Below are 113,091 nucleotides of genomic sequence, written 5' to 3' on the forward strand. Positions count from 1 at the left end.
TTCATTAAACAAAATCATTTCATTGAGGAGGAAAGTGGGGGGCACCTGCTGTCATTAATAGTTAAGGCACAGGAGAGATCATCACTACTGATGAGCGAGCATGCTCGTCACTACTCATTACTCACTTGAGCATTAGTGTGCTCGTTATTCGGCGAGTTTTTTTTAAATGTTCTAGCAAGAGCCCCTGAACAGCATGTTTGGCGCTTTTTGGACAGCCAATGAACATGTGGAGATTGCCTGCCCACCACTGTAATGCCATACCCATCTTGGTTGTGGAAAACCTGTGATTGGCCGCATAGCATCATCAGATCTGTATAAGATCCGTTTTGCTCTGCTCCTCACACTGTACACTGAAAACAGAGTAGGGAGAGGTGCTGGTGAAATAGGGACAGAATTGTAGGTGCATATTAGCCAGGGATTCAACCACATTTATATTTCTGTGAATTAGAACAACAGCCCTTCTTAAGGCTAATGATAATTATTAGTAATACTGCTGTTAGCAGCATTTAGGGAGAGATTGTGCTGAAGGGATCATGTAGGAAAGGATAGGGTGAATTGCATGTTCTTTATGCCGCAGCCTGTAACTGAGACAAAAAACTCTTATCAGGGCTAATAATATTCTTTTTGCTCTTAATCCTGCAAATTTTTCTTAGCAGGGAAATATTATACAAAATTTTTACTACACACATAGAGTTGGGCATCAACCCCCCCCCCCAAAAAAAAGAAAAAAATTTTTGTTAAATAACTTACCATAGGTATTAACCTGATTATACTCTAACCTGCTGATTTACTTACCGTATGTATAACCCTGCATACTTGTCGGATCACTTGTATCTTTGACTTGCGGTTCCACATTCCTGGTCTTTTCTCTGTTATCATCCTACGTTCATGCTTTGCATTGATTTTTAATATCTATATATATAAGAGGCATCATGATTACTCGCTAATCCCGCCCCCTGCACAGTAGCTCTGCCCCCACCACATCACCACACACAATCCCGCCCCCACCCCATTGCCACACACAAATCCCAACCCCCACCACATTACCCAATCCGCACCACATCACCACACACAATCCTGCCCGCCCACCACATCACCACACATAATCCTGCCCCCACCACATCACCACACATAATCCCGCCCCCCAACACATCACCACACATAATCCCGCCCCTTAACACATCACCACACATAATCCCGCCCCCCACCCCATTACCACACATAATCCCGCCCCCACCACATCACCACACACAATCCCGCCTGCCCACCACATCACCACACACAATCCCGCCCCCAACCACATCACCACACACAATCCCACCCCCCAACATATCACCACACACAATCCTGCCCCGACACATCACCACACACAATCCCGCCCCCCAACACATCACCACACACAATCCCGCCCCCCACCACATCACCACACATAATCCCACACCCCCACCACATCACACTCGCTAATCCCACCCCCTGCAAGTAGCTCCGCCCCCACCACATCACTGCACAGTAGCTCCGTCCCCACCACATCACCACACATAATCCTGCCCCCCACCCCATCACCACACACAATTCCGCCCCCACATTACCACACACAATCCCGCCCCCCCACCACATTACCACACACAATCCTGCCACCCCACATTATTACCACACATAATCCCGCCCCCACTGCATCACCACACATAATCCCGCCCCCACTGCATCACCACACATAATCCTGCCCCCCACTACATCACCACACATAATCCCGCCCCCCCACCACATCACCACACATAATCCCACCCCCACCACATCACCACACATAATCCCGGCCCCCCACCACATCACCACATAATCCCGCCCCCCACCACATCACCACACATAATCCCACCCCCCACTACATCACCACACATAATCCCGCCCCCCACCACACATAATCCCGCCCCCCACCACATCACCACACATAATCCCCCACCACATCACCACACATAATCCCGCCCCCACATCACCACACATAATCCCGCCCCCATCGCATCACCACACATAATCCCGCCCCCCCACCACATCACCACACATAATCCCACCCCCCACCACATCACCACTCATAATCCCACCCCCACCCCATTACCACATAATCCCACCCCCCACATTACCACACATAATCCCACCCCCCACCACATTACCGCAGATAATCCCACCCCCAACACATTACCACACACAATCCCACCCCCCACCACATTACCATACACAATCCCACCACATTACCACACACAATCCCGCCCCCCCACCACATTACCACAGATAATCCCGCCCCCCACCACATTACCACAGATAATCCCGCCCCCACCACATTACCACACATAATCCCGCCTCCCACCACATTACCACAGATAATCACGCCCCCACCACATTACCACAGATAATCCCGCCCCTCCACCACATTACCACACATAATCCCTCCCCCCACCACGTAAGCGCTATTGAATGTTGTCATTATTTACTTTAGTTTAATCACTAGCAGCGTTAATTAGATAGCAATGAGCGTGCTGAGTGTTAGCTGGCTGGAAACAGCTAGTGTTTCAATAAAGTGTTACATTTTATAATTATACATTGGTTCTTTGGTGCTTCTTTTTTTCATATGCTCTACAATATTACGGAGATGTATACACCAATAAATCTTCAACACTGGAGGGACATATAATGTCATACTTGGAGGGGGTAAAACTCTATAAATTATAAGTAGAAGCTAGTGGGAGTTTAGACCAACCATTGACTGTTACATATAGTTACATAGTTATTAAGGTTGAAGGAAGACTTTAAGTCCATCTACTTCAACCCATAGCCTAAAATGCCCTAACATGTTGATCCAGGGGAAGGCAAAAAAACCCCATGTGGTAAGAGTAAGCTCCACCATGGGGAAAAAAATTCCTTCCCGACCCCACATTTGGCAATCAGACTAGTTCCCTGGATCAACGCCCTATCAAGGAATCTAATATATATACCCTGTAACATTATACTTTTCCAGAAAGGTATCCAGTCCCCTCTTAAATTTAAGTAATGACTCACTCATTACAACATCATACGGCAGAGCGTTCCATAGTCTCACTGCTCTTACAGTAAAGAATCCGCGTCTGTTATTATGCTTAAACATTCTTTCCTCCAGACGTAGAGGATGCCCCCTTGTCCCTGTCACCGGTCTATGATTAAAAAGATCATCAGAAAGGTCTTTGTACTGTCCCCTCATATATTTATACATTAACATAAGATCACCCCTTAGTCTTCGTTTTTCCAAACTAAATAGCCCCAAGTGTAATAACCTATCTTGGTATTGCAGACCCCCCAGTCCTCTAATAACCTTGGTCGCTCTTCTCTGCACCCGCTCCAGTTCAGCTATGTCTTTCTTATACACCGGAGACCAGAACTGTGCACAGTATTCTAAGTGTGGTCGAACTAGTGACTTGTATAGAGGTAAAATTATGTTCTCCTCATGAGCATCTATGCCTCTTTTAATACATCCAATTATTTTATTTGCCTTTGTAGCAGCTGCCTGACACTGGCCACTGAATATGAGTTTGTCATCCACCCATACACCCAGGTCTTTTTCATTGACGGTTTTGCCCAAAGTTTTAGAATTAAGCACATAGTTATACATCTTATTACTTCTACCCAAGTGCATGACCTTACATTTATCCCCATTAAAGCTCATTTGCCATTTATCAGCCCAAGCTTCTAGTTTACATAAATCATCCTGTAATATAAAATTGTCCTCCTCTGTATTGATTACCCTGCAGAGTTTAGTGTCATCTGCAAATATTGAAATTCTACTCTGAATGCCCCCTACAAGGTCATTAATAAATATGTTAAAAAGAAGAGGGCCCAATACTGACCCCTGTGGTACCCCACTGCTAACCGCGACCCAGTCCGAGTGTGCTCCATTAATAACCATCCTTTGTTTCCTTTCCCTGAGCCAGCTATCAATCCACTTACACATATTTTCCCCTATCCCCATTATTCTCATTTTATGTAACAACCTTTTGTGTGGCACCGTATCAAAAGCTTTTGAAAAGTCCATATACACTACATCCACTGGGTTCCCTTGGTCCAGTCCGGAACTTGTCTCTTCATAGAAGCTGATCAAATTAGTCTGACATGAACGGTCCCTAGTAAACCCGTGCTGATACTGGGTCATGAGGTTATTCCTCTTCAGATACTCCAGTATAGTATGCCTTAGAATGCCCTCCAGGATTTTACCCACAGTAGAGGTTAAACTTACTGGCCTATAATTTCCGAGTTCAGTTTTTGTCCCCTTTTTGAATATTGGCACCACATTTGCTATACGCCAGTCCTGTGGTACAGACCCTGTTATTATGGACTCTTTAAAGATTAAAAATAATGGTCTATCAATGACTGTACTTAATTCCTGCAGTACTCGGGGGTGTATCGCATCCGGGCCCGGAGATTTGTCAATTTTTGTGATTTTTAGACGCCGCCGTACTTCCTGCTGGGTTAAGCAGGTAACATTTAATTGGGAATTTTTATCATTAGTCATATTGGCTGCCATGGGATTTTCTTTTGTAAATACTGATGAAAAAAGTCATTTAGCAGATTGGCTTTTTCCTCATCCTCATCCACTATTTCCCCCAGACTATTTTTAAGGGGGCCAACACTATCATTTTTTAGTTTCTTACTATTTATGTAGTTAAAGAATATTTTGGGATTATTTTTGCTCTCTCTGGCAATGAGTCTCTCTGTCTCAATCTTTGCTGCCTTGATTTGCTTTTTACAGAATTTATTAAATTTTTTGTATTTATTTAATGCCTCCTCACTACCTACTTCCTTTAATTCTCTAAATGCTTTCTTTTTGTCCCTTATTGCGCCCCTTACAGCTCTATTTAGCCATATTGGTTTCCTCCTATTTCTAGTATGTTTATTCCCATACGGTATATATTGTGCACAGGTCCTATCCAGGATGCTAATAAACATCTCCCATTTTCTTTGTGTACTTTTATGTCTCAGGATATCGTCCCAGTTAATTGCACCAAGATCCTCTCTCATCCGTTGGAAATTTGCCCTCCTGAAGTTTAGTGTCCTTGTCACCCCTCTACTACACATCTTATTAAAGGAGGCATGAAAACTTATTATTTTGTGATCACTATTCCCCAAGTGACCCCCAACCCTTATATTTGATATGCTGTCTGGCCTGTTGGTTAATATTAGGTCTAGCAGTGCCCCCCTTCTTGTTGGGTCCTGAACCAGTTGTGAAAGGTAATTCTCTCTCATAGTTGTCAAAAACCGATTACCTTTACTGGAACTGCAGGTTTCTGTTCCCCAATCTATTTCAGGGTAGTTGAAGTCCCCCATAATAATGACTTCTCCTTGAGTCGAAGCTTCATCTATTTGCTTTACGAGGATATTCTCCATTGCTTCCATTATTTTTTGGAGATTTATAACAAACCCCTATCAGTAATTTATTATTTTTTCCCCCTCCCCTTATCTCCACCCACAGGGACTCTACATTTTCATTAGATTCACCTATATTATCACGCAGGATGGGTTTTAAGGTCGATTTTACATACAGACACACCCCACCCCCTCGCTTATCTGTATGGTCATTTCTGAAAAGGCTATAGCCCTGCAAGTTAACAGCCCAGTCATGGCTCTCATCCAACCATGTTTCAGATATCCCCACCATGTCATAATTATGTTCCAACAACATTAGTTCTAATTCGTCCATTTTGTTGGCGAGGCTTCTGGCATTAGTATACATGCACTTGATGTTCCTCTCTGTACCTCTATTCTTTCTTAAATTAATAACTGTTCTAACCCCACTCCCCATGCCACCGCCACCCCCAACTTCCTTATTTGTGCCCAGGTCTCTATCTGCACTATCTTCCCCTCCTATAAAATGAATACCCTCCCCCCAATCCCTAGTTTAAACACTCCTCCAACCTTCTAGCCATTTTCTCCCCCAGCACAGCTGCACCTTCCCCATTGAGGTGCAGCCCATCCCTAGCGTAGAGCCTGTAGCCAACTGAGAAGTCGGCCCAGTTCTGCAGGAACCCAAACCCCTCCTTCCTACACCAATTCTTGAGCCACTTATTAACCTCCCTAATCTCCCGTTGCCTCTCTGGCGTGGCACGTGGTACAGGCAGTATTTCGGAAAATACCACGTTGGAGGTCCTTGCTTTCAGCTTGCAGCCTAATTCCCTGAAATCATCTTTAAGGACCTTCCACCTACCTCTAACTTTGTCATTTGTGCCAATGTGCAGCACTATATGGGGCAAGTGTCTGTATGGGGCCATAATCAATGTTTGTGCAGCACTATACGGGGCAAGTGTCTGTGTGGAGTATCTTATGGGGCCATAATCAACGTTTGTGCAGTACTATATGGGGCAAGTGTCTGTATGGAGCTTCTTATGGGGCCATAATTAACGTTTGTGCAGCATTATATGGGGCAAATATCTGTATGGAGTATCTTATGGGCCATAATCAACGTTTGTGCAGTACTATATGGGGCAAGTGTCTGTATGGAGCACCTTATGGGGCCATAATCAACGTTTGTGCAGCACTATATGGGGCAAGTGTCTGTATGGGGCCATAATCAACTTTTGTGCAGCACTATATGGGGCAAGTGTCTGTATGGAGCATCTTATGGGGCCATAATCAACGTTTGTGCAGTACTATATGGGGCAAGTGTCTGTATGGAGCATCTTATGGGACCATAATTAACGTTTGTGCAGCATTATATGGGGCAAATGTCTGTATGGAGTATCTTACGGGGCCATAACGTTTGTGCAGCACTATATAGGGCAAATATCTTTATGGAGCATCTTATGGGGCCATAATCAACGTTTGTGCAGCATTATATTGGGCAAATGTGTCTATGGAGCATCTTATGGGGTCATTATCAACCTTTATGTAGGATTATATGGGGCATATTTTAATATGGAGCATGTTATGGTGCCATCATAAACTTTATGGAGCATTATATGGGGCTCCTGATTCAATATGGATATTCAAAAACACTTAATCTACTGATGTCTCAATTAATTTTACTTTTATTGGTATCTATTTTTACTTTTGACATTTACCGGTAGCTGCTGCATTTGCCCGCCCAGGCTTATACTCGAGTCATTAAGTTTTCCCAGTTTTTTTGTGGCAAAATTAGGGAAGTCGGCTTATACTCGGGTCGGCTTATACTCGAGTATATACGGTACCTGTGTGTCATCTCCCCTGTATATAGTATGTACCTGTATGTCATCTCCTTCTGTATATAGTATATACCTGTGTGTCATCTGCTCCTGTATATAGTATATATGTGTGTGTGTTATCTGCTCCTGTATATAGTATATACCTGTATGTCATCTGATCCTGTATATAGTATATATCTGTGTGTCATCTCCCCTGTATATAGTATATACCTGTATGTCATCTGCTCCTGTATATAGTATATATCTGTGTGTCATCTCCCCTGTATATAGTATATACCTGTGTGTCATCTGCTCCTGTATATAGTATATACCTGTGTGTCATCTCCCCTTTATATAGTATATATCTGTGTGTCATCTCCTCCTGTATTAGACCTCGTTCACATGTTATTTGGTCAGTATTTTTACCTCAGTATTTGTAAGCTAAATTGGCAGCCTGATAAATCCCCAGCCAACAGGAAGTGCTCCCCCTGGCAGTGTATATTAGCTCACACATACACATAATAGACAAGTCATGTGACTGACAGCTGCCGTATTTCCTATATGGTACATTTGTTGTTCTTGTAGTTTGTCTGCTTATTAATCAGATTTTTATTTTTGAAGGATAATACCAGACTTGTGTGGGTTTTAGGGCGAGTTTCATGTGTCAAGTTGTGTGTGTTGAGTTGCGTGTGGCGACATGCATGTAGCGACTTTTGTGAGGTGAGTTTTGTGTGGCGACATGCATGTAGCAACTTTTTGTGTGTTGAGTTGCATGTGACAGGTTAGTGTAGCAAGTTGTGTGCAGCAAGTTTTGCGCATGGTGAGTTTTGCGCGTGGCGAGTTTTATGTGTGGTGCGTTTTGAGTATGTGCAAGTTTTGTGTGAGGCAACTTTTGCATGTGTTGTAACTTTTGTGCATGTGGCAATTTTTCCATGTGTACAAGTTTTGCGTGTGGCGAGTTTTCCATGAGGTGAGTTTTGCACGTGTGGCGAGTTTTGCGTGAGCCTAGTTTCGCATGTGGCGAATTTTGTGCGTGGCGAGTTTTGAGTGGCGACTTTTGTGTTTCGACTTTTATGTGGCGAGGTTGGTGTATGTGTGGTGAAATGTGTGCTGAGGGTGGTATATGTGTTCAAGCACGTGGTAGTGTGTGGCGCGTTTTGTGTCTGTGTTCATATCCCCGTGTGTTGAGTATCCCATGTCGGGGCCCCACCTTAGCAACTGTACGGTATATACTCTTTGGCGCCATCTCTCTCAGTCTTTAAGTCCCCCTTGTTCACATCTGGCAGCTGTTAATTTGCCTCCAACACTTTTCCTTTCACTTTTTCCTCATTATGTAGATAGGGGGAAAATTGTTTGGTGAATTGGAATCCGCGGGGTTAAAATTTTGCCTCACAACATAGCCTATGACGCTTTCAGGGTCCAGACGTGTGACTGTGCAAAATTTTGTAGCTGTGGCTGCGACGGTGCAGATGCCAATCCCGGACATACACACACACACACACACACACACACACCCAATCCCGGACATACACACATACATATATACACACACACACACACACACACACACACACACACACACACACACACACACACACACACACACACATTCCGCTTTATATATTAGATATAGGGAGATTCTGCTTCCTAAACTGTTGAAGCTGTTGGAGGGAGCAGCAATAGTTGGGAGATTACCTGCTTCAATGAATGAAGCAATTAATATCCTGCTACTGAAGCCAGGATAAAACCCAAACGTGGAGATTCCTTTAGACCAATATCTGTTCTCTCAGTACACGTAAAACTATTTGCTAAAGTATTAGCCATGAGGCTTAGTAAAGTGAGAACAGAGCTGATACATGATGACTAGTGTTGAGCGATACCTTCCGATATTTGAAAGTATCGGTATCGGATTGGATCGGCCGATATCCAAAAAATATCGTATATCGCCGATACCGATACCCGATACCAATACAAGTCAATGGGACACAAATATCGGAAGTGATCCTGGATGGTTCCCATGGTCTGAAGGAGAGGAAACTCTCCTTCAGGCCCTGGGATCCATATTCATGTAAAAAGAATAAAAATAAAAAATATGGATATACTCACCCTCGGACGAGCCCTGGCTGTCACCGCTGCAAGTGTCTGCTTCCATTCCTAAGAATGCAGAGAGTGAAGGACCTTCGATGACGTCACGGTCACATGAGCGGTCACATGAGCGGTCACGCGACCAATCACAAGACCGCGACGTCATCACAGGTCCTACACTCACTGCATTCTTAGGAACGGAGGCTGCCGGTTGCACCGCTGCGAGCCAGGGGCCGTCGGTGGGTGAGTGTATCCATATTTTTTATTTTTATTCTTTATTTTTTACATGAATATGCATCCCGATTCCCGATATCGCAAAAATATCGGAACTCGGGATCGGAATTCCGATACAGCGATTATCGGCCGATACCCGATATTTGCAGTATCGGAATGCTCAACACTAATGATGACCAAACAGGTTGTATGCCTAATAGGTCCATGGCTATTAAAATTCAACCCTTACACCTTAATCTGCAAATTTGTAGTGTGGAAACAGGGCATAGAGCAATAATATCCCTTAATGCTACGAAAGCATTCAACAGCGTCGAGTGGAATTATTTCTCAGAAGCCCTGAGTAAAATTGGGGTGGGCTTTAAGTATATAAAGTGGGTCAAATTGCTATACGAGTCACCAATCGCAAGGCTGAGAATTAATGGACACCTATCAAGTCTATTAGCTTTAGGTAGGGGCATGCGCCAGGGATGCTATTTGCTCTGGTTACAAAACCACTGGGATGTAGCCTAAGGGACTTTGAGGGTTTCAGGTGTAAGAATATAGAGGAAAAAGTATGGTATGCATGGTTCCTCATCCCTATCCTTGTATGCATGGCTCCTTATCCCCATCCTTGTATGCATGGCTCCTTATCCCCATCCTTGTATGCATGGCTCCTTATCCCCATCCTTGTATGCATGGCTCCTTATCCCTGTCCTTGTCTGCATGGCTCCTCATCCCTATCCTTGTATGCATGGCTTCTCATCCCTATCCTTGTATACATGGCTCCTCATCCCTATCCTTGCATGCATGGCTCCTCATCCCTATCCTTGCATGCATGGCTTCTCATCCCTATCCTTGTATACATGGTTCCTCATCCCTATCCTTGTATGCATGGGCCCCCATGAGAAAGGCATAAAAAAATCACCGGACTTGGAGGATGTTCATTGAGTTGTTTAATTTTGTAGAAAAAAAGCAGATCACAGACATGGCACAAAACTAAATTCATTTCAAATGGCAACTTGCTGGCTTTAAGAAACACTAAAAGAAATCAAGAACAAAAAATGTGGTAGTCAGTAATGGTTACTTTTTTTAACCAAGCATAGGGAAAAAAATTATGGATTGTTTGTCCCTTCACCCACCCGTCCATCTAGCTGTGTGACGTCACTTTTTTTTTTTCATGCCCCTTTCATACTCCGCTACCGCTTCGGCGCTGCTTCCGGCCGGGGCACGCCAGAAGCCGGCGGTTCAGTCCAGCTGCCTTTGACCAGCGAGGAGGATCATTTGAAGGGGAGAATGCTCCTGCACTATTTCCCAGCCCCGCGGGACCCAATATATTCTTATAGCTTGCAGCCAATAAAAACCCCAAAATCATTATCTCAGTAAATTAGAATAATTAACAAAGAAACACCTGCAAAGATTTCCTAAGCATATAAAAAGGTATCTTAGTGTTAGGGCTAGCGCAAAGCACCAAAAAATTATAAGGATGGTATAAGGTGCGTTCGCAGCCTGGGGTCCACCGTGCAGAGATAGAACCTGCTGAGTAATGACGGACTATATGGCAGTATAATGTGGATGCACACACGTTTTAGCTTCACCCGGTATGAAGGAAGAGAATCCTGTTGCGTCACAGGGCCGCGGTACCGCACAAAGAGCGCAAGCAAAGAGTCACAGAACTCTGTTCCGAGACTCAGGGAAAGAGTTCATCTAGACCTCTTGCGTTCGACACCGCTGCTGGGGTGTCAGAGATAAATAGAACTAATAATTTACTGCACAAGAGTGCGTGCAGTGCCGCTCTGGCGGATGCCACTAACCACCCAGACTTAGGCCAGGAAAGCGCTCTATTAGCGCACTGCGCTGCACTGGCGGTCACTGCTGTCAGACGCTGTATTGTGTGATAGCTGTGCGGGATAGCACTGTCAGGCACTGGGTAGCTTCCACCATTCGCGAACAGTCAACAACACTAGGAATGGGAATGATTCGGAGCTTTTATCCATCGACAAGCATACATCCACACACACACAATAATAAGCTTATACTAGCGCATGGTTGTGCGGCCATGCAAACCTTTTATAGCAGAAGCTTTCCAGGACCTTCCTAGTGGTTCAATCGGAGCTGCTACATGACCTGAGAATGTGACCCTGACCTCCAATAAGAGGTTGTCCCTTGGGCATGCTCAGAAGAACAAAAGCAGGACTTAGTCCCAGGGACGCCTGCTCGCCGCTGATCAGTACTGGTTACAATGCCTGAGCCCTGAAGAACAGCAGTAACCACCCACACAGTATCAGCTTGAGCTTGATGCTGGGACCGACATCTCTGCTGAGCAGGCTCCACTGCGGCTGGAGGAGAAAGGGAGACCGCAGCAGAGATGGTTCAAGATTCCCCCTGTGCAGCAATGGGACACCTAACATTACCCCCCTCCTTGGGCCTCGCTACGCTCGAAGGCAGCAATGAGCTGTGGAGCCCGAATGTGCTCAACAGGCTCCCAGAACCTGTCCTCTGGGCCATGACCCTTCCAATCCACCAAATAGAATTTTTGGCCATGTACCACCTTACACCCCATGATGGCGTTCACCTTGTATTCATCCATGGACAAGCCCGATGTCACGGCAAATGACTCGGAAAACCGGGACATGTGCATGGGCTTTAGGAGAGACACATGAAAGGTGTTGGTGATGCCTAGGCGTGGAGGAAGGGCCAGACGGTAGACCACAGGATTAACCTGTTCCGGGACCTAGGCAGCAAGGCGAAAACTTAGTGGACTCAACTCGCAGCTTGATGTTACGGGCGGAGAGCCACACTAAGTCGCCAGGAGCAAAGGTCAGAGCAGGGTGCCGATGAGCATCGGCGGAGACCCTCATTCTCTCCTTGGAGACCCGGATAGCATTCTGTGTGCAGTCCCAAATGTCATGTGCCTCCACAGCCCAGTCTGCACCCTGGAGTCGGCGGAAGACACGGGCGTAGATACAGGAACCCACGGATGCTGGCCGTAATTAAGGAGGAATGGAGTCTGCCTAGTGGGGTCGGCTACAGCGTTGTTCAGTGCAAACTCCGACCACGGTAGCAAGGATGCCCAGTCATCCTGCCTGGCTGAGACAAAATGTCGCAGGTATGTGACCAGGGCCTGGTTGGCCCTCTTTACCAACCCATTCATCTCGGGATGGTATGCTGAAGAGAGATTCAGCTTGATGCTGAGAAGACGACAAAGCTCTCTCCAGAACCGAGACGCAAACTGGGGACCCCGGTCACTGACAATTTTGTCTGGCATACCGTTTAGGCGGCTTAAAAAAAATGCCGCCAAGGCCCGTACAGAAGGTAGTAATGGAAGAGGCTCCAAGTGCACCATTTTGGAAAAATGATCGGTGTCTACCCAAATAATGGTGCAGCTACGGGTAAGCCCACCACAAAGTCCATCCCGACCATTTGCCAGGGCCTGTCCGCCACTGGCAGGGGGTAAAGTGGCCCAGCAGGCCATTGTCATGGAGACTTATTCTTGGCGCAGGAGACACACGCCCGAATATAGTCTCCGACGTCACGGGCCATATGCGGTCACCAGTACGTCCTCGCCAGAAGCTCAGATGTCCTCTTGGTCCAAAATGTCCACCCACCCTGGATGAGTGAGCCCAAGAGAGAACCTCCAGTCACAAATTAGATGGCACAAAGGTCTTGCCCGGGGGCAAAGACTCTAGCGAAACCGGGGCCACGGTCCTCATGCTCTCCGAAGGGACAATTAACCGAAGCTCCTCCTCCTCTACTGATGACACTACAGAGCGGGAGAGCGCATCGGCATGGATGTTCTTCTCCCCGGATAGATAGTGGAGGGTGAAATGGAAGTGGGAGAAGAACAAGGACCATCTAGCCTGACGAGAGTTTAGCCGCTGGGCAGTCTGTAAATAAACCAAATTTTTGTGGTCGGTATACACTTGGAAGGGAAAACGAGCCCCCTCCAGAAGGTGTCTCCACTCTGAGAAGGCCAACTTCATAGCTAGCAACTCCCTGTCCCTGATGGAATAATTCCTCTCTGCTGTTGTAAAGGTCTTGGAGAATAAGAAGCAAGATGCTTCCGACCTTGAGCATCCTTTTGGAAGAGGACTGCTGCAGCACTGACGGATGAGGCATCCGCCTCTATTATAAATGGTTTATCTACATCGGGGCTATGTAGGATGGGAGCGCTAGCAAAATGAGACTGAATAGAGAGGAAGGCCTTAAAGACCTCCTCCGACCACAATTTGGGATTTGCTCCCTTTTTGGTGAGGGCTACCAATGGAGCTACCAAAGTTGAGAAGTTGGGAATGAACTGGTGATAATAGTTAATGAACCTCATAAAGTGCAGCAACGCTTTGAGAGAATGGGGTTCCTGCCAGTCCATCACAGCCTGTAGCTTGGCAGGATCCATAGCCAATCCCTGGGCAGAGATGATATAGCCAATGAAAGGCAAGGACTCCTGCTCAAACACACACTTCTCCAACTTGGCATAGAAAGAGTTTGCCTGTAGGAGGTTGAAGACTTTGCAAACATCTCTCCGATGGGAGTCTATATCTGGACAGTAGATGAGAATATCATCCAGATAGACTACGACCGAGGTGGTGAGCATATCCCGGAAGATATCATTCACAAAGTCTTGGAAAACAGCAGGAGCATTAGAGAGCCCGAAGGGCATCATCAGGTATTCATAGTGCCCGTCCCTGGTGTGAAATGCCATCTTCCATTCGTCCCCCTCATGGATGTGAATCAGGTTGTAAATACCCCGCAGATCAAGCTTAGTAAATACCCTCGCTCCCCGCAACCTATCGAATAGCTCAGATATCAGAGGCAGAGGGTATTTGTTCTTAATCTTAATAGTGATTGCGTTAAGACCCCTTTAATCTATGCATGGACGTAGTTCTCTGTTCTTCTTCTGCACGAAGAAGAACCCCACCCTTGCAGGTGACACTGACTTCCTAATGAATCCTCTTGCCAGATTCTCCTGAATGTATTGGGTCATCACCTCCATCTCTGGGAGAGATAGGGGATAGACTGGACCCCAGGGAGGCTCTGCACCAGGCAAGAGGTCAATAGGACAGTCATAGGGGCGGTGGGGTGGAAGGGTCTCCGCAGCACTCTTGGAGAACACGTCCTCATAGGGCCAAGAGTGCTTGGGGAGAGCGGAAAGATCTGTGGGTACATCAGTAGTAGCAACCTGAACGCACTCCCTCAGACATCTACTCTCACAAGATTCACTCCATCCCAGAATTCTCCCAGAGGACCACTCTTTATGAGGAGAGTGGTAGCGTAGCCATGGTATCCCTAATAGAACCTCATCAATTCCCTCAGGAATGACTAGCAGGGAGATAATCTCCTGATGGGATGGAGACATGGATATAGTAAATGGGATGGTCAGGAATGTTATTTCTGAGGGCAGGGTCGTCCCATTCACCACTCGTACAGTCACTGGCTTGGTGAGCATCACCAGCAGTTTTGCATGGCATTGGGCGAAGGCAGAGGACATAAAATTCCCCTCCGCCCCGGAATTCACACAAAGCTCAACTTTAAGAGTGGATGAGCCAAAGGTGATTGTCCCTTTGAAGGACAGTTTGGAGGAAAATGTTGCTGTGTCTAGTGTACCTCCTCCTACATCCACTAGTTGCTGACGTTTTCCTGACCCCTGGGAACACCTGGAGGCAAAATGTCCTGCCAGCAGACATGACAGACCTTGAGTGCACGAGCGATACGGGACTTAGACCCCGCTCGTGACACCTCCAAGGTGCACAAACAACCGAGATAACCGCAGCCTTGAAAGGATTGTTATGAAAAGGTAATTCAAACATTTGGGGAAGATTCACAAGGAGTGGACTGCTGCTGCTGCACCTTTTTCTGCCACAATTTTTACTTCCACTCAACTTTCCATTAATATGCTTCGATACAGAACTCTGTGTGAACAGACAGCTTCTTTGTAAATGATCTTTTGTGGCTTACCCTGCTTGTGGAGTATGACAATGACTGCCTTCTGGACATCTGTCAAGTCAGCAGTCTTCCCCATGATTATGGAGCCTACTGAAACAGACTAAATGTTGGGTGTCGAGTTCCCACCGCTGCACAGGGGGAATCTCGAACCATCTCCGGTGTGGTCTCCCATTCTCATCCAGCCACAGTGGAGCCTGCTCAGCAGACGTCAGTCCCAGCGTCTGGCTCAAGCTGATACTGTGCGGCTGGTTACTGCTGTCTTTCCAGGCTCAGCCATTGTAACCAGTACTGATCAGCGGCGAGCAGGCATCCCTGGGACTAAGTCCTGCTTTTCTTCTTCTGAGCATACCCAAGGGACGACCTCTCATTGGAGGTTGGGGGGTCACATGCTCAGGTCCTGTAGCAGCTCCAATTGGACCACTAGGAAGGTCCTGGAAAGGTTCTGCCATAAAAGGTTCGCGTTGCCGCACAGCCATGCGCTAGTGTAAACTTATTAATGTGTGTGTGTGGATGTATGCCTGTCGATGGATGAAAGCTCCGAATTATTCCCATCCCTAGTGTTGTTGACTGTTCGTGAATGGTGGAAGCTACCTAGCGCCCGACAGTGCTATGCCGCACAGCTATCACACGATACAGCGTCTGATAGCAGTGACCGCCAGTGTGGCGCCATGCGCTAATAGAGCGCTTTCCTGGCTCAAGTCTGGGTGGTTAGTGGCGTCCGCCAGAGCGGCACTGCACGCACTCTTGTGCAGTAAATTATTAGTTCTATTTATCTCTGACACCCCAGTAGCGGTGTCGAGTGCAAGGGGTCTAGAGGAACTCTTTCCCTGAGTCTTGGAACAGAGTTCTGTGACTTTTTGCTTGCACTTTTTGTGCGGTACCATGGCCCTGTGACGCAACAGGGTTCACTTCCTTCATACCAGGTGAAGCTAACCCGTGTGTGTATCCACATTATACCGCCATATAGTCCGTCATTACTCAGCAGCAGGTTCCATCTCTGCACGGTGGACCCAGGGCTGCGAGCGCACCTTATACCATCCTTATAATTATTTGGTGTGTTCCGCTAGCCCTAACAGTATACTAGCATCAGGGTCTGGCTAGTAATGGAGGACGAACAGCGACTGCAGCGGTACATCCAGCAGCTGGAGGGCAGGTTGGTGGTTCTCGAGTGCACAACCTCGGCTGTGGATGTTACCGCAGTAGCTGTTCAGGCTGCTAGCATGGCTGCAGCTACTTTGTCAACTGCCACCCCTGTTCTGACCTTATTCCGCCTCCCACTGCCAGATAAGTACTCTGGCGATAGCAAGTAATGCAGGGTATTCGTGAACCAGTGTGCGATACATCTTGAGCTTCTGGCTGCACGTTTCCCCTCATAGCGGGCTAAAGTGGGATTCATAATATCTCTCTTGTCAGACAGAGCGTTGGAGTGGGCTACGCCGCTGTGGGAGCGTAACGATCATGTGGTGCAGAGTGCTCTGCTGTTCCTGAGCACTCTGAAACAGGTCTTTTTGGGACCTCAAGTCACCCATGATATGGCGCTCCAACTGCTGGCACTGACACAGGGCTCATCCTTGGTCAGCCATTTTTCCGTCCACTTCCGGACTTTAGCATCTGAGCTGGAGTGGCCGGATAAAGCCCTCATCCCTGTATTTTGGAGGGGGCTGGCTGACCCTGTGAAGGATGCTTTGGTCACTAGGGAGATTCCCGCCACCCTGGAGGAGCTAATAGCTGTATCAACTCGCATTGACCTTCGTTTTAACGAGCAAAGGTTGGAGTGAGCCCAGTGTGGGCAGAGGTTTCAGCTGGCTCCCACCTTCACCATACCTGGAATCTCCGGTCCAGGTGTCCGAGCCACATGAGGCCATCTAGGTGTCACGAGCGGGGTCTAAGTCCCGTATCGCTCGTGCACTCAAGGTCTGTCATGTCTGCTGGCTGTCAGGACATCTTGCCTCCAGGTGTTCCCAGGGGTCAGGAAAACGTCAGCAACTAGTGGATGTAGGAGGAGGTACACTAGACACAGCAATGTTTTCCTCCAAACTGTCCTTCAAAGGGACAATCACCTTTGGCCCATCCACTCTTACAGTTGAGCTTTGTGTGAATTCTGGGGCGGAGGGGAATTTTATGTCCTCTGCCTTTGCCCAATGCCACGCAAAACCGCTGGTGATGCTCGCCAAGCCGGTGGCTGTGCGAGTGGTGAATGGGACGACTCTGCCCTCACAAATAACATACCTGACCATCCCATTTACTTTATCCATGTCTCCATCCCATCAGGAGATTATCTCCCTGCTAGTCATTCCTGAGGGAATTGATGAGGTTCTATTAGGGATACCATGGCTACGCTACCACTCTCCTCATAAAGAGTGGTCCTCTGGGAGAATTCTGGGATGGAGTGAATCTTGTGAGAGTAGATGTCTGAGGGAGTGCGTTCAGGTTGCTACTACTGAAGTACCCACAGATCTTTCCGCTCTCCCCAAGCACTCTTGGCCCTATGCGGACGTGTTCTCCAAGAGTGCTGCGGAGACCCTTCCACCCCACCGCCCCTATGACTGTCCTATTGACCTCTTGCCTTGTGCAGAGCCTCCCCGGGGTCGAGTTTATCCCCTATCTCTCCCAGAGATGGAGGTGATGACCCAATACATTCAGGAGAATCTGGCAAGAGGATTCATTAGGAAGTCAGTGTCACCTGCAAGGGTGGGGTTCTTCTTCGTGCAGAAGAAGAACAGAGAACTATGTCCATGCATAGATTACAGGGGTCTTAATGCAATCACTATTAAGATTAAGAACAAATACCCTCTGCCTCTGATATGTGAGCTATTCGATAGGTTGCGGGGAGCGAGGGTATTTACTAAGCTTGATCTGCGGGGTGTTTACAACCTGATTCGCATCCATGAGGGGGACGAATGGAAGATGGCATTTCACACCAGGGACAGGCACTATGAATACCTGATGATGCCCTTCGGGCTCTCTAATGCTCCTGCTGTTTTCCAAGACTTTGTGAATGATATCTTCCGGGATATGCTCACCACCTCGGTCGTAGTCTATCTGGATGATATTCTCATCTACTGTCCAGATATAGACTCCCATCGGAGAGATGTTTGCAAAGTCTTCAACCTCCTACAGGCAAACTCTTTCTATGCCAAGTTGGAGAAGTGTGTGTTTGAGCAGGAGTCCTTGCCTTTCATTGGCTATATCATCTCTGCCCAGGGATTGGCTATGGATCCTGCCAAGCTACAGGCTGTGATGGACTGGCAGGAACCCCATTCTCTCAAAGTGGTGCTGCACTTTATGGGGTTCATTAACTATTATCACCAGTTCATTCCCAACTTCTCAACTTTGGTAGCTCCATTGGTAGCCCTCACCAAGAAGGGAGCAAATCCCAAATTGTGGTCGGAGGAGGTCTTCAAGGCCTTCCTCTCTATTCAGTCTCATTTTGCTAGCGCTCCCATCCTACATAGCCCCGATGTAGATAAACCATTTATAATGGAGGTGGATGCCTCATCCGTCAGTGCTGCAGCAGTCCTCTTCCAAAAGGATGCTCAAGGTCGGAAGCATCTTGCTTCTTATTCTCCAAGACCTTTACAACAGCAGAGAGGAATTATTCCATCAGGGACAGGGAGTTGCTAGCTATGAAGTTGGCCTTCTCAGAGTGGAGACACCTCCTGGAGGGGGCTCGTTTTCCCTTCCAAGTGTATACCAACCACAAAAATTTGGTTTATTTACAGACTGCCCATCGGCTAAACTCTCGTCAGGCTAGATGGTCCTTGTTCTTCTCCCACTTCCATTTCACCCTCCATTATCTATCTGGGGAGAAGAACTTCCATGATAACCGCAGCCTTGAAAGGATTGTTATGAAAAGGTAATTCAAACATTTGGGGGAGATTCACAAGGAGTGGACTGCTGCTGAAGTCATCGGTTCAAGAGCAACCACATCCAGACATATTCAGGACATGGGCTACAAGTGTCGCATTTCTTGTGTCAAGCCACTCATGATCAATAGACAATGCTAGAAGTGACTTACCTGGGCCAAGGAGAAACATAACTGGACTGTTGCTTAGTGGTCCAAGGTGTTATTTTCAGATGAAAGTAAATGTTGCATTTCATTTGGAAATAAAGGTCCCAGAGTCTGGAGGACGAGTGGAGAGGCACACAACCAAGCTGCTTGAGATCTAGTGTGAAGTTTCCACAATCAGTGATGGTTTGGGGAGCCATGTCACCTGCTGGTGAAGGTCCACTGTCTTTTATCAAGACAAAAGTCAATGCAGCTGTGTACCAGGAAATTTTATAGCACTTCATTCTTCCCTCTGCCAAAAAGCTTTTTGGAGCTGGAAATTTAATTCTCCAGCAGGACTTGCACATGTCCACACTGCCAAAAGTACCAATACCTGATTTAAATCAACAACAGTATCGCTGTGCTTGATTTGCCAGCAAACTCGCCTGACCTTATCCCCATAGAAAATCTATGGGGTATTGTCAAGATGAAAATGATAGACATCAGACCCAAAACTGCAGAAGAGCTGAATTCTGCTATCAAAGCAACCTGGGCTTCCAGAACACCTCGGCAGTGCCACAGGCTGACCGTCTACATGCCAAGCCGCACTGATGCAAAAGGAGCCCTGACCAAGTATTAAGTGCATTTACTGAACATACATTTCAGTAGGCTAAATATTTTGGATTTTAAAATCACTTTTCAAGCTGGTGTTATAAAGTATTCTAATCTACTGACATAGTGACTTTTGAGTTTTCATTGTCAGTAAACTATAATCATCAACATTAACAGAAATAAACACTTGAAATAAATCTCTTTGTAATGACTATCTAATATTTGAGTTGCACGTTTTGTATTAAAGAACTGAAATAAATTAACTTTTTGATGATATTCTAATTTTGTGAGAAGCACCTGTATATTTAATGCACATGTTTCCTTTTGGTAGCATATACGTCTTTCATGGGTTAATTGTGATTTGTTCCGGATATGGCCTCTAGTATGTATAACTTGTACTATACATACCCTCCAGTCATGGGTCAGAAAAAAGCAAATCCCCCCAGCAAACAGTGCGTGCCCTGGGGGTATTAATTTCATAAGTCTGCAGTCACACACTTATCGATTTGGACTGGACAACTCCTTTAAATGCTGTAAGATGCAAGAAACGTGTCAGTTGTTTAAATATCATTGTCTACTGTTTTTATGGATTAAAGAATAAATAATTTTTATTTTACTCCCCTTTTGGAAGTGACGCTTTCTTCATCGCCTTCCTACCCAAAAAGAAAGTAGTTTAATTTAAAACATGAAATACCAAAAAGAGACAAAAACGACAGCGTCAAAAACATGACAAAAATGCATGTAAGAACGTGCACTAAAAAAACACAATGAAAAAAACTCCATAAAAAAATTGCAAGTACCTAGAGATAAGCGGATCAGACAAAATTCAAATTTGCTTATTCATTTGGATTTTCTCAGGAAATTAGATTTGAGGAGACGTTATTCTCTGGAAATTTAATGTTCCTTATTATGCCCTAGGGTCTCTGCTGACTTCAAAGCATAATAAAAATAATTAATAAAAATTTAAAACATCCTTTTACTCACCTCATCACTCACCTTTCCAGCCCCTACGGCACTCACTGCCACCCTCCAGTTCTCATCACATCTTTGGATCACCATTAGCCTAGCTGAAATCCCTATGCCTCTCACGCTAGGCCGTTTGATAGGCCCAGGAGGGTTCTGTGCATGTGCTTTCAATGGTCACTTTAACCCCTTCACGCCACAGCCCTTTTTCCTTTTTGCGTTTCTTTTTTTCTCTTCCCTCCTTCTCAGAGCCATAACATTTTTATTTTTCCGTCAATATGGCCTTGTGAGAGCTTGTTTATTGCAGAGCAAGTTGTTCTTTTGAATGACACTATTGGTTTTACAATTTCATGTATTGGAAAACATGAACAAAATTCCAAGTGCAGGGAAATTGCAATAAAAGTGCAATTCCACAACTGTTTTTGGATTTTTTTTTTACCATGTTCACCAAATGCTAAAACTGACCTGCCATTATGATTATCTAGGTCATTATGAGTTCATAGATACCAAACATGTCTAGGTTCTTTTTTTATTTCAGTCCACGCATAGAAGCAAGTGATCCGCACCGCTGTACCTCTCAAGTTAGTCTACCCGGCTCCGGGGTTTTAAACGCTATAGGCATATATTCCTGGACTTACGGGTGCTCACCCAAGAAAAAACATCGCCAAAAGTCCATACTATAGCGAAAGATGAGGGTGGCACTCATCGTCCTGTAAAATCCATACTTTATTCAGACAATTAAAACATCTTCAGCAGGGGAGTAATGTGTGGGATACACAGACAAAGGCCGTTTCGCGCAATTGCGAACCAATGGTAGTGCAAGTGCACATGACGTCCTTGACTTGTGCATACCCACTGAGTTTCTATAGAAGAAATGCTGGCGTCTTTTACAAACATCTTTGCCGCTGGCATTTTGTTTAGTTGTACTGAATAAACTATTGAGTAGAAGCCGCCTGAAGAATGATCAAGTCCTTTTTTTGGAAACATGAAGTGGTTAGAACAGGCTGCAAAGATGTTTGTTCATTTTAGTGTTTATTTAGCACTGTTTGTAGACAGGTTACAGCCCATAACTGCCTAAAACAGATAACAAGTGCACATACCCCTAATGTGGCATATAGCAAATTCTCTAGAATAGTGGCTCAATTTGAGACATAATATTGGTGTATTTTAGTTAGTAAATTTGATTCTAAATGTGCTGCTGTGCAGCTGATTGGAAAACTGAACAAAGATTACAATACAAAAATATAATTTTAGTATTATTTTATTTACAAGGACAGCAAACATTGAAATGTATTTTGAAGTGTGAAACCTGTAATGTTGTGCTTTTGTTATTTATAAATATTTAATTATTTCCACTCTACAGATTGCTGAAACCTCCATTACAAATACTACTTTCTATAACAATATCTTCTAGCTGATAGTCCATCTAACTTCGAGATTCTTCTCTACAGTATATAGTGTATTCAGCTTCAGATCAGACACTTCTTGAATTTATATTTCACCCTGCTCTCTCTTTCGGTGTGCTCCACAGTCATTCCCATGATCCATCATCACAGTATTGCCTGGACAGCTGGAGCAGTACAATCTCTGCCTGCTGGGAGGGCAGTGTCATTTTTCTCCCTTTTTGCACTCCTAAGTAGGCTAAGAAACCAAAATAATACCATCAGACTGAACATACACCTTCTTCATTTCAAGCCTGTAAAAGGACCTGTCAGATCACCATCATGAGTTTTGTTTCTATTGTTGAATAAAAGGTATGTGATACACCATGCAATGTCATCATATAGAAAGTTCTGGTGCCTGTACATGACAGATCTCTATGCATGGACACAGACAGAAGAAGGCCCCTATGCAGTCAAATAATTTATCACAATGTACACCTTTATGTGGCTGTGACAGGTTATACCAATGGTGGGTCCGCTCTGGTTTGTATAGACTCAAATGTGTAATTGAAGTCTGATTCAGCCAGTTGCTGTGCAATCGTCCTAGTGTGATATTTAATGAGGCAAGCAGCAAAAATAGAACAGGTAAGAGATTGATATACGGAGGTCTTTAATTAAACCCAATTGAAACTCTAGTTTTGGTTGGAGTTTCCCTTTAAAGCTTTTCATATTGTAAAATATATCCTGTAAAAGCTTTTAAGATATTAACTTACATGGAAGTCATCTGTAGAGGACATAAACATGTTTTCTTCCTTCCGAAAGAAGACATTTTTGTGTATTTTTTTCAATTGTGCATAGCCTAATCTTTTGTAAAATCTAAGATTATGCTAAATCAGTATCCACGAGGCTTGAAACCAGCAGATCATAGCATGTATCACAAAATATATTATATTTTCCAGACTATAGGGCACACTGGGTGATAAGATGCACCCATAATTTGGATCATCATTTGTTTTTTAATGTGGTGCGCATACAGTATGGCAATACCAGCCGCATGGCACCAACACAACACCGGTCACAGTAGCCCATAATATTGCAAACTATAGTGCCCTTACCTTTTCCCTATGCACACTAAACTTTATAGGTGCTAAGGGGTTAATAGATCTGAATCTGCTCAATTAGCTCATATACACACAGCACATTAGATATTTCCTCCATAGCACTGGACTGCTAGAACCTTATAATCATGCAGAGCTTGGAATATACTGACTCTGTAAAATGGTAGCTGCCTACGGTACATTCAGACTATTAGATTGATTTTTGCAGCCAAGCTAATAGTTTTAAACATATGAAACATCTTATATTTATTTTGACTGACTTAACATCAGCTGATCTCAGTCCAAAATGGAATATGCAATGTGTTTCCAAAGGGCAAGGTATCTTTCTTAGTAAGGGTATATGTCCACGTTCAGGATTGCATCAGGATTTGGTCAGGATTTTCCATCAGTATTTGTAAGCCAAAACCAGGAGTGGGTGATAAATGCAGAAGTGGAGCATATGTTTCTGTTATACTTTTCCTCTAATTGTTCCAGTCCTGGTTTTGGTTTACAAATACTGATGAAAAATCCTGACCAAATCCTGATGCAATCCTGAACGTGGACACATACCCTTAGAGAAAGATCTTTGAGGTTTTGCAGTGGTGTCTGCAGTTTGTTAATTATCTGTTCAAATAATCAAAATTGAAATAATACAAATTTAAGAAGTAATTCTTTTCTACTGATTAAAATGAGCTTAAACTAAAATAAATGTCCTGATGATGGCTAGCTGTATGCTTTTTTTTTAACTTAAAATGCTCCAAAAGAGAGACAAACCTACCATTGTCAGGGCATTCTAAGAGCAAAAGTAGATGATCCATGCAAAATCAGCTTCCTAAAGCTAGGACAAACTTTTATCTTTTGAACCTTAATCTAATGCTCCGAATGAATGCATTGCCATTTAACATTCTTAAAACCTTTTTTGCAATCTGAACAGTAATCTTTGAATTTGAGGGTAATTATTCTTCCTTCTTCTTTGATTTAGGGTCAGTGAAGGCAGACACGAGGGAGCGCTGAGAAAACAGCCCAGGAAGGGAAAGAGAAGGGGGGTTGTCAAGCACCACCGCAGCTCCAGCCGAATACCTCCAAGGGAGGACAGGAGCAGGTACCAGGAAAAGATCGGTCCCAGGAGAGCTGAATGAGACTCAAACAACATGTGTAGTTTAACCACAATGCGTTTCGATGGGGAACACCGTCTTCTTCCGAAACTCCCACCTGAAGAAGACAGTGTTCCCCGTCGAAACGCGTTGTGGTTAAACTATACATGTTCTTTGAGTCTCATTCAGCGCTCCTGGGAACGATCTTTTCCTAGTACCTTCTTCTTTGATTTGTCTTAAACAACCTATATGTAGCTTTTTCCCTTTAACTTGACAATGAGCGCTCCATAAATCATTACTGTGAACTGAGCCTTAGGCCGGGGTCAGACGAGCGTATGGCATCGGATGCGAGAGCATCGGATGCAATATGCTAATGACCCTCGGCTCCTGATCTGATGCGATTGGGAGCCGAGTGTCATGCATCTGTGCTCCGAGCCTCTTGCACAGAGAGAATCAGAGCACAGCTGGGGAGGAGGCGGAGAAATGAATTTCTCCATCTCCTCCATTGCCAGGGTCGGCGTATATTGCACATCACTCAGATGATATCCGAGTGATGTGCGTTGTTTCACTCCCACCCATAGGCTTCTATGGGTGCGAGTGAGCTGAGACTCGGCCGAGTGTCGGTGACAATCACAGCATGCTGCCATTTCACCCGCACGTTGAACACGGCCTAGCAAAAAAAAGGTGATGTGAGCTGCCCCATAGATGAATACTGGTCTGATTGCTATGTGATGTTTTATTGCATAGCATTTGTCCGTATTCATCACTAGTGTGACCCCGGCCTTAGATTGATCTTACTTACAAATTTATCTGGACAGTGCACCATTCCTACTAGCCCTAAAGTTTTTACAATTTTCTGCAATAATGGCCTTCCAAGCATCAATGATTGTTTTCGCTATTGTTTTCTCTTAGAACTCAACATTTCTGTCCAGGTTGAATTGAATAATGAAAGACTGCTGATGAAAAGCCCAATGTTATTTTTTTTGTGGTGATCTCTGATATCAGAGCTCAAATCTGTCAAATGAAATAAGAATGTAGCAGCAACTGATACTCTGTATATTGGAAATTCTGAATCTTACTGGATGTGGAGAGCAATGCCAATAAGCCACTATGGCTGAAAAAATGATGTGAATAATATGTCTGAAATTGTTATTTGAGCTGGTAAAAATATATGGACAATATGATCAGCAGAATTATGTGTGCATCATGACTGCTAAATAGATGAGATGGTATTATTGGAAATTCAATAATACAGCTGGCAGTGTTTTATTTCCACTATTTTGGCATTTCACTTGAGAACTGTATCATGTTGGTGTACTGTGTTGACAATGTATACCATGATATATACAGACATGGACAAAATTGTTGGCAATTTTCTGTTAAAGTAAGAAAACCCTACAATGGTCACTGGAAAAACTTGAAACTGACAAAAGTAATTTTCACTTTAAATTTACTGAATTAATGAAAATCAGACATTGCTTTTGAATTGTGGTTCATCTGAAAAATAAAAAACTAATAAAAAAGGCCTGGACATAAATCATTGCATCCTTTGAAAAGATTGAAAATAATTTCACCATAGGGACATGTTAAACTAAGGTGTGTCATGTAATTAGCATCACAAGTTTCTACAAACTTGCCAGTCACTCTGGCTATTTGAAGAGTGAAAGTAGTCACAGAGCTGTTTGGTATCATGGTGTGTCCCACAATGAATGTGCACTAAATAAAGCTATGAAGAGTTACCTCAGGAGATTGGAAAGAAAGAAGTTAAATTTAAAGTCTACAAGACCATCTCTAGCTTGATGTTCGTTTTGCTACAGTTGCACATATTATTCAGTATGTTAAAATCTATGGGACTGTAGCCAACCTCTCTGGCCACAAGAGGAAAATTGATGACAAATTGAAGAGACAGTTGATACAAATAGTAACCAAAGAACTCCGCACAACTTCCAAAGTGATTAGAGGTGAACTCCAAGGTCAAGGTACATCAGTGTCAGATTGCATCCTCCATTTTAATCTTTGCCAAAGTGGTCTTCATGGAAGATGACCGATGAGGAACCCACTGTTAAAACAAATCCTAAAAAAGTGAGACTGGAATGAGGCAAAACTGGGACTTTATTCAAGTCATATCATGTCCACAAATGCAAAAATGAAGTATACAAAGAAAAGTACTTACTGTGAAATATGAAGGTATGTCACTTATGTTTTTCAACTGCTTTGCTGCATCTGACACAAGGAGTCTTGAATTTTATCAGGGTACAATGAAATATCAAGACTAACAAGTTATTCTGGAGCGCAATGTGCTGCCCAGTGTCAGAAAGCTTGGTCTGAGTCACAGGACATGGGTCAATGTACAGGATATTAGATATAAATGAGGCAGTGATGAACTTTTATTCAGTCCAGAATTGTAGTATAGCAAAACATTTCGGTCACTCGAACCTTCATCAGTTACTACAAAAGAGCAGAAACCTGTAATAAATGTCTTGTGGATATTAATCTCAAACTGTCCCGAGCAGCGTACCGCCATATGTTGTGGTATAGGTGGACAAACTCATCTAATGGTTTATATGTACAGTCTTAATGAGCCGGGTAAGCGCTTGTATATCCACATATGATGCGGTATCCACTGCTTGTCATTGACAAGCAGTGGATGCCGCGTGACACATGGATAAACAGTTCTGGACTGAATAAAAGTTCATAATTTAAGTTGAGTGCCAGGTTTATATCTATTATTCACACCTGAGATAGCTGGAGTAGTTTGCTGATGAGAGGTGCACCACAATACCTGTGGACAGGTGCAGAAGTCTCATTGTGAGTTATAGAAATTGTTTGTTTGCAGTGATTGAAAACAATTATGTAACAAAATATTAAGCTAAGGGTACCATCATTTTCGTCTTTTCGTCCTGGCCATTTTCATTAGATTGTTCTATTTTACTGTTGAACCACAATTTGAAAGTAATGTCTGATTATTTGATATTCAGTAAATTTAAATTAAAAACTTATTGTGTTAGTTTCCAGTTATTTCAGTGATCATTGTGAGTTTTTATTACTTTAATAGAAGCATAACAACCATTTTGCCTATGTCTGCCAGGAACATCTCTCTATTTGCTTCTATGGGAGTTACAAAAATTGGAAACCGTTCTGATTTTTCGATTTACAGCACTTCCATAAGAAAAGAGTGTAGAGAATTGTGCATGTGTGGCCACCTTTCAATTCCTGACGTTGGTTAGGGGTCTTGTCATCATTATAGTTGCAGGTCCAATGTGACCATGATTCATATCTATCCTCTGGAAATACCATAAATGAATAACCAATTAAACTCTATAACATCTTCACTGTTCCTGACATAATATATACATTTTTCACAGTTCTTCAGCTTTTGAAACAAACAAAAAAAAAGGTGCCTTGACTTATTGGATCAATAAAATACTCATGAACAACCACATCGATCTACCACCATTGCAGGAATTTTCCCATAGATAATTTGTTCATTTTCATTGAAATACAACATGTTAATTGGAGACATTTTTGTTGGCGTACAGCAGGGGCCTGCAGATCCCCTAGGGTTTACCTGCTGAACCAGATGTGTATGAGGGTATTTTTGCAAAAATACAACTCCACATTCCCCAGAGCAGTAATTAGCTTTATATCTTTTTGGTGCAATAATCCAGTCCCATCCGAAGGCTTCAAAATCTACCGTCAGTGGATATCGACAGCATCGAGACTCTGCAGAGTGCTCATCACAGTCTAGGCCAAAATCTCTGCGAGTTCTTTTTGGAGTATCCATGACCTTGACTTCAATGAACGGATTCTGATGGGGAATAGCAAAGATTACAATGTTAATTAAAATTTAGAGTACAGACAAAAATGTTTATAATGTAGGCATAGATTTTAAGATAATTGTTTATAACTTGAAAAATACCATAATTAAAGAGAATCTGTCAGCAGGTTTTTGTTTCGGAATTTGAGGACTGCCCATTGACGCCGCCGACGCGAAACGCGCATTGTTGCTGCACTGTGTGGACCCCTTGATACTGCGATATGGGTAAGGAATCCAGGGCTAGGTATTTACTTAGGATGATGAGACATTTATGATTGCGGATTTCTCTCTGGATTTATATGCTAGACATACTAACCACCCTGTCCTGGTGTTTCCTTTTCCCATCTACTTATAAAGCACGAGGCACTTTAGTTTTTACGTATTTAGCAGTGCTAGGAGGTCACCCGGTCTTTGCTCTATCTTGCTTTTCTTGCTGAACATGTATCAATTTTGTCGATTTGCTATGTAATTTTTGTCCTTTGATATAGTATTTAACCCCTTCATGACCCAGCCTATTTTGACCTTAATGACCTGGCCGTTTTTTGCAATTCTGACCAGTGTCCCTTTATGAGGTAATAACTCAGGAACTCTTCAACGGATCCTAGCAGTTCTGAGATTGTTTTTTCATGACATATTGGGCTTCATGATAGTGGTAAATTTAGGTCGATAATTTTTGCGTTTATTTGTGAAAAAATTTGAAATTTGGCGAAAATCTTGAAAATTTCGCAATTTTCAAATTTTGAATTTTTATTCTGTTAAACGAGAGCGTTATGTGACACAAAATAGTTAATAAATACCATTACCCGCATGTCTACTTTACATCAGCACAATTTTAGAAACAAAATTTTTTTGCTAGGAAGTTATAAGGGTTAAAATTTACAAAACTATTTTTTTTAGGCACCACCTCACATTTGAAGTCAGTTTGAGGGGTCTATATGGCTGAAAATCTCCAAAAGTGACACCATTCTAAAAACTGCACCCCTCAAGGTGCTCAAAACCACATTCATAAAGTTTATTACCCTTTCAGGTGCTTCCCAGCAGCAGAAGCAACATGGAAGGAAAAAATGAACATTTAACTTTTTAGTCACAAAAATTATCTTTTAGCAACAATTTTTTTATTTTCCCAAGGGGAAAAAAGAGAAACTGGACCCCAAAAGTTATTGTAAAATTTGTCCTGAGTACGTCAATACCCCATATGTGGGGGGAACCACTGTTTGGGCGCACGGCAGGGCTCAGAAGGGAAGGAGCGCCATTTGACTTTTTCAATGAAAAATTGGCTCCAATGTTTAGCAGACACCATGTCGCGTTTGGAGAGCCCCTGTGTGCCTAAACATTGGAGCTCCCCCACAATTGAGCCCATTTTGGAAACTAGACCCCAAAGAAGCTTATCTAGATGCATAGTGAGCACTTTGAACCCCCAGGTGCTTCACAAATTGATCCATAAAAATGAAAAAGTACTTTTTTCACAAATAAATTTCTTTTAGCCTCAATTTGTTCTTTTCCACAAGGACAGCAGGATAAAATGGATCCTAAAATTTATTGGGCAATTTCTCCTGAGTACACTAATACCTCACATGTGGGGGTAAACTACTATTTGGGCACATGGCAGGGCTTGGAAGGGAAGGAGCGCCATTTGACTTTTTTAATTAAAAATTATCTCCAATCGTTAGCGAACCCCATGTCGCGTTTGGAGATCCCCTGTGTGCCTAAACATTGGAGCTCCCCCACATGAGACCCCATTTTGGAAACTAGACCTCCCATGGAACTAATCTATATGTGCGGTGACCACTTTAAACCCACAAGTGCTTCATAGAAGTTTAAAACGCAGAGCCGTGAAAATAAAAAATCATTTTTCTTTCCTCAAAAATAATTTTTTAGCCCGCAATTTTTTATTTTCACAAGAGTAACAGGAGAAATTGGACCCCAAAAGTTGTTGTCCAGTTTGTCCTGAGTACGCTGATACCCCTTATGTGGGGGGGACCCACTGTTTGGGCACACGGCGGGGCTCGGAAGGGAAGTAGTGACGTTCTGGAATGCAGACATTGATGGAATGGTCTGCGGGCATCACGTTGCGTTTGTAGAGCCCCTGATGTGCCTAAACAGTAGAAACCCCCCACAAGTGACCCAATTTTGGAAACTAGACCCCCCAAGGAACTTATCTAGATGTGTGGTGAGCATTTTGAACCTCCAAGTGCTTCACAGAAGTTTATAACGCAGAGCCATGAAAATAAAAAAATCATTTTTCTTTCTTCAAAGATTATGTTTTAGCAAGCAATTTTTTATTTTTGCAAGAAACCAGGAGAAATTGTTGTTGCCCAGTTTGTCCTGAGTATGCTGGTACCCCTGATGTGCTTAAACAGTGGAAACCCCTCAATTCTAACTCCAACACTAACCCCAACACACCCCTAACCCTAATCCCAACTCTAGCTATAACCCCAATCACAACCCTAACTCCAACACACCCCTAAACACAAACCTAACCCCAACACACCCCTAACCCTAATCCCAACCCTAACCCCATTCCCAACCCTAACCACAACCTTAACCCCAACACACCCCTAACCCTAACCATAACCCTAACCACAAGCCTAATCTTAACCCTATTTCCAACCCTAGCCCTAATTGCAACCCTAACTCTATTTCCAACCCTAACCCTAAGGCTATGTGCCCACGTTGCGGATTTGTGTGAGATTTTTCCGCACCATTTTTGAAAAATCCGCAGGTAAAAGGCACTGCATTTTACCTGCGGATATACCGCGGATTTCCAGTGTTTTTTGTGCAGATTTCACCTGCGGATTCCTATTGAGGAACAGGTGTAAAACGCTGCGGAATCCGCACAAAGAATTGACATGTTGCGGAAAATACAACACAGCGCTTCAGAGCTGTATTTTCTGCACCATGGGCACAGCGGATTTGGTTTTCCATAGGTTTACATGGTACTGTAAACCTGATGGAAAACTGCTACGAATCCGCAGTGGCCAATTCGCTGCGGATCCGCAGCCAAATCTGCACCATGTGCACATAGCCTAATTCTAACCCTAACCCTAGTTCTAACCCTAGCCCTAACCCTAACCCTAGTTCTAACCCTAACCCTAGTTCTAACCCTAACCCTAGTGGAAAAATAAAAGTAAATATATTTTCTTTATTTTATTATTGTCCCTACCAATGGGGGTGATAAAAGGGGGGTTCATTTACTATTTTTTTTATTTTGATCACTGTGATAGGTTTTATCACAGTGATCAAAATATACCTGGAATGAATCTGCAGCATTTTGGAAGCTGGCGGCACCCATGGAGAAGATGGACGGACACCGGGAGGCTTAATAAGTATGAGGGGGGAGATCGGAGCACGGGGGGATTGGAGCATGGGGGGGTGGGATCGGATGACAGGGGAGCAGACAGGATGACGGGGGAGCGGACAGGAGGATGGAGGGGAGCAGAGCACAGAACGGAGGAGATCGGTGGCGGTGGGGGGGCAGATCAGGGTTTCCAGCCATGGCCGATGATATTGCAGCATCGGCCATGGCTGGATTGTAATATTTCACCAGTTTTCATAGGTGAAATATTACAAATCGCTCTGATTGGCTGTTTCACTTTCAACAGCCAATCAGAGCGATCGTAGCCACGGGGGGTGAAGCCACCTCCCCTGTGCTTAAGTACCACTACCCCTGTCCCTGAAGATTGGGTGAAATTGGAGTTAACCCTTTCACCCGATCTGCAGGGATGCAATCCCTCCATAATGCCACATAGGCGTCACAGGTCGGATTGGCACCGACTTTCATGACGCCTACGTGGCGTCACAGGTCGGGAAGGGGTTAATAAACGTATATATTTTTATATTACTTTGGATATGTACTCCATTTTTCTCTGGGTATGATTTATATTTCGGAGTGTCCTCCTAAACTTTTGGTGTGGTCTCTCTATCAGTAGCTCATCCACATGGTGTTGAGCATGAATGAGAAGACTAATGGTATGCTTTCCATTGTGGGCTGTATTTACTACTTTTACTACAGCATGAAGTAGAGGTTAAAACACAGAATTCAACAATGTGTCAGTTAATAGGCTGTATGCTGATCCTTACCTACTATGACGGTTTTATCGCCTGGTGATTATCATTGTCAAGACTTCATGGCACACGATTGCTAGACGAACCGCACCCCCTCCTGTTATAAGTATATACATACATACACACAACCAAAAATAGAAAGGGTAAAAAACCCAAGGAGTATATTAGCCATAAATAACATCTTTATTGCAATTCATGAATAATTTAAACATGACTGCCACTGCACGACGCATCCGTTGCACGACGGGTGCGACGTGTGGCAATCCGTCACAATGCGTCGCTTCATGTTAATCAATGGTGAAAAAACGCATCCTGCAAACACTTTTGCAGGATGCGTTTTTTCGGCAAAACGACGCATTGTGACGGAATGCAGTTAACGCTAGTGTGAAAGTAGCCTAAGAGATACATTGTTGCATACAGGGTCTCTTTGCCTACATCATGCTGCGGTCAGATGAGTTAGCGAAAACCTGCTGACAAATTCCCTTCAATGTTTATGTCATATGGAACATACATACATTACAAAGCACATATACTGAAAAAAAGAACGTTTTAAAGTAGATATTTTTGTATGATATATTATGAAATATCTGATATAATTTTATGTGATTTACTGATGTGGTCTAGGATTCATACAATGTAAATTGATACTAGATAGTTTTAGAATGTACCGAATTTATCAAAGCGGCTCTTGCTGAAAGATAAATTTGGCACATCTTTAGGTTGTCCACCAATTATTAGTTGTTTTACATTGGTTCACTAAGTTATGCCAAATTGGAGCACAATTTTAGCATATGGGTTCCCCATTTTTAGATCACCCATTTTTTGAGTATGTCAGAAAGCACATCTAAAATACATATACACACCTGGTCAAAATTGTTGGGACCCCTCGTTTAATGACAGAAAAACCCACAATGGTCACAGAAATAACTTGAATCTGACAAAAAGTAATAATAAGTAAAAAATCTATGACAATGAACAAATGAAAGTCAGACATTGATTTTTAACTATCCTTCCACAGAATTAAAAAAAAAAATAAAACTCACGAAATAGGCTTGGACAGAAATGATGGTACCCATGAAAATAATGTGACAAAAGGGACACGTTAATTCAAGGTGTCTACTAATTAGCATCACAGGTGTCTACAATCTTGGAATCAGTGAGTGAGCCTGTATATAGGGCTACAGATAGTCACTGTGCTGTTTGGTGACATAGTGTGTTTCACACTCAACATGGACCAGAGGAAGCGAAGGAAAGAGTTGTCTCAGGAGATTAGAAAGAAAATTATACACAAACATGTTAAAGGTAAAATTTATAAGACCATCTCCAAGTAGCTTGATGGTCCTGTGACCACAGTTGCGCATATTATTCAGAATTTTAAGATCCATGGGAATGTAGCCTTGTACGTTGCTGCAGGAGGAAAATTGATGACAAATCAGAGATGGATAATATGAATGGTAACAAAAGAGCCCAGAAAAACTTCTAAAAAGATTAAAGGTGAACTTCAAGCTCCAGGAACATCAGTGTCAGATCGCACCATCCGTCATTGCATGAACCAAAGTGGACTTCAAGGGAGACGACCAAGGAGGAAACCATTGTTTAAAAAAAATAAATAAATAAGCCAGACTGGAATTTGCCAAACTACATGTTGACAAGCCACAAAGCTTCTTGGAGAATGTCCTATGGACAGATGAGACAAAAATGGAACTTTTTGGCAAGGCACATGCTCTATGTTCATACACGGAAAAATGAAGCATATCAAGAAAAGAACACTGTCTCTACTGTGAAACATGGAGGAGGCTCTGTTTTGTTCTGGGGCTGCTTTACTGCATCTGGCACAGGGTGTCTTGAATCTGTGCAGGGTACAAATGAAATCTCAAGACTATCAAGGGATTCTAGAGAGAAATGTGCTGCCCAGTGTCAGAAAGCTTGGTCTCAGTATCAGGTCATGGGTCTGGCAACAGGATAATGACCCAAAACAGACAGCTAAAAACACCCAAGAATGGCTAAGAGGAAAACATTGGACTATTCTGAAGTGGCCTTCTATGAGCCCTGACCTAAATCCTATTGAGCATTGTTATGATCCCAATGGCAAGGATCTCAGAGATTACAGCAAAGTCTGCAAACATAAATACCAGCTCATAGGGACGTGGTAACTAGGCTGACCATATACCTGATCCTAGCACAAACACTAACAGTAGCCGGGGAACGTGCCTACGTTGATCCTAGACGTCTCGCGCCAGCCGGAGAACTAACTAACCCTATCAGGGAAAATAAGACCTCTCTTGCCTCCAGAGAAAAGACCCCAAAGTAATACAAGCCCCCAACAAATAATAACAGTGAGGTAAGAAGAAAAGACAAACGTAAGAATGAACTAGATTTTAGCAAAGAGAGGCCCACTGACTAATAGCAGAAAATAGTAAGATGACTTATATGGTCAGCAAAAAACCCTGCAAAATATCCACGCTGAATATCCAAGAACCCCCAAACCGACTAACGGTGAGGGGGGAGAATATCAGCCCCCTAGAGCTTCCAGCAATATCAGGAATCACATTTTGTACAAGCTGGACAAAAATATGAACAAGCAAAATAACAAAAAATAAGAAAGCAGGACTTAGCTTATCTTGCAAAGAACCAGGACCTGAAGACAGGAGCAAACAGAAATGAACTGAATACAACGATGCCAGGCACTGGACTGAGAATCCAGGAAGTTTAAATAGCAACACCCCAGGCCTAACGAAGCAGGTGAGTACCAACCTGGTAAAAGACAATCCAAGTGCCAAATCACTAGTGACCACAAGAGGGAGCCAAGAAGTATAGTTCACAACAGTACCCCCCCTTTAAGGAGGGGTCACCGAACCCTCACCAAGACCACCAGGGCGACCAGGATGAGCAGCGTGGAAGGCACGAACCAAATCGGCCGCATGAACATCAGAGGCGGCCACCCAGGAATTATCCTCCTGACCATAGCCCTTCCATTTGACCAAATACTGAAGCCTCCGTCTAGAGAGACGAGAATCCAAGATCTTCTCTACCACGTACTCCAACTCGCCCTCAACCAACACCGGAGCAGGAGGCTCAACAGCAGGAACCACAGGCACAACGTACCGCCGCAACAAAGACCTATGGAACACGTTGTGAATGGCAAACGACACCGGAAGATCCAAACGAAAAGAAACCGGGTTAAGAACTTCCAAAATTTTATAAGGACCAATAAAGCGAGGCTTAAACTTAGGAGAGGAAACCTTCAGAGGGACATACCGAGAAGACAACCAAACCAAATCCCCAACACGAAGTCGGGGGCCCACACCGCGGCGGCGGTTGGCAAAACGCTGAGCCTTCTCCTGTGACAACTTCAAGTTGTCCACCACATGATTCCAAATCCGCTGCAACCTATCCACCACGGAATCCACCCCAGGACAGTCAGAAGACTCAACATGACCCGAGGAGAAACGAGGATGAAAACCAGAGTTGCAGAAGAATGGTGAAACCAAAGTAGCGGAACTAGCCCGATTATTAAGGGCAAACTCCGCCAATGGCAAGAAGGTCACCCAATCATCCTGGTCTGCAGAAACAAAACATCTCAAATAAGCCTCCAGTGTCTGATTAGTTTGCTCCGTTTGACCATTAATCTGAGGATGGAAGGCAGATGAAAACGACAAATCAATGCCCATTTTAGCACAAAAAGATCGCCAGAATCTGGACACAAACTGGGATCCTCTGTCGGACACGATATTCTCCGGAATGCCGTGTAAACGAACCACATTCTGAAAAAACAAAGGAACCAGATCGGAAGAGGAAGGCAACTTAGGCAAGGGTACCAAATGGACCATCTTGGAAAAATGATCACACACCACCCAGATGACAGACATTCCTTGAGACACCGGAAGATCAGAAATGAAATCCATGGAAATGTGTGTCCAAGGCCTCTTCGGGACGGGCAAGGGCAGAAGCAACCCACTAGCACGAGAACAACAAGGCTTAGCCCGAGCACAAGTCCCACAGGACTGCACAAATGACCGCACATCCCGTGACAAGGAAGGCCACCAAAAGGACCTAGCCACCAAATCTCGGGTACCAAAAATTCCCGGATGCCCCGCCAACACTGAGGAATGAACCTCGGAAATGACTCTGCTGGTCCATTTATCAGGAACAAACAGTCTGTCGGGTGGACAAGAGTCAGGTCTACCAGCCTGAAATCTCTGCAACACACGTCGCAAATCAGGAGATATGGCCGACACGATTACTCCCTCTTTAAGAATACCAGCTGGCTCCGAGACTCCAGGAGAGTCAGGCACAAAGCTCCTAGAAAGAGAATCAGCCTTAACATTCTTCGAACCAGGCAGGTACGAGACCACAAAGTGAAAACGAGAGAAAAACAATGACCAACGAGCCTGTCTAGGATTCAGGCGCTTAGAAGACTCGAGATACATCAGATTTTTGTGATCAGTCAAGACAACCACACGATGCTTAGCACCCTCGAGCCAATGACGCCACTCCTCAAATGCCCACTTCATGGCCAACAACTCCCGATTACCAACATTATAGTTCTGCTCAGCAGGCGAAAACTTCCTAGAGAAAAAGGCACATGGTCTCATCACAGAGCAACCAGAGCCTCTCTGCGACAAAACAGCCCCAGCACCGATCTCAGAAGCATCTACTTCAACCTGAAAGGGAAGTGAGACATCAGGCTGGCACAAAACAGGCGCCAAAGTAAACCGGCACTTCAGCTCCTGGAAGGCCTCCACGGCTGCAGGGGCCCAATTAGCCACATCAGAACCTTTCTTGGTCATATCCGTCAAAGGTTTAACAACGCTAGAAAAATTAGCGATAAAGCGACGGTAGAAATTAGCAAACCCCAAGAACTTCTGAAGACTCTTAACAGACGTGGGCTGAGTCCAATCATGAATAGCTCGGACCTTGACTGGGTCCATCTCCATGGCAGAAGGGGAGAAAATAAAACCCAAAAAGGAAACCTTCTGCACTCCAAAGAGACACTTTGAGCCCTTCACAAACAAAGCATTATCACGCAAAACCTGAAACACCATCCTGACCTGCTTTACATGAGAATCCCAATCATCTGAGAAAACCAGAATATCATCCAGATAAACAATCATAAATTTATCCAGATACTTCCGGAAGATATCATGCATAAAGGACTGAAACACTGAAGGAGCATTAGAGAGCCCAAAGGGCATCACCAAGTATTCAAAATGACCTTCGGGCGTATTGAATGCAGAAATGGGTACTGTTATGATCCCAATGGCAAGGATCTCAGAGATTACAGCAAAGTCTGCAAACATAAATACCAGCTCATAGGGACGTGGTAACTAGGCTGACCATATACCTGATCCTAGCACAAACACTAACAGTAGCCGGGGAACGTGCCTACGTTGATCCTAGACGTCTCGCGCCAGCCGGAGAACTAACTAACCCTATCAGGGAAAATAAGACCTCTCTTGCCTCCAGAGAAAAGACCCCAAAGTAATACAAGCCCCCAACAAATAATAACAGTGAGGTAAGAAGAAAAGACAAACGTAAGAATGAACTAGATTTTAGCAAAGAGAGGCCCACTGACTAATAGCAGAAAATAGTAAGATGACTTATATGGTCAGCAAAAAACCCTGCAAAATATCCACGCTGAATATCCAAGAACCCCCAAACCGACTAACGGTGAGGGGGGAGAATATCAGCCCCCTAGAGCTTCCAGCAATATCAGGAATCACATTTTGTACAAGCTGGACAAAAATATGAACAAGCAAAATAACAAAAAATAAGAAAGCAGGACTTAGCTTATCTTGCAAAGAACCAGGACCTGAAGACAGGAGCAAACAGAAATGAACTGAATACAACGATGCCAGGCACTGGACTGAGAATCCAGGAAGTTTAAATAGCAACACCCCAGGCCTAACGAAGCAGGTGAGTACCAACCTGGTAAAAGACAATCCAAGTGCCAAATCACTAGTGACCACAAGAGGGAGCCAAGAAGTATAGTTCACAACAGTACCCCCCCTTTAAGGAGGGGTCACCGAACCCTCACCAAGACCACCAGGGCAACCAGGATGAGCAGCGTGGAAGGCACGAACCAAATCGGCCGCATGAACATCAGAGGCGGCCACCCAGGAATTATCCTCCTGACCATAGCCCTTCCATTTGACCAAATACTGAAGCCTCCGTCTAGAGAGACGAGAATCCAAGATCTTCTCTACCACGTACTCCAACTCGCCCTCAACCAACACCGGAGCAGGAGGCTCAACAGCAGGAACCACAGGCACAACGTACCGCCGCAACAAAGACCTATGGAACACGTTGTGAATGGCAAACGACACCGGAAGATCCAAACGAAAAGAAACCGGGTTAAGAACTTCCAAAATTTTATAAGGACCAATAAAGCGAGGCTTAAACTTAGGAGAGGAAACCTTCAGAGGGACATACCGAGAAGACAACCAAACCAAATCCCCAACACGAAGTCGGGGGCCCACACCGCGGCGGCGGTTGGCAAAACGCTGAGCCTTCTCCTGTGACAACTTCAAGTTGTCCACCACATGATTCCAAATCCGCTGCAACCTATCCACCACGGAATCCACCCCAGGACAGTCAGAAGACTCAACATGACCCGAGGAGAAACGAGGATGAAAACCAGAGTTGCAGAAGAATGGTGAAACCAAAGTAGCGGAACTAGCCCGATTATTAAGGGCAAACTCCGCCAATGGCAAGAAGGTCACCCAATCATCCTGGTCTGCAGAAACAAAACATCTCAAATAAGCCTCCAGTGTCTGATTAGTTTGCTCCGTTTGACCATTAATCTGAGGATGGAAGGCAGATGAAAACGACAAATCAATGCCCATTTTAGCACAAAAAGATCGCCAGAATCTGGACACAAACTGGGATCCTCTGTCGGACACGATATTCTCCGGAATGCCGTGTAAACGAACCACATTCTGAAAAAACAAAGGAACCAGATCGGAAGAGGAAGGCAACTTAGGCAAGGGTACCAAATGGACCATCTTGGAAAAATGATCACACACCACCCAGATGACAGACATTCCTTGAGACACCGGAAGATCAGAAATGAAATCCATGGAAATGTGTGTCCAAGGCCTCTTCGGGACGGGCAAGGGCAGAAGCAACCCACTAGCACGAGAACAACAAGGCTTAGCCCGAGCACAAGTCCCACAGGACTGCACAAATGACCGCACATCCCGTGACAAGGAAGGCCACCAAAAGGACCTAGCCACCAAATCTCGGGTACCAAAAATTCCCGGATGCCCCGCCAACACTGAGGAATGAACCTCGGAAATGACTCTGCTGGTCCATTTATCAGGAACAAACAGTCTGTCGGGTGGACAAGAGTCAGGTCTACCAGCCTGAAATCTCTGCAACACACGTCGCAAATCAGGAGATATGGCCGACACGATTACTCCCTCTTTAAGAATACCAGCTGGCTCCGAGACTCCAGGAGAGTCAGGCACAAAGCTCCTAGAAAGAGAATCAGCCTTAACATTCTTCGAACCAGGCAGGTACGAGACCACAAAGTGAAAACGAGAGAAAAACAATGACCAACGAGCCTGTCTAGGATTCAGGCGCTTAGAAGACTCGAGATACATCAGATTTTTGTGATCAGTCAAGACAACCACACGATGCTTAGCACCCTCGAGCCAATGACGCCACTCCTCAAATGCCCACTTCATGGCCAACAACTCCCGATTACCAACATTATAGTTCCGCTCAGCAGGCGAAAACTTCCTAGAGAAAAAGGCACATGGTCTCATCACAGAGCAACCAGAGCCTCTCTGCGACAAAACAGCCCCAGCACCGATCTCAGAAGCATCTACTTCAACCTGAAAGGGAAGTGAGACATCAGGCTGGCACAAAACAGGCGCCAAAGTAAACCGGCACTTCAGCTCCTGGAAGGCCTCCACGGCTGCAGGGGCCCAATTAGCCACATCAGAACCTTTCTTGGTCATATCCGTCAAAGGTTTAACAACGCTAGAAAAATTAGCGATAAAGCGACGGTAGAAATTAGCAAACCCCAAGAACTTCTGAAGACTCTTAACAGACGTGGGCTGAGTCCAATCATGAATAGCTCGGACCTTGACTGGGTCCATCTCCATGGCAGAAGGGGAGAAAATAAAACCCAAAAAGGAAACCTTCTGCACTCCAAAGAGACACTTTGAGCCCTTCACAAACAAAGCATTATCACGCAAAACCTGAAACACCATCCTGACCTGCTTTACATGAGAATCCCAATCATCTGAGAAAACCAGAATATCATCCAGATAAACAATCATAAATTTATCCAGATACTTCCGGAAGATATCATGCATAAAGGACTGAAACACTGAAGGAGCATTAGAGAGCCCAAAGGGCATCACCAAGTATTCAAAATGACCTTCGGGCGTATTGAATGCAGAAATGGGTACTGTTATGATCCCAATGGCAAGGATCTCAGAGATTACAGCAAAGTCTGCAAACATAAATACCAGCTCATAGGGACGTGGTAACTAGGCTGACCATATACCTGATCCTAGCACAAACACTAACAGTAGTCGGGGAATGTGCCTACGTTGATCCTAGACGTCTCGCGCCAGCCGGAGAACTAACTAACCCTATCAGGGAAAATAAGACCTCTCTTGCCTCCAGAGAAAAGACCCCAAAGTAATACAAGCCCCCAACAAATAATAACGGTGAGGTAAGAAGAAAAGACAAACGTAAGAATGAACTAGATTTTAGCAAAGAGAGGCCCACTGACTAATAGCAGAAAATAGTAAGATGACTTATATGGTCAGCAAAAAACCCTGCAAAATATCCACGCTGAATATCCAAGAACCCCCAAACCGACTAACGGTGAGGGGGGAGAATATCAGCCCCCTAGAGCTTCCAGCAATATCAGGAATCACATTTTGTACAAGCTGGACAAAAATATGAACAAGCAAAATAACAAAAAATAAGAAAGCAGGACTTAGCTTATCTTGCAAAGAACCAGGACCTGAAGACAGGAGCAAACAGAAATGAACTGAATACAACGATGCCAGGCACTGGACTGAGAATCCAGGAAGTTTAAATAGCAACACCCCAGGCCTAACGAAGCAGGTGAGTACCAACCTGGTAAAAGACAATCCAAGTGCCAAATCACTAGTGACCACAAGAGGGAGCCAAGAAGTATAGTTCACAACAGAGCATCTTTGGAAAGAGCTGAAGGTTGCCATATGGAAAAGGCAACCATCAAACACAAGACAAATGGAGCAGTTTGCTCTTGAAGAGTGGGCCAAAATACCTGTCAAGAGGTGCAGAAGTCTCATTGACAGTTACAGGAATCATATGATTCCAGTGTTTGCCTCAAAATGTTGTGCAACAAAATATTAAGTTAAGGATACCATCATTTCTGTCCAGGCCTATTTCATGAGTTTTATTTTTTTTTTAAATCTGTGGAAGCATGGTTGAAAAGCAATGTCTGACTTTCATTTGTTCATTTTCATAGATTTTTTATTTAGTATTACTTTTGTTAGATTCAAGTTACTTCTGTGACCATTGTGGATTTTTATGTAATTAAACGAGGAGTACAAACAATTTTGACAACGTGTGTAAATGTGGGGCAAGCATGTAAGTCAATCATCTATTTCAATTGCCTGTCTAACTTACACTATAATGGAGCATGCAAGTTGTTCACTTTGTCTTTATTTTAACGAATGTGTTTAGGACACAATATTCTGACACTTCCTAACATATCAATATTACAGATTTTATCCGGAGTCACACTAAACATATGAAAAATCGGTCCAAGTCTCCCTGCCGAGAGTCGCACGAGTGTACTGCAGGTGCAAGTACAATCCAATTTTTTCACAAGTAGCATCCGATTTACATAGAGTGCAGTGCGATTGCTATCCAACTGCAATGCGATTTTAACATGAGCATTTACATAGAGCAATTCTCTGTCATTTACAATTTGTTTTCAAAGGAAATATTTGTCAAAACACACATACGTATGATAGATAGATAGAATGAAAGCCGGCAATTAATTTGCCGTGAACAGTGATATCACAGAATAACAGGTTAGAGTAGAATGGATAGAATAGATATATACACACAGAATAGATGTATCTATATATGTCAGCGACACACACATATAAATATACTAGAAATAGGCCCGATGCTATCGTATTGGGAGTACGGTGAAATTATTTGGGTATGTTTAGTGGTGCTGACAGGAGCAGCGAACATGTCTCACACCGTTTGCGCTTTCCAACATATCGGTTCTATATCATCCCTCTGCATTTTTGCATTGTATGTGTTGGGTCGTTTGACCTCTTTCACCCCTTGTGCACTGTTTCTTCCTTGTATGCTGTATTTTGGTATATTGTTATACAGTTTGGGACTGTGTTGAATTTGCTGCTGGCTGAGGTAATAAAAATAACGTATATATTGGCATGGTACTGGCTTTCTTTGTGCCGTAATGGTGATGAGACCAGTTATTTTTTTGTTCATTACAGTTAAAATGACGAATCCAGAAGCAGTGCCTCAGTGGTATGAAATATGTACATACCAGTAGTAGACAGTATTTTTGTATCTCAGATAGTAGAAAAAATTGATACACAGTATGGGACTGTGGAAAAGTTTGTGATGCGTGAGGTAAACAAAAATCGTAAGTAAGCATGCACATTTACACCGTGCAGTTATGGCTGTTACTGGGAACAGCGGTGACATATATCTGTCACTTGCACAAGTGCAGTTCGTGGCCATAAGGCTGTTACTGCGGCCTCACAAGTAAAACATAGACGGCACCGCTATTCCCCAAGCAGGCTCAGTAACAGTCGCATCGTTACCGCGCATGCGCTGGTAGAGAGGGTAGAGCGCACAGTTGTAGCTGTTACTGCGCATGCGCGGGAATAGCAGTGACGTGAATGTCATTTGCGCAGGCACAGTTCGTGGCCTTGTGGCAACGAACTGCGCCTGCGCAAGTGACATACATGTCACCGCTATTCCCGTGCATGCGTAGTAATAACGTGGCTGTTACTGCACCTGCATGGGAATAGCTGAGACGTGTATATTACTTGCTCAGGTGCAGTTTGTGGCCTTGCGGCCATGAACTGCACCTGTGCAAGAGACACTGCTGCGGTGCCTTATGGGATTCGGGGACAGCAGCCGGAAGTCCCAACTGGTGATTATATATAGATGTATTTATATTACATAGATAGATAGAAGAAAAACCGGTAATTCAGCAACCGTGTTCTATAAAATCGCTGCAGGAGCCAACATGATAGAACAGATGGATTACATACAGTAAATACACAAATAATAGGTAGATATACAGTTGTCAGTGACAAATACAATTAGCACAGTGTGTGTGCAGCTTATTGTACATGTATTTAATTAATAAAAGATTATTTTTTGGAAAAGAGGTAAAACAGCAAACAGCAATATTCCTCACCATGCAACCATGCAGCCTGCAATCTAGATGTAGCAGAGCTGGAACCGTCATGGGCCAAATGGATTAAAAGCATCTCTGTGGAAAGGTGAGGAATATTGTAGGTTTTTTTTTACCTCTTTTGCCGATGACCAGAGCATCGGGGGAATGGTCGAGGTCATAAGTATTGTTTAATTAAGATTATTAAAGGAGTTTGTGTCTTTCTTTCAGTTAAAGGACTTTTTTCTGGGTGTCTATGTTTTCTTACAATGTGACTAAGGGGTCACGATTTTCCATGAACGCTGAATACTCTCGAGAAAATGATCAGTTGTGAGAGCTGCCCCATAGATTAACACTGGGCCGAGTGCTATGCAATGTTTTTTCGCATAGCACTCTCCCGTATTCTACGGTAGTGTGATGCCGGCCTTAGTGTCATTCTCCTCCTTTTGACGCACAACCTGCTTTGTTAGTGCAACCTTCATCATAGACTGCATAGAACTCACACAACATTTGATGGAGTTGCATGTGACCAGACATGTTCATCGATCTCCTCCATCTGAAAGACACTCTATATGGGAAAGCTGTTTTTGAATTGGAGGAGGCTGATGGTCAGGGTTGGTCACATGATATTTTGTCAACTCCTATTTTGCATATTTGACAACAGTGATACTTTGTGGTCAATGAGAAAAACTGATGGCATTACACAAAGGAAGAATATGTGGCGCCCCTAGGGGTATTTGCCACAAAAATAGTTATTGACACCAAATACAAATATTAAAATAGCAAGACTGCATTACCATCTCCGGCCAGAAGGGGGAGCTCCAGAGACTCCCCTTGATCTATTCTGGTCTGAGAAAAGGACTGGCAGTTGGGCTGAGGAGCTGAAAGTGAGAGGTCGTATAACTGAACTCCTAACAGCCCTATGACGGATTATAGGCCCGTAATACCCATAGTAGGAAAAGAGGAATAGAGAAAAAGGACATTGTGAGAACCGGGTAGTAATAATTTCTACCCAGAATAGGCGCAGAGACGGATACCGGATCTGTGGCTATATTCGTTATATATAATACAGCAACCGGAAGGACGTGAGATGATATCAGCTTCACCAGAGTAAGACGCAGCAACAGGCACAGAGTTCAGCGGTACTCCCAGAGGTGGTAAGCCGACAAAAAGGACTCGGGTTGTCCGTCGAACCAGAGCACAGAAGAGACAGATTGGATCGGCAGCCAGTTCACATACAGCAGCAGGGCCATACAGAAACTGCGCATAATAAGAGGTGGAAATCCTGACAGGGTCAAAGTAATTCAGAATTCTTATACAGGCTCCGGTGACAGTGTTGGTTGCAAATCCCTTTTTGTTGAAGTAAACTGGTTAAACATTTCAGCGCCTCAGTCTTTCATTTGGACAATAGCCATCGATCCAGGATCGGGGTCATCACAGCTGAGAGGACCTGCTGCTGATCAAGTAAGTGTCTGTTCCTTCATGATATCCCTTACACTGTGCATCGCCTGAGGCCACAGCACCGGGTCAAGCCACTAGTGACATCCCCCTCAAGAGACGGACCTCCTTGATCTGGTGCTGGGTACCTCGGTCTCCCGGGCATCACAACTGGCGTCACGAACAGGATAGGACCAGCCCGTACACCGGGTATTGTGTGCCGTAATTGGAGTCCGAAACTGTGAAAATTTGGATGAAAAATCTTGGAAATTGACTTTGTTAAAGAAAATCCCGTTCCCCATTGAAAACTATTGAAAGTGACTTTTCTCCATTGGTTATAATGGGGTAAAAATGGCCGCCATCCCCTTATGTGATCATCTCATAACAGTCAGGCACAAAACTGTTAATCGAGCTACGTCATTACCCAAGCCCCAGTCTAACTGAAAAACTTCAAAGTCCATCATCACAGAGCGTGCGGCAGTTAGAGGCAGCAGGGGGCGTGTCATTGTCATCCTGCTGCACAGAGGAACGAATCTACATTATCTAGACGGAAGCTGGGACCGGAGGGGTCTGGATTAACTAAGGGGGTACAGTATGTCACAGCACGGAGACGCTGCAGCACCCGGCGACGCTAATGCAGCTGAAAGACAGAGTGTCGATAGCAGCGCAGCAGTGCAAGGAGTGGCGCCCATCATGCCGGTGTTGATGCCATATACCCCGGGTGGCCCGTGGCTTCCAATGTATGAAGATGAACCTAATACCCTTGACGGTTTCAGGGAAAAGATTCTGGCTCATTTTGATATGTTCCCCGTGGGTGAAGCTCAGCGTGTTAGTCTCCTGATGATGCAGTTAAGTGGCCATGCTAAGCGAGAAGTCACGGCGTGGGCAACTGATCTAAAAGGTACTGTTGAACGCATATTTCCTGGATTAAAAGCTACATTTGAAACCACTGCCAGCAGCAAAGCTAAAGTACGATTCTTTAATTGCAAACAAAAAGCTAATGAGGGCGTGAGAGATTTTGCCTTAAACCTGCAGGAAGCTCTTAAATCACTTACACTGGCTGAACCCATTTTTAACACAGGATCCGATAAACTGCTAAGAGATCAATTTATTGAGGGACTCTACACCCCTTCTCACCGGGGGCATGTGAGCATGCTTGTTTTTAAGAACCCTGAATTGACATTTGCCCAATTAAAGGAGAGCGCTATACGTCTCCAGCTGGCAGAGGCACCTCGGGATCAGGATCTCACACAACCCATGGCAGATGCACTTCAGCAACGGGGAATGCCAGTGACATCAGCTACATCCGGTGCCAGTGCCAAGTCCCTGGGGCCCATTACTAATGAGGCTCTTCAGCAAAAGCTTGACTCTTTAACTGATGTTGTTGCTTCAATGGCTAAAACCATGCAGGAGATGAGAGAACCCAAGATGGAGTTGGTAAACCATAGAGAGGATGTTCCATGGATGAGGTCCCGGAGATACCCGACATGGAGAGGACGACCCCGTGACCGCTCCCAACCGGATGGACAGCCCATTTGCCGCCGTTGCCAGCAGCCAGGCCACTTTGCACGAAATTGTGATTTAAACGGGAATCCCCTGGGAATGCAGGCCGCTTCGCAGGAATGAATTTTCAAGGCCCAACACCCTGGCACGACAGATAAATCTGAGGACGACCCATTATCCCTATCGTGCTGGACAGAATTCCCCTCAACGCTTTACTGGATACAGGTTCCCAGATTTCATCTATACCATATATCCTTTATAAGAGGTACTGGGCTGAGGTAGATATTGATAAAGGACCCTCTGATGTTGAACTAGATATATGGGCCAGTAATGGTAAGTTGGTACCGAAACTATGATTTAGGGAGATGACCATAAAGATTGGTAAAGCAGAATTGAAGAAACAGGGTATAATTGTCGTTGATGTTGACCGGCAGATCTGTGAACCAACTGTATTGATAGGGATGAATGTGTTAGAGAATTGCTTTTCCGAAGTTATTTCTGTCTTACAACAAATTGCTGAAACTGCCCGATCCTGCCAGCAGAGAGTTCTCCTGAGGGAAATAAAAGTATTAATGTTAAGGCAACAGATAGAAGTTGCAGGTGGAGAAATCGGCAGTGTGAGGGTGAGTGATCCAACGTCTATTGTAATCCCACCAAAAACAGAAATGCTGGTATGGTGTAGAGCGGCCATTGGTACTAAAGGACGAGACTATCAAGCCTTAATAGAACCAGCGTACACCGACAGCAGGCCCACTATACTCACGGCACGAGGGATGGTCAAGGTACACCGGGGACGGGTGCCGGTACGACTTTTGAACTGTGGAGAGGAAGAGGTCACTTTGCCAAGGTATGCTACAGTGGCAAAGTTATATACTGTTGACAACAATGCCATCACAACCGTTGAGCCCTTAGAATCGACCTGTCAGGTGGAAAATAACGGCTCAGATGGAGAATCGGAGGATTGGTGCCAACAGCTAGACGTGGGTGTAGATTCAACACCTACCCATCAAAGACAAGGGGTGTATAGATTAGTGACGGAATATGAACAGGTATTCAGTAAACACCCATTGGACTTCGGACGGATAGAAGGGGTGGAACATACAATCCCCACCGGTGACCATCCCCCGATAAAAGAAAGATATAGACCCACGCTCACTATCAATGCGCGAAGGACATGCTGAGAGAGATGAAACAGGCCGGGGTAATAAGAGATAGTTGTAGCCCTTGGGCGGCCCCTCTGGTGATTGTCAAAAAAAAGGACGGAACCATGAGAATGTGCGTAGACTACCGGCGGATTAATAATATCACCCATAAAGACGCCTATCCCTTGCCTAGGATAGAAGAGACCTTGACTGCTTTGAAATCTGCTAATTATTTTTCCACCTTAGACCTAACAAGCAGGTATTGGCAAGTTCCTGTGGCTGAGAGAGATAAAGAAAAAACGGCATTCACCACACCAATGGGTCTAAGCGAATTTAATCGCATGCCGTTCGGACTCTGCAACGCATCCGGTACTTTCCAGCGACTGATGGAATGTTGCTTCGGACACAAGAACTTCGAGACCGTCCTCCTGTACCTAGATGATGTGATCGTCTACTCAAAGACTTACGAACAGCACTTAACAGACCTGGCAGAGGTGTTCGAAGCCTTATCCAAGTATGGTATGAAAATCAAACCATCCAAATGTCACCTTCTCAAGCCAAAGGTACAATACTTAAGGCACATCGTGAGTTCGGAGGGAGTAGCACCGGATCCCGAGAAAATAACTGCCATAAGGGATTGGCCAAGACCTACCAACGCAAAAGAAGTGAGGCAATTCTTGGGATTAGTGGGTTACTATCGTAGATTTATAAAAGGATTTACCAAATTGGCAGCGCCCTTGCAAGATGCTTTGATAGGGGAGACGAAGAAACCTTCAAACCGAAACCCTCCTTTTCAGTGGAACGACGAAAGAGAAGACTCCTTTGAACAACTAAAGAAGGCACTAACCGGAGAAGAAGTTCTGGCTACCTGGATTACCATCAACCTTTCATCCTCTACACCGATGCCAGTAATGTGGGATTGGGAGCGGTGCTGTCACAAAAGCAAGAAGGTCGGGAGAAAGTCATCGCCTTTCAGTAGGCTGGAGTTTTCTACTAGCAAAGAAATTCAGAAAATTATAGTTCTTTCAAATTGGAGCTACTGGCAGTAGTTTGGGCTGTGACTGAACGTTTCAAACACTATTTGACCGGTGCAGAATTTATTGTCTATACTGACAACAATCCATTGACCCACCTAGACACAACTAAATTAGGTGCGTTAGAACAGCGATGGATAGCCCAGTTATCTAATTACAACTTCGTGATCAAGTATCGAGCAGGTCGCAAGAATGGAAATGCCGATGCCCTATCCCGAATGCCACACTTGAGAGATGTAGAAGAAGAAACGGGGGAGCTTGAAGAAATTGAACTACCAGCCTTTCATCAGCCCAAGGCAAAACATCGTCAGTCAAATACCTTTCAGAAACAACAAGAAGTGAATTTTAATCCGTTAGCACATGGGCTGACATCCAAGATAGCAATCCGGCTGTGAAGCTAGTGAAGGAACTATTGACTGAGCAAAGTGCATATCCCGATGAGGATGCCCCAGAAGAGACGCATCAACTCTGGAAAGAGAGAGGCAAAATGTTCCTGTATCAAGGGAAACTCTATAGAAGATACACCAATCCGAAAACACATGAATTGGTTTGGCAGATTATCGTGCCTAAACAAGATGTGAAGATGGTCCTCGAGGCTTACCACAATGGTGCTGGTCACTTTGGTTGGAAAAAGCTAGAAGTACTTCTGAGAGAAAGATTTTATTGGGTCGGGATGAGAAAATCAATCGAACAGTGGTGTAGAAACTGTGGCCCGTGCAACCTCAGAAGGAACGATCAAAAGAGCCAAAGAGCACCACTGCAGCCCATAATCACCAAACAACCACTTGAACTGGTAGCCATGGACCACGTGAAGTTGACACCGAGCCGGTCCGGTTACGTCTATGCCTTGACCATCGTGGACCATTATTCGCGCTTCTTGGTAGTAGTACCTGTAAAAGGTCTAACTGCAAAAACAGCAGCCAAAGCGTTCCAAATGTACTTTTGTAGACCCCATGGATATCCGGAACAGGTTCTCACTGACCAGGGTACATCCTTTGAATCAGAGATCTTCAGAGAATTCTGTAATATGTATGGTTGCAAAAAGATCCGGACGATGGCCTATCATCCGCAAACAAACGGCTTATGTGAGAAGATGAACCATATTGTGATAGACCTACTAAAGACTTTACCTGAAACGGAAAGGAATCAATGGCCAGAGAAATTGCCTGACTTGGTGGATCTGTATAATCATGTCCCGGTGAGCTCTACCAACTGCACCCCAGCTTATCTTATGCGTGCAAGACCCGGCCAATTGCCAATCGATCTAGAAATGGGAATTCTGAAACCAGACGCAGAAGTTCAAGACTCCAATTGGGATGTCGTACGGCAAAAGCAGTATCGCCAAGTGCAAGAGAGTGTGGAAAGAAGCCTCCAGCAAACCAGAGAAAGACAAGAGCGAACTTTCAACCAGAATGCTCTAGCAACTCCATTAAGACCGGGTGACCAAGTACTCAAGAGGAATCGTCGAACCAATAAACTGGATAATCAATGGGAAGCCGTACCCTACACAGTTTTACCAGCAAGAATGGATAATCCTAAAATGTGTATCATTAGCAAAAACGGAGGTTTAACATCTGTACTAGTGTCAAGAGACAATCTTAAATTATGTCCGGAAACGTTGAAAGAGCCAGAAGTTGTCCAGCCAGAATCAGAAGTTATTCAACCTATACAGGTTCAACCAGTAAAGGAAAAAGAGGAGGAAATGTATCACACCTGTATAGGAGACTTTCCCAAAACCCTACTAACATACCATGGTGCAGTAGTGGTTCCCATGGTGGCCTTTTATCCAACACCGAATCCAATATTAGAAGTCCCAAGACAGGAAGAGGTTGACCCCGTACTACAAGAGGTTCCAGGTCAGGAAGAACAGATTCCTGATCAGAGTGATCCCATTCACGGTGGACTTGCCAACCCCATAGTGGTGGAATTATCTTTAGCAGAGAGGGCAGATACTATATCCGCAGTAGACAGTAGTATGCCACATAAAGAGACACCGCTATTACATAGATCCCAGCGTAGTACCCAGGGTCAATTACCGGCCAGGTATGCGGATTACCAACTATAAGACTATAGTCATTGTTATCGTTCTGCAACGTTTAAGCCCAGTACCTACAGAGACTTACCTGTATGAACTTCTTGCATATTCTTGAACTTTTTATCAGCCTGGAAACACTAAATCAAAGCTCCAGAAAGACTGCTTTGTGAACTTTGCTTCCTAGTACCTTCAAGGATAGAACTGTATTAATGGACGCTATTTGAAGTGACTTTTTACAGAATTCCATTTTTTTTGTTTCTTTGAGTGGTTTTTGTAACTTTTCATTTTTAAGACTCTGTACATATCAATTGTTATTTCAAAATGTTATCATCCCACAGTCCCGGAGTACTGTTCTTAACTAAGGGGGAATGTGGCGCCCCTATGGGTATTTGCCACAAAAATAGTTATTGACACCAAATACAAATATTAAAATAGCAAGACTGCATTACCATCTCCGGCCAGAAGGGGGAGCTCCAGAGACTCCCCTTGATCTATTCTGGTCTGAGAAAAGGACTGGCAGTTGGGCTGAGGAGCTGAAAGTGAGAGGTCGTATAACTGAACTCCTAACAGCCCTATGATGGATTATAGGCCCGTAATACCCATAGTAGGAAAAGAGGAATAGAGAAAAAGGACATTGTGAGAACCGGGTAGTAATAATTTCTACCCAGAATAGGCGCAGAGACGGATACCGGATCCGTGGCTATATTCGATATATATAATACAGCAACCGGAAGGACGTGAGGTGATATCAGCTTCACCAGGGTAAGACGCAGCAACAGGCACAGAGTTCAGCGGTACTCCCAGAGGGGGTAAGCCGACAAAAAGGAATCGGGTTGTCCGTCGAACCAGAGCACAGAAGAGACAGATTGGGTCGGCAGCCAGTTCACATGCAGCAGCAGGGCCATACAGAAACTGCGCATAATAAGAGGTGGAAATCCTGACAGGGTCAAAGTAATTCAGAATTCTTATACAGGCTCCGGTGACAGTGTTGGTTGCAAATCCCTTTTTGTTGAAGTAAACTGGTTAAACGTTTCAGCGCCTCAGTCTTTCATTTGGACAATAGCCATCGATCCAGGATCGGGGTCATCACAGCTGAGAGGACCTGCTGCTGATCAAGTAAGTGTCTGTTCCTTCATGATATCCCTTACACTGTGCATCGCCTGAGGCCACAGCACCGGGTCAAGCCACTAGTCACATCCCCCTCAAGAGACGGACCTCGGTCTCCCGGGCGTCACAAATACAATACCAATAAATTAGTAAATGTTGCAAAATAATAGCACCAAAAATACATTTTGTAAAAATATAGGACCCAGCATAGATTGAACATTGGAAAACCCGTGCACTTTATGCTTTATTTTTATGGTATATTCCAAAGCTGTTCCACATTTGATGCTCTGGTATGTGTGTCTCCTTTTGGCATTAGGTATCTGAGCAACAATTAATGTGGTCCTTACTTGACTCCAGTGGAGGCATTGATTTTCATGGCAGTGTGGAGGTTTAATGCAGCACAGGAAGTACAGTAAGTATACAACTGGATTAGGGTTTCTGTCATTGCAACTTCAAAAATGACTCTACCAGTTGTTTTCCGGGTGAGGTAGCTTGACATTCAGATACACTCAATGATTTAGACTTGTCATCATTCAGATCACCTGCACAAGATCCTATGCATTAGGTGTGCTTTCTTGTTCTTTATCTATCCCATAGAATCATAATATGGTATATTTTGTGTACCATAAGAGACAGACTTTCATTTTTCTATAACTTACCAGACCACCTTCACTTGAACCACGATAGCCAACTGGAATATCTCTTCCATTTTCATCAGTAGCTTTAATTTCAATACCAATATTGGATTCAAGTTGTTTAAGCCAGTTTTGGAGAGCATTTTTCACATCAATGTTTTTCCAAATCCCAGGCCCAGGGTTCATTTCAAGCTTAAGTGGCCTTATTCCAGTAGACCGTAAATTATCATTCAAATATCTTGGTAATCTGAAAGTCTGTATGAAAACTGTTGTGCGTTTTTGAACAGGTTTCAAATATATCCATAGTTGAGCCTTTGCTATTTTGTTGTATTGCATTATAGAGCTGAACTTGAAATAACAGCATTTTGGCTTTTCATGTGTCAAAAAATCACCTGAAAAACAAGAGAGGAACAAATATTTATCAAAATACATTGATCCTACAATATATGCATATGGTAATTGTTAGTAATATAATAACATCCCAATTTATTTATTACAGGTTTATATATGTTTTCTAACATTTTTTTTTTACATTTTTTTATACATGCAGAAGGATCCATTTTAATTTTCATCTAGTTAGTATTTATGAAAAAGGTTTTCCATTACTTAGAAAACCCGTTCTCAATCACTATATTTCCCCCATGTAAAATAATAGCAGCTATTATCTCCTGGGACTCATCTGACATTGTAATGCCATGTGAGCTGTGCAGCTAATCAGCGACCACTTTGCTTTTATTGTAGCTGACATCAGGGAAAGTCAGAAAGCATCAGCTCTTACTTCTTCTATGTGTAAGGGCTGTCCCACACGTCCAGATAATTCCGGTACCGGAAAAAATCGGTACCAGAGTTATCCATGTCCGTGTGCCCGTGAGCTCACGCAGGCCATACGTGCGGCACACGTGTGCCGCCCGTGTGCCGAGTGGGTACCACACGGAGCGTGCATGAGACAGCGCTAAAGTTTAGCGCTGTCCCCTGCATCGTGCTGAAGCCGTGATTCATATCTTCTGTGCAGCAGCGTTTGCTGCATAGAAGATATGGATAATAGTGTTTAAAAGAAAGATCTACCTATGGGAGGTGGAGCCGCCTATTCATGACTGTAATCGGCGGCCCCAGGTGACCGCATACAGTAGAAGGCGCAGCCAGACCAGGAAGCAGCGACAGCCAACGAGGGAGGCGGGTGAGTATTTTCAGAACAGCGGGGGGGCGCACAGGGGGTGGGAGGGCGGCGGACAGATAGATCTTTCTTTTAAACACTATTATTCATATCTTCTATGCAGCAAATGCTGCTGCACAGAAGATATGAATCGCGGCTTCAGCACCATGTGGGGGGACAGCGCTTACTGTAGCGCTGTCTTCTGCATGCCACACGGAGACCGTCCATGTGAGGTACGTGTTTTACACGGACCCATTGACTTTAATGGGTCCGTGTAATACGTGCGCTCCCACGAACACTGACATGTCTCCGTGTTTGGCACACAGAGACACGGTCCACAAAAAATCAATGACATCTGCACAGATGCATTGATTTTTATGGGTCTACGTGTGTCAGTGGCTCCGGTACGTGAGGAAACTGTCACCTCACGTACCGGAGCCACTGACGTGTGAAACCAACCTAAGGCTTGTCCGTAGGAAATGAGTGAATGTGAAGCGCCAAATGATTGTTTGTAAGGCTCATGTGACATATCAAAGGCACTGACATAGCTGAAATGGCGCCAGCACTGGAGGTGAGTAAAGCTGCTATCAGGGGCGTAACGACCGCGGTCGCAGCGGTCGCCATTGCGACCGGGCCCCGCAGGTCAGGGCAGGGCCGGGCTGGACATCGGGCACTTCTGGCAAATGCCAGAAGAGCCGATGCCAGTAGTGGGCCGCTGCACTGTTCCTCCCCGCCGCCGCCGCCGCATTTAACTATACCGGCGTCTATGACACCGGTATAGTTCAATGCAAATTGCAATGATGGAGGAGAGCGTCACCTGACGCTCCCTCTCCCATCATTCCCCGCTCTGCCTCTGACAGTACACTGCGGGTGCGCGATGACGTCATATCATCGCGCACCTGCAGTGTCCTGGGCAGACTGCAGCCACCAGGAGCAGCGCGGGCAAAAGGAAAGGTGAGGAGAGTTTTTTTTTTTCTTTTTCACCGGACTGTGGGGCCATTATCGGGGGGGATGAGATGCGGGCTGTGCTCTATATACCCCTGTGCTGGCTGTGCTCTATATACCCCTGTGCTGGCTGTGCTCTATATACCCCTGTGCTGGCTGTGCTCTATATACCCCTGTGCTGGCTGTGCTGCATATACCCCTGTGCGGGCTCTGCTGTATATACCCCTGTGCGGGCTCTGCTGTATATACCCCTGTGTGGGCTCTGCTGTATATACCCCTGTGCGGGCTGTGCTCTATATACCCCTGTGCGGGCTGTGCTCTATATACCCCTGTGCGGGCTGTGCTGTATATACCCCTGTGCGGGCTGTGCTGTATATACCCCTGTGTGGGCTGTGCTGGATATACCCCTGTGCGGGCTGTGCTGTATATACCCCTGTGCGGGCTGTGCTGTATATACCCCTGTGCGGGCTGTGCTGTATATACCCCTGTGCGGGCTGTGCTGTATATACCCCTGTGCGGGCTGTGCTGTATATACCCCTGTGCGGGCTGTGCTGTATTTACCCCTGTGCGGGCTGTGCTGTATATACCACTGTGCGGGCTGTGCTGTATATACCACTGTGCGGGCTGTGCTGTACATACCACTGTGCGGGCTGTGCTGTATATACCACTGTGCGGGCTGTGCTGGATATACCACTGTGCGGGCTGTGCTGGATATACCACTGTGCGGGCTGTGCTGGATATACCACTGTGCGGGCTGTGCTGGATATACCACTGTGCGGGCTGTGCTGGCACCCAACACCATGTTGCAGTGCAGGAGATTCCTGCAACAGTCCGAGGCGTATCTAGGGGAAGGGGGTGGGGGGGCGTCACGGAGGTAGGGGGGGGGGCCCCATTTGGAAGTTCGCACCGGGGCCCATAACTTTGTAGTTACGCCACTGGCTGCTATTATTTTACATGGGGAAATATAGTGATTGGGAAGGGGTTGTCCAAGTAGTAGAAAACTCCTTTATATTAACTAGATGAAAATTAAAATTATCCCTTTAATATTCATAAAAAAAAATGTTTTTGTCTCTTAAGGCCATGCTAACTTATGATTGTATGAAATCAGTGTTCCCCAAAGGCTCAGTTTTGTGTGTGATTTTCTTTTGACTCAACAGAGTGTAACTGTTTATGAGTATTAAGAATAGTAAGGGTCCTTCTTATATTTATAAGAATTTATAAATTTAGAAATATTTCAAGTAGAGTGCAGCCTTAGTTTTGTTTTATGTCAGCTAAAGAGACTCATGGATGAAGTCCTACAAGGCTTTACTATTATTTTTAAGTAGCACTGTTGTGTATTGTAGTTTTTCAAGTAAATGGTTATTTTCAAGTTCTTATGTGAGGAAAAAGTGAAAAGTGATTGTAAAAACTTTGCAATTTACTTGGTAATAAAAATATCGTCTGTTCTCAGGAATAGAGCAATTTTTAATGTTATTGTGTATTGCTTGCTGCCTGTGAGTGGTGGCTGTCACCTAGGCAAAGAGCAGCACACATACAAGCTCTCTGCTATAGAGCTTGTAAGCGCTGCTCTGAAGCAGAGAGAAGCACTGGAACAGGCTAGTTTCAGTGTCACTTCACTCCTTCAATGCTGAAGATTCAAAGCTTGAAACACTGGAGGGTGCACTGTTGGACCAACGGCTCAAATCATGCTGCAACTGAACTGTCAATAGAGCAGGCGTGCATCTGTTTCGCAGGAAGTTTTAAGGCAGGAGATGGGTGCGTTTCTGACATGTTGAGATAAACCCTTTAAATGTAACCTGTAATGTTGAAAATGTATCTGATTTGCTGGCCAGATGTTATAGAACAAGAGGAGCTGATTGGATCGATACACATTTTTGTGTGAAAAATTTCAGTAAAACTTACATTTTATGTATTGAAATCCTTGGAGTTTGTATGCATATAAGTCTAGTGGACAGTCCTATTCAGTAGCTGTATGTGTAACATGACAAGTTCCCTTTAAGGCTAAATTCACACTTATATTCGAATATTTCAATTTTTATTGTTCACAGAAAAGAAACTGTCCTTTCTAATAGCTCAAATAGGACCCCTGTGGTTGTCAGTGCTGGATTGCTATTGTGGCACCCCTAGGGGTATTTGCCACAAAAATAGTTATTGACACCAAATACAAATACTAGAATAGCAAGACTGCACTACCATCTCCGGCCAGAAGGGGGAGCTCCAGAGACTCCCCTTGATCTATTCTGGTCTGAGAAAAAGACTGGCAGTTGGGTTGAGGAGCTTAAAGTGAGAGGTCGTATAACTGAACTCCTAACAGCCCTATGACGGATTATAGGCCCGTAATACCCATAGTAAGAAAAGAGGAATAGAGAAAAAGGACATTGTGAGAACCGGGTAGCAATAACCTCTACCCAGAATAGGCGCAGAGATGGATACCGGATCCATGGCTATATTCATTACATATAATACAGCAACCGGAAGGAAGTGAGGTGATATCAGCTTCACCAGGGTAAGACGCAGCAACAGACACAGAGTTCAGCGGTACTCCCAGAGGGGGTAAGCCGACAAAAAGGACTCGGGTTGTCCGTCGAACCAGAGCATAGAAGAGACAGATTGGGCCGGCAGCCAGTTCACATACAGCAGCAGGGCCATACAGAAACTGCGCATAATAAGAGGTGGAAATCCTAACAGGGTCAAAGTAAATTCAGAGTTCTTATACAGACTCCGGTGACAGTGTTGGTCACAAATCCCTTTTTGTTGAAGTAAACTGGTTAAACGTTTCAGCGCCTCAGTCTTTCATTTGGACAATAGCCATCAATCCAGGATCGGGGTCATCACAGCTGAGAGGACCTGCTGCTGATCAAGTAAGTGTCTGTTCCTTCATGATATCCCTTATACTGTGCATCGCCTGAGGCCACAGCACCTGGTCAAGCCACTAGTCACATCCCCCTCAAGAGACGGACCTCATTGATCTGGTGCTGGGTACCTCGGTCTCCTGGGCGTCACAACTGGCGTCACAAACAGGATTGGGCCAGCCCGTACACCGGGTATTGTGTGCCGTAATTGGAGTCTGAAACTGAAAATTTGGATGAAAAATCTTGGAAATTGACTTTGTTAAAGAAAATCCCGTTCCCCATTGAAAACTATTGAAAGTGACTTTTCTCCATTGGTTATAATGGGGTAAAAATGGCCGCCATCCCCTGATGTAATCATCTCATAACCGTTAGGCACAAAACTGTTAATCGAGCTACGTCATTACCCAAGCCCCAGTCTAACTGAAAAACTTCAAAATCCACCATCACAGAGCATGTGGCAGTTAGAGGCAGCAGGGGGCGTGTCATTGTCATCCTGCTGCACAGAGGAACGAATCTACATTATCTAGACGGAAGCTGGGACCGGAGGGGTCTGGATTAACTAAGGGGGTACAGTATGTCGCAGCACGGAGACGCCGCAGCACCCGGCAACGCTAATGCAGCTAAAAGACAGAGTGTCGATAGAGAGCCTGGCAGCGCAGCAGAGCAAGGAGTGGTGCCCATCATGCCGGTGTTGATGCCACATACCCCGGGTGGCCCGTGGCTTCCAATGTATGAAGGTGAACCTAATACCCTTGACGGTTTCAGGGAAAAGATGCTGGCTCATTTTGATATGTTAGGATGTAAAGGATGCCTCTGACCTGAAGACTATTCCTCGCCATTTCAAACTGTTTCACGATTGTGATGCGAGGACTCTTCAGGTCAGAGGCATCGAGAATATTCAATTGGGACTAAGAGGTGGTAATTATAAAAGGGTTCTGGCCCAACGTCAGGCTAGCTGGATTGTCCGAGTGGATACGATGACACCTAAAGGACTTAACGAATCCTTAAGCTTTTCCTCCTTCTTGTGAAGGCCTTAGTGGGTGGTACCATTACTGTAAAATCCTTGACATACTCTGATTAAGTATATATTATGTAGTATTGTGTTTTCAATTATGCTCTTGTCGGCTCCACCATTATTGTGCCCTCTGTACCATCTTTCCCCGTGGGTGGGTATCCACGTAGGATCCTAGTATGGTTTTTATCTGTTTTTATTTATTCATTTATGGTTTTCTTTTTCTTGATTATATATTTATTTCTTGCAGTTTTAACGTATTGATGCCTGAGTGTGTCCTGCACCATCTTATATTTATATTATCTCTGGCCGTAAATGATTCCCAGCATATTGCAAGCTCCACCGCTCCACAGCAAAACGGACTTGATTTGTCTTTCAACTTTGATGTCTCATATTGCTGTTATTTGTTTTTCTTTGCGGTGGATATGCTTATTAACTGTGCGGCTTGTTCTACTTATGCCACTTATTGTTTCTTATGTAGTATATTTACCTGTGATATTGATTCTTCGGCTCCTTTTGAGCTTATAAGGAGTTGTTACCCCTTAAGTATATTTAAAGATTGATCCGCTGGAGTGAGCGTGCGCCGCCTCTCTCCCTGTCCTTTCCCGTGGCGGCGTCTCCTCTGCCTCGCGCGTGCGCTCTGGGTCCTTGGTCCCAGGCGCTCCGGAGATGCATGACGCCCTCTACGGTATGGGGCTCGGCGTGCGGCGTGCGCACGCGCCGATACATCCAGCCTCTATTGGCTGCCGCACTACATGTGACCAGTCACATGGGGTCCGGTCGGCCGCATTTAAAAGATGGCGGGCACGTTCAGGGGCATCTCCCCTTGATAAAGCAACTTAAAATCATGGGCGAAACGCGCGTCGGGGACTGTGCCTAAGGATCTGTCCGGGTGTGCGCCACTCTGGTGCCCAGCAGCGGTAAGAGTTACCTTTACTATTTGTCACTTTCACGCCAGGCTGGCTTATGGACTCACATGCTACTATAGCAATAGGCCTCTTACCAAGTATGTTTTTCATGCTGGCACCACAGGTGACGCACACACGGTGATCCCCACTCACTCTTTTTACCATCCTGGTTGTGTATTTTAGTAATTATCCGTTTTTGTACGGATTACTGTTGTGTATTTATATCAATAAAGTATTTATTACCTATATACTCCAAAGTCTCTCCTTTTCTTCTATGGCCTATATGGAGTTGGTTTCTTATGGTGAGGGGTAGTTTGGCACTATTTAGCGCTATTTCATCTCTCTTAGTATCTAGCATGTTGCCTTGTTTTGGTATTATTATTATTTCTGTGTTTATCACAGTCTTTTGCAGGCCCACTATGGACTTCAGAGCACGAGACTCTACATGGCGTGCTCAAATTAATGATAATACATTCAAGGATGGTTTTAATGGGGGACTAGAGGGTGCTGGTGGTGATTTACAGGAGACCATAAGATGTTTTAAGGACCTTCTAAAGAGGAGGACCAGAGTATGGTGGAACCATGCCTTCCTCGAGAAATATCTGGAGGGGGGCTGATCCCCCGTGGACTTAGAGTCCAGGTTTTTCCATCTTTCCCGATTATAGATGAAGCTTTTAAGAATAGATGGGAAGAGCTTTCTAATACATGCTCTATCGGGTATATGACACTACTGAAAGGCCTGGACTCCTCTAAACTCGACGCAATTGAGACCGAGATTGAGAAGATTCAAACGAAACTTAAAAAAGACATGTCGGGGGAAGCCCTCAAAAAACTAAATGAAGATATAGACACTGAAATGCAGAAATGGGTCAATGAGATCCAAGGCCAGAAATCAAAAAAATTCAAGCGGGATGTACAAGATAAGCAAACTTCGAACGTTTATAGATGGCGTGGCACAAGTGATCGGTCACGCTCTCGCTTCAGAAACATCTCGAGCTCTAGATCCCGCTCAAGATCAACTCGATCCAACGCCCCCTCTGAGGATGGGTATACCCCACGGATGGAAGGAAGGGGAGAGCAATCTGGATCACAGCCACACACTAAAAAGATGACGACAAGACAAGCGTCTAAGGCTGTGACTGTGGCAAATAAACAACTGGGGACCAATAACAGTGGGGGTCTTCAGGTACTGAATTTGTCTACTCGGTCCCTTTCTGCTGCTCAGGTTGAGGTCCTGAGTAGGGCTTTGATTTTCTCACCAACTAATTCTTTTGATTTGCCCTGAAGGATCTTCATTTGTTTTCTCGGAAGCTTATATTCAAAAAACTGTACCATAGGAATAATTCTGACCAGGGGCTTTCATCTGAGATGGAGAGGGAGGCCTTACAGGCTTTGGAAGATCTTCTGGAGGAACAGTCAAGTGACTCTCAAGGTAGGCTTCCACCTACATGCATGCCCAGGTCGACTAGGTTCCCCCCTTTGTCACTGTGTCCAGCCGTGGATATTTTTACCCGTCTGGTTACTGAGGATCCTAAATTATTATCTTCCAGACGTAGATTTGACAATCTTACACGTAAGCAAAGGGATGCTATAAAAGAACTACAGTCCTTTAAGGACATTATTATTAAACCAGCTGACAAAGGGGGGAACATAGTCATCTGGCCATGTGATAAATATGAGAAAGAGGTTTTCCGCCAGTTGCGGGATACCTCCACATATGTTAAATTGACACATAGCCCTTTGTCTTCCTTCTCCTCTCAGCTCCAGGCCATTCTTGGTAGGGCTTTTGAGGATGGCATCATTGACAGGAGGGTGCTAGATGGTTTAACGATGAGGTTCCCATGGATACCAACTTTTTACCTGCTCCCGAAGGTCCACAAGGATCCCGTCAACCCACCGGGACGTCCGATCGTGTCGGGCATTGAGGGTCTATGTGACCCAATCTGCAAATTCATAGACTTCTTTTTAAAACCTCTCGTAGAAATATTACCATCATACGTCAGGGACACGACGGACGTCCTTACACGGGTTGACGGCATCTTTGTGGAGCCTGGCGTCCTCCTAGTCACCGCTGATGTACAGACATTATACACGTGTATTGATCATGAACATGGGTTGGCAGCAGTCCGCCTCTTCTTGGGGGCCTCCGACCTGGGCAGCCCCATGTGTGAATTAATCCTTGAGCTGCTGCGCTTTGCCCTGACCCATAATTTTTTTACCTTTAAGGACGCATTTTATCTGCAGAAGCGTGGCACGGCCATGGGCGCTGCCTGTGCCCCCTCATACGCCAACCTCTTCCTGGGCTCATGGGAGAGGCACATTTTTGGTGATGGGGGGATGCAGGCCGCTGTCCATGTGCTGTGCTGGCTCAGATATATAGACGACGTCCTTTTTCTGTGGGCGGGGACGGCGCGGCAGCTCGAGGATTTTATGAGGGAGCTTGATGCTAACCCATTCAACATCAGGCTGACGTATAATTTTGATCTACAGCGCATTGACTTCCTGGATGTTACGTTGGAAATTGACACTACCCGTCATATTCAGACTGACGTATTCAGGAAGTCGACATCTGTCAATGCGCTATTAAGTGCTGATTCTGCACATAATCCCTCCACCATTGGGGCTGTCCCGGTCGGACAGTTCCTTAGAATGAGGCGGATTTGCTCTACAGAGGATAGGTTTGTGGCACGGGTGGTTGACTTGGAGAGACGCTTTAGGGATCGAGGATACAGCCGGAGAAGCATCAAGAGGGGCTTCGATAGGGCCAGGCGGACACATCGGAAAGACCTCCTATACGCTAAAGGCAGCAAACGTGGAAGAGGGTCAAATGATGACAGGGTTAGGTTCATAACAACTTACAACCATGAATGGTCTCATATGAGAGAGATTTTAAAAAAACATTGGCCGGTTTTAAAGACCGAACCTTCCCTTGCACAGGCACTGGGTGACTTCCCTCTAATGACTGCAAAAAGATCCCCAAACCTAAGTAACCTACTTGTCCGTAGCCACTATATCGCACCTTATACCAACCCTTTTAGCACTAGGGGCCCGATTTTGGGCTCCTTTCAGTGTGGCCATTGCCTGGCGTGTGAAAACATTGTTCGGGCTACCACCTTCAAATCCTCTGATGGCAGTAAGGAATTTTCCATTCGGCAGCGTATCACTTGCGGCACATCCAATGTGGTGTATTACGCCACATGTGGATGTCCTTTGATTTACATAGGACTGACATCCAGGGAGTTACGGATACGTGTCCGTGAACACGTCAGGGACATACAGGAGGCCAGTACTGTAAAGGATGCCTCTGACCTGAAGACTATTCCTCGCCATTTCAAACTGTTTCACGATTGTGATGCGAGGACTCTTCAGGTCAGAGGCATCGAGAATATTCAATTGGGACTAAGAGGTGGTAATTATAAAAGGGTTCTGGCCCAACGTCAGGCTAGCTGGATTGTCCGAGTGGATACGATGACACCTAAAGGACTTAACGAATCCTTAAGCTTTTCCTCCTTCTTGTGAAGGCCTTAGTGGGTGGTACCATTACTGTAAAATCCTTGACATACTCTGATTAAGTATATATTATGTAGTATTGTGTTTTCAATTATGCTCTTGTCGGCTCCACCATTATTGTGCCCTCTGTACCATCTTTCCCCGTGGGTGGGTATCCACGTAGGATCCTAGTATGGTTTTTATCTGTTTTTATTTATTCATTAATGGTTTTCTTTTTCTTGATTATATATCTATTTCTTGCAGTTTTAACGTATTGATGCCTGAGTGTGTCCTGCACCATCTTATATTTATATTATCTCTGGCCGTAAATGATTCCCAGCATATTGCAAGCTCCACCGCTCCACAGCAAAACGGACTTGATTTGTCTTTCAACTTTGATGTCTCATATTGCTGTTATTTGTTTTTCTTTGCGGTGGATATGCTTATTAACTGTGCGGCTTGTTCTACTTATGCCACTTATTGTTTCTTATGTAGTATATTTACCTGTGATATTGATTCTTCGGCTCCTTTTGAGCTTATAAGGAGTTCTTACCCCTTAAGTATATTTAAAGATTGATCCGCTGGAGTGCGCGTGCGCCGCCTCTCTCCCTGTCCTTTCCCATGGCGGCGTCTCCTCTGCCTCGCGCGTGCGCTCTGGGTCCTTGGTCCCAGGCGCGCCAGCGATGCATGACGCCCTCTATGGTATGGGGCTCGGCGTGCGGCGTGCGCACGCGCCGATACATCCAGCCTCTATTGGCTGCCGCACTACATGTGACCGGTCACATGGGGTCCGGTCGGCCGCATTTAAAAGATGGCGGGCACGTTCAGGGGCATCTCCCCTTGATAAAGCAACTTAAAATCGTGGGCAAAACGCGCGTCGGGGACTGTGCCTAAGGATCTGTCCGGGTGTGCGCCACTCTGGTGCCCAGCAGCGGTAAGAGTTACCTTTACTATTTGTCACTTTCACGCCAGGCTGGCTTATGGACTCACATGCTACTATAGCAATAGGCCTCTTACCAAGTATGTTTTTCATGCTGGCACCACAGGTGACGCACACACGGTGATCCCCACTCACTCTTTTTACCATCCTGGTTGTGTATTTTAGTAATTATCCGTTTTTGTACGGATTACTGTTATGTATTTATATCAATAAAGTATTTATTACCTATATACTCCAAAGTCTCTCCTTTTCTTCTCTGGCCTATATGGAGTTGGTTTCTTATGGTGAGGGGTAGTTTGGCACTATTTAGCGCTATTTCACCTCTCTTAGTATCTAGCATGTTGCCTTGTTTTGGTATTATAATGGCTAAAACCATGCAGGAGATGAGAGAACCCAAGATGGAGTTGGCAAACCGTAGAGAGGATGTTCCATGGATGAGGTCCCGGAGATACTCGACATGGAGAGGATGACCCCGTGACCGCTACCAACCGGATGGACAGCCCATTTGCCGCCGTTGCCAGCAGCCAGGCCACTTTGCACGAAATTGTGATTTAAACGGGAATCCCCTGGGAATGCGGGCCGCTTCGCAGGAATGAATTTTCAAGGCCCAACACCCTGGCATGACAGGTACATCGGAGGACGACCCATCATCCCTATCGTGCTGGACGGAATTCCCCTCAACGCTTTGCTGGATACAGGTTCCCAGATTTCATCTATACCATATATCCTTTATAAGAGGTACTGGGCTGAGGTAGATATTGATAAAAGACCCTCTGATGTTGAACTAGATATATGGGCCAGTAATCGTAAGTTGGTACCGAAACTAGGATTCAGGGAGATGACCATAAAGATTGGTAAAGCAGAATTGAAGAAACAGGGTATAATTGTCGTTGATGTCGACCGACAGAACTGTGAACCAACTGTATTGATAGGAATGAATGTGTTAGAGAACTGCTTTTCCGAAGTTATTTCTGTCTTACAACAAATTGCTGAAACTGCCCGATCCTGCCAGCAGAGAGTTCTCCGGAGGGAAATAAAAGTATTAATGTTAAGGCAACAGATAGACGTTGCAGGTGGAGAAATCGGCAGTGTGAGGGTGAGTGATCCAACATCTATTGTAATCCCACCAAAAACAGAAATGCTGGTATGGTGTAGAGCGGCCATTGGTACTAAAGGATGAGACTATCAAGCCTTAATAGAACCAGCGTACACCGACAGCAGGCCCACTATACTCACGGCACGAGGGGTGGTCGAGGTACACCGGGGACGGGTGCCGGTACGACTTTTGAACTGTGGAGAGGAAGAGGTCACTTTGCCAAGGTACACTACAGTGGCAAAGTTATATACTGTTGACAACAATGCCATCACAACCGTTGAGCCCTTAGAATCGACCTGTCAGGTGGAAAATAACGGCTCAGATGGAGAATCGGAGGAATGGTGCCAACAGCTCGATGTGGGTGTAGATTCAACACCTACCCATCAAAGACAAGGGGTGTATAGATTAGTGACGGAATATGAACAGGTCTTCAGTAAACACCCATTAGACTTCGGACGGATAGAAGGGGTGGAACATACAATCCCCACCGGTGACCATCCCCCGATAAAAGAAAGATATAGACCCATACCGCCCGCTCACTATCAATGCGCGAAGGACATGCTGAGAGAGATGAAACAGGCCGGGGTAATAAGAGATAGTTGTAGCCCTTGGGCGGCCCCTCTGGTGATTGTCAAAAAAAAGGACGGAACCATGAGAATGTGCGTAGACTACCGGCGGATTAATAATATCACCCATAAAGACGCCTATCCCTTGCATAGGATAGAAGAGTCCTTGACTGCTTTGAAATCTGCTAATTTTTTTTTCCACCTTAGACTTAACAAGCGGGTATTGGCAAGTCCCTGTGGCTGAGAGAGATAAAGAAAAAACGGCATTCACCACACCAATGGGTCTAAGCGAATTTAATCGCATGCCGTTCGGACTCTGCAACACATCCGGTACTTTCCAGTGTCTGATGGAATGTTGCCTTGGACACAAGAACTTCGAGACCGTCCTCCTGTACCTAGATGATGTGATCGTCTACTCAAAGACTTACGAACAGCACTTAACAGACCTGGCAGAGGTGTCCGAAGCCTTATCAAGTATGGTATGAAAATCAAACCATCCAAATGTCACCTTCTCAAGCCAAAGGTACAATACTTAGGGTACATCGTGAGTTCGGAGGGAGTAGCACCGGATCCCGAGAAAATAACTGCCATAAGGGATTGGCCAAAACCTACCAACGTAAAAGAAGTTAGGCAATTCTTGGGATTAGTGGGTTACTATCGTAGATTTATAAAAGGATTTACCAAATTGGCAGCGCCCTTGCAAGATACTTTGATAGGGCAGACGAAGAAACCTTCAAACCGAAACCCTCCTTTTCAGTGGAACGACGAAATAGAAGACTCCTTTGAACAACTAAAGAAGGCACTAACCGGAGAAGAAGTTCTGGCGTACCCGGATTACCATCAACCTTTCATCCTCTACACCGATGCCAGTAATGTGGGATTGGGAGTGGTGCTGTCACAAAAGCAAGAAGGTCGGGAGAAAGTCATCGCCTTTGCAAGTAGAAAACTCCGGCCTACTGAAAGAAATTCTAAAAATTATAGCTCTTTCATATTGGAGCTACTGGCAGTAGTTTGGGCTGTGACTGAACGTTTCAAACACTATTTGACCGGTGCAGAATTTATTGTCTATACTGACAACAATCCATTGACCCACTTAGACACGGCTAAATTAGGTGCGTTAGAACAGCGATGGATAGCCCGGTTATCTAATTACAACTTCGTGATCAAGCATCGATCAGGTCGCACAAATGGAAATGCCGATGCCCTATCCCGGATGCCACACTTGAGAGATGTAGAAGAAGAAGCAGGGGAGCTTGAAGAAATTGAACTACCAGCCTTTCATCAGCCCAAGGTAAAACATCGTCAGTCAAATACCTATCAGAAACAACAAGAAGTGAATTTTAATCCGTTAGCACACCATAGATGGGCTGACACCCAATATAGCAATCCGGCTGTGAAGCTAGTGAAGGAACTATTGACTGAGCAAAGTGCATATCCCAATGAGGATGCCCCAGAAGAGATGCATCAACTCTGGAAAGAGAGAGGCAAAATGTTCCTGTATCAAGGGAAACTCTGTAGAAGATACACCAATCCGAAAACACATGAATTGGTTTGGCAGATTATCATGCCTAAACAAGATGTGAGGATGGTCCTCGAGGCTTACTACAATGATGCTGGTCACTTTGGTTGGAAAAAGCTAGAAGTACTTCTGAGAGAAAGATTTTATTGGGTCGGGATGAGAAAATCAATCGAACAGTGGTGTAGAAACTGTGGCCCGTGCAACCTCAGAAGGAACGATCAAAAGAGCCAAAGAGCACCACTGCAGCCCATAATCACCAAACAACCACTTGAAATGGTAGCCATGGACGACGTGAAGTTGACACCGAGCCGGTCCGGTTACGTATATGCCTTGATCATCGTGGATCATTATTCGCGCTTCTTGGTAGTAGTACCTGTAAAAGATCTGACTGCAAAAACAGCACCCAAAGCATTCCAAACGTACTTTTGTAGACCCCATGGATATCCGGAACAGGTTCTCACTGACCAGGGTACATCCTTTGAATCAGAGATCTTCAGAGAATTCTGTAATATGTATGGTTGCAAAAAGATCCGGACGACGGCCTATCATCCGCAAACAAACGGCTTATGTGAGAAGATGAACCATATTGTGATAGAGCTACTAAAGACTTTACCTGAAACGGAAAGGAATCAATGGCCAGAGAAATTGCCTGACTTGGTGGATCTGTATAATCATGTCCCGGTGAGCTCTACCAACTGCACCCCAGCTTATCTTATGCGTGCAAGACCCGGCCAATTGCCAATCGATCTAAAAATGGGAATTCTGAAACCAGATGCAGAAGTTCAAGACTCCAATTGGGATGTCGTATGGCAAAAGCAGTATTGCCAAGTACAAGAGAGTGTGGAAAGAAGCCTCCAGCAAACCAGAGAAAGACAAGAGCAAACTTTCAACCAGAATGCTCTAGCAACTCCATTAAGACCGGGTGACCAAGTACTCAAGAGGAATCATCGAACCAATAAACTGGATAATCAGTGGGAAGCCGTACCCTACACAGTTTTACCAACAAGAATGGATAATCCTAAAATGTGTCTCATTAGCAAAAATGGAGGTTCAACATCTGTACTAGTGTCAAGAGACAATCTTAAATTATGTCCGGAAACGTTGAAAGAGCCAGAAGTTGTCCAGCCAGAAACAGAAGCTATTCAACCTATACAGGTTCAACCAGTAAAGGAAAAAGAAGAGGAAATGTATCACACCTGTATAGGAGACTTTCCCAAAACCCTACTAACATACCATGGTGCAGTAGTGGTTCCCATGGTGGCCTTTTATCCAACACCGAATCCAATATTAGAAGTCCCAAGACAGGAAGAGGCTGACCCCGTACTACAAGAGGTTCCAGGTCAGGAAGAACAGATTCCTGATCAGAGTGATCCCATTCACGGTGGACTTGCCAACCCCATAGTGGTGGAATTATCTTTAGCAGAGAGGGCAGATACTATATCCGCAGTAGACAGTAGTACACCACATAAAGAGACACCGCTATTACGTAGATCCCAGCGTAGTACCCAGGGTCAATTACCAGCCAGGTATGCGGATTACCAACTATAAGACTATAGTCATTGTTATCGTTCTGTAACGTTTAAGCCCAGTACCTACAGAGACTTACCTGTATGAACTTTTTGCATATTCTTGAACTTTTTATCAGCCCAGAAACACTAAATCAAAGCTCCGGAAAGACTGCTTTGTGAACTTTGCTTCCTAGTACCTTCAAGGATAGAACTGTATTAATGGACGCTATTTGAAGTGACTTTTTACAAAATTCCATTTTTTTTGTTTCTTTGAGTGGTTTTTGTAACTTTTCATTTTTAAGACTCTGTATATATCAATTGTTATTTCAAAATGTTATCATCCCACAGTCCCGGAGTACTGTTCTTAACTAAGGGGGGATGTGGCGCCCCTAGGGGTATTTGCCACAAAAATAGTTATTGACACCAAATACAAATACTAGAATAGCAAGACTGCACTACCATCTCCGGCCAGAAGGGGGAGCTCCAGAGACTCCCCTTGATCTATTCTGGTCTGAGAAAAAGACTGGCAGTTGGGTTGAGGAGCTTAAAGTGAGAGGTCGTATAACTGAATTCCTAACAGCCCTATGACGGATTATAGGCCCGTAATACCCATAGTAAGAAAAGAGGAATAGAGAAAAAGGACATTGTGAGAACCGGGTAGCAATAACCTCTACCCAGAATAGGCGCAGAGATGGATACTGGATCCGTGGCTATATTCATTACATATAATACAGCAACTGGAAGGAATTGAGGTGATATCAGCTTCACCAGGGTAAGACGCAGCAACAGACACAGAGTTCAGCGGTACTCCCAGAGGGGGTAAGCCGACAAAAAGGACTCGGGTTGTCCGTCGAACCAGAGCATAGAAGAGACAGATTGGGCCGGCAGCCAGTTCACATACAGCAGCAGGGCCATACAGAAACTGCGCATAATAAGAGGTGGAAATCCTAACAGGGTCAAAGTAAATTCAGAGTTCTTATACAGACTCCGGTGACAGTGTTGGTCACAAATCCCTTTTTGTTGAAGTAAACTGGTTAAACGTTTCAGCGCCTCAGTCTTTCATTTGGACAATAGCCATCAATCCAGGATCGGGGTCATCACAGCTGAGAGGACCTGCTGCTGATCAAGTAAGTGTCTGTTCCTTCATGATATCCCTTATACTGTGCATCGCCTGAGGCCACAGCACCTGGTCAAGCCACTAGTGACATCCCCCTCAAGAGACGGACCTCATTGATCTGGTGCTGGGTACCTCGGTCTCCCGGGCGTCACACTATAAGCGCTGCCTAGAGGTCAGCCGGAGCTCATAGTAAGTGAGCATTTCTGCTACACACAGGCGATCTGATCATGGCCTGTGTGTAGCAGAGGCGATCAGACAACTGTAGCTTCTAGTTTCCCATAGAGACTATTGAAGCTTGCAGAAAAAGGAAAAAAAAAGTTTTTAAAAATAAAATTTCAAATCAGCCCCCATTTGCCCCATTCAAAATAAAACAATAATAATAAAAAAATACACATATTTGGTATCGCCACATTCAGAATCACACGATCTATCAATATAAAAAAAGAATGAATCTGATCGGTAAACGGCAAAAAAAAAGTAAAAACCCAGAATTAAGTTTTTTGGATTGCCACGACATTGCATTAAAATGCAATAATGGGCGATCAAAAGATCGCATCCACACCAAATTGGTATCATTAAAAACATAATCTCGGCACACAAAAAATAAGCCCTTACCAAACCCGAGATCATGAAAAGTGGAGATGCTACGGATCATGTAAAATGACAATTTTTTTTTTAACCCCTTCACCCCCAAGGGTGGTTTGCACGTTAATGACCAGGCCAATTTTTACAATTCTGACCACTGTCCCTTTATGAGGTTATAACTCTGGAACGCTTCAACGGATCTTGGCGATTCTGACATTATTTTCTCGTGACATATAGTACTTCATGATAGTGGTAAAATTTCTTCGATATAACTTGCGTTTATTTGTTAAAAAAACGGATATTTGGCGAAAATTTTGAAAATTTCGCAATTTTCCAACTTTGAATTTTTATGCCTTTAAATCACAGACATATGTCACGCAAAATACTTAATAAGTAACATTTCCCACATGTCTACTTTACATCAGCACAATTTTGGAACCAAATTTTTTTTTGTTATTGAGTTATAAGGGTTAAAAATTGACCAGCAATTTCTCATTTTTTTTCAGGGACCACATCTCATTTGAAGTCATTTTGAGGGGTCTATATGACAGAAAATACCCAAGTGTGACACCATTCTAAAAACTGCACCCCTCAAGGTGCTTAAAACCACATTCAAGAAATTTATTAACCCTTCAGGTGTTTCACAGGAATTTTTGGAATGTTTGAAAAAAAGTTAAATGTTCATTTTTATTTACACAAAATTTATTTCAGCTCCAATTTGTTTTATTTTACCAAGGGTAACAGGAGAAAATGGACCCCAAAAGTTGTTGCACAATTTGTCCTGAGTACACTATTACCCGATATGTGGGGGTAAACCACTGTTTGGGCGCATGGCAGAGCTCGGAAGGAAAGGAGCGCCATTTGACTTTTCAATGCAAAATTGACTGGAATTGACATGGGACGCCATGTTGCGTTTGGATAGCCCCTGATGTGCCGAAACATTGAAACCCCCCACAACTGACACCATTTTGGAAAGTAGACCCCCTAAGGAACTTATCTAGATGTGTGGTGAGCACTTTGACCTAACAAGTGCTTCACAGAAGTTTATAATGCAGAGCCGTAAAAATAAAAAATCATATTTTTTCACAAAAATGATCTTTTTGCCCCCATTTTTTTATTTTCCCAATGGTAAGAAAAGAAATTAGACCACAATAGTTGTTGTGCAATTTGTCCTGAGTATGACGATACCCCATATGTGGGGGCAAACCACTGTTTGGGCGCATCGCAGAGCTCGGAAGGGAAGGAGCGCTATTTTACTTTTCAATGCAAAATTGACTGGAATTAAGATGGGACGCCATGTTGCGTTTGGAGAGCCCCTGATGTGCCTAAACATTAAAACCCCCCACAAGTGACACCATTTTGGAAAGTAGACCCCCTAAGGAACTTATCTAGATGTGTTTTGAGAGCTTTGAACCCCCAAGTGTTTCACTACAGTTTATAATGCAGAGCCGTGAAAATAAAAATTCCTCTTTTTTTTCACAGAAATGATTTTTTAGCCCCCAGCTTTGTATTTTTACAAGGGTAACATGCTAAATTGGACCCCAAAAGTTGTTGTCCAATTTGTTCTGAGTACACTGATACCCCATATGTGGGGGGGAACCACTGTTTGGGCGCATGACAGAGCTCGGAAGGGAAGGAGCGCCATTTGGAATGCAGACTTAAATGGATTGGTCTGCAGGCATCACGTTGCATTTGCAGAGCCCCTGATGTACCCAAACAGTAGAAACCCCCCACAAGTGACCCCAAATTGGAAACTAGACCTCCCAAGGAACTTATCTAGATGTGTTGTGAGAACTTTGAACCCCCAAGTGTTTCACTACAGTTTATAACGCAGAGCCGTGAAAATATGAAAATAAAAATTCCTCTTTTTTTTCACAGAAATGATTTTTTAGCCCCCAGCTTTGTATTTTTACAAGGGTAACATAATAAATTGGACCCCAAAAGTTGTTGTCCAATTTGTTCTGAGTACGCTGATACCCCATATGTGGGGGGGGAACCACTGTTTGGGCGCATGACAGAGCTCGGAAGGGAAGGAGCGCCATTTGGAATGCAGACTTAAATGGATTGGTCTGCAGGCGTCACATTGCATTTGCAGAGCCCCTGATGTACCCAAACAGTAGAAACCCCCCACAAGTGACCCCAAATTGGAAACTAGACCTCCCAAGGAACTTATCTAGATGTGTTGTGAGAACTTTGAACTCCCAAGTGTTTCACTACTGTTTATAATGCAGAGCCGTGAAAATAAATTTTTTTATTTTTTTCACAAAACTTATTTTTTAGCCCCCAGTTTTGTATTTTCCCAAGGGTAACAGGATAAATTGGACCCCAAAAGATGTTGTCCAATTTGTCCTGAGTACGCCGATACCCCATATTTTGGGGTAAACCCCTGTTTGGGCGCACGGGAGAGCTCTGAAGGGAAGGAGCACTGTTTTACTTTTTCAACGCAGAATTGTCTGGAATTGAGATCGGATGCCATGTCCCGTTTGGAGAGCCCCTGATGTGCCTAAACAGTGGAAACCCCCCAATTATAACTGAAACCCTAATCCAAACACACCCCTTACCCTAATCCAAACGGTAACCCTAACCACACCCCTAACCCTGACACACCCCTAACCCTAATCCCAACCCTATTCCCAACCGTAAATGTAATCCAAACCCTAACCCTAACTTTAGCCCCAACCCTAACTGTAGCCTTAACCCTAGCCCTAACCCTAGCCCTAACCCTAGCCCTAACCCTAGCAATAACCCTAGCCCTAAACCTAGCCCTAACCCTAGCCCTAACCTTAGCAATAACCCTAGCCCTAACCCTAGCAATAACCCTAGCAATAACCCTAGCCCTAACCCTAGCCCTAACCCTAACCCTAGCCCTAACCCTAGCCCTAACCCTAACCCTAGCCCTAACCCTAGCCCTAACCCTAACCCTAGCCCTAACCCTAATGGGAAAATGGAAATAAATACATTTTTTTTATTTTTTTATTTTTCTCTAACTAAGGGGGTGATGAAGGGGGGTTTGATTTACTTTTATAGCGGGTTATTTAGCGGATTTTTATGATTGGCAGCCGTCACACACTGAAAGACGCTTTTTATTGCAAAAAATATTTTTTGCGTTACCACATTTTGAAAGCTGTAATTTTTCCATATTTGAGTCCACAGAGTCATGTGAGGTACTGTTTTTTGCGGGACGAGTTGACGTTTTTATTGGTAACATTTTCGGGCATATGACATTTTTTGATCGCTTTTTATTCCGATTTTTGTGAGGCAGAATGATCAAAAACCAGCTATTCATGAATTTCTTTTGGGGGAGGCGTTTATACCGTTCCGCGTTTGGTAAAATTGATAAAGCAGTTTTATTCTTCGGGTCAGTACGATTACAGCGATACCTCATTTATATTTTTTTTATGTTTTGGCGCTTTTATATGATAAAAGCTATTTTATAGAAAAAATAATTATTTTGGTATCGCTTTATTCTCAGGACTATAACTTTTTTAATTTTTTACTGATGATGCTGTATGGCAGCTTGTGTTTTGCGGGACAAGATGATGTTTTCAGCGGTACTATGGTTATTTATATCTGTCTTTTTGATCGCGTGTTATTCCACTTTTTGTTCGGCAGTATGGTAATAAAGCGTTGTTTTTTGCCTCGGTTTTTTTTTTTTCCTCACGGTGTTTACTGAAGGGGTTAACTAGTGGGACAGTTTTATAGGTTGGGTCGTTACGGACGCGGCGATACTAAATATGTGTACTTTTATGTTTTGTTTTTTTTATTTAGATAAAGAAATGTATTTATGGGAATAATATATATATTTTTTTTCTTTATTTAGGAATTTATTTTTTATTTGTTTTTTTACACATGTGGAAATTTTTTTTTTAACTTTTTTACTTTGTCCCAGGGGGGGACATTACAGATCGGTGATCTGACAGTGTGCACAGCACTCTGTCAGATCGGCGATCTGCTGTGCAGGGCTGCAGGCTTACCAAGCGCCTGCTCTGAGCAGGCACTCGGTAAGCCACCTCCCTCCCTGCAGGACCTGGATGTCGTGGCCATCTTGGATCTGGGACCTGCGGCGAGGAGGGAGGTAGGAGACCCTCGGAGCAACCCGATCACATCGCGTTGCTGCGGGGGTCTCAGGGAAGCCCGCAGGGAGCCCCCTCCCTGCGCGATGCTTCCCTATACCGCCGGTACACCGCGATCATGTTTGATCGCGGTGTGCCGGGGGTTAATGTGCCGGGGGCGGTCCGTGACCGCTCCTGGCACATAGTGCCGGATGTCAGCTGCGATATGCAGCTGACACCCGGCCGCGATCGGCCGCGCTCCCCACGTGAACGCGGCCGATCGCGTATGACGTACTATCCCGTCGGTGGTCATACGGGCCCACCCCACCTCGACGGGATAGTACGTCAGATGTCAGAAAGGGGTTAAACAAACTTTCAATTTTTTTTCACCAGTTAAATAAAAAACAACCTATACATGTTTGATAACCACAAACTCATAATGACCTGGAGAATCATAATGGCAGGCCAGCTTTAGCATTTGGTGAACATGGTAAAAAAAATCCAAAAAACAGCTGTGGAATTACACTTTTTTTGCAATTTGACACCACTTGTAATTATTTTCCTCTTTTCAAGTACATGATATAGTAAAACCAATGGTGTAATTCAAAAGTACAACTCGTCCTGCATAAAACAGGCCCTCACATGGCCATATTGACGGAAAAATAAAAATGTTATGGCTCTGGGAAGAAGGGGAGCAAAAAACAGATGCAAAAACTAAAAAGGACTGCGACGTGAAGGGGTTACTTGCATTTATTTGAATGTATAGGAAGCATGATAATTTCATTCAAGACTTTTCTTGGCTTAAGTTAAAGGACAAATAAAGAAAGTGGAATAACTCAAAAACTGTGTAAGGTATAGAAATTAAAAAAATATTTGCATTGCTCTGTTTATAATAAATGTTTTCCATATATAAAAGTAAAATACTGGGTGACTGGGTGTTAGAGATTCAATAAATAAAGAAGCCTTATTGTTAATACTAAAACTTAGGGTTATGTTTTCCTAAAAGATAACTAAAAGATAAGATTATTATATTAATGCATGATAACGATGAGGATGTTAGTGTACCCTAAAGTAAATCAATGTAATGTAGGTCTACAGTTATAAACATAACACAAGTGAGATATAAATATAGAAGTGCAGAAAGTTGAAGATAGGTAAAATTAACTAATAGCAAGTATTAACAGATCTGTAAATGACTCTGTATGAATCTTTTTGCATTTATACATTTTTGCATTATCATAATAATAATAATCTTTATTTTTATATAGCACTATCATATTCTGCAGCGCTTTACATTATCATTATCCAGTTGTATTGAACAGCATGGTTTAATGGCCTTTTCTATACAAGTTAAAATAAAACGGTGAAAAACTCTTTCAAACTAAGATTATACACAACTCTAATGTATTTTAAATGCACAATGTATCCTTAGTTGTAGCAATGCGACAAATTTAAGGATGCAAGGTGCATCAGAAACAGTTCAGAGTTTGTGTCGATCCTCACAGTTGAATAAATTTTATGACCCCATTATGTCCCAATAAGAAGAAGCTTTTTTACTCATAAATGCTGGATATTGCTATTTTCCTGCTTAGAAATATGCTCAGCTGGGACATGATCCATGTGCCAGAGCGAAGCTGTGAACAGCAGGCAGCTGGTTCATCGGCTTTTCATTAGTCTGTACTAATTCCTCAGCATGAACAGCTACAGTATATGATTGGCAAAGGTTATCAGTTCATTTGTACAATAGTGCTAGTTATTTTGCTTCATCATTTATATATACATATATTTAGTATATTATATTCAATATTACAAGCATAAATTATACAGAAATGGCGCCTATAGATTGACCTCAAGAAAGGAGAGTCATGAAATTGTTTTCTAATAATTTGCATTCACTGCTTGTGCCTGGACACTTAACTGATTAGCAATCTGCAGAATGGGATCATATAATTACTGTTCTCCAGGACACCTATTTTTTTCTTTCATATAATACATTTTCAGAGGGTTGGTTTCATGAGAATAGGACGTCCGAGCGACTATCGATCCTCTAACTGAATGTTACAATGACCACTTTCCTTCAGATAAAATTGGCTTCTTTTACATAACTGTCCATTTTCCTAGTGGTCTGCACACATAATAGCAAATATTTGATGGCAAGACATAGGCATATATAACAACTTTGCTTATAATATGCACCTTTGATCCAGCCACAGAACTCATTTAGTACATTTATGCTGATAATACAATAGGCAAAAAACCTTCCATTGAGAGCACTATGTTGCAAATATGACTTCAAACTTTCATCTATTCTTTCTTGAAATTACAGAAATATAGTTTAAATGTCCATTAAGTGGTAAAAGAAATAAATGTTATTGTAAAAAGCAGTGTTAAATCACAAAAAATTGCCTGAAATAAATGTTATTAGACAAGCTTCAATCCATTTCCATCCGAGACATAATCCATTCATAGAAAAAAGCACACACATTTTTTTACAAATAAAAACAGTTCTGTGCTTTTTTAAATAGCACTGAAGTAAATTTATAAACTAAGCACAAAAGAGAATGACAGTTTGCAACAAACAGAACAGAAATGTTCGTGCACACTATATATTTTTTTCTAAATTAGCCAGCTGCTACAACCAAGAATAGTCTGTAACTTATGTATCACATCCCCTTACTTCTAAACCTTTTCCTATGTGATTCAATGATTTTACATGGGCACTTACAAGTTCCACATGTGTAATACAATCCACAAAAATGTATTGCGTTCTCAACACTGTGAAAGGATGCAGTGCCAGGAAAGCAGCCTAGTTGTATGTAGTGAGAAAATGTACAGTATTAGTATTCTTGAATGAAAGAACTAGAAGTTTTCTTGCTAGTTATTGTTATCCTTTACTTACGCTCTGTGGACATAGTGATAATGGTTTCAGTTGTTGCATGATAATCATCTTCCTCCAAAGATCCTTCACTGCTGTCATCACTTTGGACATCATACTGATCAATTAGCTCTTCTAATGGTGGCGCTTTAGGCAAAAGATGCTTTATTGCATCCTTACTGATGTTGGGTGCTTGTTCCAGTCGCAGTTTACTTAGTATCTGCATTTTTATGGCTTCTAGCCTTGAAGATTTGCTGTTCTGCCTCCAGTTACAAGAACTGCAAAGGGTGTCGTCTGTTGCTTGATTGCTGCTGTTCAGACCCACTGAAGTAAGTGCTACAAAAACACCTAAGTAAATACAACTACAAACACGTACCTTTATCATGTTCTCCCTAAAATAAAAAAAAATCTTTTTTCTATATTTTTAGTTTTTATATTATAAAAAAAATAAATGTTTTAAGAAAAATAAGAATTCAGCAAAATAAAAAAAACTGCAATGTTAAATCATGCACTTCTTAGGTGTACTTTTATACTCCAACTTGGGCTATGATTTTGTCATCAGAGCCAGTGATTGGCTACTGCATAGACAATGAATTTTATTGGCAAGAGATATATTCATGCTGTCAGAGGAAGGGTTTTCAAATCGCTCAGCTTTTCATGGAAAGTTTTTTTTTATAAATGTAAATTCATATTTAAATAAAGTCTCTTTAAGTCTCTTTAGTTTGCTATTACATCAACACTATTTCTTCACACTTTAGAATGTTTTATTCATTTTTTTTCATTACTAGCTTGGAAAAACTTGTATTCTTTATTAATCTAAAACTATTTTCCATTTAATACAAATAAATGGATTTGAATTATGGATTGGGATTTGAAGTGTAATAGCTTTAACATGTGAAAAATGTAATACTTATATTTAAAAGTAATGTCAAAACCTATTGCAATGTTTTTCGGGTAAAATGGCAGACATCGTCAATGAAAACTGATGGACCCCATTATTAGTGAAGTCTATTTGGCACCACTAGTGTCTGTCAAGTGAATGATCCGTTCCTGCCATTAATTTTTTTATTTGAGTTTTTAACTCAAACTCGCACGGGAACGGAGTAAAACAATTTATTTATACTCACAGTGCTCCCACAGACATGGGTAGAGAATAGAACAATTTTTTTATGCACAGTAGTCCCACAGACATGGATGAAGATAAGAAAAATTTGTTTATACTCACACTACTCCCACATACACAGATGCAGAGTAAAAAAGAGTTGCTTAAAAACACACTGCTCCCACAGACATGGGTGCAGTGTAGAAAAAATTGTTTTTATGCCCAGTTTTATGCATATGTTTTTATCCTACATACAGTGCAAAGCAAAAAAAAAAGTGGCTTAAAGTCAAACTACTCCCACAGACACAGGGGCAGAATAGAATAAAAAAATTTGTTTTTACGCACAGTTCTCTGACAGACATAAATGAAAAGTAAAGAAAGTGGCTTAAGAGCACACTACTCCCACAGAAATGAGTGCAGCATAGAAAAATTAATTTTTAAGCACAGTACTCCCACAAACACAAGTACAGATAAAAAAAAGTGGCTTAAGGGAACAATACTCCCAAAGATACAACTGCAGAGTAGAAAAATGTGTTTTTGCATACAGTACTCGCACAGATACAGGTGCAGAGTAAAAAAAAAAGTGTCTGATAGGCACACTACTCCCACAGACACGGGTGCTGAGTATAAACATTTTTTTAATGCACAGTGCTCCCACAGACATGGGTGCAGATTAGAAAAATGTATTTACACGCACAGTGCTCCCACATACACAGGTGCACAGTAAAAAACTTTACAGTTTGGGTTCACTCATCCCATGAAGGATGAAGGACTTGTGGCAAGTCTGGAGGAGGGACATAACTGACCCTCATCTTCATTTGTGGTGGCAGGGTTCTTCTTTGTGAAGAAAAAAGATGGTGGTCTATGTCCCTTCTTAGATTTCTGAGAATTAAATCAGATTACCATCCGAGATCCATGCCCCCTTCCTCTGATTTCAGATCTGTTCAACCAGGTTTTGGGAGCTAAGGTGTTCTCCAAGTTGGATTTAAGGGGGGCCTAAAACCTGGTTAGAATCAGAGAAGGGGATAAAAGGAAAATGGCTTTCAATACTCCTGAGGCTCATTTCAAGAGTCTGTTTATGCCTTTCTTGTCTGACCAATGCACCTGTGGTGTTCCAACATTTCATTAATGATATTTTTTATCATTTGGTGGGCAGGATTGTGGTGCTCTATCTGAATGATATTTTGGTTTACTCACCTGATTTTGAGACATATCAGGGGCATGTTAAACAGGTGCTGCGAATATTAAGGGATGAAAAACTATTTGCCAAACTAGAAAAATGTGTTTTCACTGCCAATGAGGTGCAGTTTTTGTGGTATCTTTTGTCATTTTCGGGTTTTCGGATGGATACTTAGAAGGTCCATGCTGTCCTTGATTGGGACTATCCCGAGAACCTGAAGACTCAACAACGTTTTTTGACCTTTACTAGTGATGAGCGAGCACTAAAATGCTCAGGTGCTCGATGCTCGGGTTGAGCAAATTGGAATACTCTGGTACTCGACCCGAGCAATGAGCCCAATGTAAAACTGTGGGAAACCCGAGTATTTTTACAGCGATGCCCCCGAGGGTCTTTTTAAGGTCTAAAAACATCTGAAAATGATGGAAACACTGCTCAAATGACACAGGAACTTCATGGGGATCACCTCCGGAAGAATTTCAGACTCCTAGGTCACAGCTGTAAGCAATGTTGTCAGAGTTTCACACCATTTTTACAGGTGCACCCAAAAACATACAAAAAAATGAAACCAAAATTGATTTTGCTGGGAAATATGTTAAGGCACATCCTTTCCAGGCTAATGACTTGTATATAAGGCAAAATAATTTACCCCAGACCAAAATGTTCCTCCACCACTTGGGCTATGTTCACACGCAGGATTTTTGATGCGTTTTTCAACTTTAACATTGCTTTCAACCAATACAAATGCATTCACTTAGAAAAATGTTGCATTGAATACAAGGCTTGCCCTACTATCAAGTCATATGCACCCCAATAAGCCATTGAACCTAGGTATTGGTTGACCACAGGAAAAGGCACTTCACGTTCTTCAGTTGGTCCTGCCATACTATTTTCTTAAGTATTACCTACAAGGCCTGCCCTGCTATCAAGTCATATGCATCCCAAGAAGCCTTTAAACCCAGGTACTGAATGGCCACAGGAAAGCCCACTTCACATTCTTCAGTTGGTCCTACCATACTATTTTCTTATATATTACCTGCAAAGTCTGCCCTGCTATCAAGTCAAATTCACCCCAAGAAGCCTTTGAACCACTGGTACTAGATGGCCACATGAAAACCCACTTCACATTCTTCAGTTGGTCCTGCCATACTGTTTACTTATGCATTACCTGCAAGGCCTGCCCTGCTATCAAGTCATATGCACCCCAAAAAGCCTTTGAACCCAGGTACTGGATGGCCACAGGAAAACCCACTTCACATTATTCAGTTGGTCCTGCCACACTGTTTCCTTATGCATTGAATGCAAGGGCAGCCTTGACCCAAATTTGCACGTACCCCAATCCCCCTTGAAACAAACATAGAGGAGGGACTCATAAAAAACTCCCATTACAAAGGATCAGGTCTCCTAGACTTGTAATGCCCATACACTTACTGTATGGGCTGACAAACATTTCCCCATTGGGGGGTACATTTTTAAAAAATATTTAATGGGAATCACAAAAAATTGACTGTCTGTGGCAGCATGGAACCCGTGAACCCTGGTGATCTAGTGGTGGAAAATGATGAGATGTGGAGGAAGGCCTGATTAAAAACTAGGCCCAATTTAAAGGAGCGGGTCTCCTAGACTTGTAATGCCTATACACTAAGTGTATGGGCTGACAAACATTTCCCCATAAGGATACATTTTTAAAAATATATTTAATTGGGATCACAGACATCCTTGCCAAAAAATTGACTGTAGCAGCACGGAACACGTGAACCCTGGTGATCTAGTGGTGGAAAATGATGAGAGGTGAAGGAAGGCATCATTAAAAACTAGGCCCAATTTAAAGGAGCCAGTCTCCTGACAAACATTTCCCCATGGGGATACAGCTTTAAAAAATTATTTATGGGTAGTATCATAGACACCTTTGACCAAAAATTTAATGGCTGTAGCAGCATAAAACATATTCACCATGGTGATCTAGTGATGAAGAATGAGGAAACATTGATGAAGGCCTCATTAAAAACTAGGCACAATACACACTAGTGCGTGATTTGTGTACGAAGTAAAAGATGAGCTGATGAGCCAGATCCCGGGCCCACGGCTGAGCTCGTGTGCTGGAGCAGGCCCCACAAAGACAATGTGGACAGGTACAGCAGCCCCAAGGACCCGGCCAGCAGTCAGATCTCAACGGACAGCGCCTGAGTTTTTGCTCATTGGAAGAGGAAGCCAGAGAGGTCTGCCGGCAGCAGAGAGACCATCGCTCGAGGTTCTGCAGGTGTCAGCTGGACTTGCAGAATTGTCGAGGTGAACACCCGGCAGACTATCGAACACGTGCAAAAATCGACAACTGGCGCCTCTGGAACCAAGATTGCTCTTGAGACCAAACCACATTAAGCTTGTGTCCTGACTACAGCGGGCCCTGTACCAGTATCACGATGACTTCAACCCCGCCATGGAGTCCAAGCGTTTGCGGTATGGCCTCCTGTACCAGCATGAAGAAACCATGGGGAAGGCGTAGGCATTTGATGGAACTGTGTTATTTTTACCAAAAAGACCAAATAAGGTCACCGAGGTGATCAGGCAAACTTGAAATCGAGAGAACGTGCGGATAACAATCACCCTGACCAATGAGCTTCCAACGACCTCGCCCAGCTGCTTCCATTTCTATAACATCATTTCCCAAAGACTCCTGAAGATAATGGATATGAAGCAGATAGGATGCAACTATTACAACCCAAGCGACACCACCGAAGTCAGAGCCCACCGACTCGCCATCTGCCCGGGGTTTTCATCTCCATTCTCCAGTATGAGTCCAGTGTCATGTTGAGCATTGATGTCAGCCATAAAGTCCTCAGGAAGGAGACTGTGCACGACATCACTAGCAGCCTCTACTCCTCGTGTGGCCCTCAGAGGTTCCAGGATGCTTGCTGCAAGGAGCTGATCGGACAGATCCTCCTCACCAAGTCCAACACTAAAACCTACTGTATAGACGAGATCGGCTGGAACATGACTACAGCATCCACCTTCAAAAAGGCAGATGGAAGCGAGATCAGCTTTGTGGACTACTATAAGAACCAATACAATAAACAAGTGAAATACATGATCCAGCTGCTAATCCTGAACATCCACTGGAGTCCGTAGCCGGGAGCCGCACACGGAGCGCCATCACACTGGTGCCAGAGTTCTGTTACCTAACAGGTCTGACTGACAGAATGAGAAACAACTTCAACGTCATGAAAGACGTGGCCATTCTCACCCGCTTACCACCAGAACAGAGTGAGCAGCAAGTTGGGAAGTTCATGAACTACATACACAAGGATGAGAGCGTTCAAAAAGAGCTATGTGACTGGTGGCTGAATTTCGATACCGAACTGCTACAGTTAGAAGGGAGAATTGCACCTCCAGAAATAAATCATGCCAAAAGACAAATCTGCTGAATATAATCCACAGTTTGGTGAATGGTTGCGACAGAGGTCCTGTCCTGACCAGCCCCCGAGATACGAATAATTGGCTGGTCTTTTACACCCAGAGAAATTAGGATGCGGCAAACGCTCTTCTGCAGAATCTGTTCAAGATCACACAGCAAATGTGCATCAAGATGAATCAGGCGGTGTTGGTTGAAGTCAAGGACTTTTTTTGGGGAGTTTTTGGTGAATTTTTGAAAAAAAGAAAAAAAAAGTAGAACAAGGCTAGCAGACAGAACTATGCAACTTATTCCTGCGAAGCTACGAGTTTTCCACCACAGATACACCAGGCCTCAGCGTGACATAACATACTGTATACATTTTTTTTGTTGTTTTCTGATTTTTTGAAAAAAATAAAAATAAAAATGAGTTGAACAAGGCTAGCAGACAGAATTATGCAAGCTATGCTTGCGAACCTACGGTTTTTCCACCACAGATACACCAGGCCTCAGCCTGACATAACAGACTGTATAAATTTTCTTTAGTTTTTTTTTGGAAAACAATAAATATTGAGTACTCCAGACAAAACAATGCAACGTATGCCTGCAAACAGAAATTTTTTACGCTACAGATACACCAGGCGTGTGATGGAGATAACAGGCTGTACAATTATTATTTTTTTTAAACAATAAATACTGAGTAGACCAAAGGTAGCAGACAGAAGAATGCTACGTATGCCTGCAAAGCATGGATTTTGACACCACTGATACACCAGGGGTCAGCCAGAGATAACATACTGATCAAAATGTGGCCTTTTTTTGGCACACCAAAATTTTGTCAAAAAGTTGGCTATGACACCCAAAAATAAAATTGGAGTGCCAAAATGTTAAGATATTTAGCACAATGATATGTTATGCGTGTCGCGTACAACACAGAGTGATAAATATAACAACTGTAGCTAATTATTTTGGGGCCAGCTAAAGTTTTTTGGGGCAGCAAAATGGTGTCCAAAAATGTTATAAGACACTACAAAATATTAGATAGTACCCCCCAAAGGACAGATTTTTAGGCCCACTCACATCTGATGCCTGGGCCCCCCAAAAATAGGTAAAACATTATATTTTCACGCTCTTGTATTGCAATGACTTGGCTGTAGTCTGCAGCGTGACCAAGCAAATAAATGTCGAAAAAAGGGGGCTATGGACAAACAAAATGAGCAGGTATAATTAAAAAAAAAAAAAAATTGCCACGGATAACTGTAGCTAGGTATATATAAAATACACAGTAGCAGGCAGTAATGGAGCCTTTTGATGTATGCAGGGAGATCTATACACTGACATACAGTGCCTGCAATCCTGTGCATTTAAAAAAAAAAATCTTTTATGGCCATCATAGACAGGCTTGGCAAAAATTGGACTGCCTGTAGCAGCACAGAACACGTTAGCATGGTGATCTAGTGGTGAAGAATGAGGAGACACTACTGAAGGCCTCATGAAAAACTAGGCCCAACGTAAAGTAGTGTGTCTCCTAGACTTGTAATGCAAATACACGCAGTGCATGGGCTGACAAACATTTCCCATGTGGGTACATTTTTAAAAAATATATTATGGGCATCATAGACACCCTTGCCAAATGTTGGACTGCCTATAGCAGCACAGAACACATTAAGCGTGGTGAATGGTGATTTAGTGGTGGAGAATGAGGAGACATTGCTGAAAGCCTCATTAAGAACTAGGCCCAATGTAATGGAGTGTGTCTCCTAGACTTGTAATACCCATACACGCAGTGCATGGGCTGACAAACATTTGCCCAAGGGGGATACATTTTTTACAAATATACTATAGGCATCATAGACCCTCTTGCCAAAAATTGGACTGCCTGTAGCGGCACAGAAGACGTTAATCCTGGTTATCTAGTGGTGGAGAATGAGGAGACATAAAGTTAAATCATACTGAAAGAAAAAAGGATGTGAATCCACCGATGAAAGTAAATAAAAGAGAGGGGCGAACGCAGATTCATATATATGATGCCAGATTGTGTCCAATGAGATATGTTTGTCCCTAGCAACAGCTCAGAGACGGATATATAAATATATATAATAGTATTTCAATATTTTCATATTGTAGAGGTATGCACTGGGTCATAAAAGGACTGTGTGGAGATATTAAAACTGGAATATATAAGAATAAATGGGAAAAATATACGTACATCTCATTTTGATGACAGTTCCCCCTGGTGGAGGTTATTTTGGTTTCTAATTAGTAACGGGCATCTGAAAAACACCCTTACACAAAAATTTAGTGATTTTGCATCACGGAATATGTTCACCCTGGTGTTGTACTGGTTGTGGATGATGAGGAAGAGAATAAGGAGGAGGATAACACCAAACAGACCAAATCAGGAAGCAGAAAGCAATGTGTGGTTGGGAAGAGGTGCATGACAATACACCTCCACAAAAAAGACAATGTATTAGAGGTTATGTTTTGCTGTTTTCACTTGGTGGTGTATAGAAGTCTTGCCCAATCCAGCTCTTGTTCATTTTTATAAGAATCAGCCTGTCAGCATTTTCAGTTGACAAGCGGTTGCGCTTATCTGTTATCATTCCACCAGCGGCACTAAAAACCTGCTCTGACAGAACGCTAGCAGCAGGGCAGGCCAGGGCCTCCAAGGCGTAGAGAGCCAGTTGATGCCACGTTTCCAGCTTGGATACCCAATAATTAAAAGGCACAGAGGAATCACGGAGGATGTTTGTACGATCTGCAAGGTATACCCTCAGCATCTTCCCAAACATTGCACTTCTTGTGACAGTACCCCTTGCCTCTGTGCCGGCACGATGGGAGGGTCTGAGAAAACTGTCCCAGAACTTTGCTATTGTTCCCCTGCCTGAGCTGGATTGTACTTCTGTCTCTCTTGCTTTCACTCCTTGATTGTACAACAAACTCTGACGTCTGCTGCCAGCATTCTCACATGGTAATTTTCTAATTCCGCTGCTAGGGCCCTCTAGTACTGCAACATTTCAGTACACCTGTCTGCCTCTAGCAGAAGAGATTGAAAGTTCTCCTTGTAGCATTGGTCTAGAAGTGTCACAAACCAGTATTGAGTGTCACCAAAATTCTTATAATGCAGGGGTCAATTGAAACGCAGCTCAACATAAAGTCAGCCATGCATGCCAGACTGCTAACAGGCAAGACTTCCATGTCCTCACCAACAGGATGACTGACCATGCTGTCCTCCTCCTCCTCATCCTCATCCTCCTCCTCCCTGTCCTCAGGCCATCCCAGCTGAACAGATGGTCTGACAGCTGTGCTTGTATTACCTTCTATAGAGCATGAAAGTAGCTCTTGTTCTTCCTCCTCCTCCTCCTCATTGCCTACCAATCCACATTGGGAAGACATGAGGCTGGGCTGAGTGTAATCCCCCTGTATGGTTCCTAGCTCCATGTCCTTGTGCTCTGCCTGCAATGCATCCTCTTTAATTGTGAGCAGAGTGGTTTTCAGAATGCTGAGAAGTGGGATGGTGATGATAATTATGGCGTCATCGCCACTCACCATCTTGGTGCAGTCCTCAAAGTTTTGTAGGATGGTACATATGTCTGACATCCATGTCCACTCCTGAGGCCTTATGTGTGGAGTTTGAATTTAATATTGACGGCTTTGTTGATGTTGGTAGTCAACAACTGCCCTCTTCTGCTCACAAATCATTTCCAACATATGCAGTGTAGAGTTCCAATGCATGGGGACATCACACACCAGTCGGTGAGCAGGAAGCTTCAGACACTGCTGAAGCACAGCAAGGTTGGCTGGAACTGTAGCTGACTTTCTAAAATGGGCAGACAGACGGCGTACTTGCACTAGCAGATCCGGCAGCTCTGGGTAGCTTTTCAGAAAACGTTGAACCATGAGGTTAAGCACATGGGCCAGGCAAGGTATGTGTGTGAGCTCACCTTGCCTCAGAACTGCCACCAGGTTCCGGCCATTGTCACACATGACTGTTGTGAACTGTATTTCTTGGCTCCCTCTTGTGATCACTAGCGGTATGACACTTGGATTGTCTTTCTCCAGGTTGGTACCCACCTGGTTCATTAGGCCTTGGGTGTTCCTATTTAGACTTCCTGGAAACTCAGTCTAGTGCCTGGAATCGATGTAGTCAGTCTATGTCTGTTTGCTCCTGACTCCTGGTCTCCTGCTTTTTGCAAGATAAGCTAAGTCCTGCTTTCTTATTTTTGTTTATTCGCATTGCTGCTATTTTGTTCCAGCTTGATACAATGTGATTCCTGATTTTAGCTGGAAGCTCTAAGGGGCTGATATTCTCCCCCCACACCGTTAGTCGGTGCGGGGGTTCTTGGATATTCAGCGTGGATATTTTTGTAGGGTTTTTGCTGACTGCATAAGTCCTCTTCCTATTTTCTGCTATTAATTAGTGGGCCTCTCTTTGCTAAATCTAGTTCATACTTACGTTTGTCTTTTCTTCTTACCTCACCGTTATTATTTGTTGGGGGCTTGTATCATTACTTTGGGGTCCTTTCTCTTGAGGCAAGTGAGGTCTTATTTACTCTGAAAGGGTTAGTTAGTTCTCCGGCTGGTGCGAGACGTCTAGAATCAACGTAGTTACGTTCCCCGGCTACTTCTAGTTGTTGTGCTAGGATCAGGTATACGGTCAGCCAAGTTACCACCTCCCTATGAGCTGGTTTTTGTGTTTGCGGACTTAGCTGGAACTTCTGAGATCCTCTACCACTAGGATCATAACAGTATTCCAGGCCCAAAAAGTGAATATTTAATGCATTGCAGAAGCGGGATTAAAAGAAAAGAAGTTCTGAGTTTTTTTTTTTTCTTCTTCCCCTTTTTCCTCTGAGTGGCTTGAAGCTCTGCTGCAGACATGAATGTTCAGACTCTGATTACTAGTGTGGATCAGCTTGCTGCATGAGTGCAGGGCATTCAGGATTTTGTTATTAGTAGTCCTATGTCAGAGCCTAAGATACCTATTCCTGAGCTTTTCTCTGGTGATCGATTTAAATTTGGGAATTTTAGGAATAATTGTAAATTGTTTCTATCTCTGAGACCGCGTTCGTCTGGAGACTCAGCGCAGCAAGTTAAAATTGTTATCTCTTTCTTGCGTGGCGACCCTCAGGATTGGGCTTTTTCATTGGCGCCAGGAGATCCGGCATTGGCAAATACTGATGCGTTTTTTCTGGCGCTCGGATTGCTTTATGAGGAGCCCAATCTTGAAATTCAGGCAGAAAAAGCGTTGCTGGCTATCTCTCAGGGCCAGGATGAGGCTGAAGTGTATTGCCAAAAATTTCGGAAATGGTCCGTGCTTACTCAATGGAATGAGTGTGCTCTGGCCGCAAATTTCAGAAATGGCCTTTCTGAAGCCATTAAGAATGTGATGGTGGGTTTTCCCATTCCTACAAGTCTGAGTGATTCTATGGCTCTGGCCATTCAGATAGATCGGCGTTTGCGGGAGTGCAAATCTGCTAACCCTCTGGCAGTGTTGTCTGAACGGACGCCTGACTCAATGCTATGTGATAGAATTCAGACTAGAACTGAACGACAAAATCATAGACGTCAGAATGGGTTGTGTTTTTACTGTGGTGATTCTACACATGTTATCTCAGCATGCTCTAAACGCCTAACAAAGATGGTTAGTCCTGTCGCCATTGGTAATTTGCATCCTAAGTTTATTTTGTCTGTAACTCTTATTTGCTCATTGTCTTCCTACCCTGTTATGGCATTTGTGGATTCAGGTGCTGCCCTGAGTCTTATAGACTTGTCGTTTGCCAGGCGCTGTGGTTTTGTCCTGGAGCCTTTAAAAAATCATATTCCTCTTAGAAGAATTGATGCTACGCCATTGGCGGAGAATAAACTGCAGTATTGGACACAAGTGACCATGTGCATGACTCCTGAACATCGGGAGGTGATTCGTTTTCTTGTTCTGCATAAAATGCATGATTTGGTCGTTTTAGGTCTGCCATGGTTACAGACCCATAATCCAGTTTTGGATTGGAAGGCAATGTCTGTGTCAAGTTGGGGTTGTCAGGGAATTCATTGCGATTCCCCGTCGGTGTCTATCGCTTCTTCTACTCCTTCTGAAGTTCCGGAGTATTTGTTGGACTATCAGGATGTATTCCGTGAGTCCAGGTCCAGTGCCCTTCCTCCTCATAGGGACTGTGACTGTGCTATAGATTTGATTCCTGGTAGTAAATTTCCTAAGGGACAATTATTTAATCTATCTGTACCTGAGCATGCCGCAATGCGTTCTTATATAAAGGAGTCTTTGGAGAAAGGACATATTCGTCCATCCTCTTCCCCTCTTGGTGCGGGATTCTTTTTTGTAGCCAAGAAAGACGGGTCTTTGAGACCTTGTATAGACTATCGGCTTCTGAATAAAATCACGGTCAAATTTCAGTATCCTTTGCCACTATTGTCGGACTTGTTTGCTCGGATTAAGGGTGCCAAGTGGTTCACCAAGATAGATCTTCGTGGTGCGTACAACCTTGTGCGCATTAAGCAGGGAGATGAATGGAAAACTGCGTTCAATACGCCCGAAGGTCATTTTGAGTACTTGGTGATGCCTTTTGGGCTCTCTAATGCTCCTTCAGTGTTTCAGTCCTCTATGTATGACATCTTCCGGAAGTATCTAGATAAATTTATGATTGTTTATCTGGATGATATTCTGTTTTTTTCTGATGATTGGGATTCTCATGTAAAGCAGGTCAGGATGGTGTTTCAGGTTTTGCATGATAATGCTTTGTTTGTGAAGGGCTCAAAGTGTCTCTTTGGAGTGCAGAAGGTTTCCTTTCTGGGTTTCATTTTCTCCCCTTCTACAGTGGAGATGGACCCAGTCAAGGTCCGAGCTATTCATGATTGGACCCAACCCACGTCTGTTAAGAGTCTACAGAAGTTCTTGGGTTTTGCTAATTTCTACCGTCGTTTTATTGCTAATTTCTCTAGCGTTGTTAAATCTTTGACGGATATGACCAAGAAAGGTTCTGATGTGGCTAATTGGGCTCCGGCAGCCGTGGAGGCTTTCCGGGAGCTGAAGCGCCGGTTTACTTCGGCGCCTGTTTTGTGCCAGCCTGATGTCTCACTTCCCTTTTAGGTTGAAGTGGACGCTTCTGAGATCGGTGCAGGGGCTGTTTTGTCGCAGAAAGGCTCTGGTTGCTCTGTGATGAGACCTTGTGCTTTTTTTTCTAGGAAATTTTCGCCTGCTGAGCGGAACTATGATGTTGGTAATCGGGAGTTGTTGGCCATGAAGTGGGCATTTGAGGAGTGGCGTCATTGGCTCGAGGGAGCTAAGCATCGTGTGGTGGTCTTGACTGATCACAAAAATTTGATGTATCTTGAGTCTGCTAAGCGCCTGAATCCTAGACAGGCTCGTTGGTCGTTGTTTTTCTCCCGTTTTGACTTTGTGGTCTCGTACCTGCCTGGTTCGAAGAATGTGAAGGCTGATGCTCTTTCTAGGAGTTTTGTGCCGGACTCTCCGGGAGTCTCAGAGCCAGCTGGTATTCTTAAAGAGGGAGTAATCTTGTCGGCCATTTCTCCTGATTTGCGACGTGTGTTGCAGAGATTTCAGGCTGGTAGACCTGACCCTTGCCCACCTGATAGACTGTTTGTTCCTGATAAATGGACCAGCAGAGTTATCTCCGAGGTTCATTCCTCAGTGCTGGCAGGGCATCCTGGGATTTTTGGTACCAGAGATTTGGTAGCTAGGTCCTTTTGGTGGCCTTCCTTGTCACAAATGTGCGTTCTTTTGTGCAGTCCTGTGGGATTTGTGCTCGGGCTAAGCCTTGCTGTTCTCGTGCCAGTGGGTTGCTTTTGCCCTTGCCTGTCCCGAAGAGGCCCCGGACGCACATTTCCATGGATTTCATTTCAGATCTTCCGGTGTCGCAGGGAATGTCTGTCATCTGGGTGGTGTGTGATCGCTTTTCCAAGATGGTCCATTTGGTGCCCTTGCCTAAGTTGCCTTCCTCTTCCGATCTGGTTCCTTTGTTCTTTCAGAATGTGGTTTGTTTGCATGGCATTCCTGAGAATATCGTGTCTGACAGAGGATCCCAGTTTGTGTCCAGGTTCTGGCGATCTTTTTGTGCTAGAATGGGCATTGATTTGTCGTTTTCATCTGCCTTTCATCCTCAGACTAATGACCAAACGGAGCGAACTAATCAGACGCTGGAGGCTTATTTGAGGTGTTTTGTTTCTGCGGATCAGGATGATTGGGTGACCTTCTTGCCATTGGCTGAGTTTGCCCTCAATAATCGGGCTAGTTCTGCTACTTTGGTTTCGCCATTTTTCTGCAACTCTGGTTTCCATCCTCGTTTCTCCTCGGGTCATGTTGAATCTTCTGACTGTCCTGGGGTAGATTCCGTGGTGGATAGGTTGCAGCGGATTTGGAATCATGTGGTGGACAACTTAAAATTGTCACAGGAGAAGGCTCAGCGTTTTGCCAACCGCCGCCGCGGTGTGGGTCCCCGACTTCGTGTTGGGGATTTGGTTTGGTTGTCTTCTCGGTATGTCCCTCTGAAGGTTTCCTCTCCTAAGTTTAAGCCTCGTTTTATTGGTCCTTATAAAATTTTGGAAGTCCTTAATCCGGTGTCTTTTCGTTTGGATCTTCCGGTGTCATTTGCCATTCACAATGTGTTCCATAGGTCTTTGTTGCGGCGGTACGTTGTGCCTGTGGTTCCTGCTGTTGACCCTCCTGCTTCGGTCTTGGTTGAGGGTGAGTTGGAGTACGTGGTGGAGAAGATCTTGGATTCTCGTCTCTCTAGACGGAGGCTTCAGTATCTGGTCAAATGGAAGGGCTATGGTCAGGAGGATAATTCCTGGGTGGTCGCCTCTGATGTTCATGCGGCCGATTTGGTTCGTGCCTTTCACGCTGCTCATCCTGATCGCCCTGGTGGTCTTGGTGAGGGTTCGGTGACCCCTCCTTAAAGGGGGGGTACTGTTGTGAACTGTATTTCTTGGCTCCCTCTTGTGATCACTAGCGGTATGACACTTGGATTGTCTTTCTCCAGGTTGGTACCCACCTGGTTCGTTAGGCCTTGGGTGTTCCTATTTAGACTTCCTGGAAACTCAGTCTAGTGCCTGGAATCGATGTAGTCAGTCTATGTCTGTTTGCTCCTGACTCCTGGTCTCCTGCTTTTTGCAAGATAAGCTAAGTCCTGCTTTCTTATTTTTGTTTATTCGCATTGCTGCTATTTTGTTCCAGCTTGATACAATGTGATTCCTGATTTTAGCTGGAAGCTCTAAGGGGCTGATATTCTCCCCCCACACCGTTAGTCGGTGCGGGGGTTCTTGGATATTCAGCATGGATATTTTTGTAGGGTTTTTGCTGACCGCATAAGTCCTCTTCCTATTTTCTGCTATTAATTAGTGGGCCTCTCTTTGCTAAATCTAGTTCATACTTACATTTGTCTTTTCTTCTTACCTCACCGTTATTATTTGTTGGGGGCTTGTATCATTACTTTGGGGTCCTTTCTCTTGAGGCAAGTGAGGTGTTATTTTCTCTGAAAGGGTTAGTTAGTTCTCCGGCCGGTGCGAGACGTCTACAATCAATGTAGGTACGTTCCCCGGCTACTTCTAGTTGTTGTGCTAGGATCAGGTATACGGTCAGCCAAGTTACCACCTCCCTATGAGCTGGTTTTTGTGTTTGCAGACTTATCTGGAACTTCTGAGATCCTCTACCACTAGGATCATAACACATGACCATGCCTGGCTGTAGGTTCAGCGGTGACATCCAAATATCTTACTGCTTTTTCAGCGCTGTCCACAACTCTTCTGCATAGTGTAGTGTGTCATCTATGCAGATTAGCTTCAGCACAGCCTGTTGCCACTTGGCTGAGGCAGTGCTGCAGTGCTTCCAGCTCCTGACTGATGTGTTCATTTCACAGATGGAGGCTGAAGAGGAGGGGGAAGAGGAGGAGGTGCAGGAGCTGTAGTCTGTGGGGGCAACCCTGATTGAGGTAGGGCCTGCAGTCCTCGGTGTGGGGAGGATATGTTCCATCCCAAGGTCCGACTGGGTCCCGGCTTCCACTATGTTATCCCGGTGTGCCGTCAGTGAGATGTACCATCCCGGCTCACAAGCACTTGCCCACATGTCCGTGGTTAGGTGGACTTTCCCAGTAACAGCATTGTTGAGGGCACGGATAATGTTGTGGGACACATGCTGGTGTAATGCAGGTGTGGCACACCGGGAGAAAAAGTGGTGACTGGGGACAGAGTACCTTGGGACGGCCGCCGCCATCAGGTTGTGGAAAGCTTCTGTCTCAACGAGCCTAAAATGCAACATTTTGAACACAAGCAGAAGAGAAATGTTAGAATTTAGTACTGTGGCCTGTGGGGGGGTTGGCTGGGTATTTCCACTTGCGTTCCAATGACTTGGGTATAGACAACTGAAGGCTGTGCTGGGACAAGGACGTAGACGGGCTTGATGATGGTGCTTCTTGACTATGGGCAACAACAGGTGCAGGGATAGAGGCATCTTCACATGCACGGTGGACTGGGGATTGGCTTCTATGCAAAACAGAAGATCTAACAGTTGGAATGGCAACTTCCCTCATGTTTGTGTTACGGGGAACGTAAGTCACGTTATGGGGAACGTATGTCTGTGGCCACCACACTGCTTCTTCCTGCCTGTTGGGGTGATATGCCTCCTTCCCCATGTGTGCTGCTGTCCTCCCTCTGCATGTCCTCCTGCCAGGTTGGGTCAGTCACTATGTCATCCACCACCTCGTCTTCCTCATCCACACCCTGCTCCTCCTGACTTTCTGGCAATTGTGTCTCATCATTGTCCACCTCTTGTGACAATTTCTCACCATCGACTTCATGTGATTGTGGTTGGTCAAAGCTTTGGGCAGCTCTACATGCATTCTCATCTTTCCCCACTTCAAGTTGATGGGCCTAGAGTCTGGAATCTTGAAAGGGAAAACTGAACAGCTCTTCGGAGTATCCAAGTGTGGGATCAGTTCTCTCAGGGCACTTGGCATGGTGGGAGGAAGGAGGATCAGGGTGAGGAATATCCGGTCCACACTCATGGCTACTCAGACTTGACTGTGTGGAAGACAAGGTGGTGGTGGTGGCTACGTAACTGGAAGCATTATCCACTATCCAACCAATATCTGTTTCACTTTGATCTGGCTTCAATAGTGGTGTGCTGCGATCCCCTAGAAACTGGGAGAGGAAGATCGAGCGATAACATATGGGTCTTTGTTGTGGCTCACTTTGACCTTGGCCACAGCCTTGTCCTCTGCATGCACCATCAGCATCACATCCACTTCCCCGTCCCCTGGCCCTTACCTTGCACATTTTAGATGGACTACTGAACTATTTCAAAAGCTCAACACAAATGTATTTATTTGGAGCAAATGGGTTGGTGAATTTTTGAAAAAAAAGTAGAACAAGGCTAGCACACAGAACTATGGTACGTATACCTGCAAAGCTACGTTTTTTCCACCACAGATACACCAGGCCACAGCCACAGACAACAGACTGTATAACTTTTTTGTTCTTTGGTGAATTTTTGAAAAAAAGTACAACAAGGCTAGCACACATAACTATGCTATGTATGCCTGCGAAACTACGATTTTTCCACCACAGATTCACCAGACTGCAGCCACAGATAACAGATTGTATAATTTTTTTTTCTGTTGTGTGTGAAATTTGGAAAAAAAATTAAAATGAATACAAGGCTATCACACAGAACTATGAAACTTATGCTAGCGAAGCTATGATTTTTTTTACTACAGATACACCAGACCTCAGCCTGACATAACAGTCTGTTTAAAATCTTTTTTTGGTTTTTGATGAATTTTTAAAAAAAATAAAAAAAGAGTAGAACAGCGCTAGCACACAGAACTATGATACGTATGCCTGCGAAACTACGATTTTTCCACCTCAGATACACCAGGCTGCAGCCACAGATAACAAACTGTATAATTTTTTTCTGTTGTATGTGAAATTTGGAAAAAAATTAAAAATGAATACAACAAGGCTAGCAGACAGAACTATGAAACTTATGCTTGCGAAGTTATGATTTTTCCACCAAAGATACACCAGACCTTATGCCTTTGAAGCTACAATTTTTCCACCACAGATACACCAGGACTCAGCCACAGATAACAGACTGTATAATTTTATTTTTTTTGGTGAATGTTTTTTTTTTAAAGTAGAATAAGGCTAGCACACAGAACTATGCTACGTATGCCTGTGAAACTACAATTTTTCCACCACAGATACACCAGGCTGCACCCACAGATAACAGACTGTGTAATTTTTTTCTGTTGTGTGTGACATTTGGCAAAAAATTAAAAATTAGTACAACAAGGCTAGCAGAGAGAACTAAGAAACTTTTGCCTGTGAAGCTACGTTTTTTCCACCACAGATACAACAGGCCTCAGCCTGACATAACAGACTGTATAAAATATTCTTTTGGTTTTTGGTGAATTGTTTTTTTAAAAAAAAGTAGAACAAGGCTAGCATACAGAACTATGGTACGTATGCCTGCAAAGCTACAATTTTTCCACCACAGATACAGATTTTTGCTTTTTGGTGAATTTTTGAAAAAAGGAGAAGGCTAGCACACAGAACTGAGCTATGTATGCCTGCGAAACTATGATTTTTCCACCACAGATGCACCAGGCCGCAGCCACAGATAACAGACTTAAATTTTTTTTTCTGTTGTGTGTGAAATTTGAAATTTTTTTTAAAATGAATACAACAAGGCTAGCAGACAGAACTATGAATTAAACTTATGCCTGCAAAGCTACGATTTTTCCACCACAGATACAACAGGTCTCAGCCTGACATACCAGACTGTATAAAATGTTCTCTTGGTTTTTGGTGAACTGTTTTTTTTTTTTTAAAGTAGAACAAGGCTAGCAAAAGTAGAACAAGGCTAGCATACAGAACTATGGTACGTATGCCTGCAAAGCTACAATTTTTCCACCACAGATACACCAGGCCTCAGCCACAGATTACAGACTGTATACTTTTTTTGTTTTTTGGTGAATTTTTGAAAAAAGGAGAAGACTAGCACACAGAACTGAGCTACGCATGCATGTGAAACTACGATTTTTCCACCACAGATGCAACAGGCCGCAGCCACAGATAACAGACTTTACATTTTTTTTTCTGTTGTGTGTGAAATTTGGCAAAAAATTAAAAATTAGTACAACAAGGCTAGCAGACAGAACTATTAAACTTATGCCTGTGAAGCTATGATTTTTCCACCACAGATACACCAAGCCTCTGCCTTACATAGCAGACTGTATAAATTTTTTTTGGTTTTTGGTGAATTTAAAAAAAAAGTAGAGCAAGGCTAGCACACAGAACTATGGTACGTATGCCTGCAAAGCTTCGATTTTTCCACCATAGATACACCAGGCCGCAGCTACAGATTACAGACTATATAGCTTTTTTTTGTTTTTTGGTGAATTTTTGAAAAAAAAAGTAGAACAAGGCTAGCACACAGAACTATGCCACCTATGCCTGCGAAACTGTGATTTTTCCACCACAGATAAACCAGGTCACAGCCACAGATAACAGACGTAATAATCTTTTTCTGTTGTGTGTGAAATTTGGAAAAAAATAAAAAATGAGTACAAGGCTAGGAGACAGAACTATGAAACTTATGCCTGCGAAGCTACAATTTTTCCACCCCAGATACAACAGGCCTCAGCCTGACATAACAGACTGTATACAATTTTGGGGAATTTTGGGTGAATTTTTGAAAACAAAAAGAGTGGAACAAGCCTAGCAGACAGAACTATGCAACTTATGCCTGCGAAGCTACGATTTTTCCACCACATATACAACAGGCCTCAGCCTGACATAACAGGCTGTATAAAATATTTTTTTGGCTTTTGGTGAATTTTTGAAAAAAAAAAATAGAACAAGGCTAGCACACAGAACTATGGTTTATATACCTGCAAATCTATGATTTTTCAACCACATATACACCAGGCCGCAGCCATAGATAACAGACTGTATAATTTTTTTCTCTTGTATATGAAATTTGGCAAAAAATTAAAAATGAGTACAGCAATGCTAGCAGACAGAACTATGAAACTTATGCCTGCGAAGCTACAATTTTTCCACCACTGATACACCAGTCGTCAGCCTCAGATAACAGACTGATCTATATGTGGCCTTGATTTTTTGGGTCTCAGCTAAATTGTGTCAACAAGCTGGCTATGAAAACTGTTGAAGGAAATAGCGTAAATAATGTCTATCTAAGAAGGTTAAAGGGTTAATCCATAAGATTGCACTCACCAGATGTAGCTTAAGTTGAAGCATTGAAAGGATTCGCTGCAGCAGATCCACAAGTCCAGGAAGGACCAGCTGTTAGATACAGATTGAGAAAATTGTGGTAAATTTCTGCGCTGCTGAATCACTAGAATTCCAGAATTATTAGTACATGTGGCTTTATTATTCTATGCGTTTCAGAGTTCAAGACTCCTTCATCAGGAAAACACCACAGGACTTTCCCAATCTGTATCTAACAAGTTGGCTATGACACACACACAAAAAATTTTTTGGGCACACTCACATCTGGGACAAAAAAAAGTAGATTTGCACTTTACAAGATTACGAAAACCTGGCTGTAGTATGTAGGATGACCAAGCAAATAAATGTTGAAATAAGGGGGCTATGGATTACTTTAGAATAAAAGGAGCAGGCATAAGGTGAAGAAAAAAAAATGCCACAGAAAACTGCAGTTAGGTATCACGACATGCGCCGTACTATCAGGCCGGCGTCACACTGGTGAGTTTTATGGACGTAAGAGCGCAGAAAATACGTCCGTAAAACTCGCCAAACAAACGGCACAATTATTCTCAATGGGTCTGGTCCTATCAGCCGTATATTACGGATTTCTACGGCTGTACAAAATCGCAGCATGCTGCATTTGTCAGCGTATTGCGCAAATAATACGCCAATGAAAGTCTATGGGGGAGCGTAAAATACGGAATGCATACGGACCATGCGTGTGACTTGCGAGAAATACGCTACTCACTGGCAGATGTCCGGAAATGTCCAAAGGCCTCAATCAGGCAGGTGAGACATGCTAATTAGCTGGAAAAGCCAGACAGTGAACCCGGAAGTCTGCTGCACGCCTCCACGGAGTGAGATCTTCAAGATGACACACATCATAAATGTTGATCTCCTCATCATATTGGTGCAAGAAAGGCCTGTTATCTGGGATCAGAGGGATCCCAACTATGCCAACAGGGCCCAAAAAGAGGCAGCATGGAGGAGTGTGTGTGGGTCCCTCTTCCCACATTATGAGCAGCAGCCACATGAGGCACAGCGACAAATAAGTAAGTACACTCATGTTTGAAATTTAATGTTCTTGTTAAACAGCAGGACCTTACTACTTTGAATTTGTAAACATGAATTTATTAATGAATACAGAAATTAATTGAAAGCACACCAGTACGTACATGGTGTTGGACACGATAAACGGATTTCAATAATGTTTTTAACAGATGTCCCTTAATAACAATGTTTTCCAGTAATTGTTCTTTCTGGGATAGAGGGTAGCGGACTCTGTCCTTGTGGCCTTACTTTAGAATTGTCTTATGTTTTCAAATTAACTAATAAATGTATTCTACAAATGCATATTCCTATGCTACACTAAAATATGTGTAGTCAATTACACCTTGTGTGACCACTCTGCATAATGGGCTAATCAATGTGTGTAATATTTGTTGTTTCAGTGGGTGATGTTACAACCAGATGGCGGAGCATCCGCGACCAATATAGGAGGGAGAGGCAACAGCAGGAGAGGAGTGGGGCAGGTGCACCTACAAAGAAAAAAATATATATATATTTTGACAGGCTCACTTTTTTGAACCCCAGCATGGACCTCAGGCCGTAAGTACAAACATCACAACACATTTTTTTTTTTTTGTTTTAAAATTTTTAAAACATAAACATTTGTACTCCAAAATTTTTTTATTTACAGAGCACAGTCCAACCTCACTGACAGGGAGACAGGTTCTGACTCCGAATTGGTCATAGACCCAGTTGGTGAAGGAGAAGAGGTGGCTGGTCCATCTTCTGCTCCCTCAGGCTCCATCCCTCCAGGATCCTCCTCATCTGGTCAGCCAGCTCCAGCAGAGCCAGAACAACAGCAAGAGGCCCCACAGTTGTCATCTGCAGCAGCAGCAGCAGCACCACCACCACCACCTAGCCAGGATGACCCTGGAAACAGCAGCAGCCCTACTGTTGCCCTGGAGCGCTCACCACAGGCTGCAGTCTTTTCACAGCGTGCTCGCCGCAGGAGAGAGCTCCTCCAAAGCAGGAGAAACGTTGATGCTGGGGTGATGAACTATCTGGCAAGGGTTCGTGAGGATGAAGGGGAGGAGGGCTTTACAAGGAGCCTTGCCCGGTATTTAAGGCCCATAGAGCGTGAGTTGAGGCTTCGTGTGAGAGGGTGCTTTCAGATCCTTATTAATGCATGCACCCCCCCAAATAACCCATACCAACTTATGGAGATTATTGAACAGTGGCAGATGTCTGTTATGAACTGGTGGCCTAGGAGCAGCATGGAAGACCTCTGGAGAAGGTGGCCTCTATACTGACCGCAGACCCTGAACTTAACACCGCAACTAGAAGTAGCCATGGGATGTTCCTGTCACTCCCTAGACACCTCATCACAGCCTGAGGACTAATTACCCCTAAAGAAAGAAATGGGAAAACTATTTTGCCTCAGAGAAAATCCCCAAAGGATAGACAGCCCCCCACAAATATTGACTGTGAGAGGAGAGGGAAATTACATACGCAGACTGAAAACAGAATTTAGCAAAGGAGGCCATGCTAGCTAAAAAGAAAAGACAGGACAGAGTACTGTGTGGTCAGTATTAAAATGCTACAAATATCCACCACAGAGAATACAAAAATCTCCACACCTAACTAAAGGCATGGAGGGTAACTCTGCATCTCCAGAGCTTCCAGCTTGGCTGAATAAATCCTTACACAGACAAAACTGGACAAGAAAAAACATAGAAATGCACTGAGCTATAAGGTCCACAGCAAGTGGACTGCAAAAACAAAGCCAGGACTTATCTTTGATGACTTGGACAGTCTAGCAGGAGAAACCAAGCAGAGATGTGAATCCTCCTGGAAACAATGGACAACTGGCACTGACTAAAGAATCTAGCCAGAATAAATAGCCCAGTCAGAATTGGTAGTAAGTGAAAGCACCTGATGACTGCTGAGATCCAAAGGAGCAGCAGTACCACTTACAACCACCGGAGGGAGCCCAAGAGCAGAATTCACAACAGTACCCCCCCCTTGAGGAGGGGTCACCGAACCCTCACCAGAGCCCCCAGGCCGATCAGGACGAGCCAAACGAAAAGCACGAACCAAATCGTCAGCATAAACATCGGAGGCAGCAACCCAAGAATTATCCTCCTGGCCATAACCCTTCCACTTGACAAGATACTGAAGCCTCCGCCTCGAAAAATGAGAATCCAAAATCTTCTCAACCACATATTCCAACTCCCCATCAACCAACACCGGTGCAGGAGGATCAACAGAGGGAACAACGGCCACCACATATTTCCGCAACAAAGATCTATGGAAAACATTATGGATGGAAAAGGAGGCTGGAAGGGCCAAACGAAAAGACACTGGATTAATAATCTCAGAAATATTATAGGGACCAATAATGCGAGGTTTGAACTTAGGGGAAGAGATCTTCATAGGAACATGACGGGAAGACAACCAGACCAAATCCCCAACCTGAAGCCGGGAACCAACACCCCGACGATGGTTAGTAAAACGCTGAGCCTTCTCCTGAGACAACACCAAATTGTCCACCACATGGGTCCAAATCTGCTGCAACCTGTCAACCACAGAATCCGCACCAGGACAGTCCGAAGGCTCAACCTGCCCAGAAGAAAAACAAGGATGAAAACCAGAATTGCAAAAAAAAGGCGAAACCAAAGTAGCCGAACTAGCCCGATTATCAAGGGCAAACTCAGCCAATGGCAAAAAGGTCACCCAATCATCCTGATCAGCAGACAAAAAGCATCTCAAATAAGTCTCCAAGGTCTGATTAGTTCGCTCGGTCTGGCCATTTGTCTGAGGATGAAATGCGGAAGAAAAAGACAAATCAATGCCCAGCCTAGCACAAAAGGCCAAAACCTAGAAACAAACTGGGAACCTCTGTCAGACACAATATTCTCAGGAATGCCATGCAAATGAACCACATGCTGAATAAACAGCGGAACCAAATCAGAAGAGGAAGGCAACTTAGGCAAGGGTACCAAATGAACTATCTTAGAAAACCGATCACAAACCACCCAGATAGCAGACACCTTCTGGGAAACCAGAAGATCAGAAATAAAATCCATAGAAATATGCGTCCAAGGCCTCTCAGGGACCGGCAAAGGCAAAAGCAACCCACTAGTGCGGGAACAGCAGGACTTGGCCCACGCACAAGTCCCACAGGACTGCACAAAAGAAAGCACATCCCGTGACAAAGAAGGCCACCAAAAGGACCTACCAACCAAGTCTCTGGTACCAAAAATCCCAGGATGTCCAGCCAACACAGAACAATGAACTTCAGAAATCACCTTACTAGTCCATCTATCAGGAACAAACAGTTTCCCCGCTGGACAGCAGTCAGGTTTATCAGCCTGAAATTCCTGAAGAACCCGTCGTAAATCAGGGGAGATGGCAGAAAGAATCACCCCTTCTTTCAGAATGCCGACCGGCTCAAGGACCCCAGGAGAATCAGGCAAAAAGCTCCTAGAGAGGGCATCAGCCTTAACATTCTTAGAACCCGGAAGATACGAAACCACAAAATCAAAACAGGAGAAAAACAGGGACCAACGAGTCTGTCTAGGATTCAGCCGCTTGGCAGACTCGAGGTAAATCAGATTCTTATGATCGGTCAGGACCACAACACGGTGCTTGGCCCCCTCAAGCCAATGTCGCCACTCCTCAAATGCCCACTTCATAGCCAACAATTCCCGATTGCCGACATAATTGTGTTCCGCAGGCGAAAACTTTCAGGAAAAGAAGGCACATGGTTTCATCAAGGAACCATCAGAATGTCTCTGAGACAAAACGGCCCCTGCCCCAATCTCAGAAGCGTCAACCTCAACCTGCAAAGGAAGAGAAACGTCCGGCTGATGCAACACAGGGGCAGAAGTAAATCGGCGTTTAAGTTCCTGAAAGGCAGAAACAGCCACAGAGGACCAATTCGTTACATCAGCACCTTTCTTCGTCAAATCGGTCAGGGGTTTAACCACACTGGAGAAGTTGGCAATGAAACGGCGATAAAAATTAGCAAAACCCAAAAATTTCTGGAGACTCTTCACAGATGTGGGTTGAATCCAATCATGAATGGCCTGAACCTTAACCGGATCCATTTCTATAGACGAGGGAGAAAAAATGAAACCCAAAAAAGAAACCTTCTGCACTCCAAAGAGGCACTTAGACCCCTTCACAAATAAAGCATTATCACGAAGGATCTGAAATACCATCCTGACCTGTTTCACATGAGACTCCCAATCATCGGAAAAAATCAAAATATCATCCAAATATACAGTCATGAATTTATCAAGATAATTGCGGAAGATATCATGCATGAAGGACTGAAACACCGATCGAGCATTAGAGAGCCCGAATGGCATCACAAGGTATTCAAAATGGCCTTCGGGCATATTAAACGCAGTTTTCCATTCGTCACCCTGTTTAATACGAACAAGATTATATGCCCCTCGAAGGTCAATCTTAGTAAACCAACTAGCCCCCTTGATCCTAGCAAACAAATCAGAAAGCAAAGGCAAAGGGTATTGAAATTTGACCGTGATCTTATTCAAGAGGCGATAAGCAATACAGGGTCTCAAGGAGCCATCCTTCTTGGCAACAAAAAAGAAACCCGCTACCAAAGGTGAAGAAGATGGCCGAATATGCCCTTTCTCCAAGGACTCCTTAACATAACTCCACAAGGCGGTATGTTCTGGCACAGACAGGTTGAAGAGTCGGCCCTTAGGGAACTTACAGCCTGGAATCAAGTCAATAGCACAATCACAGTCCCTATGCGGCGGAAGGGAGCTGGATTTGGGCTCATCAAATACATCCTGGAAATCTGACAAAAACTCAGGAATTTCAGAAGAGGGGGAAGAGGAAATTGACATCAAAGGAACGTCATTATGAACCCCCTGACAACCCCAACTAGTCACAGACATAGATTTCCAATCCAGCACCGGGTTATGTACCTGTAACCATGGAAAACCCAGTACAATAGAATCATGCAAATTATGCAACACCAGAAAACGACAATCTTCCTGATGTGCTGGCGCCATGCACATAGTCAGCTGTGTCCAGAACTGAGGTTTATTTTTAGCCAAAGGTGTAGCATCAATGCCCCTTAAAGGAATAGGATTCTGCAAAGGCTGCAATGGGAAACCACAACGCTTGGCAAGTTCTAAATCCATCAAGTACAAAGCGGCGCCTGAATCCACAAATGCCATGACAGAAAATGACGACAATGAGCAGATCAAGGTCACAGACAACAGGAATTTAGGCTGTACAGTACTGATGGTAACAGAGCTAGCGAGTCTCTTTGTATGCTTAGGACAATCAGAAATAACATGAGCAGAATCGCCGCAGTAAAAACACAACCTATTCTGACGTCTGAATCTTTGTCGTTCAGCTCTGGACAAAATCCTATCACACTGCATAGGCTCAGGACTCCGCTCAGGTGACAATGCCATCGTGTGCACAACTCTGTGCTCACACAAGCGCCGATCAATCTGAATGGCCAGAGACATAGAATCACTCAGACGAGCAGGTGTGGGGAACCCCACCATAGCATCTTTAACGGATTCAGAAAGACCCTTTCTGAAAATTGCCGCCAAAGCATCCTCATTCCATTTCGTGAGCACAGACCATTTTCTAAATTTCTGGCAGTATAATTCTGCCACTTCTTGACCCTGACACAGGGTCAACAAGGTTTTTTCTGCATGATCCACTGAATTAGGTTCATCATACAATAACCCTAGCGCCTGAAAAAAGGTGTCAACATTAAGCAAGGCCGGATTCCCAGATTCCAGGGCAAATGCCCAATCCTGAGGATCACCACGCAGCAAAGAGATGACAATTTTAACTTGCTGAATGGGATCACCAGAGGAACGAGGTTTCAGAGCAAAAAACAGTTTGCAGTTATTTTTAAAGCTCAAAAACTTGGACCTGTCCCCAAAAAACTAATCAGGAATTGGAATTCTAGGCTCCAAAACAGGAGTCTGGACAATATAATCGGAAATACCCTGTACTCTTGCAGCAAGTTGATCCACACGAGAAGCCAGTCCCTGAATATCCATGCCCGCGCCAAACTCCGGAACCACCCAGAGATTAAGAAGGAAGAGAAGACAAAATAGACTACAGAAAAAAAATGGCTCAGCACTTTTCTTCCCTTCTTTTGAGATGCATTTAACTCTTTGTTGGCCAGTTGTACTGTTATGAACTGGTGGCTTAGGAGCAGCATGGACGAGCTCTGGAGAAGGTGGCCTCTATACTGACCGCAGACCCTGAACTTAACACCGTAACTAGAAGTAGCTGTGAGATGTTCCTGTCACTCCCTAGACACCTCGTCACAGCTTGAGGACTAATTACCCCTAAAGAAACGGGAAAACTATTTTCCTCAGAGAAAATCCCCAAAGGATAGACAGCCCCCCACAAATATTGACTGTGAGAGGAGAGGGAAATTACATACGCAGACTGAAAACAGAATTTAGCAAAGGAGGCCACGCTAGCTAAAAAGAAAAGACAGGACAGAGTACTGTGCGGTCAGTATTAAAATGCTACAAATATCCACCACAGAGAATACAAAAATCTCCACACCTAACTAAAGGCATGGAGGGTAACTCTGCATCTCCAGAGCTTCCAGCTTGGCTGAATAAATCCTTACACAGACAAAGCTGGACAAGAAAAAACATAGAAATGCACTGAGCTATAAGGTCCACAGCAAGTGGACTGCAAAGACAAAGCCAGGACTTATCTTTGATGACTTGGACAGTCTAGCAGGAGAAACCAAGCAGAGATGTGAATCCTCCTGGAAACAATGGACAACTGGCACTGACTAAAGAATCTAGCCAGAATAAATAGCCCAGTCAGAATTGGTAGTAAGTGAAAGCACCTGATGACTGCTGAGATCCAAAGGAGCAGCAGTACCACTTACAACCACCGGAGGGAGCCCAAGAGCAGAATTCACAACAGATGTCACCTCAAAATATCCTGCGGCCTCAGAGATTACAAGGCATGCATGCTCATCAGGGATCTGAAGCACCCCCTCCACATCAGCCGACACCTCAACCCCAACCCACCATGGCAACCTCAGTACCATATGGCCGGATATCGTCAACCATCCCAATATGCCCACTTGTCCACACCCAGTGCTGGAGGCTGGTCCCAACCTGGGTTTGGACAATATGGCCATTTTGGTTTGAGGTATGATTCCAGGCCATATGGTCAGCAACATCAGGGGTTACCTTAAAATCCTTACCAAAATATGCCAACTGCCCAGCATCATACCATGCATAATGTTCCTACAGCCACTACCACATCCTCACAGGGTGCAGGACAATTGGGCCTACAAAGGCCATCTGATGAGGACCCTGAGCAATCCACATCTCCACCACCTACCTACCAAGACTTGTGATTTTAATTTTAATTTTAATTTTGTTTTTTAAATTTGTTTTAAATTTTTTTTTTCTTTATACAATCTTGAGGTTGTTTGTGCTGACATAGCACTTTGTAATGCTGCTGATGTTGTATGTTTATATTGCCACAAAAAAATGTGTCCAGAAAAAATATTTAACAAAAAAGGTTATGACAAAACAATAACCACCCCAAAATTTTTCAGTTAAGTAAAAAGTAATTTTCTAAAAATCAACATCTGGTTGTGGACAATTCATTATTACATCACACACACATGATAGGCTCATAACCATATGTAAATTAATGAAATACAACAGACAGATTTTTTTTTAAATGGTAATCAAAATCTTTGAAAATATACAAAATTAAACATACCAAATTGCATATTCTTGCCAGGGAGTAGCACCTTGAGGACTCAAAAAATAATTGGTGAATACATCCCGAACTTTGAGGCCAGAAAGGGGACGACGCGGAGGAGGGACATATGGGGTAGGCCTAATAACATTGTTCATGAGGTGATCATCAATATTAGGTGAGGAACAATCATTTATGCGGGTAAAATTATGTAAAATAACACAGGCTTTGATAACTTCATTGATTGTAGCCTCACTGAGCTGAATGGCAGACTGAAGAACCCGCCATTTGGCAACAAGAATCCCAAAGGCGCACTCCACCAGTCTCCGCGCCCTGGAAAATCTCAGATTAAAGACCCTCCGCCGGTGGTCCAGGTTGCACCTGGGATAAGGCCTCATGACATGCCTCGTCAGTTGGAAAGCCTCATCTCCAACCAAAACAAAAGGCACTGCTTCCGCATTGGATCCTGGGAGTTGTTGTGGTGGTGGGAGGTTTAACTGGTTGTCACGTAGCCGCCGACCCATTATGGATGAATTGAAGACCCTACAGTCTCCAGTTCGCCCATAGGCCCCAATGTCTACAATTATAAACCTGTAGTTACTGTCAGCAACAGCTAACAGAACTACAGAGAAAAACTGCTTATAATTGTAGAATTGGGAATCAGAGTTCGGCGGCTTACGCACCCTAATATGTTTCCCATCCACAGCTCCAATGCAGTTAGGGAAGTCACAAGTGTTCTTGAAACCACTGGCGATTTGTAGCCAATCCTCCTGTTTGGGCTCAGGCATAACAACTTCATGAAGTTTCTCCCATATTTGGAAACAGGTTGTACGAACAATGCCTGAAATTGTCAAACGCCCAATAAGGAACTCCAAGTGTAGTCCTGCATAGGACAAGCCTGTGGACAGGAAGCTGAAAGACAAAAAAAAGGTATTAAACATGAGTCCAAAGAAAACATGAAGAAGCACAAGTGTATAGTATATTTACAAAGACATTATGTACAATATAAAAATGTACAGTTCCCATGGTTACTTTAATACAACATTAACCACAGTTTTGTTCATGTGCTTGTGCCATAATGTCAACCTAAACTTACATAAACCTACTAGAAGACAACACATAAAAAAATATATCATCAACATACAGTATGTGAGAATGTTGAATACATACCGTAAGGTTAGGAGCAGACGCTCCTCAGCAGAGATGGCTTTTCTCATCCTTGTGTCCTGATAGGTGATCCCAGGACGTAACATCTCCAACAAGATATCAAAAGTCCTGATGGTCATGCGACTATACAGGTAAAACTTGGCAGGATGTGACATCAAAGCTGAATATAGCCTCTGAAAATGTCCTTTACTCTGGCGTTGGGTCAATAGAGGATGCACCCACAATCTTCGTCTCCTCCTTCGCGGATCAACATTGACCGGATATGGCTGTCCAAAGCGACGTGACAACACCCAGTGAAGTAACACCCGCTGAGTTGTGCTTAAATACACATGGTCAGACATGTTTGTAAGGTGAAAGCAACACAGCCAAAAGAAGCTCCAGAACAAATAGGGCAGATGGGAGGGTTCCACCTGTTGTAGAGGGCTTAAATAGTGTTGTTAATGATGATTTAAATGATTAGCAGGCCTGAAAACCGTTAAATGTCCATTTTGTGATGCTGCGTGAAAAATACGCCATACGGATCACATACGGATTACACACGCAACAGCACATGCGCAAAATACGCGACCACACCTAGGCAACGCATTAACTACGGAACTAGATTTCTGGGACATTTTGGCGTATTACATGCGTATTACGGACGTATAATACTTCCGTATTGTCTTACGCCGAGTGTGAAGCCGGCCTTACTGCGCATGTCGTGTCTCCCCCTTTGATGTGGGCTCCGGCGCTGAGCCCACATCAAAGTCGCAACATGTCAGCTGTTTTATACAGCTGACATGTGCGCGCAATAGTGGCGGGTGAAATCGCTATTCACCCGCCGCTATTAACCTGTTAAATGCTGCTGTCAAACACTGACAGCAGCATTTAACTACCGCTTCCGGCCATGCGGCCGAAAATTACCTCATCGCTGACCCCTGTCACATGATCGGGAGTCGGCGATGTGTCAGGACAGTAACCATAGAGGTCCTTGAGACCTCTATGGTTACTGATGCCGGCCTGCTGTGAGCGCCCCCCTGTGGTCGGCGCTCACAGCACACCTGCAATTCAGCTACATAGCAGCGATCTGATGATCGCTGCTATGTAGCTGAGCCAATCGAGTTGTGCCTGCTTCTAGCCTCCTATGGAGGCTATTGAAGCATGGCACAAGTAAAAAAAAAATGTTTTTAAAACTATGAAAAAAATATAAAAAATATAAAAGTTTAAAACACCCCCCTTTCGCCCCATCCTAAATAAAACAATAAAAAAATCAAACTTACACGTATTTGGTATCGCTGTGTTCAAAATCGTCCGATCTATCAATAAAAAAAGCATTAACCTGATCGCTAAACAGCGTAGCGAAAAAAAAATCGAAACGCCAGAAATACGTTTTTTTGGTCACCGCGACATTGCATTAAAATGCAATAACGGACGATCAAAAGAACGTATCTGCGCAAAAGTGGTATTATTAAAAATGTCAGCTCAGCATGCAAAAAATAAGCCCTCACCCGACCCCAGATCACGAAAAATGGAGACGCTTCGGGTATCGGAAAATGGCACTTTTTTTTTTTTTAAGCAAAGTTTAGAATTTTTTTTCACCACTTGGATAAAAAAAAAAAACCTAGACATGTTAGGTGTCTATGAACTCCTAATGACCTAGAGAATCACAATGACAGGTTAGTTTTAGCATTTAGTGAACCTAGCAAAAAAGCGAAACAAAAAACAAGTGTGGGATTGCACTTTTTTTGCAATTTCACCACACTTGGAATTTTTTTCCCGTTTTTTAGTAAAAGACATGGTAAAACCAATGGTGTCGTTCAAAAGAACAACTTGTCCCGCAAAAAATAAGCCCTCACATGACCATATTGACGGAAAAATAAAAAGTTATGGCTCTGGGAATGAGGGAAGTGAAAAACGAAAACGCAAAAACAAAAAAGGGCCGCGACTTGAAGGTGTTAAATAAGCAGCAGCAGACAGTAATGAAGCTTTTGGAGGTATGCAGGGAGAGCTGTGTACTCACATACAGTGCCTGCAGGCCTTGCACTGATGTGGATATGTGCACATAGACTCCCCTGCCTAACTAGCGCTGCAATCTCTGGACCCTCGAATTAACCCTAAAAAGGACTGTTGGTTTCTCAGGAGTTGTGGACTGAACAGTTGAAGACCTACACTAACTATTAAAAGGATGATTCTGACCCTATCTCAGCAGCAGCTCTCCCTACACTCGCTAAATCTGGAGCAGAATGCGGCGAGCAAGGCGGCGCCAGGTCTGGTATAGTCCTGATGATGCTGTGCAGCCAGCCAATCACTGTAATACAACAACAAATGTGGCTGCGGCATGACAGTGCATGGCTGACAATCCCTGCATTGTCATTGGTGCTCTAAAGAGTGCCAGATTTGCAGGGCAGAGACAGAAGCTCCCGCTGAATAATCCTAGAAATATGAGGTGCTCTCCGAGTACACCGAGCACAGTGATACTCAGGTGAGTACCGAGTAGTGGAGAGGACGTTCGCTCATCACTAGTAAGCACCAATCGAACATTTCAAATAGTTAACTTAGCAAAACAACATTGAGTTGAGTTCCATTCTATGCACACAGAAACATGGAAAAGGACTTCATTCTCAGTCATGACAATTAAGAAAACAAGTGAATAGCATTCATTCAATGACATTGACAAATTGCAGAATGCAAAAGAATCTGGATTGATGACAAGGCCTTGGGTTTTGATGTTCCATAATGGAATGATCCATCTTTTAGCACCGCTTCAATTTGGGACTTCTTCCAAGTTTTGACGAAGAATAGGCAGATTGAAGGAATGCCACATCAGGGCCAAAAGGAGGAAAAGTTAGGAATGATTGAAAAGTCGGTATTTAAACTCTGAGCACTGGTTAATTTCTGATAGAGTTTGACACAATCTAACTTTAAAAAATGAACACTGTAGGAGATAAGATAAGGCCACACTGGCAAAAGCCGACATAAAATCTTCAGCGAAAACACACTGACTGGTAAAAATTATCATTACATCTTATCTCCTTAGCAAATTTGCACCAAGAAGACAAGGTGGCCGAGGGGTAATGATGATGGACTGCTAATCCTTTGTGCTCTGCGTGCATGGGCTCGAATCCCATCATTGTAAGTTTAATATGCTTGTTTCACGTTGAATTGTTTTGTTTTCATTTCTAGCCCAAGCGGTAGATACTTCAAGCATGAAATATTTATTATTTTTCTTTTTAGGAAAGCTGCTATCAAACTTTGCAGAGTCAAATGTGTAATTGCACTGGTTTTATTTTTTAATGCTTGATTCCATCCTATATTCACTAAAGAAAATTATATCATCTAATTCCTTTTTAAGCCTTTCGACAGCAGAGATTTTTTTCTCTCAACTGCACTATATTAGGACTGTGGCAAAGAAAGGTTTAATGTCATACAAGAACAAAAGTCCTTTTTTTTGGCTAAAAAGCCCCAAACTGAGATGAAGAAAGAAAAGCACTGCTGATGTTTGATATCGAGATTTTCTGTTTACTAAACAGGTGTTTTGACCAACTAAGCCAAAGGACAAAAAGGTGTGATACATTGGAAAGCCTGTTTAGAGAGTGAGATGCGTAAAGAGGAAGAATTTCAAAACAAAGTCCACTGGTTTTAAGTTGTCATGCTTGATGCCATCTTTCTTCCTTTTTGGCCCTTATACAGACGAAATTCTTAATCTCACAATCAGTAGAGATGCAGCCAAGATAAATTTGAGGTTTTACGCAAGTGAAATTCCCATTCTTAAGATAGGAAGTTTCTTTTTCAGATGATGAAAACAAGGCACTGCTGAGATTTGAACTCAGGATCTCCTGTTTACTAGATGGTCACTTTAAACAACTAAGCCACAGAACCACAAGCTGGAAACCCTATGAAATCCAGGGAAGATGTAGGCACCAATCAAATCTTTCAAGTGGTTAACTTAGGCTAGGTTCACATTGCGTTAATGTGTGCACGCTAACGGACAGCGTTGCACGGCGAAAATGTCGCAATTAACGCCGTGCAACGGGTCCGTTAGCGCACCCATTGACAGCAATGTAAATTTCGCCTGTAGCGCATCGCTAGTGCGTACCTTTTTCGGCTCGCGCTAGCGATGTGCCGTTCTTTTGTGACGCGCCGCGGACGCTGCTTGCAGCGTCAGCGGCGCGGCTGAGGTCCGTTCCCCGCTCTCGCAGATCGGGGATCTGCGAGAGCGGGGACATTAACGCGACCCCTAAACGCGGCCCCGAAAAAAACATTGTGTTAGCGCAATCTGCTAGCGCTAGCGCTAAACGGATTGTCCTAACGCAATGTGAACCTAGCCTTAGCAAGACAACATTGAGTTGAGTTTCATTCCATGCACACAGAAATGTGGAACAGAATGTCATTCTCAGTCATGAAGTCCAGCTTCAATTTGAGACTTATTTTTCTTCCAAGTTGTAACACAAAATAGGCGGATTGAAGGAATTCCACGGCAGGGCCAAAGGAGGAAAAATTAGGAATGATTGAAAAGTTGGTATTAAAACCCTGAGCACTGGTTTATTTCTTATAGAGTTTGCCCCAATCTAACTTTAAAGAATAAATGGCCCAAACTGAGATGAAGAAAGAAAAGCACTGCTGACATTCGAAATCAAGATTTTCTGTTTACTAAACAGGCGCTTTGACCAAATAAGCCAAAGGACAAAAAGGTGTGATACATTGGAAAGCCTGCTAAGAGAGTCAGATGCATAAAAGGGAGGAATTTCAAAACAAAATCCACTGGTTTTAAGTTGTCATGCTTGATGTCATCTTTCTTCCTTTTTGGCCCTTATACAGAAGAAATTGAATTGACTGGTTTTATCTTTTAATGCTTGATGCCATCCTTCATTCTCTAAAGAAAATTATATCATCTAATTCCTTTTTAAGCGTTTCGACAGCAGATATTTTTTTCTCTCAACTGCACTATGTTAGGACTGTGGTAAAGAGAGGTTAAATGTCATACAAGAACAAAAGTCCTCTTTTTTTGGCTAAAATGGCCCAAACTGAGATGAAGGAAAAAAAGCACTGCTGACATTCGAAATCAAGATTTTCTGTTTACTAAACAGGCGCTTTGACCAACTAAGCTAAAGGACAAAATCCACTGATTTCAAGTTGTTATGCTTGATGCCATCTTTCTTCCTTTTTGGCACTTATACAGAAGAAATTCTTAATCTCACAATTGCACTATCAGTAGTGTTGAGCATTCCGATACCGCAAGTATCAGGTATCGGCCAATACTTGCGGTATCGGAATTCCGATACCGAGATCCGATACTTGCCGCATATCGGATACCGGAATCGGAAGTTCACAGGATTCAAACTGCACGAATTCAGCCAATGAGGAATGATTCTGAGTGTGGGCACATCCTGTTCAGCATGGTGGGCATGTAACTACTGGCAAGGCTGTGATTGGCTGCTGAAATGATGTCATGCTGCAGTTTAAAAGTCGCTGGCGCCATTTTGCGCTCACTCTGCTGTGAATTCAGTTAGTGACAGGACGCTGTTTGCTGACTGAGGGCCAGTTTAGAGATAGCGATTTGCTTCATTGTTCTTTTCCAAGGCTAATTTAGCAACCGCTGTGTTCACCTACTAATCACCTTGCTTTTGCCTTGCAGCGCTGTTTTCACAGCGATCTGCAAGGTCTGTGTGTGTGTGTGCGTGTGAGTGCAGCCCACTCTCTAGTCTGTGTGCAGCCATAGGCCATAGCTGGTTGTATTCAGTTCAGGGAGGGTGGTTCACTGCCTCATACTGTTCTATTTTTTTTTTTTCAAGTAGTGCAGGCTGCTGCACATATTTTCAAAAAATTCCTATTAGTGTCTTTCCACCCGTATCCAGCTAACTTGTGGAAAAACACTACATAGGACAACGTAGAGGAGTGTTTTTGGGCCTTGCAGCGCCAT

At 43.9% G+C, this 113,091-nt stretch overlaps 1 protein-coding gene across 1 annotated transcript; it reads right to left on the reverse strand.

The window, feature by feature from the left end:
- Positions 1-22,227: 22,227 nt before the first annotated feature.
- Positions 22,228-77,825, reverse strand: LOC143786153 (growth/differentiation factor 8-like). The gene is made up of 3 exons (XM_077275442.1): positions 77,364-77,825; positions 52,747-53,114; positions 22,228-28,354 (listed from the first exon to the last, which is right to left on the reverse strand). Exons 1-3 carry the CDS (start codon positions 77,722-77,724, stop codon positions 27,974-27,976), a joined length of 1,110 nt encoding a protein of 369 aa, XP_077131557.1. The 5' UTR covers positions 77,725-77,825; the 3' UTR covers positions 22,228-27,973.
- Between the last annotated feature and the right edge of the window lie 35,266 nt (positions 77,826-113,091).

This window comes from Ranitomeya variabilis, chromosome 7 (assembly GCF_051348905.1).
Source record: "Ranitomeya variabilis isolate aRanVar5 chromosome 7, aRanVar5.hap1, whole genome shotgun sequence".
Classification (NCBI taxonomy): domain Eukaryota; kingdom Metazoa; phylum Chordata; class Amphibia; order Anura; family Dendrobatidae; genus Ranitomeya; species Ranitomeya variabilis.

Coding starts and splice junctions, on each gene's coding strand:
- LOC143786153 (XM_077275442.1), bottom strand. CDS start 77,724: ATGATAAAGGTACGTGTTTGTAGTTGTATTTACTTAGGTGTTTTTGTA. Junction 53,115..77,363: donor TATCACTATGTCCACAGAGC/GTAAGTAAAGGA, acceptor CTTGTTTTTCAG/GTGATTTTTTGACACATGAA. Junction 28,355..52,746: donor GTTCAAGTGAAGGTGGTCTG/GTAAGTTATAGA, acceptor ATTCCCCATCAG/AATCCGTTCATTGAAGTCAA.